Genomic DNA, 141,800 nt, shown 5'->3' on the forward strand with positions numbered 1-141,800 from the left:
AGAAACAGGACGCAAACAGTTACAAACAGTCAGGTTCTTGGCTTCATAAGATGTCGCGGGCGATCGGAAAGTGATGACCACAGGGCGGCGTCGCGCAAAACAACGAGAGACGGCGGAAACTGCGGCCGGTGCATCAGGCCGGATTCGAACCTGCGATGCAATTCTTAAAGTGCTATATAGCACAGCGCTGCCTTTCCTATGTGTGCCAAGGAGGAGACGCTGATTAATGCAGTGCTCAGTATATACATGATTAGAGTCTAGTGAAGCAGGCTACTGCGTGTGTAGGTCAAAGTCCGCCGATCGCGGCATTCCCCTATTTTGTAAAATGTATTTTTATTCCTCTGGGTGTTGTAATTGATATCAATGATTAATATGATTGCCCTTAGTAAAAAAGCACAAGAAACAGGAAGCAAACAGTTACAAACAGTCAGGTTCTTGGCTTCATAAGATGTCACGGGAGAGACTCCCGTGACACCGGCTACTGCGTGTGTAGGTCAAATTCCGCAGATCGCGGCATTCCCCTATTTTGTAAAATGTATTTTTATTCCTCTGGGTGTTGCAATTGATATCAATGATTAATATGATTGCCCTTAGTAAAAAAGCACAAGAAACAGGAAGCAAACAGTTACAAACAGTCAGGTTCTTGGCTTCATAAGATGTCACGGGAGAGACTCCGGTGACACCGGCTACTGCGTGTGTAGGTCAAAGTCCGCAGATCGCGGCATTCCCCTATTTTGTAAAATGTATTTTTATTCCTCTGGGTGTTGCAATTGATATCAATGATTAATATGATTGCCCTTAGTAAAAAAGCACAAGAAACAGGAAGCAAACAGTTACAAACAGTCAGGTTCTTGGCTTCATAAGATGTCACGGGAGAGACTCCCGTGACACCGGCTACTGCGTGTGTAGGTCAAAGTCCGCAGATCGCGGCATTCCCCTATTTTGTAAAATGTATTTTTATTCCTCTGGGTGTTGCAATTGATATCAATGATTAATATGATTGCCCTTAGTAAAAAAGCACAAGAAACAGGAAGCAAACAGTTACAAACAGTCAGGTTCTTGGCTTCATAAGATGTCACGGGAGTCTCATAGAGTCTCGTGACACAGGCTACTGCGTGTGTAGGTCAAAGTCCGCAGATCGCGGCATTCCCCAATTCTGTAAAATGTATTTTTATTCCTCTGGGTCTTGCAATTGATAGCAATGATTAATATGATTGCCCTCATTAAAAAAGCACAAGAAACAGGACGCAAACAGTTACAAACAGTCAGGTTCTTGGCTTCATAAGATGTCGCGGGCGATCGGAAAGTGATGACCACAGGGCGGCGTCGCGCAAAACAACGAGAGACGGCGGAAACTGCGGCCGGTGCATCAGGCCGGATTCGAACCTGCGATGCAATTCTTAAAGTGCTATATAGCACAGCGCTGCCTTTCCTATGTGTGCCAAGGAGGAGACGCTGATTAATGCAGTGCTCAGTATATACATGATTAGAGTCTAGTGAAGCAGGCTACTGCGTGTGTAGGTCAAAGTCCGCCGATCGCGGCATTCCCCTATTTTGTCAAATGTATTTTTATTCCTCTGGGTGTTGTAATTGATATCAATGATTAATATGATTGCCCTTAGTAAAAAAGCACAAGAAACAGGAAGCAAACAGTTACAAACAGTCAGGTTCTTGGCTTCATAAGATGTCACGGGAGTCTCATAGAGTCTCCTGACACAGGCTACTGCGTGTGTAGGTCAAAGTCCGCAGATCGCGGCATTCCCCTATTTTGTAAAATGTATTTTTATTCCTCTGGGTGTTGCAATTGATAGCAATGATTAATATGATTGCCCTCATTAAAAAAGCACAAGAAACAGCATGCAAACAGTTACAAACAGTCAGGTTCTTGGCTTCATAAGATGTCGCGGGAGTCTTATAGAGTCTCGTGACGCCGGCTACTTCGTGTGAAGGTCAAAGTCCGCCGATCAAAGTCCGCTGATCGCGGCATTCCCCAATTTTGTAAAATTGATTTTTATTCCTCTGGGTGTTGCAATTGATATCAATGATTAATATGATTGCCCTCAGTAAAAAAGCACAAGAAACAGGACGCAAACAGTCAGGTTCTTGGCTTCATAAGATGTCGCGGGCGATCGGAACGTGATGACCACAGGGCGGCGTCCCGTAAAACACCAAGAGACGGCGGAAACGGCGGCCGGTGCATCAGGCCAGATTCGAACCGGTGATGCAATTCTTAAAGTGCTATATGGCACAGCGCTGCCTTTCCTATGTGTGCCACGGAGGAGACGCTGATTAATGCAGTGCTCAGTATATACATGATTAGAGTCTCCTGACACAGGCTACTGCGTGTGTAGGTCAAAGTCCGCAGATCGCGGCATTCCCCTATTTTGTAAAATGTATTTTTATTCCTCTGGGTGTTGCAATTGATAGCAATGATTAATATGATTGCCCTCATTAAAAAAGCACAAGAAACAGCATGCAAACAGTTACAAACAGTCAGGTTCTTGGCTTCATAAGATGTCGCGGGAGTCTTATAGAGTCTCGTGACGCCGGCTACTTCGTGTGAAGGTCAAAGTCCGCCGATCAAAGTCCGCTGATCGCGGCATTCCCCAATTTTGTAAAATTGATTTTTATTCCTCTGGGTGTTGCAATTGATATCAATGATTAATATGATTGCCCTCAGTAAAAAAGCACAAGAAACAGGACGCAAACAGTTACAAACAGTCAAGTTCTTGGCTTCATAAGATGTCGCGGGTGATCGGAACGCGATGACCACAGGGCGGCGTCGCGTAAAACAACGAGAGACGGCGGAAACGGCGGCCGGTGCATCAGGCCGGATTCGAACCGGCGATGCAATTCTTAAAGTGCTATATAGCACAGCGCTGCCTTTCCTATGTGTGCCACGGAGGAGACGCTGATTAATGCAGTGCTCAGTATATACATGATTAGAGTCTAGTGAAGCAGGCTACTGCGTGTGTAAGTCAAAGTCCGCCGATCACGGCATTCCCCTATTTTGTAAAATGTATTTTTATTCCTCTGGGTGTTACAATTGATATCAATGATTAATATGATTGCCCTTAGTAAAAAAGCACAAGAAACAGGAAGCAAACAGTTACAAACAGTCAGGTTCTTGACTTCATAAGATGTCACGGGAGAGACTCCCGTGACACCGGCTACTGCGTGTGTAGGTCAAAGTCCGCAGATCGCGGCATTCTCCTATTTTGTAAAATGTATTTTTATTCCTCTGGGTGTTGCAATTGATATCAATGATTAATATGATTGCCCTTAGTAAAAAAGCACAAGAAACAGGAAGCAAACAGTTACAAACAGTCAGGTTCTTGGCTTCATAAGATGTCACGGGAGTCTCATAGAGTCTCGTGACACAGGCTACTGCGTGTGTAGGTCAAAGTCCGCAGATCGCGGCATTCCCCTATTTTGTAAAATGTATTTTTATTCCTCTGGGTGTTGCAATTGATAGCAATGATTAATATGATTGCCCTCATTAAAAAAGCACAAGAAACAGGACGCAAACAGTTACAAACAGTCAGGTTCTTGGCTTCATAAGATGTCGCGGGAGTCTTATAGAGTCTAGTGACGCCGGCTACTGCGTGTGAAGGTCAAAGTCCGCCGATCAAAGTCCGCTGATCGCGGCATTCCCCAATTTTGTAAAATTGATTTTTATTCCTCTGGGTGTTGCAATTGATATCAATGATTAATATGATTGCCCTTAGTAAAAAAGCACAAGAAACAGGAAGCAAACAGTTACAAACAGTCAGGTTCTTGGCTTCATAAGATGTCACGGGAGAGACTCCCGTGACACCGGCTACTGCGTGTGTAGGTCAAAGTCCGCAGATCGCGGCATTCCCCTATTTTGTAAAATGTATTTTTATTCCTCTGGGTGTTGCAATTGATAGCAATGATTAATATGATTGCCCTCATTAAAAAAGCACAAGAAACAGCATGCAAACAGTTACAAACAGTCAGGTTCTTGGCTTCATAAGATGTCGCGGGAGTCTTATAGAGTCTCGTGACGCCGGCTACTTCGTGTGAAGGTCAAAGTCCGCCGATCAAAGTCCGCTGATCGCGGCATTCCCCAATTTTGTAAAATTGATTTTTATTCCTCTGGGTGTTGCAATTGATATCAATGATTAATATGATTGCCCTCAGTAAAAAAGCACAAGAAACAGGACGCAAACAGTTACAAACAGTCAGGTTCTTGGCTTCATAAGATGTCGCGGGCGATCGGAACGCGATGACCACAGGGCAGCGTCGCGTAAAACACCGAGAGACGGCAGAAACGGCGGCCGGTGCATCAGGCCAGATTCGAACCGGTGATGCAATTCTTAAAGTGCTATATGGCACAGCGCTGCCTTTCCTATGTGTGCCACGGAGGAGAAGCTGATTAATGCAGTGCTCAGTATATACATGATTAGAGTCTCCTGACACAGGCTACTGCGTGTGTAGGTCAAAGTCCGCAGATCGCGGCATTCCCCTATTTTGTAAAATGTATTTTTATTCCTCTGGGTGTTGCAATTGATAGCAATGATTAATATGATTGCCCTCATTAAAAAAGCACAAGAAACAGCATGCAAACAGTTACAAACAGTCAGGTTCTTGGCTTCATAAGATGTCGCGGGAGTCTTATAGAGTCTCGTGACGCCGGCTACTTCGTGTGAAGGTCAAAGTCCGCCGATCAAAGTCCGCTGATCGCGGCATTCCCCAATTTTGTAAAATTGATTTTTATTCCTCTGGGTGTTGCAATTGATATCAATGATTAATATGATTGCCCTCAGTAAAAAAGCACAAGAAACAGGACGCAAACAGTCAGGTTCTTGGCTTCATAAGATGTCGCGGGCGATCGGAACGCGATGACCACAGGGCGGCGTCGCGTAAAACACCAAGAGACGGCGGAAACGGCGGCCGGTGCATCAGGCCAGATTCGAACCGGTGATGCAATTCTTAAAGTGCTATATGGCACAGCGCTGCCTTTCCTATGTGTGCCACGGAGGAGACGCTGATTAATGCAGTGCTCAGTATATACATGATTAGAGTCTCCTGACACAGGCTACTGCGTGTGTAGGTCAAAGTCCGCAGATCGCGGCATTCCCCTATTTTGTAAAATGTATTTTTATTCCTCTGGGTGTTGCAATTGATATCAATGATTAATATGATTGCCCTTAGTAAAAAAGCACAAGAAACAGGAAGCAAACAGTTACAAACAGTCAGGTTCTTGACTTCATAAGATGTCACGGGAGAGACTCCCGTGACACCGGCTACTGCGTGTGTAGGTCAAAGTCCGCAGATCGCGGCATTCTCCTATTTTGTAAAATGTATTTTTATTCCTCTGGGTGTTGCAATTGATATCAATGATTAATATGATTGCCCTTAGTAAAAAAGCACAAGAAACAGGAAGCAAACAGTTACAAACAGTCAGGTTCTTGGCTTCATAAGATGTCACGGGAGAGACTCCCGTGACACCGGCTACTGCGTGTGTAGGTCAAAGTCCGCAGATCGCGGCATTCCCCTATTTTGTAAAATGTATTTTTATTCCTCTGGGTGTTGCAATTGATATCAATGATTAATATGATTGCCCTTAGTAAAAAAGCACAAGAAACAGGAAGCAAACAGTTACAAACAGTCAGGTTCTTGGCTTCATAAGATGTCACGGGAGTCTCATAGAGTCTCGTGACACAGGCTACTGCGTGTGTAGGTCAAAGTCCGCAGATCGCGGCATTCCCCAATTCTGTAAAATGTATTTTTATTCCTCTGGGTCTTGCAATTGATAGCAATGATTAATATGATTGCCCTCATTAAAAAAGCACAAGAAACAGGACGCAAACAGTTACAAACAGTCAGGTTCTTGGCTTCATAAGATGTCGCGGGCGATCGGAAAGTGATGACCACAGGGCGGCATCGCGCAAAACAACGAGAGACGGCGGAAACTGCGGCCGGTGCATCAGGCCGGATTCGAACCTGCGATGCAATTCTTAAAGTGCTATATAGCACAGCGCTGCCTTTCCTATGTGTGCCAAGGAGGAGACGCTGATTAATGCAGTGCTCAGTATATACATGATTAGAGTCTAGTGACGCCAGCTACTGCGTGTGAAGGTCAAATTCCGCCGATCAAAGTCCGCTGATCGCGCATTCCCCAATTTTGTAAAATTGATTTTTATTCCTCTGGGTGTTGCAATTGATATCAATGATTAATATGATTGCCCTCAGTAAAAAAGCACAAGAAACAGGACGCAAACAGTCAGGTTCTTGGCTTCATAAGATGTCGCGGGCGATCGGAACGCGATGACCACAGGGCGGCGTCGCGTAAAACACCAAGAGACGGCGGAAACGGCGGCCGGTGCATCAGGCCAGATTCGAACCGGTGATGCAATTCTTAAAGTGCTATATGGCACAGCGCTGCCTTTCCTATGTGTGCCACGGAGGAGACGCTGATTAATGCAGTGCTCAGTATATACATGATTAGAGTCTCCTGACACAGGCTACTGCGTGTGTAGGTCAAAGTCCGCAGATCGCGGCATTCCCCTATTTTGTAAAATGTATTTTTATTCCTCTGGGTGTTGCAATTGATATCAATGATTAATATGATTGCCCTTAGTAAAAAAGCACAAGAAACAGGAAGCAAACAGTTACAAACAGTCAGGTTCTTGACTTCATAAGATGTCACGGGAGAGACTCCCGTGACACCGGCTACTGCGTGTGTAGGTCAAAGTCCGCAGATCGCGGCATTCTCCTATTTTGTAAAATGTATTTTTATTCCTCTGGGTGTTGCAATTGATATCAATGATTAATATGATTGCCCTTAGTAAAAAAGCACAAGAAACAGGAAGCAAACAGTTACAAACAGTCAGGTTCTTGGCTTCATAAGATGTCACGGGAGAGACTCCCGTGACACCGGCTACTGCGTGTGTAGGTCAAAGTCCGCAGATCGCGGCATTCCCCTATTTTGTAAAATGTATTTTTATTCCTCTGGGTGTTGCAATTGATATCAATGATTAATATGATTGCCCTTAGTAAAAAAGCACAAGAAACAGGAAGCAAACAGTTACAAACAGTCAGGTTCTTGGCTTCATAAGATGTCACGGGAGTCTCATAGAGTCTCGTGACACAGGCTACTGCGTATGTAGGTCAAAGTCCGCAGATCGCGGCATTCCCCAATTCTGTAAAATGTATTTTTATTCCTCTGGGTCTTGCAATTGATAGCAATGATTAATATGATTGCCCTCATTAAAAAAGCACAAGAAACAGGACGCAAACAGTTACAAACAGTCAGGTTCTTGGCTTCATAAGATGTCGCGGGCGATCGGAAAGTGATGACCACAGGGCGGCGTCGCGCAAAACAACGAGAGACGGCGGAAACTGCGGCCGGTGCATCAGGCCGGATTCGAACCTGCGATGCAATTCTTAAAGTGCTATATAGCACAGCGCTGCCTTTCCTATGTGTGCCAAGGAGGAGACGCTGATTAATGCAGTGCTCAGTATATACATGATTAGAGTCTAGTGACGCCAGCTACTGCGTGTGAAGGTCAAATTCCGCCGATCAAAGTCCGCTGATCGCGCATTCCCCAATTTTGTAAAATTGATTTTTATTCCTCTGGGTGTTGCAATTGATATCAATGATTAATATGATTGCCCTTAGTAAAAAAGCACAAGAAACATGAAGCAAACAGTTACAAACAGTCAGGTTCTTGGCTTCATAAGATGTCACGGGAGAGACTCCCTTGACACCGGCTACTGCGTGTGTAGGTCAAAGTCCGCAGATCGCGGCATTCCCCTATTTTGTAAAATGTATTTTTATTCCTCTGGGTGTTGCAATTGATAGCAATGATTAATATGATTGCCCTCATTAAAAAAGCACAAGAAACAGCACGCAAACAGTTACAAACAGTCAGGTTCTTGGCTTCATAAGATGTCGCGGGAGTCTTATAGAGTCTCGTGACGCCGGCTACTTCGTGTAAAGGTCAAAGTCCGCCGATCAAAGTCCGCTGATCGTGGCATTCCCCAATTTTGTAAAATTGATTTTTATTCCTCTGGGTGTTGCAATTGATATCAATGATTAATATGATTGCCCTCAGTAAAAAAGCACAAGAAACAGGACGCAAACAGTCAGGTTCTTGGCTTCATAAGATGTCGCGGGCGATCGGAACGTGATGACCACAGGGCGGCGTCCCGTAAAACACCAAGAGACGGCGGAAACGGCGGCCGGTGCATCAGGCCAGATTCGAACCGGTGATGCAATTCTTAAAGTGCTATATGGCACAGCGCTGCCTTTCCTATGTGTGCCACGGAGGAGACGCTGATTAATGCAGTGCTCAGTATATACATGATTAGAGTCTCCTGACACAGGCTACTGCGTGTGTAGGTCAAAGTCCGCAGATCGCGGCATTCCCCTATTTTGTAAAATGTATTTTTATTCCTCTGGGTGTTGCAATTGATATCAATGATTAATATGATTGCCCTTAGTAAAAAAGCACAAGAAACAGGAAGCAAACAGTTACAAACAGTCAGGTTCTTGACTTCATAAGATGTCACGGGAGAGACTCCCGTGACACCGGCTACTGCGTGTGTAGGTCAAAGTCCGCAGATCGCGGCATTCTCCTATTTTGTAAAATGTATTTTTATTCCTCTGGGTGTTGCAATTGATATCAATGATTAATATGATTGCCCTTAGTAAAAAAGCACAAGAAACAGGAAGCAAACAGTTACAAACAGTCAGGTTCTTGGCTTCATAAGATGTCACGGGAGAGACTCCCGTGACACCGGCTACTGCGTGTGTAGGTCAAAGTCCGCAGATCGCGGCATTCCCCTATTTTGTAAAATGTATTTTTATTCCTCTGGGTGTTGCAATTGATATCAATGATTAATATGATTGCCCTTAGTAAAAAAGCACAAGAAACAGGAAGCAAACAGTTACAAACAGTCAGGTTCTTGGCTTCATAAGATGTCACGGGAGTCTCATAGAGTCTCGTGACACAGGCTACTGCGTATGTAGGTCAAAGTCCGCAGATCGCGGCATTCCCCAATTCTGTAAAATGTATTTTTATTCCTCTGGGTCTTGCAATTGATAGCAATGATTAATATGATTGCCCTCATTAAAAAAGCACAAGAAACAGGACGCAAACAGTTACAAACAGTCAGGTTCTTGGCTTCATAAGATGTCGCGGGCGATCGGAAAGTGATGACCACAGGGCGGCGTCGCGCAAAACAACGAGAGACGGCGGAAACTGCGGCCGGTGCATCAGGCCGGATTCGAACCTGCGATGCAATTCTTAAAGTGCTATATAGCACAGCGCTGCCTTTCCTATGTGTGCCAAGGAGGAGACGCTGATTAATGCAGTGCTCAGTATATACATGATTAGAGTCTAGTGACGCCAGCTACTGCGTGTGAAGGTCAAATTCCGCCGATCAAAGTCCGCTGATCGCGCATTCCCCAATTTTGTAAAATTGATTTTTATTCCTCTGGGTGTTGCAATTGATATCAATGATTAATATGATTGCCCTTAGTAAAAAAGCACAAGAAACATGAAGCAAACAGTTACAAACAGTCAGGTTCTTGGCTTCATAAGATGTCACGGGAGAGACTCCCTTGACACCGGCTACTGCGTGTGTAGGTCAAAGTCCGCAGATCGCGGCATTCCCCTATTTTGTAAAATGTATTTTTATTCCTCTGGGTGTTGCAATTGATAGCAATGATTAATATGATTGCCCTCATTAAAAAAGCACAAGAAACAGCACGCAAACAGTTACAAACAGTCAGGTTCTTGGCTTCATAAGATGTCGCGGGAGTCTTATAGAGTCTCGTGACGCCGGCTACTTCGTGTAAAGGTCAAAGTCCGCCGATCAAAGTCCGCTGATCGTGGCATTCCCCAATTTTGTAAAATTGATTTTTATTCCTCTGGGTGTTGCAATTGATATCAATGATTAATATGATTGCCCTCAGTAAAAAAGCACAAGAAACAGGACGCAAACAGTCAGGTTCTTGGCTTCATAAGATGTCGCGGGCGATCGGAACGTGATGACCACAGGGCGGCGTCCCGTAAAACACCAAGAGACGGCGGAAACGGCGGCCGGTGCATCAGGCCAGATTCGAACCGGTGATGCAATTCTTAAAGTGCTATATGGCACAGCGCTGCCTTTCCTATGTGTGCCACGGAGGAGACGCTGATTAATGCAGTGCTCAGTATATACATGATTAGAGTCTCCTGACACAGGCTACTGCGTGTGTAGGTCAAAGTCCGCAGATCGCGGCATTCCCCTATTTTGTAAAATGTATTTTTATTCCTCTGGGTGTTGCAATTGATAGCAATGATTAATATGATTGCCCTCATTAAAAAAGCACAAGAAACAGCATGCAAACAGTTACAAACAGTCAGGTTCTTGGCTTCATAAGATGTCGCGGGAGTCTTATAGAGTCTCGTGACGCCGGCTACTTCGTGTGAAGGTCAAAGTCCGCCGATCAAAGTCCGCTGATCGCGGCATTCCCCAATTTTGTAAAATTGATTTTTATTCCTCTGGGTGTTGCAATTGATATCAATGATTAATATGATTGCCCTCAGTAAAAAAGCACAAGAAACAGGACGCAAACAGTTACAAACAGTCAAGTTCTTGGCTTCATAAGATGTCGCGGGTGATCGGAACGCGATGACCACAGGGCGGCGTCGCGTAAAACAACGAGAGACGGCGGAAACGGCGGCCGGTGCATCAGGCCGGATTCGAACCGGCGATGCAATTCTTAAAGTGCTATATAGCACAGCGCTGCCTTTCCTATGTGTGCCACGGAGGAGACGCTGATTAATGCAGTGCTCAGTATATACATGATTAGAGTCTAGTGAAGCAGGCTACTGCGTGTGTAAGTCAAAGTCCGCCGATCACGGCATTCCCCTATTTTGTAAAATGTATTTTTATTCCTCTGGGTGTTACAATTGATATCAATGATTAATATGATTGCCCTTAGTAAAAAAGCACAAGAAACAGGAAGCAAACAGTTACAAACAGTCAGGTTCTTGACTTCATAAGATGTCACGGGAGAGACTCCCGTGACACCGGCTACTGCGTGTGTAGGTCAAAGTCCGCAGATCGCGGCATTCTCCTATTTTGTAAAATGTATTTTTATTCCTCTGGGTGTTGCAATTGATATCAATGATTAATATGATTGCCCTTAGTAAAAAAGCACAAGAAACAGGAAGCAAACAGTTACAAACAGTCAGGTTCTTGGCTTCATAAGATGTCACGGGAGTCTCATAGAGTCTCGTGACACAGGCTACTGCGTGTGTAGGTCAAAGTCCGCAGATCGCGGCATTCCCCTATTTTGTAAAATGTATTTTTATTCCTCTGGGTGTTGCAATTGATAGCAATGATTAATATGATTGCCCTCATTAAAAAAGCACAAGAAACAGGACGCAAACAGTTACAAACAGTCAGGTTCTTGGCTTCATAAGATGTCGCGGGAGTCTTATAGAGTCTAGTGACGCCGGCTACTGCGTGTGAAGGTCAAAGTCCGCCGATCAAAGTCCGCTGATCGCGGCATTCCCCAATTTTGTAAAATTGATTTTTATTCCTCTGGGTGTTGCAATTGATATCAATGATTAATATGATTGCCCTTAGTAAAAAAGCACAAGAAACAGGAAGCAAACAGTTACAAACAGTCAGGTTCTTGGCTTCATAAGATGTCACGGGAGAGACTCCCGTGACACCGGCTACTGCGTGTGTAGGTCAAAGTCCGCAGATCGCGGCATTCCCCTATTTTGTAAAATGTATTTTTATTCCTCTGGGTGTTGCAATTGATAGCAATGATTAATATGATTGCCCTCATTAAAAAAGCACAAGAAACAGCATGCAAACAGTTACAAACAGTCAGGTTCTTGGCTTCATAAGATGTCGCGGGAGTCTTATAGAGTCTCGTGACGCCGGCTACTTCGTGTGAAGGTCAAAGTCCGCCGATCAAAGTCCGCTGATCGCGGCATTCCCCAATTTTGTAAAATTGATTTTTATTCCTCTGGGTGTTGCAATTGATATCAATGATTAATATGATTGCCCTCAGTAAAAAAGCACAAGAAACAGGACGCAAACAGTTACAAACAGTCAGGTTCTTGGCTTCATAAGATGTCGCGGGCGATCGGAACGCGATGACCACAGGGCAGCGTCGCGTAAAACACCGAGAGACGGCAGAAACGGCGGCCGGTGCATCAGGCCAGATTCGAACCGGTGATGCAATTCTTAAAGTGCTATATGGCACAGCGCTGCCTTTCCTATGTGTGCCACGGAGGAGAAGCTGATTAATGCAGTGCTCAGTATATACATGATTAGAGTCTCCTGACACAGGCTACTGCGTGTGTAGGTCAAAGTCCGCAGATCGCGGCATTCCCCTATTTTGTAAAATGTATTTTTATTCCTCTGGGTGTTGCAATTGATAGCAATGATTAATATGATTGCCCTCATTAAAAAAGCACAAGAAACAGCATGCAAACAGTTACAAACAGTCAGGTTCTTGGCTTCATAAGATGTCGCGGGAGTCTTATAGAGTCTCGTGACGCCGGCTACTTCGTGTGAAGGTCAAAGTCCGCCGATCAAAGTCCGCTGATCGCGGCATTCCCCAATTTTGTAAAATTGATTTTTATTCCTCTGGGTGTTGCAATTGATATCAATGATTAATATGATTGCCCTCAGTAAAAAAGCACAAGAAACAGGACGCAAACAGTCAGGTTCTTGGCTTCATAAGATGTCGCGGGCGATCGGAACGCGATGACCACAGGGCGGCGTCGCGTAAAACACCAAGAGACGGCGGAAACGGCGGCCGGTGCATCAGGCCAGATTCGAACCGGTGATGCAATTCTTAAAGTGCTATATGGCACAGCGCTGCCTTTCCTATGTGTGCCACGGAGGAGACGCTGATTAATGCAGTGCTCAGTATATACATGATTAGAGTCTCCTGACACAGGCTACTGCGTGTGTAGGTCAAAGTCCGCAGATCGCGGCATTCCCCTATTTTGTAAAATGTATTTTTATTCCTCTGGGTGTTGCAATTGATATCAATGATTAATATGATTGCCCTTAGTAAAAAAGCACAAGAAACAGGAAGCAAACAGTTACAAACAGTCAGGTTCTTGACTTCATAAGATGTCACGGGAGAGACTCCCGTGACACCGGCTACTGCGTGTGTAGGTCAAAGTCCGCAGATCGCGGCATTCTCCTATTTTGTAAAATGTATTTTTATTCCTCTGGGTGTTGCAATTGATATCAATGATTAATATGATTGCCCTTAGTAAAAAAGCACAAGAAACAGGAAGCAAACAGTTACAAACAGTCAGGTTCTTGGCTTCATAAGATGTCACGGGAGAGACTCCCGTGACACCGGCTACTGCGTGTGTAGGTCAAAGTCCGCAGATCGCGGCATTCCCCTATTTTGTAAAATGTATTTTTATTCCTCTGGGTGTTGCAATTGATATCAATGATTAATATGATTGCCCTTAGTAAAAAAGCACAAGAAACAGGAAGCAAACAGTTACAAACAGTCAGGTTCTTGGCTTCATAAGATGTCACGGGAGTCTCATAGAGTCTCGTGACACAGGCTACTGCGTGTGTAGGTCAAAGTCCGCAGATCGCGGCATTCCCCAATTCTGTAAAATGTATTTTTATTCCTCTGGGTCTTGCAATTGATAGCAATGATTAATATGATTGCCCTCATTAAAAAAGCACAAGAAACAGGACGCAAACAGTTACAAACAGTCAGGTTCTTGGCTTCATAAGATGTCGCGGGCGATCGGAAAGTGATGACCACAGGGCGGCATCGCGCAAAACAACGAGAGACGGCGGAAACTGCGGCCGGTGCATCAGGCCGGATTCGAACCTGCGATGCAATTCTTAAAGTGCTATATAGCACAGCGCTGCCTTTCCTATGTGTGCCAAGGAGGAGACGCTGATTAATGCAGTGCTCAGTATATACATGATTAGAGTCTAGTGACGCCAGCTACTGCGTGTGAAGGTCAAATTCCGCCGATCAAAGTCCGCTGATCGCGCATTCCCCAATTTTGTAAAATTGATTTTTATTCCTCTGGGTGTTGCAATTGATATCAATGATTAATATGATTGCCCTCAGTAAAAAAGCACAAGAAACAGGACGCAAACAGTCAGGTTCTTGGCTTCATAAGATGTCGCGGGCGATCGGAACGCGATGACCACAGGGCGGCGTCGCGTAAAACACCAAGAGACGGCGGAAACGGCGGCCGGTGCATCAGGCCAGATTCGAACCGGTGATGCAATTCTTAAAGTGCTATATGGCACAGCGCTGCCTTTCCTATGTGTGCCACGGAGGAGACGCTGATTAATGCAGTGCTCAGTATATACATGATTAGAGTCTCCTGACACAGGCTACTGCGTGTGTAGGTCAAAGTCCGCAGATCGCGGCATTCCCCTATTTTGTAAAATGTATTTTTATTCCTCTGGGTGTTGCAATTGATATCAATGATTAATATGATTGCCCTTAGTAAAAAAGCACAAGAAACAGGAAGCAAACAGTTACAAACAGTCAGGTTCTTGACTTCATAAGATGTCACGGGAGAGACTCCCGTGACACCGGCTACTGCGTGTGTAGGTCAAAGTCCGCAGATCGCGGCATTCTCCTATTTTGTAAAATGTATTTTTATTCCTCTGGGTGTTGCAATTGATATCAATGATTAATATGATTGCCCTTAGTAAAAAAGCACAAGAAACAGGAAGCAAACAGTTACAAACAGTCAGGTTCTTGGCTTCATAAGATGTCACGGGAGAGACTCCCGTGACACCGGCTACTGCGTGTGTAGGTCAAAGTCCGCAGATCGCGGCATTCCCCTATTTTGTAAAATGTATTTTTATTCCTCTGGGTGTTGCAATTGATATCAATGATTAATATGATTGCCCTTAGTAAAAAAGCACAAGAAACAGGAAGCAAACAGTTACAAACAGTCAGGTTCTTGGCTTCATAAGATGTCACGGGAGTCTCATAGAGTCTCGTGACACAGGCTACTGCGTATGTAGGTCAAAGTCCGCAGATCGCGGCATTCCCCAATTCTGTAAAATGTATTTTTATTCCTCTGGGTCTTGCAATTGATAGCAATGATTAATATGATTGCCCTCATTAAAAAAGCACAAGAAACAGGACGCAAACAGTTACAAACAGTCAGGTTCTTGGCTTCATAAGATGTCGCGGGCGATCGGAAAGTGATGACCACAGGGCGGCGTCGCGCAAAACAACGAGAGACGGCGGAAACTGCGGCCGGTGCATCAGGCCGGATTCGAACCTGCGATGCAATTCTTAAAGTGCTATATAGCACAGCGCTGCCTTTCCTATGTGTGCCAAGGAGGAGACGCTGATTAATGCAGTGCTCAGTATATACATGATTAGAGTCTAGTGACGCCAGCTACTGCGTGTGAAGGTCAAATTCCGCCGATCAAAGTCCGCTGATCGCGCATTCCCCAATTTTGTAAAATTGATTTTTATTCCTCTGGGTGTTGCAATTGATATCAATGATTAATATGATTGCCCTTAGTAAAAAAGCACAAGAAACATGAAGCAAACAGTTACAAACAGTCAGGTTCTTGGCTTCATAAGATGTCACGGGAGAGACTCCCTTGACACCGGCTACTGCGTGTGTAGGTCAAAGTCCGCAGATCGCGGCATTCCCCTATTTTGTAAAATGTATTTTTATTCCTCTGGGTGTTGCAATTGATAGCAATGATTAATATGATTGCCCTCATTAAAAAAGCACAAGAAACAGCACGCAAACAGTTACAAACAGTCAGGTTCTTGGCTTCATAAGATGTCGCGGGAGTCTTATAGAGTCTCGTGACGCCGGCTACTTCGTGTAAAGGTCAAAGTCCGCCGATCAAAGTCCGCTGATCGTGGCATTCCCCAATTTTGTAAAATTGATTTTTATTCCTCTGGGTGTTGCAATTGATAGCAATGATTAATATGATTGCCCTCATTAAAAAAGCACAAGAAACAGGACGCAAACAGTTACAAACAGTCAGGTTCTTGGCTTCATAATATGTCGCAGGCGATCGGAACGTGATGACCACAGGGCGGCGTCGCGTAAAACAACGAGAGACGGCGGAAACGGCGGCCGGTGCATCAGGCCGGATTCGAACCTGCGATGCAATTCTTAAAGTGCTATATAGCACAGCGCTGCCTTTCCTATGTGTGCCACGGAGGAGACGCTGATTAATGCAGTGCTCAGTATATACATGATTAGAGTCTAGTGAAGCAGGCTACTGCGTGTGTAGGTCAAAGTCCGCCGATCGCGGCATTCCCCTATTTTGTAAAATGTATTTTTATTCCTCTGGGTGTTGTAATTGATATCAATGATTAATATGATTGCCCTTAGTAAAAAAGCACAAGAAACAGGAAGCAAACAGTTACAAACAGTCAGGTTCTTGGCTTCATAAGATGTCACGGGAGAGACTCCCGTGACACCGGCTACTGCGTGTGTAGGTCAAATTCCGCAGATCGCGGCATTCCCCTATTTTGTAAAATGTATTTTTATTCCTCTGGGTGTTGCAATTGATATCAATGATTAATATGATTGCCCTTAGTAAAAAAGCACAAGAAACAGGAAGCAAACAGTTACAAACAGTCAGGTTCTTGGCTTCATAAGATGTCACGGGAGTCTCATAGAGTCTCGTGACACAGGCTACTGCGTGTGTAGGTCAAAGTCCGCAGATCGCGGCATTCCCCAATTCTGTAAAATGTATTTTTATTCCTCTGGGTCTTGCAATTGATAGCAATGATTAATATGATTGCCCTCATTAAAAAAGCACAAGAAACAGGACGCAAACAGTTACAAACAGTCAGGTTCTTGGCTTCATAAGATGTCGCGGGCGATCGGAAAGTGATGACCACAGGGCGGCGTCGCGCAAAACAACGAGAGACGGCGGAAACTGCGGCCGGTGCATCAGGCCGGATTCGAACCTGCGATGCAATTCTTAAAGTGCTATATAGCACAGCGCTGCCTTTCCTATGTGTGCCAAGGAGGAGACGCTGATTAATGCAGTGCTCAGTATATACATGATTAGAGTCTAGTGAAGCAGGCTACTGCGTGTGTAGGTCAAAGTCCGCCGATCGCGGCATTCCCCTATTTTGTAAAATGTATTTTTATTCCTCTGGGTGTTGTAATTGATATCAATGATTAATATGATTGCCCTTAGTAAAAAAGCACAAGAAACAGGAAGCAAACAGTTACAAACAGTCAGGTTCTTGGCTTCATAAGATGTCACGGGAGAGACTCCCGTGACACCGGCTACTGCGTGTGTAGGTCAAATTCCGCAGATCGCGGCATTCCCCTATTTTGTAAAATGTATTTTTATTCCTCTGGGTGTTGCAATTGATATCAATGATTAATATGATTGCCCTTAGTAAAAAAGCACAAGAAACAGGAAGCAAACAGTTACAAACAGTCAGGTTCTTGGCTTCATAAGATGTCACGGGAGAGACTCCGGTGACACCGGCTACTGCGTGTGTAGGTCAAAGTCCGCAGATCGCGGCATTCCCCTATTTTGTAAAATGTATTTTTATTCCTCTGGGTGTTGCAATTGATATCAATGATTAATATGATTGCCCTTAGTAAAAAAGCACAAGAAACAGGAAGCAAACAGTTACAAACAGTCAGGTTCTTGGCTTCATAAGATGTCACGGGAGAGACTCCCGTGACACCGGCTACTGCGTGTGTAGGTCAAAGTCCGCAGATCGCGGCATTCCCCTATTTTGTAAAATGTATTTTTATTCCTCTGGGTGTTGCAATTGATATCAATGATTAATATGATTGCCCTTAGTAAAAAAGCACAAGAAACAGGAAGCAAACAGTTACAAACAGTCAGGTTCTTGGCTTCATAAGATGTCACGGGAGTCTCATAGAGTCTCGTGACACAGGCTACTGCGTGTGTAGGTCAAAGTCCGCAGATCGCGGCATTCCCCAATTCTGTAAAATGTATTTTTATTCCTCTGGGTCTTGCAATTGATAGCAATGATTAATATGATTGCCCTCATTAAAAAAGCACAAGAAACAGGACGCAAACAGTTACAAACAGTCAGGTTCTTGGCTTCATAAGATGTCGCGGGCGATCGGAAAGTGATGACCACAGGGCGGCGTCGCGCAAAACAACGAGAGACGGCGGAAACTGCGGCCGGTGCATCAGGCCGGATTCGAACCTGCGATGCAATTCTTAAAGTGCTATATAGCACAGCGCTGCCTTTCCTATGTGTGCCAAGGAGGAGACGCTGATTAATGCAGTGCTCAGTATATACATGATTAGAGTCTAGTGAAGCAGGCTACTGCGTGTGTAGGTCAAAGTCCGCCGATCGCGGCATTCCCCTATTTTGTAAAATGTATTTTTATTCCTCTGGGTGTTGTAATTGATATCAATGATTAATATGATTGCCCTTAGTAAAAAAGCACAAGAAACAGGAAGCAAACAGTTACAAACAGTCAGGTTCTTGGCTTCATAAGATGTCACGGGAGAGACTCCCGTGACACCGGCTACTGCGTGTGTAGGTCAAATTCCGCAGATCGCGGCATTCCCCTATTTTGTAAAATGTATTTTTATTCCTCTGGGTGTTGCAATTGATATCAATGATTAATATGATTGCCCTTAGTAAAAAAGCACAAGAAACAGGAAGCAAACAGTTACAAACAGTCAGGTTCTTGGCTTCATAAGATGTCACGGGAGAGACTCCGGTGACACCGGCTACTGCGTGTGTAGGTCAAAGTCCGCAGATCGCGGCATTCCCCTATTTTGTAAAATGTATTTTTATTCCTCTGGGTGTTGCAATTGATATCAATGATTAATATGATTGCCCTTAGTAAAAAAGCACAAGAAACAGGAAGCAAACAGTTACAAACAGTCAGGTTCTTGGCTTCATAAGATGTCACGGGAGAGACTCCCGTGACACCGGCTACTGCGTGTGTAGGTCAAAGTCCGCAGATCGCGGCATTCCCCTATTTTGTAAAATGTATTTTTATTCCTCTGGGTGTTGCAATTGATATCAATGATTAATATGATTGCCCTTAGTAAAAAAGCACAAGAAACAGGAAGCAAACAGTTACAAACAGTCAGGTTCTTGGCTTCATAAGATGTCACGGGAGTCTCATAGAGTCTCGTGACACAGGCTACTGCGTGTGTAGGTCAAAGTCCGCAGATCGCGGCATTCCCCAATTCTGTAAAATGTATTTTTATTCCTCTGGGTCTTGCAATTGATAGCAATGATTAATATGATTGCCCTCATTAAAAAAGCACAAGAAACAGGACGCAAACAGTTACAAACAGTCAGGTTCTTGGCTTCATAAGATGTCGCGGGCGATCGGAAAGTGATGACCACAGGGCGGCGTCGCGCAAAACAACGAGAGACGGCGGAAACTGCGGCCGGTGCATCAGGCCGGATTCGAACCTGCGATGCAATTCTTAAAGTGCTATATAGCACAGCACTGCCTTTCCTATGTGTGCCAAGGAGGAGACGCTGATTAATGCAGTGCTCAGTATATACATGATTAGAGTCTAGTGAAGCAGGCTACTGCGTGTGTAGGTCAAAGTCCGCCGATCGCGGCATTCCCCTATTTTGTCAAATGTATTTTTATTCCTCTGGGTGTTGTAATTGATATCAATGATTAATATGATTGCCCTTAGTAAAAAAGCACAAGAAACAGGAAGCAAACAGTTACAAACAGTCAGGTTCTTGGCTTCATAAGATGTCGCGGGAGTCTTATAGAGTCTCGTGACGCCGGCTACTTCGTGTGAAGGTCAAAGTCCGCCGATCAAAGTCCGCTGATCGCGGCATTCCCCAATTTTGTAAAATTGATTTTTATTCCTCTGGGTGTTGCAATTGATATCAATGATTAATATGATTGCCCTCAGTAAAAAAGCACAAGAAACAGGTCGCAAACAGTTACAAACAGTCAGGTTCTTGGCTTCATAAGATGTCGCGGGCGATCGGAACGCGATGACCACAGGGCGGCGTCGCGTAAAACAACGTGAGACGGCAGAAACGGCGGCTGGTGCATTTGGCTGGATTCAGACCGGCGATGCAATTCTTAAAGTGCTATGTAGCACAGCGCTGCCTTTCCTATGTGTGCCACTGAGGAGACGCTGATTCATGCAGTGCTCAGTATATACATGATTAGAGTCTCGTGAAGCAGGCTACTGCGTGTGTAGGTCAAAGTCCGCCGATCGCGGCATTCCCCTATTTTGTAAAATGTATTTTTATTCCTCTGGGTGTTGCAATTGATAGCAATGATTAATATGATTGCCCTCATTAAAAAAGCACAAGAAACAGCACGCAAACAGTTACAAACAGTCAGGTTCTTGGCTTCATAAGATGTCGCGGGAGTCTTATAGAGTCTAGTGGCCAGCTACTGCGTGTGAAGGTCAAATTCCGCCGATCAAAGTCCGCTGATCGCGGCATTCCCCAATTTTGTAAAATTGATTTTTATTCCTCTGGGTGTTGCAATTGATATCAATGATTAATATGATTGCCCTTAGTAAAAAAGCACAAGAAACATGAAGCAAACAGTTACAAACAGTCAGGTTCTTGGCTTCATAAGATGTCACGGGAGAGACTCCCGTGACACCGGCTACTGCGTGTGTAGGTCAAAGTCCGCAGATCGCGGCATTCCCCTATTTTGTAAAATGTATTTTTATTCCTCTGGGTGTTGCAATTGATAGCAATGATTAATATGATTGCCCTCATTAAAAAAGCACAAGAAACAGCACGCAAACAGTTACAAACAGTCAGGTTCTTGGCTTCATAAGATGTCGCGGGAGTCTCATAGAGTCTCGTGACACAGGCTACTGCATGTGTAGGTCAAAGTCCGCAGATCGCGGCATTCCCCTATTTTGTAAAATGTATTTTTATTCCTCTGGGTGTTGTAATTGATATCAATGATTAATATGATTGCCCTTAGTAAAAAAGCACAAGAAACAGGAAGCAAACAGTTACAAACAGTCAGGTTCTTGGCTTCATAAGATGTCACGGGAGAGACTCCCGTGACACCGGCTACTGCGTGTGTAGGTCAAAGTCCGCAGATCGCGGCATTCCCCTATTTTGTAAAATGTATTTTTATTCCTCTGGGTGTTGTAATTGATATCAATGATTAATATGATTGCCCTTAGTAAAAAAGCACAAGAAACAGGAAGCATACAGTTACAAACAGTCAGGTTCTTGGCTTCATAAGATGTCACGGGAGAGACTCCCGTGACACCGGCTACTGCGTGTGTAGGTCAAAGTCCGCAGATCGCGGCATTCCCCTATTTTGTAAAATGTATTTTTATTCCTCTGGGTGTTGCAATTGATATCAATGATTAATATGATTGCCCTCAGTAAAAAAGCACAAGAAACAGGAAGCAAACAGTTACAAACAGTCAGGTTCTTGGCTTCATAAGATGTCACGGGAGTCTCATAGAGTCTCGTGACACAGGCTACTGCGTGTGTAGGTCAAAGTCCGCAGATCGCGGCATTCCCCTATTTTGTAAAATGTATTTTTATTCCTCTGGGTGTTGTAATTGATATCAATGATTAATATGATTGCCCTTAGTAAAAAAGCACAAGAAACAGGAAGCATACAGTTACAAACAGTCAGGTTCTTGGCTTCATAAGATGTCACGGGAGAGACTCCCGTGACACCGGCTACTGCGTGTGTAGGTCAAAGTCCGCAGATCGCGGCATTCCCCTATTTTGTAAAATGTATTTTTATTCCTCTGGGTGTTGCAATTGATATCAATGATTAATATGATTGCCCTCAGTAAAAAAGCACAAGAAACAGGAAGCAAACAGTTACAAACAGTCAGGTTCTTGGCTTCATAAGATGTCACGGGAGTCTCATAGAGTCTCGTGACACAGGCTACTGCGTGTGTAGGTCAAAGTCCGCAGATCGCGGCATTCCCCTATTTTGTAAAATGTATTTTTATTCCTCTGGGTGTTGTAATTGATATCAATGATTAATATGATTGCCCTTAGTAAAAAAGCACAAGAAACAGGAAGCATACAGTTACAAACAGTCAGGTTCTTGGCTTCATAAGATGTCACGGGAGAGACTCCCGTGACACCGGCTACTGCGTGTGTAGGTCAAAGTCCGCAGATCGCGGCATTCCCCTATTTTGTAAAATGTATTTTTATTCCTCTGGGTGTTGCAATTGATATCAATGATTAATATGATTGCCCTCAGTAAAAAAGCACAAGAAACAGGAAGCAAACAGTTACAAACAGTCAGGTTCTTGGCTTCATAAGATGTCACGGGAGTCTCATAGAGTCTCGTGACACAGGCTACTGCGTGTGTAGGTCAAAGTCCGCAGATCGCGGCATTCCCCTATTTTGTAAAATGTATTTTTATTCCTCTGGGTGTTGTAATTGATATCAATGATTAATATGATTGCCCTTAGTAAAAAAGCACAAGAAACAGGAAGCATACAGTTACAAACAGTCAGGTTCTTGGCTTCATAAGATGTCACGGGAGAGACTCCCGTGACACCGGCTACTGCGTGTGTAGGTCAAAGTCCGCAGATCGCGGCATTCCCCTATTTTGTAAAATGTATTTTTATTCCTCTGGGTGTTGCAATTGATATCAATGATTAATATGATTGCCCTCAGTAAAAAAGCACAAGAAACAGGAAGCAAACAGTTACAAACAGTCAGGTTCTTGGCTTCATAAGATGTCACGGGAGTCTCATAGAGTCTTGTGACGCAGGCTACTTCGTGTGAAGGTCAAAGTCCGCCGATCAAAGTCCGCTGATCGCGGCATTCCCCAATTTTGTAAAATTGATTTTTATTCCTCTGGGTGTTGCAATTGATATCAATGATTAATATGATTGCCCTCAGTAAAAAAGCACAAGAAACAGGACGCAAACAGTTACAAACAGTCAGGTTCTTGGCTTCATAAGATGTCGCGGGCGATCGGAACGCGATGACCACAGGGCTGCGTCGCGTAAAACAACGAGAGACGGCGGAAACGGCGGCCGGTGCATCAGGCCGGATTCGAACCTGCGATGCAATTCTTAAAGTGCTATATAGCACAGCGCTGCCTTTCCTATGTGTGCCACGGAGGAGACGCTGATTAATGCAGTGCTCAGTATATACATGATTAGAGTCTAGTGAAGCAGGCTACTGCGTGTGTAGGTCAAAGTCCGCCGATCGCGGCATTCCCCTATTTTGTAAAATGTATTTTTATTCCTCTGGGTGTTGCAATTGATATCAATGATTAATATGATTGCCCTTAGTAAAAAAGCACAAGAAACAGGAAGCAAACAGTTACAAACAGTCAGGTTCTTGGCTTCATAAGATGTCACGGGAGTCTCATAGATTCTCCTGACACAGGCTACTGCGTGTGTAGGTCAAAGTCCGCAGATCGCGGCATTCCCCTATTTTGTAAAATGTATTTTTATTCCTCTGGGTGTTGCAATTGATAGCAATGATTAATATGATTGCCCTTAGTAAAAAAGCACAAGAAACAGGAAGTAAACAGTTACAAACAGTCAGGTTCTTGGCTTCATAAGATGTCGCGGGAGTCTTATAGAGTCTCGTGACGCCGGCTACTTCGTGTGAAGGTCAAAGTCCGCCGATCAAAGTCCGCTGATCGCGGCATTCCCCAATTTTGTAAAATTGATTTTTATTCCTCTGGGTGTTGCAATTGATATCAATGATTAATATGATTGCCCTCAGTAAAAAAGCACAAGAAACAGGACGCAAACAGTTACAAACAGTCAGGTTCTTGGCTTCATAAGATGTCGCGGGCGATCGGAACGCGATGACCACAGGGCGGCGTCGCGTAAAACAACGTGAGACGGCAGAAACGGCGGCTGGTGCATTTGGCTGGATTCAAACCGGCGATGCAATTCTTAAAGTGCTATGTAGCACAGCGCTGCCTTTCCTATGTGTGCCACTGAGGAGACGCTGATTCATGCAGTGCTCAGTATATACATGATTAGAGTCTCGTGAAGCAGGCTACTGCGTGTGTAGGTCAAAGTCCGCCGATCGCGGCATTCCCCTATTTTGTAAAATGTATTTTTATTCCTCTGGGTGTTGCAATTGATAGCAATGATTAATATGATTGCCCTCATTAAAAAAGCACAAGAAACAGCACGCAAACAGTTACAAACAGTCAGGTTCTTGGCTTCATAAGATGTCGCGGGAGTCTTATAGAGTCTAGTGACGCCAGCTACTGCGTGTGAAGGTCAAAGTCCGCCGATCAAAGTCCGCTGATCGCGGCATTCCCCAATTTTGTAAAATTGATTTTTATTCCTCTGGGTGTTGCAATTGATATCAATGATTAATATGATTGCCCTTAGTAAAAAAGCACAAGAAACAGGAAGCAAACAGTTACAAACAGTCAGGTTCTTGGCTTCATAAGATGTCACGGGAGAGACTCCCGTGACACCGGCTACTGCGTGTGTAGGTCAAAGTCCGCAGATCGCGGCATTCCCCTATTTTGTAAAATGTATTTTTATTCCTCTGGGTGTTGCAATTGATAGCAATGATTAATATGATTGCCCTCATTAAAAAAGCACAAGAAACAGCACGCAAACAGTTACAAACAGTCAGGTTCTTGGCTTCATAAGATGTCGCAGGAGTCTTATAGAGTCTCGTGACGCCAGCTACTTCGTGTGAAGGTCAAAGTCCGCCGATCAAAGTCCGCTGATCGCGGCATTCCCCAATTTTGTAAAATTGATTTTTATTCCTCTGGGTGTTGCAATTGATAGCAATGATTAATATGATTGCCCTCAGTAAAAAAGCACAAGAAACAGGACGCAAACAGTTACAAACAGTCAGGTTCTTGGCTTCATAAGATGTCGCGGGCGATCGCAACGCGATGACCACAGGGCGGCGTCGGGTAAAACAACGAGAGACGGCGGAAACGGCGGCCGGTGCATCAGGCCGGATTCTAACCGGCGATGCAATTCTTAAAGTGCTATATAGCACAGCGCTGCCTTTCCTATGTGTGCCACGGAGGAGACGCTGATTAATGCAGTGCTCAGTATATACATGATTAGAGTCTAGTGAAGCAGGCTACTGCGTGTGTAGGTCAAAGTCCGCCGATCGCGGCATTCCCCTATTTTGTAAAATGTATTTTTATTCCTCTGGGTGTTGTAATTGATATCAATGATTAATATGATTGCCCTTAGTAAAAAAGCACAAGAAACAGGAAGCAAACAGTTACAAACAGTCAGGTTCTTGGCTTCATAAGATGTCACGGGAGTCTTATAGAGTCTAGTGACGCCGGCTACTGCGTGTGTAGGTCAAAGTCCGTGAAAGTCCGGCTACTGCGGTGTAGGTGAAAATCCGCCAATCGCGGCATCCCACTATTTTGTAAAATTGATTTTTATTCCTCTGGGTGTTGCAATTGATATCAACGATTAATATGATTGCCCTCAGTAAAAAAGCACAAAAAACAGGACTCAAACAGTTACAAACAGTCAGGTTCTTGGCTTCATAAGATGTCGCGTGCCATCGGGAAAGCGATGACCAGAGGGCGGCGTTGTAGGCCTCTGCATGATGAGGAAAAGTGAGTTACCTGGTAATGTACAGGGCTGCTGGATTGCAATTATCAATAATACTAACACATGTTACTTTGATCAAGTTGGTAGGCCTATTTTATGGTAAATGAAATGGTAGAATTAGTTACACAAGCTGATGACTGAGACTATTGTTTGTGCTGTATTTATCTATTGCATGGTTTTATGCAGGGGCGCAGGAGATATTTTGAAAGTGAGGGGGACCAAATTGTGAACACAAACCCATAGTGAGCCAGATATCGGATTGCCACCTATGGTCCACTTTCGACCATCATATTTTAAACTTGCCAGAATATTAAGATAATAACATTGATTGTTTTCACTACTTGGGCCAATGGTAGAATACTGGTCACTACTTGGGCTATTAGACAAAAGCAACATGGGATGTTGATATTTTATGAAGCCATGAATGAATCATCATGCCTATGATCCAAACATAGACTACATGATCAAATAGCCTAGTTAGGCCTACTTAAATTGTCTGGTATAAACCAAATCAACTCTCCACTGTGTGTTTGCAGTTCATATTTATCCAATTTGTGTCTTGAAATTATGTTTGAAATAAATATCTTAGAACAAAAACGTTGATAGACTTGTATTTTATAGTTAGGCTAGTGAAAACGAGTTGATATGTAGGCTAGTTGAGTTTGTTATCATAAACATAACAGCTAACGTTATGTTGAGCAGGAGGAGTTGAGCACTAGGCTACCATAAATCCTCAAATTATACCCGGGATTGATTCTATTTATAGCAGGACAAATAAAGGCAGGTTCCCCTATACAAGACGGGGTAACAATTGCCTACCATACCAACAATTGCCATTAGTCCACTAGAAGACATTGTTCGATTTAAGTCAATGAAATAACCTCTTCTTAATATTTTATTATATGTTGTATTGTATTGTCTTATGTTGGTTGGATTAATAGCCTACGGTTGGCAAAGAAAAGTCGTTTTCCTACCATGGGTCTCCAACACACGTTCTCAAGCTCATTCTCTTGCCGCCCCTTTCGAGCTAATTGCCAGAGGCTGAGGCCTACTACATTTAAACACAATTGTTGCGACTCAAGGCATTCCAGCCTACGAATTTTATTTAAAACAAAAAAAAATACTAAATCATGCATAATTAAACAATAACTCAATGTAGGCGACTTGGCTACGCAAAAAGGTTTCCATTACAGCACAACCCCTATTCAATGAAGGGCTGCCTTGTCTCGCAATAAACAGCAGTGGAAATCCCAACACTTTTTCAACTGCATGAAACTTAACAGTGAACCATCAAATATCTTCCAGATTTCAGTGCCCATCAGTCCCAACATTTAGCAATATAATCAAACAGTCAAAAAGTACATTAAATCCCAAACCAAACCGAAAATGCTTTTGATAGCCTACGGGTATGCATGCCGCTCCAAACGAAATGCATGTCTAAAGCCTACCTCGAATACCAGCCTGCCTCAAATAAAGATGATGATGATAAATGATTTATGCTAAGCAAGTAGCCTGGATTATTTTATGATTGTTAGTAGACAAACTGGCTTCAGATATCCAACAGAGTGAATATGAGATTGTGCAGTCTTACAGTACTGTAGATGGCTGTGGTTAGTGATATGATGCTGTTAATGGGGAGTTTTACAGTTAGCGCAAATCCTATATGTTATTATTTATTTAGCGTACCTATAAGGCTTTTTTTCCTTATCAAAAGTGAGGGGGACAACGGCTGTCTCTTCAGCACTGTGTGGGACATATCCCCCACGTCCCCCGTGCCTCCTGCACCTCTGGTTTTATGACATGCCTAAATAATATGTTTATATATCTGTAATCTCATTTCCTTTTTGTCTTTTTCTCACACAGTTCCATACAGGTTTCAGAGGCAGTGCCTGACCAATACTATGTGGTGAACTCCTTGTCTGTGGAAGAACAGCTTGAAGCGGCAAAGAGAGAGATTGCCTGTCTGGAGGAGGAAAACCAAAGTTTGAGACGGGAGCAGTTTAATCTCCAACGTTTCCAGTGTGAGCCAGAGTTGATAATGTTTTACACTGGATTTAAAGATTATGACACACTGAAAGCAGTCTTCCTAGCTTTAAAACCCACAGCAGAGTCAATTATTAGATGGAGTCAAATGCAAAGGTTAAATCACAATGAAGACCACATTGTGAAACCGGGGTTCCATGCCCAGCACCTATGTCTCTTTGAATCAGTTTTTTTCCTTTGTCGGAGGTTTTTTTGCTGTTGATTTAGCTGTGCGGTTTAGCGCATCACCAACGACAGTCAGTAGGACCTGCATAACATGGGGGAACTACTTGTTCTTCATGCTAAGCACACTGCCAATATGGCCAAGTAGAGAGGCTATTAATGAAATGATGCCACCATCCTTTAAAAGGACATTCCCCAACACACGGGTAGTGCTAGACTGTACCGAGATCCATATTCAAACGGCAAGCTCAAAGGTTCTGAATTCGATCACATATTCCCATTACAAGGGTACCACAACACTAAAGTCATTGATTGGCATTACTCCTTTTGGTTCTATTAGCCTAGTCAGCAATCTGTATGCAGGTTCCATCTCAGATAAAGAAATCACCAAAGAGTCTGGCATTCTCAGCCTCTTACAGCCAGGAGACGAAGTCATGGCAGATAAGGGATTTCTTATCAAAGACCTCCTTAGAGAGATATAACATCCACCTTCTGTCAAGATGATGGATGGGGGGCCCTCCCACTAAGGTCAGAGGTCAAATTAAAAATGCGCTGATTCAGGGGGGCGTTACCTTCCAGATCATTCTTGATCACGTGAGGTAGGCGTATCTTATGACGTCATGATGGGGAGGTCTTACTTTCTGCAGGCGTGTCTTATGACATCATACGAAGGGGTGGGGACCGGTCTTGTTTTTCTGGAACTTTCAGCAACATCAGTGTAACTTTGCTTTGTACCTTGAAACCGTAAAAGGTTTAGACTTTTTTTAAAATGTATAAAAGAAGTAATGCTTTTTTTTTTTTTTTTTTTAAATGTATTATTGAAAAATAAAAAGAAATTAAAATAAAAGTCTGTAAAGCACAACCTGAGTGTGAGAGGACACAGTGTTGAACAGAATTTTTGTGTTGGGGGCCTGTGCGGCGTGCGTGGCTTGCGAGGACTCTGAACTCAGGGAGCTTGGGATTCCTTAGGATTCCCTGTGATTCCCTGGGCCTAGTAGCGGGCAGAGGCAGGCAGGCAGAGTCCCGGGGATGGGACTCCGCGTGCGCGCGCGAGAGAGAGAAGTCTGGAGCTCTTAGTCGCACGTCTTCTCCCTCCGACGGTTTGACTGCAAATGACTGAAAAAACGGGAAGGTTTGGGGGCGTGATCAAACAAATGGGGAGGAATCAAAAATGCCTGTGGGCCGGGTTAGAGGCTGAGTGTACAGGCACAGCAGGGGGTAGGGGTTGAACTTGCACATGCACATGTATGTTGCAAACGTAGGGGCATTCCTTAACCATCAAGTCACGGTACGTCATCAAGGACGAGGGTCGTAAAAACAGAGAGGATAAAAGGAGCAGATGCAATCGGGCCCGGGCAACCTTTTTAAAATTCTCTTTTAAGCCTTATGGCATGCCATTGAAAAGTTCAAGCACAATAGGGGTAGTGTAGGATTACATACATGTAGCCTATGTTGCAAACGTAGGTATTCTTTAAGCATTAAGACACGCTAGGCCATCAAGCGCAGAGGCTCGTAAACACAGAGAGGATAAAAGAGCTAGAGAGAAAGAGCAAACATGACTGAGAGAATGAGTCCTGGCGGCAGTGCTAGCGGCAGTGAGGAAGAGGCGCTCACTATTGATATGGATGCTGTTGCGGGGCCGTCTAGCGAAGCAGTCACTCCTCAAAACAGGATTTCTAAACCTGACGAAGGCTTGGCGAACGCTCCGGCAAGGAAAAAACCGAAGCCCATTTTTACCTCCAGATAGATCCTCCTCCCAACGAGTTAGGAGGAAAAGAGAGATGGTGTAATATCATTTTAGGCTACGACTTTCATTTTCAATTGGGGCAACTGAGTCTGTAGACCTATAGTCTACTATGACGGGACAGATCGAGGGGTCTCCTCCAAAGGACCCCATCATTTTGAGATCTTACGACTTTAAAACGTGTCAAGGAATCATCAGTAACTGTTTGAAAGGTAAAACGGAGGGAGAAGAGAGTATCTCTGCGGTGTGGTGCTCTGTACCTACAAATGATGAGAACGTGTATATCAGGTGTTTTTGTTGCCTGAAGAATGAAGCTCCGCCGTCTTTCATTACACTCTCTCGTCAAGTGGGTGAGGATAAGGAAAAGGCTACAGTGTAAATTGTGATTAGTTCACTTTACTTAAAAAACTGTGAAAACCTGTTGTCTTAGAAAAAGTAAGTAAATTAACTTGGTTAAGTTTGTTGTACTGTATATTGTATAATATTCTGAGTTGTAAGTTCATACGAAAGTTGTTGTTACTCACACACTCACAAACACACACACACATCCATATGTACATGTATACAGACACACACACATTCAACAAAATGTAGTCATTCAAACTAACTTGAGCTTCAAACTAACTTGCTTGCTTACTTAAAGATTATTAAGTAATTATTCCAGTTGTTAATACAACTTATATAGCACATTAACTTCCACAATTTTGCATTGACATAGAATGTAATGCTAAACTGTTTTCATTCAAATAATGACAAGATTTACCATAAACATTACAGAGTGTGCACCCTGCATGTATGAAACTCAGGCTTTTAATACACATTTTTAGTTTGTGCAGAAGGTGATGTTGGAGTTAGCCTTAAGGGGTTGCATGAGAAATGTATGTTAGATTGTGTAAAATACCCTATAGGGTTTATAGGCATATTAAGGCCTGCATCTGCATAATCTATCTTTAATAATCAATTTTTCTGATTTTTCATAAAGCCAGATTGTATTTGAGTATATACTGTAGACATATCAGCCTCACTACTTTAACTAAAGCAAACATTTTATATTCAACAGTTAATATTGAGATTGGATGTCAGTTGTCAATAAAAGACTGCGTCGTTACATTCCTTGTGTCACTGATTCCTTGTGTCATTGTCTTCTGCCTCACACATTCTTTATACATACCACCGAACTCTCATTATAGCCGCAAAATGAACACGGAATTCCACTAAACGTAGCATTCTACCTTGTTTTGAAGGGACTGGTTGTTTTTGAATGGTCTGGCACTTGCCTAAAGCTAGCCTCTAGTGTGAATTTGGTGAGGTTTCACGTGTACTCTTCAGTTTAGAGATTGAGGCGTCTGATGCTCTGTGTTTCCCATAGACAGTAAAAGAAATGGACGAATAGACTCCGTCGTTTTCAATGGGAGGGCACTGAGTCAAATAGAACGATGTTTCAGTTGGTCCCCCCAGTACTGCGCAGACTCACACTTAACTTCGTGACGTTAGCCATCGAACTGAATCTTGTAACTCATATGATAGATACACAGAAATTCTTCTCACACTTCCTTCGCCTTCAAAGTCATCAAAGTTAAACATTTATTTATGTATTATTATTAATATCATCCTCACCAAGTCGTGTTAATGTTGAAGCTACCATACATGATCATCTTCAAAAACAGTCAACAAAACAAAAAAGTTATAGCCTTGAAGCTAATCTTCTTTCCACTTTTCCGACCTACGGTCAATCCGTCAAAAACCTCTGTAATGATTAGTGCCGTTTTTAAAAAAATTAGGTTTACTTTTTTATTATTATTAGGTTGCCTCTGTGTAATGCTTTACCAGAGAGGGTTAAAGCGGAGCTAGTAATCAAGGATCTTTGGCTTTACCTTAACATACGGTCGTGTGTGCTAGGTTTTGCTTATGAGTTACCGTCATAGACAGTAAGGTGGACTGAGCTTCTTATCCAAACAATACGGTTATCTCCCTACGGTGCGAAAGAGAGATTACGTCAAAGCTAGCTTCCCTCCAACCGAACAAGCTAACCATTCTTCTTACGGGTAACCAACGTTACGGACGAGGTAGTGGAGTCTTTTTTGCCTTTGTAGTGTTTATGTGGATTACACAGAAGCTACAATATCGGCACAGGATATATGTTATATGAAGTTATGGTATTTCAAAAAAATCCTAGAATGAATGGGCTTCTATGGGAGTTAGCAGAGAGGTGGTCCCTCCAGCCTACGTCGATTCTTCTACTTCCGGGAATTCGCCTGCCCCCTTGGTGTTTCCGTGTGATAGTGAGGCCTTGCTGTTCCGGACAGTATTATTTGGCGACCTTCAACATTTTATCCATTCCTACTTGTGATAATAAACTGTATAAAATAATAAACTCTCTCCTTTAATCCTTAATAATAAGCCTAATAAGGCTCATTTCCATTGGAGTGACCGACGCCGGAGAGTGACCGATACAACGCAAGCGTGTTTGATTAAGGAACGTCTGAACTGTCTATCCCGCCGCATGTTGATAGCTCCTGGAGTGGCAGATTGTGCCCTGATTTTCGTATGTTGACAGTAGGTGCAACGCTGACTTGGACTCAGTTCGTCTTGAGAAGGGAAGTTATGGTTCCAATCTGTTAAACCCCTGCCGTGCCACCGTCTAAATGATTTGCTATAGCTATGCACTCACTGCCACTGAATTGTTCTGTTATGATTCCCCTGTAGCTGGAGGCAGAGCTTCGAGCCACTACACTGCTGCAATTGCAAAGGCACGTTCGCGGTGCTCGGGACTGCGCGACTCTACCTACGCAAGAATGTGACGTCACTGATCTGCATCCCACGGACTTCGGACACTTAATAGGCCATTTGAGAGTGGGTTGGTGCCATCTTTTTGTGCTTTGTGTCTGGACTTTTAATTTACTGGTCGGCAGAGGTCGCCGACCATACGTACTCATTTTATCTTGTGCAGGACTGTTATATGAGTTGGGCTGGGGACATCAGGAGTGGTCTGTTGCCACCTGCTGACCTTTGGTTAATTGCCTTCCCTGCCCCCCTCTGGTGTGGAATGAAATCACTGTGATGTTGTTGGCTTGATGAATTGATGGATTTTGTGGATTTTATGTGCTTTAACCTGTGATGTGCCAATGAATGCTGTGTCTAGTCACCTAACCTTGCTGTGGGTCTGCATGAAATTATATTTATACCTGGGGTGGGTTTTGGTTCTCTAGCCTATGTTTGTTAGTCGGGGGAGTGACTGCCCCGGTGGTGCCCTGTTATATCTGTCTACTTTCCAACAGTCCTGTATCTATTTTGTTTGTTTAAATAAACTTTTGTGGTAAATTAGTAAATCTAGTGTGTTGCCTGTGTATTGGTGGATTTGGTTGTATTGAGCAGGGGAATAGCCTCTCGGCACGACACACAATGCTGATGCATTCAGAGTGGCCTAAAGAGAGAGAAGGAAAGGAGCAAAAACTGACTTATCTAGTTAAAAAGTGTCATAGCTTAATCAACAGTGCAGTTATTTTGGTTGAATATTGTTTACATGATCACATGGAGCCATGGTAATATAGCCACACAAAGGCCTACTCAGAAAGCAAACCAGACATGTAAATGTTGCACATCCCCAAGTTTTTGAATATTTACTAAGCTTTGGCCACAATATTTGGACTTTTTTTCTATACCAATGCACACATTTGTGTTTATGATATGATAGTTATTAGTTGTGATTTATTCAACCCTCTATTGCAATACATAATGACATGCAAAAATATGGAAAATAGTACTATTAGACATTATTCTTAAAAAAAGAAAACATATTACCCTATGTGTTCATGAATTTGTACATATAATAAAAAGGAAGGAACGGATTTAAAATTACGGTATTTTATTTTAAAATATAGCTGAAAGCAGCAATGTGGGGGCCAAGCAGTTGAGCAGGAGTTGTCATGGCAACCCAATGTTGTTACATTATACACACACCCAATTAACCCCCCATCCCACACACACACATATACACAGATAAACCTCCTCTCCCACACCCCCCCCAATAGCTCCCCACACATACGCATGCCTCAAACATCACCAAATGTATTGTGCGTCCTCAGGTTGTAGTCACAAGTCCACATACCATGTTTGGTGTTGATACGAGAAAGTGTTGATAATTATAGTGCCTCTAGTGGTCAAATGTCACTAAATATATTGAGCGTCTTCAGGATGTGGTCCCGAGTTCTTGTACCAAATTTGGTGTCGATACGAGAAAGTGTCGCAAATTATAGCACCCCTAGTGGTCAAAGGTCGCAAAATTGATTGTGCATCCTCAGGATGTGGTCACAAGTCCATGAACCAAGTTTTGTTTTGATATGTCAAAGCATTGCTGAGATATGACCTAATCTTGTGTTACTCTAGCGCCGCCCTAGTGGTTGAAGGTCACCAAATTTATTGTGTCCTCAGGATAAGGTCCCAAGTCCATATACTAAGTTTGGTTTCAATACGTGAAAGCATTGCTGAAATATGAGCCCACTTCCTGTGATAATAGCGCCACATAGTGGTCAAAGGTCATCAAATTTATTGAGCTTCTTTCTAATTGGGTTCTGAGACCATGTACTGAGTTTGGTGTTGATACGCGAAAGCTTTGCTGAGATATCACTTCACTTCCTGTTTTGTGGCTTCGCCGCCAAACTTGATTGGTTACCACGGGCGACGGGTTATCAATATGGCTCCAAAAAGCAATGCATTTGTGAGTCATGGTCTGAAGATCATCTGTGCCAAGTTTCATGAAAATCGGATGAACTTTGTGACCTGTGAAAACTTTTAAGTTATATTGATTAAATCCAATATGGCGGCCGGATCAATTATGTTCACGTCACAAAATCACATCTGTCATCCTTAGGGCCTCCGACAGACACCACTGGTACATTAACATTAAACAGACACCAATAGCAAGTTTTAATTTCAAACACATTACCCGTTACAGGCCAAAATGTAAATTTGCTAATTATAACGCCACCTATAGGTCAAAAGTCATCAAATTTATTGAGCCTCCTCCGTATTGAGTCCTGAGCCCATGTACTGACTTTGGTTTTGATACGTTAAAACTTTACTGAAATATTACTTCACTTCCTGTTTGATTGATTGGTCGTGACAGGCGACAGGTTTTGAATATGGCTCCAAAAAGCAATGCATTTGTGAGTCATGGTCTGACGGTCATCTGCGACAAGTTTCGTCAAAATCGGACAAACTTTATGACCTTTGATTCCTTTTAAGTGTTTTTGATTAAATCCAATATGGCGGAAGATCCAACATAGCGGAAATTGACGTCATGGGGTGCGTTGAGTTCGGCCTCATCCAAGGATTCCAAGTATACCTCAATTTGTATGGTTGAAACTTTAAGCGCATAGATGTAATGCAAAATCTGACACATTGGGGGCGCTAGAGCACTTGACATGAAACTTAGTTAAATTAATCATATGACTATACCGAATCAATGTGCCAAATTTCCCAACTTTTTACTGTATGGTTCAATGGCAAATGAGCGTTTCGTTATAATAATAAGAAGAAGAACACATAGAATCACTATGGGTTGCCTCGCAGCTTCGCTGCTTGGCCCCCAAATACATTTTGATGTATTTCTGCCTATCCCTGAGTCCAGTTAAAACCGCTTTACTAAATGCCAGTCTAGATGAGAAAATATGGGCCAATATCGGGTCATTTTATCATAATATCTAAACGCCAGCTCTTTACTTTTTAATGCTGTAATAAATCCATTATCTAATATCTCTATTCCACAATGTAGAACACAATTACCGATTTATCACACAAATCCAGAAACATATCAGAAATATGACTAACTATTGTAGGAAATGGGATACTGCATTATATAGGCTACTGAAACCTTAATAGTGAACACCATTAGAAATAAAACTCTGTGTAGACAGTACATGGCCCATAGCCTAGAAATCTAGACGGGTCCCTAGCGGCAGCAAATGACATTTTAATGTGGGTCTGGCTCGCCAGGCTACATGGCCCACCCATGTATGTACAGAATTGTTGATTAAAGGCATACTCCTCCGTGCACATTTACGTAGTCACATATGTTGGGAGGCACATGACACCCCCGCATGCCGCGTTGATGACTCCTATGCACCCGGCGCGTGCATAGGACACTGACGCAAGACTATATTTGGGCCCTAACACAGTCATCATCCCAGCCTGGTTAGCTCAGTTATCTCAGTTGACATTGAGATCTGGACTGGGTCTGGATAAGGTTCATTCACCTGCCATTTCCAAGGGGCATCACCAATAGACGCTGATCAAAATGCCAGGTTTCAGGAACACTAGAAATGGGAGTGAATGGCCTCTTGGCTAGACAGACCTGCAGAGCGAATTCAAATTTGCCAAGGGTTTGTCTAGGTTCTCCAAGGCTATCATCATCCCCCACATAGACATAAATCTGAGTTTTCTTAGTGGGATACCATTTACATGACTCTTCCACCCATCCCCCCCCCCCCCCTTCACTTTAATGGACATTAGGTTCACGGTCACGGCAACAAGGAAGCCAGAGAGATGCAGAGAGCAAAGACCAAATTCAAGGTTGAGATTATTGGATTCTCACCTCACACAAATAGGCCATACCCGAGCCGAGGTATGAGAAATCAATATCTAATATGTGGCTTGGACCTTCATAATAAGGAATCACTATAGTTTTGATGAGAAAAAAAAAGCACCATTTTGTTTTTTGCTTTTGAAATGATACTGGGCTGAGGCAAAAAAGCCTATTGCTTTATTAAGGATAGTTCAGCCGCTATGTCTCTCTGAATTAGATTTCTTAGCCCTGGAAATGAAATTGATCTGCTTATTGATTTGAATTGGCCTGTTGTCAAGACATACTGTGTTTTGGGAAGAAACCGTAGTCTGTGTAGAAGGCCAGAGATCTTTCCTATTCAAAGATTTCCCCTTTCATTCAGATGATGAAATTATTTGGGGATGTCCTTACACGTGTTTAGATTTCTCCAGCAAATATGTATTAGCATAATCCCTGTAGCATGTCACCAACAGAAGGGATCAAACTGGTCTGGGCTTTAATGTGGAATTAATGCATATCCTGCATCCAATCATGGCCAAGAGGTCCTTGACAGCTGACTGAATATAAACACCATCTCTGTGATACCTACTGGGATCGGTCTGATGTGATAGGATCACGGAATTAAGAGGTGCTCTGGTGTGCCTCTGCATCACTCTGCAGGAGTAAAAAGCAAACCAACATCTGTGCTTGAATACATATGGCACATTTGTAACAACATGAGGACACCAATTAAGTTTAAAATGACATAGTCCAACTATTTTTAAGCATATAATATGATTGCAGCTTTTAGACATTTCAAACCTACACACAACAAAAAACTTCATTAGAGATAATGAAGGGGAAATAGCTGGACATAGCCTAGACTGGAGCCTACGTAGGGCAACATGTAATACGTAATTGGCAACAATTAATCGACTATGTGATTATTGTACCCCAAATCAGGGTTCTCCTCCACATATTTTTTGATGTACCAACAAGAAATGTGAGCCTTCAACTTTTCTTCCACAACAAAGTCCATGGCGGCCTGCAAAATGACAGAAAAAAACGGTTTGTTTCTGAAAACCCAACACGCTTGTGAGCCTATTGAAGCCTCGTGAAACTGAATATCACTGTCACCAGGCCAGCTTTACCTTAGCAAGGTGTGCTGCAATACCTTGGGCCCGGAATGACTCAGGAACATTGGTTGACATTAGATTTACTTCTCCGTCGCCGGTTAGATTGTACCGCAGGGTGGCGTTGTCATGAGTGCCTGATTGGAATACACGACATTTATTTATTTTTTATTTTTTTTTACTCACAGTGGGTTTATTACTTTGAAAACGCGTAGGCTATAGCCTCGCGTGTACGCTAGATTCCAGGGAGGCCTATGCATTTAGGCCACGGACTATATTTGGTGCTATCGCCCAGATTGTGCCTCAGCCAACGAGGCAATGGCTTTTACTCTTACCAGCTGTGTTCAAGCTTACAGTAAAACACTGTGCAGCTCTGTCGTGTTTCACTGTTGGGATTTTCTCGGCGACGCTAACACTGTTCCACATTCTGCCCGTCCTTATTAAACCCGTGAAAACTGGATTGTATTTACAAACACGATTCCACAGAAAAGACATTTCGATGTGTCAAGTCTCCCAGACCGACGGCAACCGGACGACGATCCACATGAAAGAAAAGTGCCACTGCCAGGTCATCATTAGGTGGCGCCATAGACCATATAGCCTACAGTCTATGGGTGGCGCAGTACTGCAACATATGATTTGTCAGTATAGGCTAAATACTGGAATGATGAGGTTGTAGGCCTACTGAAAAGCTCAAAACAGAAGTCTTACATTTTAGACAAAGACATTTATTTTTTGCGCCATTGTTATTATTACAGTAATATCAGTATCAATATCAGTAATAGGCCTACCATTTTTTTAATCATGTCAACACCACAATACCTATGCAATGTCTATGATCCAAACCTCTCAATAACATGTCATCAACTCACAATACTAGAACCTCTCTTGACTTTTCATCATACATCTTAAGAAAGTCAGTTAACATGCTGCCCTTGGAGCTGATGTAAGTCCAAGCACTGTGTAATCTGTCATTTACAGGAGTGTAGTGGTAAAATAAGAGGTGGGAACACTATAAATTCTGTGATCACGGTAAGGTGGACAGTACCATATGCTGTATCAGATCAGATCAAGGCATTCAGAACATGTTTGATGATGGTGTTGGTTGTCCAACTCCAATGTTCATAACAATATCAGTGGTATTAAATGGTTCCTAGAGTGTTGATGAGAGTAGGCCTACATATTGTGAATGTGGATAATACAGTGTGATTTTTGAAGGTTATAGGTTGCAATTGGTGAATAAACTCTTTTGATAGGTGGAAAATTCAGAGTTGGATAAACTGCATTTACTTGCGTTTAGCCTCCATTACAGCCCTGGTCATTTATCATATGGCTCATGTGACTTCTGTTGTGCCCATGTTATAAATCCTGGTCCAAAGCGGTAGCACTGTTCTGCACTCCTGCGGCCATCACTGAGAAGACGAAGTTTGGAAAGAATGCACGGGCGTAGATCACTGCTTTCGAAATGGAGCGGGCCAGGACAACTTCTTTCTTCTTGGTGCTCAACGTTTTCACAATCTCGGCGGCCATATGCTCAGGGGCAATGCCAAGGGAAAAGGCTACAACGAAACAGAAAAAGAAAGACGCAAAGCAACTTAACAGTGACATTTTAACTTCATGCATTTCCAAGTACTGTTCATCCTCTTCCTCCCAATTTCTTACTGCCACCTGCGTGCGTGGGTTAATATTAGGCAAAAAATTCTTCCAAACAGTAGAGTATTAGGCTGTTTGGACATTTTTCCAACCAGCCTAATATACAGTTAAACAAACGCATCATCTTTCTAGCATCCTCTAGGAATATGACTATCAATCAAAGCTGCAGGGCTACAAAAATGACTCACAAATCGGACTCTAGACTTGTCGGTATACCTTTCCTGGAAGATACTGGGACGGGGGTCTCCTCTGCTGGGACGGGGGTCTCCTCTGCTGGGACGGGGGTCTCTTCTGTTGGGACGGGGGTCTCTTCTGTTGGGACGGGGGTCTCTTCTGTTGGGACGGGGGTCTCCTCTGCTGGGACGGGGGTCTCTTCTGTTGGGGGCGGAGAGCTGATGAAGGTGTGGCTGATGGTGCTCACAGAGATGCCATACTCCTGAACCTCGGCACGCAGACAGTCAAAGAAAGCCTGCACAGCATGCTTGGAAGCAGCGTCTGCAGATCAGGAAAGACTCAATTACGTCACCATTAATTCACCATCCACTCAAGTTTTCCTCCGCATGCCATGCATCAGTTATTAAGTATTAATCTAGTTACCGAAATGCAAATATCAGATTTTAGAGACAGTCCCTTGATTGTGATAGTGTCTGGTCTGTGCCTTTCCATTTCAAGTCATGCATAACATTACCTGCACATAGGTATCATACTTAGACATACAAATCTCAAGTGGGTACTGTTTCTAAATGACAGGACATGGATGACCTGAAATGGATGTGATATGTCTCATCTGCTCCTAACGTATTCTTACATGTGGTGCGGAATGGCAGTGCCAGCTTCCCCTGGATGCTGTTGATTAGCAAAATGTGTCCGCTCCTCCTGGAGATCATGGATGGTAAAATACCTACACAATGAAACAGAAAATGCATCCATGCTGTTTTGTCATGAACTTTTAATCATCTTTGTCTCAGTTTCATATCAAATTTTACATTGGTTAATGCAATATTTACAGCAATTTACAGGACAGCTAACTGTAATACAGTTAATTCAGGTAATACAGGTCATTTTTGTGCCTTTTTGTGTGAAAAAATGGGTACCATAATTGCTTTTTGTGGCTCCAAAGACTTTAACCAATAAAGAAATGATTGCATGGTGAACACTACCCATGTCCACTCACTGTACAGCAGGGTTGTGCACAATTCGAATTGCAATTCTGCTTCCTGTTTGCTACCTCAATTGAAATGCAAGTGAAATTCAAGAATTGAATCGGAATTTAAGAGCCAGTTTCAATTCAATTCTGGAATTTTGCACAAGCCTGCTGTAGAGAGTCACTGCCTACCATCAAACTGGGCCTAAGGCTACAAAAGCGAGCTGTGTAAACTGATCAGATGCTATATTACCTTTGGCCAGAGTAATGGGTCCAAAGTAGTTAATGTCCATGATGGCCTTATCCATCTCCAAAGACAGATCCTGCACAGGAGCTTTCACCTTCATGCTGCCGTTGATGATGAGAACGTCCAGGCAACCGTAGCATTCCAAGACCTCGGAGATCACATCAGGTAGTTCCTCCATGTCACTGAAATCTAGCAGTACCAGTTTGGAAGGGAAAGTCTACAGATTGGTGGAACAGGTAATGACAAAAGTAGTTAGGAGATTCTAGACTGTTCTAGCCATCCAGTAATTCATCGGCCATTTTGTCATTTATTCATTTATGCATTAAATAAGAGCAGGTCAGACATTTCAACAGTATGATTCATTTAATTATAAACATGAAGGTTATCATTTAGTCAGTTCATCTCTCTCAGACCCAATAAAACCCAATGTAAATTCATATATTTGAACAAAGGTGAGAAAAACAGTTTAATTCTGCTATGTGTTTTAAATATATAGGGTGGCTCCAGACTCACCACAGTGGGGTCACAGTTATTAGCCAGCTGCTCAGCGAGAGTATCTAGCTTCTCCCAGCTTTTCCCACAGAGGACCAACCTGGCACCTCCCTTGTGAAAGACCTTGGCACACTCTGCAAAACAGTGAGTCTGAATGTGAAGGGTGACTGACTGACCCCAGTCCAGTATCTCAATGTATCCACAGTAGGAAAATTACAATATATGGTCTTTTGGGCCCCCACCGTCGACTTCAAGGCAACACTGCCTGGAAGGTGCTAGGGTTAGGGTTAGGCAAGGCAGCGCTGCCTTGAAGTCGCTGGTGGCTGTGCTCAAAACATGGTCAAGCGAAAATGACAGTCACACTTTCTGAGAGCCATTACCATTTCCTAGTCCAGACAAGGCGTCTGTAATGACCACGACTTTGTTCCGCACCGTGGTTTTGGACATTAACCTGAGCACCGTGCTGTACAGGTAAAAGATCCCGGCTGTTACCACGACCACCGCCGGCACAAGCAGCACAGTGGTCCAATCCATCCCCTCCGACCAAAAAAAAACATTCCCTCTTTATTACAGTGAAATGAGCAACATGTAGTACAATACATTATTTTAACATAAAAAGCTACATTAGAGGGAAGAGTAGATACCCAAAATTGACCATAACCTAATACATCTATTAACAACAAACATCAGAGGGTAACCATTAACCTAAAATGTTGATCCAAATGTAAACTCTGTTAATCATAATAATAATGTATAGGCCTAACATAGTAAGATATCTGATAATTAATACTTACCAAAAGAACATCCTCCATTATGATAGCTGTTCTGGACCCTTGAAACTTAAATGTATTTGTACTGCTTCAGGAGATTTAATCTATAAAGAGAGAATATGATTAATTCTCATATACCAGATGAAGCATATCTCAAGAAAGTCATACCACATGATTATATATATTATGCTATACTGCCCATGTAGTTGTTTACACAACAATGCTAGGAGGATAATAGTAATCACAACAAAATAGACATGTTTAAGCTTTCACTACAGTATCACTGTAGATTTCAAACATCAGAACAATACATGCAGCTTAAGAACAAGTTTTGGTTTTCATCCATGCAGTCGTAGTTCACCATCTATCCTTGAAGCAATTCTAAATATACAGTAACCTACAACTAGCTGCCTATTTACAGCAACTAGCAGGGCTTAGGGAACTTATTTCCATTTTCAATTTAAAGCTGAACACATTTGCTTCAGAAATCAAAACTGACAGAAGCCAAAGAAGCCACTATCCCAAGACCTCCAGCATAACAAGCAATGACCAAATATATTTTACTCTAATGCACAAAACTCTGAGCTGCAACTCTTCACCACAAAAGCCCATCCTAGGTTGTTTGCGGTCACTGAAGTTGTCTACTAACATTCATGTTAACTGTAACATCTTTCACCGAGCATGAAAGCAGGACATACTGTGTGCGCTACTGGTACAAATACCTTCTTGATGTCCAGGAGTCAGGGCTGCCTTCACCCGTAATCTCCCCCCTAGCTGCCCATTTTCCAGACAGCAATAGACCCACAGGGCAGTGCTGTGGGACTGGGGGTCTTTTAATAGCACACAGCTGACTCAGTCATGTTCCATGTATGTTGTGCACATGGCAAGGCTGAAGCAGAGAAGGGGGTTGGTGGACACCGGGTGTCACATTTCTTAAGGCATGGTTTTTGAGAGGCCAGTGTTTTTTGAATGCAGCATAGTTCTCTATGTTCTTGTGTACGCAGTGTGACGGGGTGCTGTGATGGATAATCGCAAACATGGCATTTGGCATACTTTGAAACAGGAAAAAGTAGAACAAATATCTATAAACAAAGTGTAGGCCTAATTATTGTGTATGCTACCCTATCCAAGAAACTGAATAGTAAAAGTAGGCCTACACACACAAACACACACACACACACATAATTCTTTGTTTTTAGACATTTGGTTAAAGACATAGGTATATTTCCTATGTCTTGTCATTCTTCCTTCAGTATAATCTGCAGATGATGATCTATATTATAGACAGGGCTAGCCTAACCTAAACTGACGAGTGTCCAGTGGCACAAGTCAAATTAGGCCTAATGAATGAGAACTGATAAACAACTAAGAAATGTGGCCAGTTAAATTAATTGTGTTTTTGGAAATAGCCTAAGTAATATCTTGGCTTAATCGAAATAATTCAAGGCTACTTTATTTTCATGAATGGAAACATGATATGATATCATATCTCTACCCATCAAATTACAATTTGAGGAGACGAAGCTACAAATCAGCTGTTTTGTAGAGCTCTCCTTGAGCATGCGCGCTTTTTTCATACATTGGAAAGCCCGTAGCAACATCATGGAATTCGTTCACTCAATTTACAGGAAAATGTTGCCTTAACATTACCTTGCTCTCTTGATCCCACCTTTATTTGCACCAGTGAATCCCAGCCTTGGCGAAATCTATTTAGCTTAGCTTGCAAACAAGGGTTTTCTGTTACCTGGGAAATTGAGCTGGACCTCTCGAGGCTGACTCGCACTCCAAACCTAGTTCTGCACTCGTGTGGGAAAATGTCGGATTTTGAGGAGTTTGAGAAACAACTAAGCGAAAATCGGCAAGGTGATTTTGTTATTTAAATTATCCCATCATGTACATTTATATTCGTCGGTGTTTATGGGCGAATTTATTATTTGACCCCAGTAGCCATTGACTACAAAGCTAGCTATAGCGTTTGTTAGTTGGTTCGTAAAATGACGTAAGGTATCGTTATCAGCTAACTGAACCTAATATGATTTCCAATGGATTGACGACCAGCTATGGGTAAATTTTGTTTGGTTAAAAGTAACTCTTTTCTGCTGTTCTGTCTGCAGCGGTGGCTAACTAACCTCATCGATAGCATAACGTGATCTTCATAAACCCAAAAACTTGCCGCTAATTTAGCCAGCTAATTTGTAAACTTGCTGTAGCCTACTGCTGCGGATAAGCAAGCTAATCTGTGCTAACTATAGTTCATACCAGCATCCTACACGAGACTGACCTGCCAGTCGGATACATGGTGGATGTAGGCTACATGTCATATGACAGCTATTGTGTCCTATATTGACTAGTAAATGAGCGACACCTATAGTGTACCTTGGTATAGCCCAATGCCATTTTATGAATGAAGTTGATGTTAACATTACAACTTATGAGTTATCGGTTGGATAAGTTAGCCAACTTTAGAAATGTCAAATATAGGCTACCATACGTTGTCGAAGCCCATCCTAGTTATGGCATCTTTTAATGTTGGAAGTTCGTAGTCCTCTCGCTAAGCCCCCAGTGTACTATCACATAATTACAGCTAGTCTGTCCACAAGATGCGAATGCAAAGACATTAATTGAAACAAGTTATCAATTTATCAGCATGGAATGTTGAGAATTATATTCTAACCGTAACCAGAGTTCTTCTCGTTCATAATTTCATGGGCTTTTAAAATAAAGACGACTTCCTCTCTTGTGTGACCTTTTAGAGAGAGAAAGGGAACGGCACAAGAGAAGGAGCCGAAGCAGTTCACCCAGCCGCAGCGACAAGCACCGAAGCTGGAGCAAAGACCGGGGCAGTCGCAATCGGGATAAGCGCAGTCGCAGCAGGGACCGCAAGAGCCGCAGCAGGGACCGCAAGAGCCGCGACAGGAGGAGTAATTCCAGGGATCATAAAAAGCGCAGGTAGGTGTTGCTGCCCACTCCATAAGTACTTGTGTAATAGATTAACCTTTCCTCCTTAGCTTTCTCTGTATTTGTCAGGTCAGCATGCAGTGTTATTTCAAGGTGTTGCTGTTTTTATAGTTATTCTCCACGGAGAACAAGGAAGAAAAAGACCTACAAGTACTGGGATATGCCTCCTCCTGGCTTTGAACACATCACTCCCATGCAGTATAAGGCCATGCAAGGTGACTCTGTTTCTGCTAACTTTTTAATGGAAGCATGTTGTCCCATGGTATCCTCAGACACATTTTAAAAGTAATTTGTTAACTTAAGCAGTTGTAATTGGATAATAATCACAATCACATAAATATAGTGATGTCTTCACTCTATGGAGGCTGCCTTGGAATAAAAGTGAGAGCACACATCACTGTAAAGTGCATTGGAAGGTGCCCCTTAAGCAAAATTGAGAAATGGGGAAGGGGGGGCACAGAATGTCAGGGTGCCATGCATTTTTGTATTCTTTCAGCTAAGTGACCTTAAACATACTTTTTTCACCTTCAGCTGCCGGCCAGATCCCCACAATAGCGTTGCTGGCAACCTCCAGCACAAGCGGAGTGTCTGTCACACCCACACAAGTGCCCGTTGTGGGCAGTCAGATGACCAGACAAGCCCGACGCCTCTATGTTGGCAATATTCCTTTTGGTGTGACTGAGGTAAGCCCGGAGGATTAGTCATCCTCTCTAGAGAAAAAAGGCCCAACTCACAGTAAACTTAAAAAAAAAATGTATGGATTGTTTTGTGCTATAAGCACTGTGAGGGGACTCCAGAGTGTTGGCTGTTTCCAGGCTAAAGGGTCGTTCACACCAAGAATGATAACTATAACAACAAAAATATCGTTTTAGCTAATATTAATGACAACGTCCACAACTAAACTATAACTATAACGACATGAAGAACGATATAGTTGGGGATCACTTTCAGACCAATTTTGAGAACAATAAAAAGCTGACAGCCAATCAGAATCCATAAAAAAAATTCCAACACATTCATCAACACAAAGAGAGTATTTTCTTATCGTTGGTCAGTGTGGATGCTTTTATCGTATGAATATAGTTATTGTTATAGTTATAGTTCCTGGTGTGAATGGCCCTTAACTGTCGAGACAATGCCCCTGGTCTTCATTTGTGTTTTCAGGAGTCCATGGCAGAGTTTTTTAATGCCCAGATGCGTCTGGCCGGCCTCTCCCAAGCCCCTAGTAGCCCCGTGCTTGCCGTGCAAATCAATCAAGACAAGAATTTTGCATTTTTAGAAGTAAGCCTAGCCTTAGTCTCTATATACCTGATTTGATGGCTTATGTAACATAAATGCTAAGGAAATTCTATTATTATTCAACGTATGGACTTAATTTAATGTTTTTGTCCCTAAAACAGTTCCGCTCTGTAGACGAAACAACCCAGGCCATGGCATTCGATGGAATCCCCTTCCAGGGCCAGTGTCTAAAGATCAGACGACCACATGATTACCGCCCCCTTCCAGGGATTGCAGAGCAGCCAGCTTTTCATGTTCCAGGTTAGCTCTGCAGTTCTGAAGCCAGCTTTTAGGCTTTAGCTGTCAGATCAGCAGGATCCCTTTCAATCAGGGCTTTGCACATCGAAAATGATATTAGCGTGACTGAATTTTGTGCCATCTTCAGAGCTATGAGCTATGTCATGCTTAATGCAGTGATTGGTGATGAGCTACATCAGTGTTTCTCAAACGTGCTCAGACTCAAACGTGTTATTGGACCACTTAACCAATAAAAAAAACCTCGCAGACCACCTAGCTAAACAAAAAAGTAGTAGACCTACTTTCACAGTATATTACACAATAGGCCTACTCACCTTGCTTATTGTGTCAGAGAATTCATATGATTTAAACTGGCGTAGTTTACATAGGCATGTTGCTGAACTGTTTGGATTTACATACACGTTGGTTCAACATTGCAAACAAATCTATATTATATTTTACCATGTCTGCTCGCGGACCACTTGGGATAGCTTGCGGACCACACTTTGAGAAACATTGAGCTACATCACAGCTCCATAATCAAAGTAGCTTCCAGTTATTCTCAGTCGCTTTGGTACAGTCTAATCTAATTTCCCAAAATGTTTTTTTCAACCTCCACACAATATAGTCACTTGCACGTTAATGTTCTTTGAAGCTGATAATTCCATTGCATCATATCCTCTTTAGAATGACCTTTTTTTGATTTAAATATTACTTTACCTCCCCCCCCCCCAAGGCGTTGTATCCACAGTGGTTCCAGATTCACCACATAAACTCTTCATTGGAGGCCTACCCAACTATCTTAATGATGATCAGGTACATACAAGCCTTCTCTGTCACCAAGCTACTGATTTTGACATGCCCATGCACTTATTTTAGCTCAAATAGCATTAAGATATACATATTTTTCCCATTTTGTTAATATGAACTAATACATTGTGAACACTTGTTTATATTAATAATGTCAATGTGTTTTTGCGAAGAACATTTCTGAAAGCAGGCTTACTTTTGGTTTACTTGCACTTCTGACGCCTATGGATTTAGCCAATCAGTATCTCCACCCCCCCACCCCCCCATATCATATAGATCTTTATTGACATAAACAACTCAACAACATATCTCAATAACCTACTAATAATGCCAGCTAACAGAGCTTGATTTAGGGAAGCTTTTGGAAGCTATTTTAGCGCTAATGTTTAAGTAGCATCAAGCAGCTTGTCACAATGGTTGTTGTGAAAGAATTGACAAAGTCATTGAAAGACTGAGCTTCAAAGCCAAAAATGGAAAGATCAGTAGCATTCACCATCACATGATATTTCATTGGCATGGTTCTGTTAATCACTTACAAAGTATTTTCACAGCATGGATGGTTGTATTACTCTTGTAGTTTAACTTCTTAACACGTTAATTTACACAGTCTTAATAAACATAAACAAGTTATATATATATATATATATATATATATATATATATATATATATATATATATATAAATTAACATTCCCATCTTATGCTAGCTTTATGTAGCATGTAGAGAAACTTGGACAATATAAGCACATTGAGCATGACATTTTTAAGGTTGCTTTTGGGTAATGTTTTTTTGGATATAGAAGGATACCACCATATTGATTATATGTGTTCATTTTTAACAAATGTTCCATTTCCAATCCAGAATTGTAGTTGACTGAATTAATTTGGGTAGGTTAAGTAAATAGCTTTGTCATATACCTTTGAGAAACACCTTTATTAAATTAATGTGTAATTGGTCAGACCTAAACAACGACATGAAACACACTGTACTTCATATTAACCTAACTCTCAAGAAATGGATGGGGGATTGTCATGTTGTCTGCAGTTCACATGTAATCCTGTGATTGGAGACGTCATGTTTAAAACAGTCAGAGTTAGTGACAAGAAAAGAAAATGGACGTCAATGTTACCCTGGTGTGTGATCATTTTCCTTCTCCTTTGTTTGTCTCTTGCAGTCACTGCTACTGCTTTGATACTCACAGCTCTTTCATTTTTGTTCCCCCACTCTGTCCCCAGCTAGGGGCCTGTAAGATCGTTCTAAGTCTCCGCTCTTAATTTGTTCAGTAGTACTGACCTACTGCTGCCATGCCAACATGTAACACAAGGCAAGTAAGACATTCCGTTTTTCACACGGATACACCTCTAAAGCCAGCAGGTCCCCTTCCCTGGCTGCTTTCCTTTCCCATTTCTTTCTTGGAGCGCGATAGCGACCCAAAATGAGCTTAGTTTGGGGTTGGGGGGGGGGGGGGGGGGGGTGGGGGGGGGGGCTGGGTGAAGGGTGACGGGTTATTGGGTTAGGTAGCAGAAGAGTTGGGTGACCAGGCGATTTGGATGGTTAGGAGAGACCATCAGGGTTTAAGGGCCGTCTTGAATTGGTAACCGTAACGTTGAGGTTTAAACTCTAGGTTCTCTTCCTTTACTGATTGAGACAGGTAAGATATTGCTTCCATAAACGCTCATGCATTATGACCCTGATATGATACCTAGAGGCTTCTGCTCTGTCTGAATTGGGGTCTTAGAGTTGGTCTTGTTCAGCAACTGCTGACAATGAAAATAATGCTTCCCATGTACAGTATATCAGCCAGGATTTTAACCTTGGTTGGTGGGAAAACAGTAATTCTGCCAAGGTTTCATATGCAAAGTGATGTGTATGTTCTTCAATTTGTACTGTGAATTAATTTACTGTTACTATTACTGCTAACTTGCTATCAACATGGACAATATGTTTTTTGTTTTTTTCCATGTAAGCAAAGTTTGGACCCCAAAGCAATTTCATCTTTCAGTTTTATTTGGTCACATGAAGATGATGGTACATTTGTAATTAAAACCAAATCTTCATGCACTTTTTCCTTAAGGGGCTCGCAAGTTAACACCTAGGTGAACTCCTCCTTGAAGCAGTACAGCACAGAGCACAGTATTTGTTTTTTTGCCATACCACCTTCTGCACAGCTCCAAAGCCATCTCACTTCTTGATTTACCTTCTCATAGATTTGAAACAGACAGCATAGCATGCAGACATTCGGCCTGCGCTGGCATCCCCCGTTCTAACAAGCTCTCCCCTGCTCTTACCTGTGCAGGTTAAGGAGCTCTTGACATCATTCGGTCCTCTCAAAGCTTTCAACCTTGTCAAAGACAGTGCCACATCACTGTCCAAAGGTTACGCTTTCTGTGAATATGTCGATATCAGCGCCACCGATCAGGTAAGTATGGCAAGCACCACAGGCAAACAAGTTCACACTTCCATTTTTTTTACGGGCCTGTTCCTGAAGTTGACCTTTGAGGTTAATGTCATGGTGAGGTCCAGTGATTCTGTGGGTTGCGCTCACAGGCGGTGGCTGGTCTCAACGGTATGCAGCTGGGCGACAAAAAGCTGATTGTCCAGAGGGCAAGCGTGGGGGCCAAGAACTCTAATCCGGTATGTCCCCTACTCCACTGCACTTACCATGATCAATTATTTTTTCATGATCTTGTCTTTTTCACTATACACTCTTAAAATACACTCTTAAAACAAATGTGTTAAAATAAAAACCGTTTGTCAGTTTTTTTTTTCTGATTTCCTTTACCCTGTATTATTCCTTGTCTCCCTTCTTCTCTGGCTTGTCTCCAGACGGCCATTATCGAGACACCGGTGATGCTGCAGGTGCCGGGCTTACAGAAGCTGCATAACTCAGGCCTACCCACGGAGGTGTTGTGTCTGCTCAATATGGTCATGCCCGAGGAGCTGGTGGACGACGAGGACTACGACGAGATCCTGGAGGACATCCGGGAGGAGTGCTGCAAATATGGCATCGTGCGCTCCATCGAGATCCCGCGCCCCGTTGATGGAGTGGAGGTCCCGGGCTGTGGAAAGGTCAGTCGCCGACGTGGCATATTCTGGAACCTTCTTCTTCATCTTCTGCCCACCCAGGGAGAATGTTTGAGAATTTTGTTCCAGAGAATGTTATTTTTGTTTGTTGTTGTTTTGTTGTTTGCTTTTAAGTAGATTCCCTCTCTTATATACACACACACACACACACACACACACTCAAAAAATATCTTGAAAAAGTTAATGTGATCATGTGTTTCTTCTCTTCATTCCAGATATTTGTGGAATACGCTTCTGCAGTGGAATGTCAGAAGGCCATGCAAGCATTGACTGGGCGCAAGTTTGCTAACAGGATGGTCGTCACCAAATACTACGATCCCGACATGTATCACAGACATGAGTTCTAAAGAAAGCTGCTGTGAGCAGTGCACACCTGCCCTCCTCTGTGTGGCATATGACATTTATTACACCTTTCACATGCATCCAGTCCCTTGCACTCTATCCGCAAGCTAACTCTGACACTGAAGACTGAAGGAATAGATCTTCCAAAGATTTTTATAGAAATAGATAAATGTATACCGGTAATACTTTGAGGATCCTAACCATTTCATTAAGCTATTGCTTTAGACATGTAGTCAATTAATGCTTTATTATGATAAGAAAACTGTGCTTTGTGAAGTTTACAAGACAGGTTACACTTTTGGGAACTGAGTAGATATGAATGTTTGTATTTATGTAAAACTCCAATCACCTGGGTATACATATCATAGTTAGCAATTAATGATATTTGCTTTTAGTAGCCTATCATTTAGGTCAAACCTTACTGAAAATGTTAGTTTTTATGTGAGATGAATTTCCCTAATAATGCAGAATTGTACTTACACTGCTCCAGATGAAGAAGCACATCCATGACTATGCTTTTCTGAAGCAATAGTCAAAGTTTTGGTGTATTTTTTCACGTCCCCTAGAAATGCAAAGGTACAGAAATAAAACAGTACAATGTGCTTTTAATATTTAGCAAAACATTTATCTTCAAAAGGTACCATAACTATGTTTTTGTTTGTGTTGGTTTGTATGGAATGATTGTCTATGACTTGGTTTATGATTGTGTATACTCAAGCTCGATGATGGTGTGTGTGTGTGTGCGTGCCAAAGTGTGCTCTTGAGTGTCTATATGGAATTATTTATTTATTAACCTTAGTATTAAAGATATCTTATTGATTTCAGACATTTACAAAAAGTAAAGTAAAAGTTTGCATTACACCTGAAATGATGCTGCCAAAGTCTGCCTATTCAAATCACTTGGAAGTAGCACCTGTTTGTGACTGATGTTACCAGCATAAAGATATCAATGAAATGCTTAGTAGAAAATGTACAATGCTTTTATGCTTTATTCATGATACCTTATGAATGTGCAAATGAATGCTTTAGTTTTTTCTAAATCATTCTATATTTGCCACTTATGGAAGCTCGTTTCAGCCACTAGAGGAGAAAAAGGGCCACAAACTATCAAAATGTTGAGATATTAAGTGAAAACTTTAGGTTACTTGTAATCAAAATATTGAGTTGATAAGTAAAACTTTTGAGATACTAAGTCAAAAGTTGACATTTTAAGATGGGAAATCAGATTTATTTATTTTTTGATTATTTTTTTTGATGGTTTGAGAGGAGTCAAAACATTTTCTCTCATTTTTTTGACTTGGTATCTCAAAATTCAGACTTAGGCCTATTTGAAAATCTGATTTCCCCCCCGAAGTGGCGGAAACAGACTTCCACACTGCCTTGTCTTCAATAAAAAATAAAATATGAACTCAATTTACGTTGGGAATTATTTGAGTTGAACATGAGGTCCATTGCGAGATAAAGTTAATCAAAAGATTTAAAAGGATGAAGAGGGAATTGATGCTGACGTGCCCATGCTTTGCTTATGCTGTCAGCTTTGTTTTGAGACAATGCTGCATATGATCGGTGGGGGGCGACAGTTATTGGAAATTTTTGAGTTGGACAAGATCGGACAGTTCAAGTGCACTGATGCCTCCTTTGAGTAGAGGTCCTTCCGAAGTAGGCTCGTCACACAGAGAAAGTCTCTGAAGAACTTGTCATCGGAAGGTTTTACAGCGAGAAGTTTTACAGCGAGAACATGTCAGCGATGAAAATGGACACATTTTGTAACAAATTCCAAGCGAATATCTTTAGTAAAAGCAAATGTCAAAATTGCTTCAAATCCCGTGAACTACACCTGAGAACCAATGAAGATTTGATTCAGGTAGGTAGCCTAAACTCTTCTGACATTTTAGTCAATTTTTCATTTATCATTGACTATTTATTGACGTTTTTGCAGTTTGGAAACCAAATGAAAGAATATGTGGCGTTTCAAGTGTTAGTCTATTTATATTATGATTCTGTAAATAAACACCGAAGAACAGGATGTAGTTCCTTTAACGTCTCACTTACTCGAGTTTGGCTTGTGTGTATAATTCAATGAACTATCCTCGACTTTAATTTAAACATTCACTGAAACCAAAAGCGTGTTGCTTACAGGCTTTACCTGATAGATCGTCCAGCACCTGTATTGAGTTAGGCTACATGTGTTGCTCAAAGACGTGATGCGTTAAGTCAGTGATGGCAAAGAAGCTTGCTGCCTCGTGAAGTATATCGTACGCCAGAAAACTTGTAAAGAATCTCAACTATGCCCAGGTGTAAGGGTTTCTTGTGAGAGTGTGTGGTTAGAGGGAACCTGTCCTGAATTTCTCAGCAAACACATTCGCTACAAACAAAAGCAGCAACAGCAGCACAATCCCTGCGTTTTGGCTTTCACAGTAATTTTGGACACCCAAGCTTCATTCCTCACATAGCAGGTCATCAGACAGCACGGGCTCAAATTCAAATGTGACCACAGCTTATCTCTTGTCCACTGCTGCCTATAATTTGGAACAATGGAAACGTTTACAGTAATCTTGAGGTGTATCTCCAAGGGATGACTTGCTGTTTTAAAGTAGCCACCAACAATAGAAAGTGGCAGGGTAAATGTCTTCAGTTTGACTTTGTTTTGGATCACTATCACTTCCTGTGTCCCTTTACAGGCCAAGCCTATTTATGGAGGTTGGTTATGTCTTGCTCCAGAAGGTACAGACTTTGGCAACCCAGCACAACGATCAAGGGTATGGGAAACTCACCTCAACAGCAGGAGACTAAACCTTTTATATCGTAGTTATGATCTGAGGTCCTCTTATCAGTAATGGCCTGTTTTTATAAATAAAGTAAAGCATCTGTTTTGTGTCCCTCCCCCCCCCGAAGAAATGGCAACGCAGATTCTTCATTCTCTATGAACAAGGCAGTCTGCATTTTGCTCTGGATGAGTCGGTAAGTGGTATGCTTAGTTCTGTCTCTCAAAGCCCTTCAGGGATGTATTCCAAGTAGGTGGTTAAGTGACAGATCTGGGTAAGTTAACCCAGAGGAAGTGATAAACCTAATAGAAGGCTTTTGGCTTTGTTTAGTTTGGATATTGCCTCCGGGCTATTCTATTATGAGGTGTACAACTTCCTCTGGGTTATCTTACGTAGATTTGCCACTAAACCACCTTCTTGGAATCGCGGCCAGGTGGTATTGACCATGTATACTAGCAGACGCTCATTTCTGGACCATCTAGTGGCACATTGATGCTGATTTATGAGAGAACTCACCATGCATCTTTGGACCATGTGTGTTCATTGCGAGGGGGGCTGATCATTCATGACCGTTTGTGAGCTAATCCTTCTCAGTGTATGTCTGTACTCTTCCAGAATGCTCTGGTTATGGTTGTTTCCAAAGGCTATTTCCCACTGACCTTTCTTTTGATCTAGTGTCTTGGAGGTGTCCTGAGCAGAAGATAAGACATAAACCTCTCAGTAGTGGCACTGTGTGCTTCAGCAATCTGTTACTGGTGACCAGTTCTCAGATGAAAGATGAATGTTGCATTCCGCTCATAGTAGGGCCTCTTTAATGCCAATAGGGGCGTGTCAGCTGTGATCTCGTGTCCTCTCCTCTCCACTCCACAGCCAAGCACTCTTCCCCAAGGGACGATAAACATGAACCTGTGCACAGACGTGGTTGATGCGGAGACGAAGACAGGGCAGAGGAATGCATTGTGCATCATCACCCCTGACCAGGAGTTCTACATCCGCGGGGAAAACAAGGACATCATCAACGGGTGAGGCCTAAGGCAATATCCATATCCTTATGGCCAACGCCCCCCTGGCGAAGACATTTGATTTTATAGATTTGATGGTCAAGAGATAGAACAATTTTCTAAACTTTGGTGTCGACATACATCAGGCGCTGCCAGCGGGCTTTGCTCCGTTAAAAGTAATGGTGTTCTAAACTTTGGCATCACTTGCCGCACGTCAGATGCCACCAGTGGGCGTTGACCTTTACACTAACTAAAGCAAAAGGAATTGCCAACCTTCATGAAACTTGTTTCATAGAACAACTTATGATTCATATGTAATCACTTCCCAAAGAAATATAACCTCATCAGACCAGTTAAATATATAGTCACTATAGTGCTAGAGCAACACAATCAGTGGATCCAATACAGGGTGGACAGGGTGTGCACAATTTAGCTCAAATGTTTTAGCCTTATGCAACAATGAGGTTGAGCACCATCCAATCTAGCCTGTCTCTCAAGGATGACAATACAGTGATGGGTTTGCCCAACTGCCATTACTGGAAGTCCAGCCTCAGAGAAATGATTTCTTGGTGTGATCATGTCTCATGTCTGTGATCCACCCTGTCCCACCCAACAGATGGAGTGAGCAGCTAGTGGTCTACCCACTCACTAACAAGCAGAACCGCAAGAAGACCACAAGCAAAGAGAGGCCTCCTGTAGCCACACAGGTTAGTCCCTCACCCCCAGTGTTCACAGTGCTGTTGTTGATTATGATTATGCTGTTGCTGATGATGATGATGAGACTAAATGACTACATTTTTGTGAATAAATATTGACTGGTGTCATGCAGTACAGAATGAGTAGATCAGAAAAATAGCAGCAAACAAAATAAACCGGCCACAATTCACTGCCACAGTAAAGAGAAAGCTAAAGTCTGCAAAAGAGACATTTCACCCAATTCCTTTTCAATTCCATATACAAAGACACATAATATGACGGTTCTTTTTCAGGAGAATAAGTAAGTAGATATAGTAGGAATTTTAATTTTAGGCCAACTATGCCATTGAGTTATGTTTAAATGCATGCTTTAGTCAAACCTGCCTCTTGTGATATGATAAATGAATAAGTGTTTCATTTTGGGGGTGGGAGGGAATTCTCACTTAGCTGTGTTTAAATAAAATTTTTGGGTTCAAGTTGTCTAATTCTCCTGTGAGATGTTAATGCTAACACTGGTGTGGTCCCCTGTTCCACAGGGTCCTGAGAGTGTGAAGCTGCCTGGGGTCACCTGTGGGATCGCAGCACACTCGGCACAGAGCGGCTCCAACCAGGAGGAGGACAGGAGCTCCAAGGGAGACTCTACTTCAGGTGTGTGTGTTGTGATATGTTCTGTTGTCCATTTGTTTGGTTTCTCAGAAGGTCATTGGGTAGTTGAATAGTGGTAGCAAGCCACCTTTTTTCCTGCACAACCATATTCATGTCTATGTGAACTTGTCGGCCCTGTGTGTAGATTGACAGGGTAGAATAGAATGGCTGGCTCATTCCTCAGGGTCTACAATGAGAGAGAGAGAGAGAGAGAGAGAGAATTCGGCTGATGCTTGGTGGTGTTGGGAGGGGGTGGGTAGTGTGACAGACACCCTGGCAGCAGTGGAGTGATGTTCCTGCTCATTACTGGGACTGGGCTCTCCCAGGATCTGTCACCTCCCCGTCTTGATTCCACAGAGAGCGAAAAACAGGAGAAAAATGTCTCAGCTGCTGCCTTCGCCACCTTGTAATTATGAGCAGGGGGCCAGCCATGGGAGGATCGCAGCACTGCAGCGCCTGTTTCAGAGAGACTGCTCGGAGCTCCGCACTGCACAGAACATCAGAGACGGGGAACCATGTGATCTCGGGAAGGGAGGGAGGGAGTTTTCTTGTCAAATGCATGTGAAGCTCTAGAACGTTGCCCAGCTGTTTGATTATGGTTGGCAATGGCAACACCCCTAACAAGGGTATGATTACAAGGAAGCGCATGTGCTGGAACACAAATATTTGTAGTGTACTTATTTTATCATTACCCTGACGGTGTAGACCATCTTTGAGATGGTTAGAGACCCCATTTTGGAGTCACTAACAAAAGGGAATTTCTGCCAATGGCAGGGTTGTAGATCAAGAAAGTAATTGTTTTTCTTCCTGTAATTTGCATGCAGGATACACATTATTCAAATCTGAATCATGTTTTTACACTTCAACAGGAGACAAAGTGACCACAGTCGACCCAACTAGCCAGAGGAGTGTTCACCCAGCAACGGATAGTGCTCCTCATGCTAAGGTGGGAGATGCCCTCAGCCTGCAGGACTCAGAGGTGGACGCAAACACCGACGCAGACCCTCAAATGATGACTTCATCGCAGTCCGTGCCCGACAGCCCGGTTTGTGCAAGCAGCCCGGAGGCCAGGAGTGGACAGAGGAGGCTGGAGGAGCCGGACGCAGAGCCAGAGAGGAGGTGAGGGGCAGGAGGCAGAGCCAGAGAGGAGGTGAGGGGCAGGAGGCAGAGGAGGTGAGGGGCAGGAGTCCTGCAGAGCTGAAGAGGGGGTCCTTTCAGACGCAGCCAAATATACTCCCCCTATTCCAAAGAGTGCCAAGTCAAATAGTTTGTTGCAGCTTTCCTTTCTACAGGCATTTTTTATTTTTTGTACTTCATCTCCTTAATTGTGTGTGTGCGCGCGCATGCATGTGCATGTTTGTCTGTCTCTAAGTGGGGAGGGTAGAGTATGTGTGTATAAATGTGTATTTTTCTGTCTGTCATTGTGTGTGTGTGTGAGAGAGAGAGTTTGTATTCACGTTTGTGTGTCAGTGTGTGTGAGCTTGTATGAGTACGATTGTGTGTGTTTGTGTAGTGGTGTGTTTCTGTCAGTTTGTATGTGTTGTGGGTTTGTCCTTACGTGTGTGCATACGTGTGTGTGTGTGTGTGTGCAATCCTCTCAGCAAACTCCGAGCTATTTGGCAAGGGACAAGCTCAATGTGCAAACAATTTAGTGCCTAGGGACAGCAGATGCCTTCTCAGCCTCCCCTCAGTAAAAAGGCTTTTTACACACGCCACAGCACACACACCCGGGCAGACATCAAAGGCCCTTACCCCTCCATTAGCATTGCAGCTTTTTTTAAATTTAGCTTATACAAGAGCTCTCAGAGCAAACCCTTATACTCAATCATGCACGCAGGTTCTGTGACACAAATATGTCACTTCCTGCCTTTTTTCAAAAGCCAAACGTCACAATCCAGATGGTTAATGTTCTTCTGTGAGAAGTCCCAACAGGAGCAGATTTTGATTTGTTATTAAATTAAGGTGATTGCTTGTATTGACTTGTTTTCTTTTCCTCATAAAAGCTTGCAGGCAGGATATTAGTCTTTCCTCATACACTGTCATTTAGAGACCCAAGCTGACAGGAAAAAGGACTTCATTGTGTGTGCTGGCGTGTGTGTGTGTGTGTTTCAAAGAGAACAGGGGAAAATGGACAAACGTGTCATCTTGTTCTAGAAGAGCTGTTGACTGAAGCAGTGTTGTCTTTCCAGAGTGGAGGAAGCAGCAGTTAAACAAGCACAGTCTTCTGATGATTGACATCTCGCTCTGTCTCTCTGCCTCTCTTCCCTCCTCTCCTTTTCTCATTTTTCTCTCTCTCTCTCTCTCTCTCTCTCTCTCTCTCTCTCTCTCTCTCTCTCTCTCTCTCTCTCTCTCTCTCTCTCTCTCTCTCTCTCTCTGTCTGCACACACACACACACACACTAAACAACAACAACCTCTTCATCATCTTTCTCTCCTTCCTCATTCTTCTCTCCCTATCTCCTCTGTCACTCTCAGTGAGGTATGGCGAGCTGGAGCAGACGTGCAGGTAGAGGGTCCGATCGGCAGCAGCAGCAGTAAGCAGGCCAGGACCGGGCGTCAGCCTCAGCCCACACAGAAACCGGTGGGTCCTCTCCATCCACATAAGCTCATCATGCCCCCTTGTGCATTACGGAGGTCCCCATACACAGACACTCACAACAACAACAAAAACAACAACAACATATTGCATTTCTATAGCGCTTTTTTAAGACATCCAAAACACTTTACAGTGAAGGGGGAACCTCACTAACCACCACCATGAGTAGCACCTACCTATGTGATGCGCCAGAACGCTCACCACACACCAGCACAACAGAGGACCACCATCAGAAGGTTCAATAAACTTACCAGCTGCAGAGAGTCTCCAAGGACTTGTATCTTTATGGAAGCGGTCGAGGGGTTTTTGGTCCAGGTGAAAATGGACAAAAGTGTGTCATAGTGCAGCTGGCACAACTCGACACACAACAACACAACAACAGGGTCTGGTGTTGTCCTTGATGCCATGTCTGATGCCATGATCTCCTGTGTCTCATACAGAGTGACTCAGTCCTGATGGTGTGAGAAAAGCGCACAGGCGTATGCCCTAGGCACAGCTGGTTTCGTTAAGGCCGCCACACGCTGTGCGTTTCAACTGAGTCACAGGTCCAGGTGTTAGCGTCACCTCTGGCCTGATTGAACTGCTGTTAGGATGGGCTTGCAGGTCTGAGCGTTACACAGGTGAAGAGCATTCTGGCACCGATAGCATGAGTCAGTAAGCACTAGAGTGGAGCTGTTGGGGCTTGCACTGTGTGTGTGTGTGAGCGTGTGACTTACTAAGTGTTTGTGTTTACCTGTGCGCTGCCACTGCTTGAGTGTATTGAAGAGACAGGATATTTGGTTTGTATTGTCGCGCTCCCGAACAAAACTGGTTCTTGGTCCGCCTAAGGGCAGTCTGTGTGCGTCCTGTTCCTGAACACTGTAATTACTGTAAACACTGGTATTGTTTGACAGACCATTGACAAGTCACAGGGTTTTGTAGCTACAGTACGTATGGCAAATTCTCTTTGTAAGTGCTGTTATATGAGACCTTGGGTGTCTTGAAAGATGCTTTATAAATAAAATGTGTTGTTGTTGTCGTTGTTATAATTCCAAATTCAGTTCATATCCTCTAGTCATGCTTAATCAACAGCTGTCTGGAGGTCACTGCCTCTTGCCGCCATCTCTTGTGTGACACACTCCAAACATGAGCGAAGACATGATGTTGAACACTTTTCAGTATCGGCAGTGTAGGTTCTCTGACCTCTTAACAAGTCAGTTGATTTTTATTTGTTTCTATCAATTTTATTTATGTTTTTTTGTTTGTTTGTTTACAAGGGGTTTTTTTGTTTTTGTTTGTTTGTTTTGTGTTTTGAGGAGGGATGGATCAAGGGTGATTCCCTGGATTCCTGCTCTTGTGTTCTGCTGGGCAGATTCCTCTGAGATTCCTATTTCCCCTTTCCCACCCGCCCAGCCCCTCAGGAGGTGAGAGGGCTCTTCCCAGGAGGGGAAAACCAGCCTCGGAAATAGACCCCTCTTGTTATAGGAGGCAATGGTTAGCCCACTCCTCTGTCAGAATGTTTCTCCATGACGTCGGGAGCGTTGAGTTGGGGCACGCAGCATTATTAATACATGAAGCCTGGATGGGTTCTGGGACTTTCTCAGGCAGCCAGAGTGGCGTTACATCTTCCAGTGGTGGACTTTAAAAAAAGACTTCTGCTTAAAATAATGTCCAGACACTAGATACTTATTGCACAGTACACTGATTAGTTTCACAAAGTGCTATTTGCATCACACATACTCATAGTCAAACTCATACTCACACGCACACACACAGGCACCCAGGTACACAAACATACACAAACACACACACACACACACACACATGCAGGCACATAAACTAACACACACACACACACACACGCATATATATATATATATATATATATATGGGTAATTCCACGGAAAATTTACTTTTTGTCACATCCATAACGCCAGTGAAATACCTTGGCATTTGTATGATATAAATGATAACTTTCATTTTTTGTGATTTTTTTTTCTCATTTACATTCTTCAGCCAAAAATAGCAAATGCTCAAATTTCATGATAATTCACATCATGCCATACCATCACATTTTATTGGCGTTATGGATGTTACAAAAAATGCAATTTTCCATGGAATTGCCCTAATATATACACATACATACATGAATACATGAAAATCATTTGTACTTCTAGTCTGAATATCCTGCTGTGGTGTGTCCTGTTATGAGGCCCAGAGACTGTCTGCAGTCTGGACCCAACGCATCCGCTGCCTCTGGGCTCCATTTCCTCAGCGGCCCGTTGTCTGCCGGGTGTGGCGAGAGAGGCCCGCTCCGTCTCAGCTCTCCAGAGGCAGCAGTCCAGTCTCACAGTTCAGAACAGGACAGAAATGAGCCCGCAAGCTACAGTATGGCAAGATGCCAGCTTTGAGGAATGTGTGAGAGATGCCATGACCTTTGACCTTCGATTGTTCGGCGGCTGTTGAACCATCCTGGTTGTGTGTGAATAGTAATTTGACATGTTTGCTCCTAACAGAAAGGTCCTGGTGTGTCCTCTACTCTCTGCTCGCCCGAGAGAAGAGAACAGTCACCTGACAACAGGACTTCAGAGTCAGTGATGACGGTGAGTTGACATTTTAAATATTCAACTTTCGGATAACCTGCCATAAATTCAAAAACAGTGTGATTTACTTTATAATGGTGTGCTTGCATCGCTATGGTAAGAGTTAGCGTCTTAACTGGAAACAGTTATGAATAGAGAGTAGTCAGACATTGAAGAATGTTTCCTTTAGGGGAGGAATCACGTCAAGATTTCTTTTTTAAAGTAAATGAGAACTTAAATGTAAATGCCACAGAATTCTTTATTTTTAAAATCCTACTCCTTCCTTCCCCCCTGTATGTGTGCAGCCTGATCTGCTGAACTTTAAGAAAGGCTGGCTCATTATTTTGGAGGAGCAGAATCAGGTGAGCCCATTGAGCACCCAGTTCTCTCTTGTTCTCTCTCTTCACAAAAAGGGTAGTGGGAGCACTAGTGGTGTGGAGAGTGGACACACACACACACACACACACACACAAGGTGTGCTCTTTTCCACCGTGACTTCGGGCCATTCAGAGTGTGAAGAATGGTGTTTTAGAGAGAATGGCATGTCTTTTCATCCATGACAGATTATGCTACTTATATGGTCCTCTTACACGGCAAGTTCAAACTTGAGGCGTAAATATTTCTCATTTCAAAGGTATGTTTCCTTCCCCATGTGTCATGTTTAAGGGCATCCGTGAAAAACACACATAAATATACACGACAAACAGGCATTGCACAGTAATCACATAGTTTAGTCAGTGGAGGGCAAACAAACGCAATCATATTAGTAATTCAAAGTGCTTTACAAATAAGCACATGAAAACATGAAAGAATTGAATAAAAACTGTAGGAGACAACAAATCTATCTGTCCACGTTAACTCTAACACTGTAGTAAGTTATGTATGATTAAAGCAAGTGGTGTGAAGCCAGTGTTGTGGATTGCGCTTCCCAGTGTTCATTTGTACAGTAACTGAATTGCAATGCTTTGAGGTTTGATCGGCAATCAACCAAAGTCTTTTATAACGGTAGGAGAGCAATTTGCTTGTGGGAAGCTGTAATTATGTGTTTTATTTACGATGTCTTACATGCGGATTTCCACAGAAAGGTCTGGGGTAATCTGTAGCAGGACACTTATGGTCTTAGTCACAGAAAGACCTGTGTGTGTGTGTGTGTGTGTGTGTGTGTGTGTGTGTGTGTGTTGGGCAATGTCATGCCAGATTTCTTTTGTATGCGACTAATTAGCTAGATACTGAGCTGTGCATGTCTGTGACTGTTTAGTTTCCTCTTCATGGAAATCTTGCCTGAGCTTCAGCTCACCACCCTCTGTGTGCCCATGTGTGTTTGTCCGTTTGGTTCCCTCTAGTGGAAAAAGAACTGGTTTGTGCTGTCCACTCACAAACTGCGTTATTACAAGGACTCTGTAGCAGAGGAGGTAAGCTCACGGCTCGTATGAAAACGCTCTATGGCCGTTCATATTCATCTGTTCTAAAACAGAGCGTAACTATTGCTCTGTGTGCGTTTCGCTCGTTGCACTCTCTTTTCCCCCCTTTTTACAAATGGTTGTTTTCATTTCATCCTGCCAAGGCATCGGAGCTGGTGGGAGAGATAGACCTCACAACCTGTCATCAAGTCACTGAGCATCAAATCCAGAGGAACTATGGCTTTCAGATTCACGTAGGGAACTAGTCACTATTCTATTTCTATTAAAGGTTGTATCAGCGATTGCAGGCCCAAAAAAGGCCCAAACATAAATTATCACATTCATCTAATCTTTCCTAATGATCTGCTAGCTGCCCGCCCCATAAGCAGGCCGTCAAAAAAACGCATCTCTGTAGGCAGCCCAGGTGAGATCTGCACACAAAAACAATTGCTACCAACAAGTGTTGGCAACCACTCAAAGGCAAAATAAAGTGTTCCAACCAATAACCGACGAGATGCGCGTTCAGGAGAGTTTCAATTGCACGGGAGGGAGGGGGAGGGAGTAGCGAGCTAGCTCTCTGTTTTGGACGCCAACAGAAGTGACGTTACCCCGCCATCGCTGATACAACCTTTAAATGAGCAGCATTCTATAACATCAACCAATGTCCTCCAGAATTCTCAGTCATCACCATATGTTCAAACTTCTTTATTTACTCACTTGTTCAGACACAGACCCAAGTGCACACGTTGGCAGCCATGACTGCAGGCATACGCCGGAACTGGATCCAAGCCCTCGCCAAAAACGTGCGACCTTCCAACGCACCAGACATCACAAAGTAAGTCATGACTAGATTGAGGCCAACAATGCTAAGTATCGCTGTCTGATATACAGTCAGTGATATACAGTCTTTTACACACATCAACTTCCTGTCTCCGGCACTGATCAACTTCCTCTCTCTGTTTGCTGGGCAGTCTCTCCGATGACCTTTGCCCTTTTGGCTTGTCAGCGCAAGCTCTGCCCGAGCCGGACCTGACCCGCGACTCGCTTTCCCCAGAGGTGTCATCGAAGATGAGACACGGTGCCAAGAGCCGGTGCGGTCAGAAACGTCGCGAGGGAGTCCACGGCAAGCCCAGCAGTAGAGGCGCGCTCCGGCTCACCCGGCACGGTCCGCCCAAAGGCACCGACGGCGAGCAGGAGCAGAAGGTGGAGGTGTGGTCCGTGGAGAGACGGCGGCGGAGGCGAGAGGAACGCAGGAAGCGATACGAAAGCGTCATGGGCTCCGTGTTCGAGTCCGCTTGCCAGGAGAAGGTAGTCCAGGACGGTGTGGGCACAGGCGCACCGTGTGACCACCAGAGAACCCTGGAGCAGCAGCAGCAGAGGGCACAGGAGATCGAGGAGCGCTGGCAGCGGGTGGAGAAGGCGGACATTCAGGAGGAGAGGAAGGTGCCGCTTTACCCAGACACCCAGGCCAGGGACATTGGCGAACTGGACAAACTGTTGCGCAACTACCAGAGAAGGGTGAGTTTTCCCTGAAGTATTCTTCTGTGACCTTGGGTCAGAACTATGTTGCTTGCTCTGGGAACAAAGCAGGTATTGTGTCTGTGGATTGATATTGTTGTAATTTGTGGAACAGATTGCACAGTGAATTGGTTCTTCAGTGACCTAAGGCTGGACCAAAGACCACACAGATCCAGTGTAACCGTTAGCATTGTGTCACAGGTGAAGGAGCTGACTGCCCAGCTGGCCGGGTCGTTTTGTCATAGAGAGGAGCCAACACTGGATCAACAGATGAGCTCCACTTGGGACTTCCAGGTAAATTTGCATTCCATCAATGTTTTAATATTATCACAATATTTTATCATAACAGATGTCACAAAGTTAGTCATGACTATAGATGGAGCCTAGTGTCTTCATTTTATACACAGCGTCATATATGAGTAATTTACACTCAATATCCTGTCAGTGTTAGGATATATGATTAAATTAGAATGACTTTTTGATTCAATGTTGAAATATGTTATCACTTCCCTGAATTAATTGCAGCATATTGAAATGCATTTGGGATTCTGTGTCTGACTGAAGTGTACTGGTATATGGGTCATTGACAAATAAGGCTTTTCAAAATGTGTTAGTTTTAATGGCTGTGCAACATTTAATACATTTTTAGACTGTATTTGCAATTTCACCACCCAAAACATTTTAGTTAAGTATACCTGAGAGTGTCTACAGTGCTTAACACATTATTATTTTGTAATTGACCTTGGTATTAAAACGTACTTATGAATACTTTGTGTACTTTATTTATTCACATTTTAATACTTTATTAAAATGTGAATAAATACAAATTTAAAAAGTACAACCCCAAAACAGAAAATGTTGGGACGTTGTGTAAAATGTGAATAAAAACAGAATGTAATAATCTGCAAATCTCTTAAACTCATATTTAGTTGCAAAAAGGACACAGACAACATATCAAATGTTGAAAATGACAAATTTGACTCTTTCATGGAAAATATATGTTAATTTTGAATTTGATACCAGCAACATGTTTCAAAAAATATTTGGGACGGGGTAACAAAAAGTTGTGTAATGATAAAGAAAACAAAAGGAAGAATGTTTCACAACTAATTAGGGTAACAGGCAACACGATTGGGTATGAAAAATAGCATCCCAGAGAGGCAGGGTCTCTTAGAAGTAAAGATGTACTCATCACTCTGTGTAAACTTGTCTGCACAAATGATGAAACGATGTCATTTTAATGCTTCTTAACAAGAAATTGTGACATATTTAGGGAGTTCATCATCTACAGGACATAATATTATTAAAATATTCAGAGAATCCAGAGAAATCTTTGCAAACAAGGGACATAGCTGAAAAACAAATTGGATGACCGTGGTCTTTTGGACCTCAGATGGCACTGCCACTGCATCAACACCAGACCTGTTTCCAGACCTGTCATTGTATGGGCTCAAGAAAACCTCTGATAACCATTGTCTATGTGCCCAGTTTGATACTCAATTCAAAACTGCAGCCAAAATTGTAACATGAAAAATTGCATTGAGACATGATACAGAAAATACCACCCTCTTATCTGGGCCTGAGCTTGTTTAAAATGGACTGAGGTAACTTGGAAAAGGGTCCTGTGGTTAGACTAATCAAAGTTTGCCATTCTTTTTGGAAATCATGGACTCATCTGGACTAATACTTGAATAGGGCCTATCCAAGTATTCAACCTATCCAACTTGTTTTAGCGCTCAGTTCGAAACCCAACATATTTCACGGTGTGGAGGAGCATTAGTGCCTACACCATGGGCATCTTGCACATTTGGCAAAGCACAATCAATTCTGAATAATGTATACAGGTTTTGAGCAACATATACTGCCATCCAGGTAATGTCTTTTCCAGGGACGACCTTGAATATTTCAGGAAAACAATAGCAAAAGGAATTCTGCACATATTTGAATAATATTTCTCCATAGAGGAAGAGTCCAAGTGCTAAGATGGCCTGTCTGCAGTCCAGATTTATCAAATTAGGTGCATAATGGAATGAAAAGCATGACTAAGAATACCCCATAATGTTGAGCAACTGAAATCCTATATCGGGGAGTAATGGGACAACATTTCATTCTCAAAACTGTAGCCAATGGACTCCTCAGTTCCTAAACATTTACAGAATTGTGTTAAATGAAGAGGTGAAGCAGTACAGTGGTAAACATGCTCCCGTCCCAACTTTTTTTGAAACATGTTGCTGGCATCAAATTCAAAATTAACATATATTTTCCAGGAAATAGTCCAAATCTTCATTTTCAACATTATGTTGTCTATGGCCTTTTTGTTGCTAAATATGTTTACGAGACTTGTATATTATCATATTCTGTTTTTTTTTTAATTTTTTTTTTTTTTATTATATATATATATATATATTACACACACATACATACTTTAATTATCCCACACAATTCAGTTGTTTCAGCAGCCTTAAGAACATACAGCAAGCACACATATAGTCCATACATAAACAAAAAATTACTTTCACCCACAAGACATAGCATGTGGTAGCTGTCAAGGTACCATACACATCCAAGTACCAAAGTGTAACTACTGCCTAAAACACTTAAAAACTCCACACAGAGCAAGAGCTGCTGCAACAGGCTGCCATCAGCACGGCGCCATGTGTTTTTCAACCGTTTGTTCACCTTAATCTACTATGTCATGGTTTAAATTAGTATTTTACCTGGTTGCAACACCTGACAATGCACAATGTCATGTCATTGTTAAAAAGTATCCTCTTTACACACAGCTCGAGAGCACTGATGTCCAGGAGAGTGAAGATATCCCAGTTAAGATGGACTCCAGCTCCTACAGTAGCCATTTGTCAAGTCTAACAGATAAGTATGAAGAGACTAAAGAGCTACTGCGGTTGGAGGAACTACGAAGACAATGTATGCAGAAGCAGCTAGACTTTGGTTCCTCCATTCTAGATCAGAGCTCACTGGCATTGTGTGACGCTCTAACAGATAAGGAACAAGGAAGAATCACCAGTGAAGCTGGCTGTCCAGAACTGTTGGAACATCTCAGCTTCACAAGCTTTGAGGAGCTTCACTCTTCGGCTGAGGGACAGGTGAGACAGAGGCCAAGTCAAAGTGCCGTTGGAGACCAGGTTGGCTCGGAGGTGGAGAAGAGGCTCGTCCAGGAAGTGGCATCCCTCACTCGTGAAAACGAAGCCCTCAACCAACGGAACCAGGAAATGGTCCACCAACTGACCGAGGCCGACCGAGAGATAGAGAGGCTCCGAGCGGAACTCGACGAAAGACAAGATGGCCGACTGCATCTGTCCACATTGGAGGAGCTGACCGATGCCAGAGTGGGGTGTCTGGAGAACGAGCTCCGAGGGAAAAGCCTCGAGCTGCAGGAGGCCCAAGCCCAACTGGCCGCACAGAGCGAGAAACTCCGAGACACTTTGAGAAGGCTGCACTTAAGAGAAGCCACCCTGGAGGGCCTCTGCTTTCTGGAGCCAAAAGATCATCATTCACATGCGCCTGTACAGGAGGCCTTACAGGGCCTGCTGGAAGACCAGTTAGATTGCGCTGAACTACGTGCCCAAGAGGCCCAGCAGGCCCAGGAAACCCTTACCCCAACAACGCCTCGCAGCCAGAGAGATGAGGTCATACAGTCACAGGTGCTGCTGGGTGTACAAAGAGCTCAAAACGGCGAAACCGAGTCAGAGGAGCAGGCTAGTCATGGACACGGTCCAGAGGAGGATGGTACTCAGCATTTGATGGACAAACTCCAAACGAGGTCTAAAGCACTTGGCAAACTGCTGAGGGTGACGGGAGAGACTGATTTGCCGACGCTGCTGCCCTTTCTATCAGAAAGACAGGATGTTGACGCAAATCGGAGCATTAGCGGCAGGCTCCGCCTGGAGGAGGAGATCTGGGCGACTCTGAACCTCCTCAAAGCCAGCCCGCCACATTGTGCTGAGGCCGGCGTTTCCGACGGGCTGATGGCTGAAGCTGCTGGGGCCAAGCTGGAGGAGATTAAACTCTACCTCTCTGCACTCAAGCATTTCTCTCCCCCGCCGATCAATTCACCGATCATTAGCGCAGGTCCTGATGCCTGCCAGCCTCAGACAAGTGATGGCTCAGTTCTCTCGGAGTCGCACGTCAGCGGGACTGAAACAGCTGAGGTAACAGATGAGACGTCAGAGCAGCAAGCGGAGAGGATATTGAGTTCGTACAGACGCCTTTGTAATGACAGCCTTTGGAGGGAATTGAGGGAGAGCGTGAATCTGAAAGCTTCCCTGTTAAACTGCACTACCTCCTGCATTGATTCCTCTGCAAACACAGAGCTGCGATCCACAGTTCAAGATCTGTGCGATCTGTGGCGTAGGCAGGGTGACCCCGAGCACCTTCACGTTCAGGCCGCTGCCTCTGAGCTTCTCTCCGCTTACATCATCAGTCGGCTTGAGGCCGCGCAGGAGAAGTGCGTCCAAACTGAGCTGGGCTCGTGGGGGAGTGAAGAGAGTTGTCAGAACTGTCAGGTGCTGAGACAGAAAAACGAAGAGCTCTGCATCAGACTGTCAGACATAGAGAATCAGAGGTCTGGAGGTCATATCCTCGATGAGAAATGCCCTGTGGACTCAAGATGCTCAGATGGTGCTTATGTCTTAAGAGACTTAAGAGCAGATGCTGTTTCAATTAAGGGAGAGGAAGAGAAAGGTGACCTGACTGATGTTCCAGACTCCGAATCTCAGAGGAAGGATGTGGCTGTGGCTCCCAAGGCTCCTGTGAAGGAAGCACCAGAGCCTGAATCAGTGTGGCCCATGAGTGGAGACCTGGCTGAACCCAGCAAGGATGAGTGTGATGGAGGCATGCCTGCTCTTCAGGAGCAACACAGGAGAGACTTGGAAACTCTACAGGTGAGAGTACACATTTCTTTCATTTATTATTACTTGACAAAATGTCTCTCATACTTCTGTTTTTTTTCTTTATGTCTACTTATTCCTCTACTGCACAGCAACTACAACTTAATGACCCTTTGCGTTGGGTGAAATTGAGGTTGCACATTTTGGTTCAGATCATTTTCTCTTACCTTACTCTTACACTCATGTTGTCTGTGTTGTAATCTACGTATTTGTAGAGACAGGTGCGCACATCCAAAATGTGTTGTAACAGGTGCCAGACAAAACGTGTCAGAGAAGGAGATGGTCTGCACACTGTATGGGCTCCAAGAGAACCTTTATTTATTCAACAACAACCCTTATCTGTAACCCTTCATTGGGGAATACTTTGAAAATGATGGGCTGACAGAGGCACAGTTGTCTAATGAGTGTGTGCTGGTTGATGTTCCCCCAGGCCATGTGTGAGCGTGGCTTTGAGGCTATGGAGGAGGCCCACCACAGGGCCCTGGCTGAGCTGCAGCTCCAGCACCAAAGAGACCTGGACCAGCTCCAGCAGGACAAGCAACAGCTACTGGAGGAGGAAGCAGCCGCCACTCTGGCAGGTGTGGGAAGAGGGAACCATGGGGGTTGATTTTGAACCCTGTGTGTGTGTGTGTGAGTGTGTTTGTGTGGGTGGGTTGGTTTGTGGTGTGTGTTTGGCTTGTATTTAGAATTTTTTGCAGATAAACAAAGTTCTTTTTCTGTTTTCTCTCAGCGATTGAGGCCATGAAGAGGGTCCATCAGGAGGAACTGGAAAAGGTTCTTCAGGGTAGACATCTAGAAAACGGCGCCCCAGTAAATGCAGAGGTGGAAGAGATACTAAAGAGACATAGGTATTTTTTGGCGACATGTTTAGTTCATGTTTTTAGTTGAGATAGTTGAATTTTTAATTGTTTTATATTCTTGCCAGTTGGTGTTATTTGTTCATTTTGTATCCCCTCCTTATTCTGCTCTGCTTGTTTGTACCTGTGTTTGTGTATGTGTGCGTATTGTGTAAATATGTAAAACGTGTGTGTGTGTGTGTGTGCGCGTGTGTGTGTGTGCGTGCGCAAGTGAGGAGCTGTGCTCTACCCAGCGGGAACTGGACGTGTTGTCCCAGCAGTACTCTCTGAAGTGTCTGGAGAGCGCCCACCTGGCACAGGCTCTGGAGGCCGAGCACCACGCCCTCCAGCAGTGCCAACGCCAGTACCAGGAGATTAGCACCCGCCACCAGGTAAAGAAACAGCAAAAACAGCAATGCTCTGCATGTGTGTGTGTGTCTGTCTGTCTGTCTGTGTTTGTTGTTTGTCTTGCAGCATCACTATTAATAGTCAAAAACTAGCTAAATACTCATACATTTGAGTTTAAAAAGTACTTTCCTCTTCCACTCTCTTAACTTCTCTCTCTTCTCGATCTGGCACTTAGGTGGATTTTCATGGCACTCTGCATAATTATTTATCTTTGACTGATGGCGACATACAGTATCTTACATTTAAGTTCCATTGGATGACTGTCTGCCAGTTGATATAAGGTTGTAATGTGAGCATTGGTATTTTTGAGTAACAGCATGACTGAACAGTTTTGTGTGAGAATATAAGATCCCATCGTACAGTATTGCAAAGATATGCTTTCCATGGTTTTTACCCTTTAAGCATATTAAATACACTTTTGTCTGACTTTGACTTAATATTGATCACATTTGTGTTTGTTTAGGAGTTGAGTGGTGGTCTTGCCAGAGAGAATATTTTACCATCTTCACTCTCCAAAGAAGATCCCATCCTACAAGAGAAGATTCTTTATGAATTACATGTATGTGTTGTCATTTTCATATTAGAATAGTATGCTCTGCTTTCTCTGCTGTCGGCTCACTTTGCAATCATAATTGGTTTTCATGTGTGGTGAAACAAGCCACTAGATGTCACTCTAGTCATAATAACAGTTCATCTGATGCGACGCCTCCTGTTTATTTATCTTTTGCGCCAGATGGTTGTGAGCACATTAGCAGTCTTGTCATGCTCTAGCTGGGATTTAAGCCAAGCCTAGGGGACGGGTAGGAAAGTAATATGTCTGGCTGTGTCTCACTTGGATCCACCTGCCTTACAGATCGGCCTGCGCGTGAAGAGAGCTGAGGTGGACTGCCTGAAGCAGGAGATCTGCTCCCTGAAGGAGGAGCTCCAGACGGCCCAGAGAGTGAGCGCGCACACACACACACACACACACACCCCATTCTCACACACTCCACTCACACTCAAGTGCCACTGGTTACCACACAACCACAAGACCCGGCCTGCTATGGCCAGTCTGCTGAGTCATGGAGAGTCTTCTGAATTCTAATCGCGCACACAGAGAGAGAGAGAGAGAGAGACACTGTGAATAACACGCACATTCTCATCTCTCCCTTTCTCTGTCAGCTGAATTTTCCAATTCAGTTCATGTAGGCTTTATTGTCACGACTGTTTTCATCACACTATTACTAGCTGAATCTAATATTCCTGAATGTGCTGTATATTATAAGGAGATGGACAAAACTATTATACGGAACAAGGACAAAACAATTCTCTGTGTCCCTCTTACATTCTTTCTCTCCCTCTCTTCTCTCTTGCTTGACTGTCTTTCTCTTTCTCTCACCTCAAGGATAAGAGGTATGCCACTGAGAAGTGCACAGACATGCACAAAAAGCTCAGCACAACCAGGGTCAGGGCCCAGCGCGACGTTGAGGAGCTGAGGGAGCATCTGAGGCTGGTGTACAAGGCCCTGGAGGCCTCTTCAATGGAGGAGCAGCTGGATGCAGGGGGAAATGACTGAACACTTTGTGCCCTCAAGTACAGAGAGAGACCAGGAGGGATGGAGAGAGATTTCACTGACTCAGAAAATCACCAAATGTGTAGCACTTAACATGGTGTACTTTCATGAGTCTGTGGGCTCTTCTCAGAGTTGCACATGCATTTTTGATGACCTTGTGGCAGCAGGAAGCATGATAAAGAGGTCATTTTGAAATGAACGGAACCTGGGAACCCACCAGTCACATATCACTCACATATTTGTTTAATTAGGTGTCTTATTCGTCTTATATTGCCATAATTTGAAAATGGTGCTGAATTTATAACATACCAAGTGCAACAACTGTTGACTGACTTTTTATATGCTGTGCTAGTGTTTTGTCACAGGTTTCCCTCAGATAAATTTAGGTCATGCTACATTGTACTGTTAGAACCATCTTGATTCTGTAATAGTTTGAGGACTGTATATAATGTATGTTAATGTAATATAAATGATACAGTATGTCAACAAGTTCACATCAGTATTTATCTGAGAGCAAACGTTTAGCCTACATGTCTACATGTAGCCTAGGCTACTCCATGTCTGTTAATGGTGTTTTCATGCCCTTTCATGCCTAGTGTGGAAGTAGTGAAGTGAACACATAGCCTACACATCACTGTCAAAAAACTGTTAAAGGACAGTTTTGTCACCACTTATGTATCGGCCTTACTATTTTCTTTTTTAGATACATTTTTGTAATCAAATTAAATGTTTTGTTATTAAATGTTAAATATGAGTCGTGGTGTCTCCAAGGGATACATATACAAATGTAAGTCCAAGTATGAAAATGGGATGTTTTTAGAGGAAAAGTTTTGTTGCTGGACCTATTCAAACTGCCCTGCAGCTGCCTTCATCATGTCTGACTATCCCATGATGCTTCGCAGTGTGGCAGCCGCGGCCAACAGCTGACTGGAGGAACCCGGTTGGAAGTGTAGCTCGTGGACCTGTTCTTGGATATGGGCTTCATTTAGTACCGTAAATGTTTTACGTGTGAATTGTGCCTTCGGCGCCATGATATTCTCTCGGAATATCTTCTCCTGTGAGATATGAGGTAGCATTTGTTGGTAAGTACCTTAGATAATTTAAATGTGATATAAACTGGGATAGCTTGCTAACGTTAGCTAGCTGGATAACTGCTAGCTCAGAAGCTAACAGTGTTGCTTCTTTTGTTACCAGTTTAGCTAGCGTGGCTAGGTAGCCATAGCCTTTAACTTTCATTTACAATATCAGTTGATGTGACTAGACACCTGCACTTGTCGTCCTGATCCCATTGTATTCAGTGATGCCTGAATAGACTCTTTACATTTTCAATTGACTTTATTTTTAATCAGACATTATAGAAACAACACGTAACTCTAAACTTATTGGGCAAGAATCAACTCCGTTTTCTTCCTGTTTTGCTCTTTAAATGGGGTTTTCTGCTAAGACACCGGTCCCCACTTCAAATTTGTTATATCGATTGCCTTGTGTTCTTCTCATGTGTCTGACTGCTGCCGACCCTATTTTACACTGAATGGGTCACACCACCACAGATGTATGCAGTCAATGTTAGAGTTCACACTATGGATGCGCTGTCTCACTAGCGACACACAGTGTTATGTCAGTTCCTTCCCTTAACTTTACCTCAGTCACCCAGTTTCGCCAGTCTCGGGGTTAACGTTATAGCAACGATTAATGATTTTATTTATTTATTTTTTTAAATACATTTTGACGTTCTCAGAATGATTTTGACACTTCCAGTTTTAACATGGTTGGAGGGAGTTAAGTGAAATATCAACAGTAAACTAAAATGCAAAGTCTCATAATGTCTCTCATAATGTGTTTTTTATTGATTGATATTGACACGTTCACATGTTATGTTACAGTTATGGAACCTCTGAACCAGTCAAACCTGATCCATTGTCAAGATTCCCTTCTGCCAGCTTTGGATCTTTCAATGAATTTCAAAAAAAGCCACATTAGTTCAAGATCCACAGAGGCATTGGTGAAAAAGCCGACTTGGTGTGATCTTGGCACAGCTGGCCAAAGTCCAATGGGTTTTTCTGGTGTCAGAGCAGAACATAGTATTTCCCAGCCTTGTCCGCAGACTCCAACACAGGATGACCCAAAGGTTGCTCACAGGAAACCATTTGATACAAGTCCTCGTTTAGGCTCCCAAAGCAGGTCTAATGGACACCTGCCTGCTAGTCATTTTCCCTCTGTAGTCTACAACTGCAAGGCAGAACTACCGAAGAAAGACATGGTCAGGAACGCTGATCAGGAGGTGCCACGTCACTCAAGTAGACATCCCAGGGTGAACCACCAAAATGGACTTGCCAGCCATTTGCCAATGCCAAAGGCTGCTGGGAAAAATGCAATGGGCTCCCTTGGGTGTAACAGTAATCAGACCAATTCTTCAACACCATGGGTGTCTAAATCTGTATGTCCCTCAAAGGGCTATAAGACTGTTGTTGAAAGTAGTGTTGGTACTCCTCCTAAGCTGCCATCGCATAATGTCTCATATCAAGCCATCACTTCACAGGGGCACAAGGTCAGCCCGATTCATAAAAAAGTAATGGTTAAGCACATTGCTGAGGTCAGACATTCTTCCTCCCCTGTATACATCGAGAGTGATGACAGTGATGTCGTAGAGGTGCCTGTGTCCAACTATAGCAAAAACACCCCAAGTCCCCAAGTATCCACGAGCCCACAGCTATCAGCTTGTGCACAGACTCATCATAATAACCACACTAACACAAATAGCACTGGTTCTTCAGGAGAATGTGGAGACGATGCCATGTACATTTGGGCAAGTGAATACTCTACCTCAGGGGTTTTTGCTGCACAGCCCCCAGAACCCACATCCAGCAATGCATCCTCTGACGAGGACATTGGAGCCCCCTGTGAAGTGACAACAGTGAATGCACAACCGACACCAAAGCAGCAGAAGACCAGGAGCCCTGGACAGGCTAAGGCCTCGGCTGGCAAAGTCCCTCCTGCCAAGCGCAAGCGGAAGAAGCATCGCCAGGCCCCGTCATCTTCCTCCTCCATGTTCGCGCCCCAAGAACCAGAAATCAAGCTGAAATATGCCAACCTGAGCCAGAAGGAAGAGAAGAAGGACAGCCGGGCGGACGCCAACTTCTGCCCCTACGTGCGTGTTGAGGTCAGGGGGGTTTCCGCCTGCACCGTGGTCAACTGGCAGGAGGAAGAAGAGGCCTTGCGGAAGAAGGGGCGCCAACGCTCCGCTGCGCCGCTAAGGCCTGCTGCTCAGGCCACGGGGACGGTCCCTAGCACCTCCTGCCTGCGCCTGGGCCGCCTGAACGCCGACAGCAGAGGGATGCCCACACAGACCTGCAGCCTGTGCGGCTGGCCCGCGAACAGCATGGGCCTGGGAGACCTGCACGGGCCGTACTACCCCTCCAAATGCAACCCGCCCTCGAAGCTGCTGGACCAGTGGGACCCGAGGGAGGTGCAAAACACAGAATGCGCCGGAGCCAGTCAGGGTTCCGTAGAGAACTCCCCAGGGAATCCCAGCAAGAGGCCCCGCAGAGACTGGGCCAAAGACGACGGCTCCGAAGCTGCTGCTGTGTTGGTGGCGGACCGGAACTCTGGCGAGCGCTGGCTGCATGAGGATTGCAGCATCTGGTCTGCAGGTGTCTTCCTGATCAAAGGGAGGCTGTATGGGCTGGAGGAGGCCATCAGGCTCGCGGAGGAGACTGTGAGTTAAAACTCCGCACTTAAACAGAACACCTGTGGAATAGCGCCCAGTAAAGCACTTTTGTGAAATAGTGTGATGATTTCCTTACATTCAGACACATCCATATTTGGATTTTGTCTATTGTTTTATAGCTTTAGAAGGTACAAAAGTAAAAAAAAAATACTTGTACAAGTATGTATTTTAAGGTCAGGGTCCAAGTTCTTATGTCATTGCATCATGTATTGTGGTGGAAGTTGAGTGCCCTTACGACGTGTCTTTTCTGCAGGTTTGTTCATGCTGCCACAAAGTGGGAGCCACACTCGGCTGTTTCTTTAAGGGATGCTGCAATAAGTACCATTACATCTGTGCCCTGCAGTCAGGTGAGTGTGGCACGCCAACGAGCCCACAGTTTATATGGTCACAGTCTCACTGGAGCAAGCGTGCATTTGAAAAGAGACAAGGGCACAGTTTGGAAACAGATAGATATGTATTTTTGCAGCGTCAAATTGTGTGATTAAAAAGTTGTGTGTTCACCTAAAATTTAAAAAGTTACCCATACGTAACCAATTTACAAAAACATTACGCACCCACTCTTTCATCCACCTAAAACTGGTAAATCAGGTCAGCATTTACATAAGTCACAAAAGACAGGTCACGGAAACTGTCTGTTGTTTTTTTGTTTTGTTTCGATGTTAGAACCACTGCGGTGGCAGATCCAATGAGAGATGTCATGTCAGGGGTCTCGCTGAACAAATGTGGCAAAGTGTCAGGAGTTAGTCAGCCTGCTTTCAATCCAGCACTTCCTGTGTGTGGGAGGCACTTCTGGACTGTCTGGCCTCTTCTTTGAACTGGTTTGTCTGTCTGTCTAAATGTGACCGTGTGAGTGTGAGGGAGAAAGAGAGTTAAACGGGATGTCTCATTCCTGTTATCTAATCCATACATTTCTTTTTTTTTTTAGGCTGTCTACTGAGTGAGGACAACTTTTCCATGAGATGCCCCAAGCACAAGGTAGGCGTTTTTGACATATATTACTGTATACACCTGATGCCCCCTCAACTTACCTAGACCCACACATTGTCACTGTAATTGTTAAAAGTCAAGTCATTTACCTTCATTGTGTAAAATAGAAATGTAAAGAAACAAATACATTAAGAAGATCTGAAAGCAAGAAACAAGGGCAAAATGTTTCAGGGAATTATATTGGGAAACATTGTTTTTTTTATTATACATTTAGTTTCTTCTAAATCCAGAAGCATTATACCACAATAAAATACTTGATGGTCCTTTAATCACAATGTTAGGGCATGCCACAACAATAGAACATTTGAACATTGTTCAAATGGTATTTCTTGGGTCATTTAATGATGAATGTGGTGTGAAGTTGTCAGGGAAACAAGGACCTGGTTGGTTGAGGGATGTAGATGATTCAAACCTCATTCATGCCAAAATGTCAGCAGTAACTTTGATTCATTTAAACCGACTTTTAGATTAAAAAATTATCTTTGACAGCCAGAGATAATGAAATGTGAGCCAGTGTTAATCTCCGTCTCCTCCCCAGAACAAGTCGCACCGACCTGTCACTAGATGACGAGCAAGAGGAGACAGGGTGCCAGTGAAGGTGTGTGGGTGAGCTTATTTCTGCACTGGTGGCTGGAAAGCCGATGTTCTTTCCTCTTTTAACTAATCCATATGTATAAACTATTTTGACATTTAAAACAACAGCACTGTCACGAACAGCATTGCTTATGAACAAAGAGTTTATGTGAATGTTGTCTCGGCATCTTAGGTAATTTGTCAGCAAAGAATGCTATTTGGAATATGAGCGCATTTTTTATTTATTTACATAAAAGGCAGGCAGGAAAAGATTTTCTAACATCAAGGCCTGTAGTTAAGCGTCACCGCTGCCATAGCTTAATTTTGAGGAAGACACAGTTTGACACGATTGAGTACATTAACACTGCAAGGTTTCCTGAAGAAATCCATTCCTACTCCTACATGACAATATTCATTTGTGTACCGGTACATTGAAAAGAGAAGACAAGAAGGAGAGGCTGCTGCACTTCTTTGCGACTACAGTCGAGGTGCTGTGTAGGTGCAGTAAGTACTGCTTCCATCATCAGCAACCACAATGTTAGGAAATGTCAGTAGTATGTCATTAAATAATATAATTATATTATTATAAATTAGTATAATTAAAATCTAGGGGTGTCATGCATCTTGTCAGTAGAGAAATTTTTTGCAGAAACCTTAGCCTGGTGCATTACTGCACATACAACTCAGGAATGTTGTTAAAGGTTGATGAACTAAGCATATATCTTGTTCATCTAATCTACAAGAGACCTAAACTTTGAAAAAGCTGGGCCAAATGAGATCCAAATAGAATCACCAAGCAACAGTATATGCTACTGTACATGCATAACTGTGTTGTCAGTAGAAAGCTCAGAATCTCTACAATCGATAAGAAAATCTCAAATTACTGCATTAATATTACTTCTTAAATTAAACATGTAAACTAAAATATGGCTCCAAAAATGTATTGGGTCCTTCCGTGTCAAGTCAGACAAAATCCAGGAATAGTTTTTGCTCAAAGCTCAAAGTCTACCTAATACTTAGGACCCAAAACTAAGACCTGTAAAATATTTCTGTGAAATTCCAATGTTTTCATACATTTTTTCACACTTGATTTTGTATCATTTTTACACTCAGAAATGCCTTATCTTGGAGGCCATGATTGGGCATTAATTTCTTGAAAAGTATTATTCTTAGTCTGACCAAACTTTCACATATCACATATATTTTCAAGTGCCAACTAGCTACCTGACATACCAAGTGCTTACTAGCTACCCCACATCCCAAGTGTGCCTACTAGCTACCCCACATACCAAGTGCCTACTAGCTACCCCACATACCAAGTGCCTACTAGCTACCCCACATACAATTTTAATCCTATGAAAATGACCAAAAAACACAACTTCCCCATTATATGTGGAGATCTCGAATATTGGTACAACATTAAAGGTAGTATCAGCGATAGCGGGGTAACGTCACTTCTGTTGATGTTCAAACAAAACAGAGAGCTAGCTCGCTACTCCCTCCCCCTCCCTCCCGTGCAATTGAAACTCTTCTAAACGCACATCTCGTCGGTTATTGGTTGAAACACTTTATTTTGCCTTTGAGTGGTTGCCAACACTTGTTGGTAGCAATTGTTTTTGTGTACAGATCTCGGAGCCTAGGCTGCCTACAGAGACACGTTTTTTTGATGGCCTGCTTATGGGGCAGGCAGCTAGCAGATCATTAGGGAAGATTAGAGGATCATTTATGTTTGGGCCTTTTTTGGGCCTGAAATCGCTGATACAACCTTTAATAAAATATATTATGTAAAGAAAAAAAATAATGATTCCAAATGCGTACGAAAACAAGTTTATACTACCCATAATGTCACTCTTTTTGCACTTTTTCCCAAATCTACAACAACAACCTTATCTGATTTGACACGGAATGACCCTATTAGGATTATTGGCATATATTATTTATTGGCATAGTATTTGTCCTGTCAAATTGTAGAGATGTCATGCGTCTTGTCTTGACTTGCAGTCAGATGGGTTGGGCAAACAGTTGCCGAGGAGCTACTTACCCCATTGCCCACTGTAAAATGTGACCATAAGGCCATCCTTAAAAATATTTTTGTTTGCAGTAACAGCCAAAAAAAATAAAAAATGGGTCGGTAGGTAGGTCAATATTTTTTTTTTTTTCAAGATTCAAAGTAAAAAAAAAAAGTACAATTTTGGTCATGGTGATTACGTAGGAATGAATTTACACAAATGTGCATATCGTGACGTAACTGACTGGGTCTTCAACCCGTGCCTTCAGGCGCACCATTGCAAACATCATTCTAATGCAGGTTATATAGACCAGCCTTTCTCAAACTTCTTTGACCTGAGGCCCGGTCATGGCAGACTTTGGGGTCATAGGGCTCATCTACATGTACCCAGAAAGAAGGCTACAATAGCTCTTGGCCACGTTATATTGAAATTTGACTATACACTGTATAGCATTGAGTATTGTATTATACAGTCTCTGCTCTGTTTCTGAGAAAGTTCCAAAAAACAACGTCGTTCTATTAAGTGTCATTAAATAAATAAATAGCCTAGGCCATAGTGTGACATGCGTAAAACCAATGGTGTAGAGATGACGCCACAGGGTTTTATTTAAGTGAGCCACGTTTGCATGTAGGCAATTTATATTCACAGTACTTGGGCCTACTAAAAATATTATTTTATTGCATTTGTATTGGTTGTTTAGAGTAAAAAAAAAAAACAATCGGTCGGTATTAACGCAAGTTTACAACCGGCAAGTCGGTCAGACTAAAAGGGGAAAAAAATAAATATTTGAGTCGGTTCTAAATTGACAGGGTCGGTCGGGTTACGGCAAACAAAATATTTTTAAGGATGGCTTAATTACCTTTTTTGTGATTATTCCTTTTATTAAATAATCCATGTTAAATAATCCAAAATACCATTTCACCTTGTTTTGTTTTGGTTCTGGGGACTACTATTTTTTCAGTCGACGGTTTCAGTATATCTAAGGTCTCTAGCAGGTATGGCATTAGCATTTCTGCAAAGTATTTAGGGCCCAAGCCATTTAGTGTCTTGCATAAAGTAAGTAGGAGCTTGAATTCAATTCTGAATCTTAGCTGGCAGACTGTGCAGACTTGAGGGTTGGAGTAGTTTGCTCTCTTGGCAGCCTTCTGAGTTAACTGTACCTGTCTGATGGATGTCTTGGGGAGGCCAGTGAGAAGAACGTTTCATTAGTCAACCCTGCAGAATATGAAAGTGTGGATGAGCTTTTCTAAATCCTGCCTAGAAACAAAATCTCTGATTTTAGCTATGTTTCTGAGGTGCCAAAATGGTGATTTATATATATAAATCAGAAACATTTTCTAAATGCTTTTCTAAATCCTGCCTAGAAACAAAATCTCTGATTTTAGCTATGTTTCTGAGGTGCCAAAATGGTGATTTGGTGATGGCTCATGATTATTGAAATTAAGATTCCATTTACATTTATTCATTTAGCAGACACTGTTGTCCAAAGTGACTTAACATTATGTCAACTAGGGATTACATTGTCCCTGGAGCAACTTGGGCTTGGTCAAAGCAGGGAAATTGAACCCACAACTCTCAGGCTACTGCACGCTAGCCCAGCTCCTTAACCACTACTCTAACACCGCCCTGACATGTGTACTCATCCAAAGTGCCCTAGATTATTAAAAGGCACCAATTTTCGATCTTTCTTCTTTGTTTCTCAGTCTTTGTCAAATGTTGTGGAGGTTATCACAGAAGCTATTCGTTTTTAAGTTATTATTGATCTGGTTAAAAATGTCTTAAATAATTTGAAATGGGCCTTGAGGGAAAGTGGAATAGAACATTATGTCCAATATTTCAATATGTGGTTTAATGTTCTGCATTATGTCCAATATTCCAATATGTGGTTTAATGTTCTGCATTTCTCATTAGTGGGTCACTTTGATACTAAAAGTATGATTCTATAATGACTGTATGATATCTGTACTGTCCCTGAGTATATCTGTGTGTGACTATGTATTTAGATAAGCGGGAATATTATGACTTTACAGTATTTCACTGTCCTGCATGGCTGTGTCAGTAGCTATCTGCTCCGGATTGCCAGGTTGCCACTAATCAGAGTCTGATTCAGTGTAGTCCACGTGAGATGGGATGACCAACGCCATCTCCCGTCAGCCTGGAAGGATGCTTAAACCCTATTTCCTTGTCTAGTTAGAGCAGCTGATAGATATTTAGGTGAAGTCATGCTGTCTCTCCCTTGATGCGCATCATTGAAAAATAAACTCTGTTCCTGATTTTTCTTACTATTGGTCTGACTGGGTCTCTATTCATCTGTGGTATCAAAATTACCATCAGCCTGTAGTTGTTAACTGACTGAGAAGTCAAGGTTTCTTTTCTTCAGGAGAGGTTTGATACCTGCAGTCTTACGTGAGGCTTGGAAAATGCCTGAGGTTAACATCTCACTTCTCATAATAACCCAGTCAGACAGTAAAATATAGCCATGTGGACCTCCAAGTGGATCGGTAAGCTGGCCTTTTAGTATGACATGACGAAGGTGTGTACCAGTAATTTTATGCAGTTGATATGGTAATTTTTGGCAGAGAGTGGACAGAAAGACCAACTCATCTAATTGCCTCTGTGGTCTACCTTGCAAGAGCATTTGCGATAACTGAATAGAGCTGAATAGAGTCAAGAAAGGAGTAGCTCAGTCAGGTCACGTAGGAGTAAGCTCGTTATTCTCTTGACCAGCATATCAACCAGTCTTTTTAGAAGGAAATTTAGTGCATTTTGGTAACATAACCCAGCTTTAGTGCTATAACAGTTTTAGAGAGACTGTGAAATCTATACCTCCCAAAACAGCAGTTTGATACTTCAAGTCACTTCTGACTTGCTATATAATAATAGTGATAATAACAATATCTAAAATAATTTACATCAGCGTTGAATGTGATCTGAAGTTAACATTGGAACAGCACAGTTGGGACGATGCATTCACACTGTATCTCTTCTACAGGTCAACCCTGTTTGCCATGAAGCTGGTGACGCGGTCCCTTACCCCGTGCCTTCAGCGCAGCACACAACCTGCAGGGATGGCTGAAATGGGTCCTCCGCAAATGTTTACATTAATTAATGTGATGATTTTTAAAATCTTTTTTTTTTTTTTTTTTTTTTTAAAGGAAAAATAGGTTTACAATTTTCATAAGGACCAATGGAGTTTACTTTTTTTAATTTTTTCCCTTCTTTCCTGGTTTGTGGCTAGTTTAACTGGTGTCCATTAAGGCCATATATGAGTCAGTACTCGGACCTTATGGTCATCAAATAGAAAGGCAGAAGGTTAATTCTTTTTTAGTTTTAAACCGATTTTGCCCTTGAGGTCCAACTTTTTATTTGTAATTTATTTTGTGTTTTACAAAAAAAAAATGAGAATGAGTAGAATGAATGAATGCGTGGGACCCAGACCCTTGTCATTGATGTGAAAATATTTATTTCTTACTTGCTTTTTTTTTTTAACATGTGTATTTATTACTTGAGAATCAGTGTGAGGGAGGGACCTTTGGAATATTGTCCCACGGAACCTTTGAGTTGCTGTTCACATTCCATCTGCTGCTCACCTTCTAATGAAATGCTGCATTGGCATCTGGGCTGGGCAGATACATCTGTTCTATTTGCCGCTACTCAATTTCACCATACTCCTCGTGCTTTGCAAATAAGTTGGATTTCAATAAATTCCTTTATTACTTAACTAGTCGTGGTGTGCTCTTTGGCTGCTGGCCTCATCCCCCATGTTCGGTGTGAAGTGTCTGAAAGGCCTTGGTGCGATGCTTTATGTTCCCTCTTCAATAAGCCATCAGGATGGAGGGCTGTTGGGGGAGGAAGGGAGCAGAAGGCCCTGCCAGGATGTTCTTCTCGAACGGGGGCGCTAGAATAGCCCTCCCATCTGGGTTGTAGTGGCAATGGAGGGAGAAGCCCAGAGAAAGAGACGGATCCCCATATGCAGCCCTGTTACCTGCTCAGCATGGCATTGCGGTTGGAAAGTGGAACTGCACCCTTAAATGGGTTTTTATGAGCTGTAAACTAAATTATATGACTGAGCTGTGGTGACACATCAGAGCTAGTTTTAACATTGTTAGTATTTAACAAAGTTAGTATTTCTATGGAAATTTGCTGGTGAATGTCATATCCAGATCAAGACATCATTCAAGAGTTCACACCCCTTCCTCAGCCCAGCTGGGGAGGAAGTTATGCTTTGACTATTTCCCTTTTTTCCCCATACAGGCTTGCTTAATCAAATATATTCAATCAATATATCAAATAATTTCAATATTTGCAATTCTCATTGCAGCTCAAATATAGAGCCAATATGTGGTGTCTCTGCTGCCAGAAAGTTATATTTTTGGACCCTTCATTTGGTGCTGGAATGTTTTTTCATACCATACCTTACCTTTCCGCGCAGAGATACTAGTACTTTCATTTCCACCTCCCAGAAATCTTCATTGTGTTGAAATCTCCCTGAAGCCATTGCTTTTTTTGGTTTATGACTCATAATACCCTGTCCGACCTCCTAGTTTTCATGCAGTGCTAAGCTGCCTGTAGGGCTTTTCGTGCTATATTCAGCATCAAAAGCAAGAGAGAGAGAGAGAAGGAGAGAAATATTTCTGAGCTGAATGCAACTGCAGGAGGATAGCGATTGTCACTCTGACCTGTGGATATTGTATGTTCCTTGTATCCCTCATCATCTCCTTTGGCATACTCAGAGTAGCACGTCTTCTTTTGTCTGACTGAAAAAATAGCATGGCATCTGGTCCACATCCATATGTAGGATCTGCCTCTTACTGTGCCTTTATGCAGACATATTTTGATCTGTTGCCCTGCCTTGAGAACCAAAAGACAACAATTTTATCATCAAAATTCTATAGCTGATGTTTTTAGTAAGGTCCCACCTTTGAAGGTTTTAGAATATCTTATTAGCATAGATTTTAAAAAACATATTTAAGTTTCTGTTTCTAACACACAGTGCTCTGGCCATTAAATAGCCTTAGTTGCTGAAATGGCCTTAAATTAAACAAACAAACAAACAAACAAACAAACTGTGCCTTTATGCAAGCAAGTTGCTCTTTTTTATGGATTTGCCAATCAATATGAACCTGTGCATTTAATCATTCGCATTGCCTTATTTTGTTTCTTAGAATAGCCTCTAAAAGACCATATGGAAAGTTGCTACACAAAAGAGGGGTTCCATATGTTCACTTGGAGAGAAAAGTACATCCTCGTGACTCATTCACTGTTTTGGTCCATTTTCTGTCTGCATTATTCCACATTTTAATGTATTAATGTTTACCATATTAACTCCATTTCGCTTAGCCTGATTAATGTATTGTCTAAAACAGTCATCCCCACCCAAATGAAACCTATGCATAATCTATCTTCGAGATTAATTTTGCAATGTAATTTAATTAATTCTGCAATGTACTGTAATCATCTAGTGAATACTATGGAAAATCACTCTATTGCACCGCACCTGCCAGGGCCCTTTGTATGGTTTGCTTGACTGTGATTGCTTGACCCTGTTGGCCCTGTGCTGCAAAATCAATTGAAAATTCAGTTTATATGTTTTGATATTTCTAAATGCAGGGCATCATCCATGCATACATACAATCCAATGCTCCAGTGTGTAGTTGTTCTGCAGGGCCATTTCCAATGGCATGTTGTGTGGGTGAGCATCTCAGCATCCCTGTGTGTGTGTGTGCCCGTTAAGCTTCAATTAGGGCTGTAGCAGGGCCATGGGGCGTTTTTGTGTGGCGGTGCGGAAGCTCGAGGCGTGTGGAGACGGCAGCAAGTCGCTCGGGGACTCGGAGGCGCTGCGATCAGCGCTGAGCATTCTCAGGCGAGCGAGTCCCCTTTTGAAGTCCTCTCGGTGCCTTTCTGCATGGTGCGATGAGTCATGGCCGCTGTTTATCTTCTTGGATGTTAACTGGAAAAGGAGGGTGTGTGTCTGTGTGTGTGTGTGGGGTTTGGTGGTTGGCTTGTTGCACAAGGTTTCTCACTTATATAGTTGATGCCTCTCCATTTCTCTCCTCTGCTCTCCAGCTTGCTTTGCTCCCTGGTTCACATGCAGAAATGTTCCTTTGATCACCATCACAGCACATAGCTCAGCTTTAAGTCCCTGTATGGAGTCTTTTTTCTAGTCCTCCTGTTCAGAGGCATCTGGAAGCATGATCAGCAAGCCTTGGTGGCCACAGTATATAAGCCTAAGGCAATGTCAGTGATGTGGTATTATTGCAGTTTTGTCTCCAGATGTTGTCTACTCTGTCACTATATGAACACCATGATCTTTTCAATCTGTCTTTAGTTGGGTTGGAAATGGGTTGGGGATGCATGTAGAAGTCAAGGGGAATGGAAATACGTTGTTGCTCTTGCACAGTGGCCCGTATCTTGTGTGCAGCTCAACTCCAGAAGATTCCTTTTTAAGATTGAGTCTGCCCACACTTCTGTCCTATAGCTCTCTGCTCTCGCTTTACTGATGCTGATTCCTGAAACCTCTTTGGAGAAGTTCTCTCTGCAAGGCCGCAAATGTTTACTCACAGCCCCATTGGTTGGCTCCCTACCTCCTCCTCCTGACTATATTTCAGTGTCAGGGTTTTTCGTAGACTCAGGACTAATGTAGTAAGTCAGCAAGCCACATGCAAGGACTTGATGGGATTATAAAGAATGTAGTGACAAGACTGACATATAAGCAAGCAACCCTTTACTGTAGCCGTTAAATGAGGTTAAATGAACCGAAATCATCACTGGCAATGTATTCCAATCCAGAACTGCTTGTCCTTCCTCTGTCTGTTCCATCTGCTCTGTTGTTGCCAGGATACCTGTTCCCTCAGTAAATGCATTGCCACTCATCTGAATTGTAAATAACATTTTAGCTGCTTCTACAGGAGCAGAGCCAACTTTGTAATTTGTGTAACATTTTAGCTGATCTGTAGCCGACGGGCCACCAGGCTAACCAGAGGTCAAGGAGGCATTTAGCAGAACCCAATGTTACACTTATATCCATGTCATAGGCAAGGCTGTCATGTTTTTTGTTTGTGTGTATTTGTTAAAGCTTTGAATAATTGATTTGATTGGCCAAATAGGCCTACATTTGTGCCTTGCCCCTTTCAGAGATAGGCCTACAACACTATATGCTTTCATGAACAGGGGGAAACTGAAAGTGTGTGTTACCTCAGTCAGTTCACAACCAGGAGGTGTCTGCATTCACTATGAGAGTTGAGACGAGATGGTAATCACTGCCTAATTAGTGTATTTTAACATGAGTTGCTAATGCTAACACATCGACAACCCCATACCACCTGTTTCCCCCTCCCCTCAGTGTGTGTGTGTGACTGGTGATGGTAACAGCTTTGCAGGGCAGGCGCACTGCTTGCATTTCCTTTCCTGCATTTCTGCTGCTCCAGTGAGCGTATTTTTCTCCTGCCTGTCCACCCTGAAAGAGATTGTAGCGATGAGCTAGCCCTCTGGATGAGCGTGTATCAGCACTGGTGTCTCGCTCACACCGACCCCCTTCCCTTCTCGCCTCCATGGACATCATTCGGCCTTGATATGTTTGGTTTTGTCTTTGTGATTAGCTGTTGCACAGATATGTTTGTATTCTTTTTGCAGCAGGTCTAGACAACAGGCCTTTTCCTCATGGCCTCTAAGAGCACATTTCTCATTTTTTATTTTCTGGATAGACCTGGGCTTCTTGTTGCCGTATTTCAGTCATCACAAGGAAGTATTGCTTTGGCTTTGAAAATAAATTGGTCTGTTTTACACTCACTAGTGAAGGCTTCAAGTGTGAGGGCTTAAGAATAGAATCTCCTTTGAACAATTTCATAAGAGATCACTGTGTGTGTGTGTGTATATGTGTGTGTGTGTGTGTGTGTGCGCTGAGGAGATTAGGCAGGATGCTGGTTATGAGTAGGAAGGAACAGAGCACTCTACCGCCCACCTCAAGCTCTAATAGCTGTTGGGGTCAGCTGTTTTGGCTTGGGCCTTGGCTAGGCATCAAATATAATGGAGGTAAGCGACGAGGCGGGAAACAAGGTACAAAGGTACAGAACATTGCATCTGCACTACTAGGCCTACCATTTCCACCGACCACTTCTGGAAAATGACAGTCATCACAACTTGTGTGAAGGAGGTCCCTGTGCAAATGCCTGAACAGAGTTGGAGTCCTGTTTGATTATAATCATCACACCACTATTTGAGAGGCAGCTTTGCCCACTTAGCATGCTGCTTCTGTGATGTAACTGGCAGTAATCTCCAGTGCTCTGGTACACTTTTCTGTCTTACTGCCAACAGGCTGCTCACTTGTTTCCCCTAGCTACACACACACAAACACACACACACACACCTCTCTCCCATGCACCTAGGGATTCTTCACACTTCAAAGGGACAGAGCAAATGCAGACAGAAGCTTCCATTTTCTTTATTTCATCTTTAATGAGAGGAAAGAAAAAAAAGAGAAGTCTCGGAGAGGACAGGTTGCCATTAGATGGCTCTGCGGTATAAGACAAGAGTTCTGTAGCGAGTCTAGCGACACACTTTTTTTTTTTTCTTTTAAACTACACACTACTCTTCCACACACCACACAACGGCACATGAAGAGGATGCATCAGAGACACAGAGGTTCCATAACATTTCTAACAGCACTGTACACCAAGACGGCTGTCTCTAATGCCATTTTCTTTTCTTTTTTTGTTTTGTTATGTTGTTGCTGTTTTTTTTTTTTTTTTGTCCCACACGGACTGCTTTGGGTCATGGTTTGAAAAAAAAAAAAGACGTGAGGTTCTCGTCCTTTTATTTGACATGAGTAGAGCCACTGAATTCCATAGACGATGACTATTGCACAAAGAGGTACCACAGTCTGTGGCAAAACTGTTAATCAAAGTAGTGAAGAGAATCTGGAGAGGTCGGCTCCATTGATGCTACAATAAAAGACCTGTACCACTGTTGACAAGAAGGCTATGTATTTATTTCCAGTGTCTTTTTCAGAACAGTATTTTATTCATGCAGGTATTTCTTCAAAAAAGGACAAACAAATACAGGACTTTGTCTCAAAAATGTTCCTTTACCCACCGTCATTGCCGTTGAGAAATGCAGAACTCCAGCCATTTTTGAAGAGGGGAATGTCAGTCTCTTTCGAATGAATTTTATGTCATTTTCAAGTCCATCCTTATCGCATGTGCTCAGATTTCCTTCTGGTAAAACAACAGAGGGCACGGCAGGATGGCCAACAAATGTTAATCCATGACTGGGGGGACAGAGAGCTGTCTGCCCAGCATTCAGAGAGAAATCGGATATTCTCTTCTTCATTTTCAGTAGCTGCTTTCATCATGCACTCTCTCTCTCGCTCTCTCTCTCAGTGTACAGTAAAATGCAGGTAGTAAATGACCAGTAACCCTCACATCCAGAACATTATAGTGATGCAAGTTTGTGGCACGGCAAAATGTCATCACATAATAGACGTCATAGGTGTGGATACGGCTTTCATATTATTTTTGACCATGCAGTTTCAAACAAATGCTCTTGGCTTTAACACATCTACACAAATGATGACCCCATAAAAATGTGTATAAAATAGACAGTGGGGTCAAATCATTCAATGCCTTACTAAGAGGAAAAACAAAAGTGTCAATCAGTTCCTTGGCTTTACAGAAAATCAAGATATTCTAATAAAAAATAGCCTCACCCACTGAGAAACTTAAGTGAGAAAAAAAGAAAACTATTAGCAGAACATGAGGGATTATCTTGAAACACTTCAGACTGCATCTTGAGGGTGATACGGTAGTGTTAACCTGTCAGTATCTACTGTCCATGTGAACTGAGATACTCCTGGAGGTCAATGAAAGCTCTGTAGATGTCCGGCCATAAAAGCTGTTACTTTTCATCGGCTCATTTTGCTTGTCACCACTAAATGAAATCTGCTCAGAGTTTATGGAGAAACAACTGACTTTCAACAACTTCAGAAACAATATAAACACAACACGTTTTTACAGAATGCTGTTACATGACTTTAACTTCAAAATGCAGACAGTCTTGTACCCAATATTAAGCTGTCATCTGTAGTAAATAATTTAATTTTAATATAATAATGCCACACCTGTCTACCCATAATATCTATAAAGTAACCTCTTCTTGGTTTACTAGAGGCCAGCTTTCTACAGTGATTAAATCAATTCCACATCAGTAATCTTGGACAGTCTCTCTTAAATGCCTTGTATATTCAATTCTTCACTTTTTTAAGAATTTGTGGCTTGGAGTGTTATGCAAGGCACTGAAACAAACTACTGGTGCTTTTTGTATAATTTGGGGCTAATTTTCATATCTTCAAATGTGATGTTTCACTTATAACAGACTTTCATTAATTTCGATTAATATTTAAGTACCAGAAATTAAACCAAATAATTGCAAGCAAATTATAGAAACACTTCAGGAGTACGTCCACATGCACAGATACTGGTGGCATATGAATAGTGTATTGTTCTGTAGATTGCAGTCGAGTGATATAGTTAGAGTGTGCTGTCCAGTGCTTCATTTCAATTTCTTTACAAGGACTCATTAATGTAATTAATATCTCCCGCCTCATTTCATTTAAAATATTCTGACCTTAACAGCAGCATTGCTCTTGAGAGATGTTTCAGTCCATGTGGGCCATATGTTCTGAAGTCATTTTTTTGCAGTTTGACACAGGGAAGTTAATTTGCAGGCTTGAGAAAGCAGGTCTTAGCATGACACTGCAAACGCAAGTGTCCAAATAGCGCTGTACGTGGCAAGAGGGAGAATAATAATCTTTCCCTGCAGATGGATCTCAGCACTCTCCACAGGTGGTCTGCCAATCTGTGACAGAAAGCATTTCCTCTGTGTCTCTGCAAATGACTACTTGGCAGCACTGTGTCTACAGTACACTTTTCTTACATAATCCAAACCTGGTTTTATTGGGTTAAGTGCTTTGTTTGGGGGGGGGGGGGCTAAATTGCTAAATGATTTGAGATTCTGGTGATGTAATCATTTAACTGTCTTGCTGTTACAAAGCAAATATGAATAATGCTATTTTGAAGCGTTACTGAAAGGCTTGTTGACATACCTGAGTACAAAGAAAAGGGGGGGGATAAACAAAATCCTCCATGTGTTTTTTACACCTGTGTGTATGTGCATGTGCATCTGTGTACATGAGCATGTGGTGTAGCAGCTATACAGTCTTCTCAAGTCCTCAACTCCCTTGCTAGGGCCTAACCCAGTGACATCATACAAAACAGAGAACCCCGTAGCTTATTGTTCCAGTAATAAACCCAAAGCATGTAAACATGACCCCATTCTCTGGATCTCGGACAAACATTACTCTTTTGTTTTCCTGGTTCAGAGTAAGACTGGCAACTATTTGTTGTTGTTTCCACAGCTCGAACAGTGGTTGAGGGGCGGGGAGGTGATGGTGCAGGACTGCTCTCACAAAATGACTTGTTATTTTATTTAACTATACTTTGTACATTTGGTAAACCAAACGATGAGGCCTTGTTTGATGTTCCCTAACTGCAGCTGTGGTCATAAAGGTTAGTTGTTTTTAAAAACCCAATGTTACCACTTAAAAATGAATGGCCACAAATAAAGGTTAAGATTCAAATAAATAACTTATATCAGCCAAACAAGAAAAAAAAAAAAAACTCTTCCATGGGTTCATACCCACAAACACGCAAGTATATAAACACAGTAGACCCACTGTTAACATTGCATTTACAAATTGATAATCAAGCATAACTTAACAGTTGGTTCAGAACTGTCCATTTTACACGTCTTCATCTGCGGAGGCATCCATCCCTGTGTTTTTTGTGCTTCCTTGTGTTGTTCATTTCTTTTTAAAGGTTTGCTTGTTTGGTCTTTACTGCACAATGTTGTTTTTGATATATTGCTTTAGGGAAATGAGGTTCATGCCAGATCCACTGCAAAAATAAAATGGAGGGCAGGCGTCTTGTCCTTCGAGTTAGTTTTCAGGGGATGCAGTTTGGTCTCCATTGTTGTTTGTTTACTGTTGTGGGTGTTAATGTGACCTTGTCACCTCCTTCACACACAGGGTGGATGAGCTGTGATTGTCTTCCTCTCTCCCTCACACTTTGTCACGGTGACACTGGGAATTTGGAAAGTGAAATGTCACCTCTGTCTAAACTAGCTCATGTCCTTTCCCATTGTCCGTCATCCAGTCCCATATACACAGTCTTATCGGTCTTGTCTCTCTTCACATCCTCCCCTGACCACAAGGTGGCCAGTGTTTCAGTAGTAATCTAAACTGCATCTGCCTCACAGCTTACTAACAAAAATAAAACGGCTATCAACGGTTACACACAAATCTCGATGGGTGTGGTGACCAGGATGCGGCCGCCGTTGCCGTTGCTGTCGCGAGAGCCACGCTCGTAGCCGCCGTTGGAGGCGGGCGAGCTGTTGACCGAGGAGGAGTAGTGCGAGGCTGCCACGGGCTCCATGACGATGCCGCCCTTGGTCACCACAGCTGTCAGGCTCTGCTGCTTCAGACGTTCAATGAGCTCCTCTTCCTCGGACGACGAAGAGCAGCTGAGCTCGGCGGGAGGGCCGCTGCCGCCCGCGGAGGATGAGGAAGAGTGAGCCCCCGCCCCAGCCGACGACACCGCCGAAGGTGACACCGATCCCGTGATGACGCCGGGTACATTTCCATTCTCCGTGTCCAGCATCCAGTAGTCGTCGAAGTGGGCGAAGACGTCCTTGACGGAGCAGCGGCGGTCCTGCTGGATGGCGAGCAGCCGGCGGAACATGCGCAGCGCCTCGGGCGTGAAGCGGCGCCACTGCGAGGGCACCTGGGCCGAGCGGCCGCGCTGCCAGCGGGAGAACTCCTCGTAGAAGGCGTCCGACGGCAGCGCCTTCTCCCACGGGAAATTGCCCGTGAGCATGCAGAAGAGGAGCACGCCGAACGCCCACACGTCCGTGCTGGGCTCCACCAGGAAGCCGTCGCGCCGCGAGGCATCGCACAGCTCGGGGGCCGTGTACGGGATGGTGCCGCTGACGCGCTTGACCGGTGAGCCGGCGCGCCGCGTCATGCCGAAGTCCGACAGCTTGACCTTGTGGCACTCGCGATCGAAGATGAGCACGTTCTCGGGCTTGATGTCGCGGTGCACCAGCTTCCTGCCATGCAGGAAGTCCAGACCAATAGCCACCTGGCGGACACAGCGCTTGGCAACAGCCTCAGGGAGACCCACCTGGATACGGAAAAAATAATGAGAGAATGTCGGTCAGATATGCAGAAAGCAGACTTAGCTATCCAAGGAAAAGAACTAAAAGAGGCTCATCAGAACCTGTTATAACATTTCCTGGAAAGTAAAATAGACAGCATGAGATTTTTTTTTTTTTTTAAACTGTGAGGGACCGGAATGAGAGAAAGTGAAGAAGTATAAACCCAAAAGTGCCCTGAACATGAGCACAATACACAAGGTCATAGCATTATGCCTACTTTTGAAAGCTTCCCACGTCTGAAAATATAGTATATGCTAGTCATTTCATGTGAAAATGCTACACGTTGTCCCTTTTTAACTTCACTGTTGGTAGGAGAGCTTATTGTAATTTTAAAGTAACACCAAAGAACTTTTCCTCTGTTGCACGCACGCTATTTGTTTATCCAGCAAAACATCGTTTACAAATAACTGAACAAAATGATTTTATGAAAGTATTATGTATTGCGACATCATGCAAGTCAAATTTGTAGTTTCATATGTCTCATTCCATCGAACTACAAGCCCGCTACCCGATCTGGCAAACTTACATAGTGCGGTTATAGCCGATAGAGGGCCGCGAAGCGAATGCAGAAGTGCCGTTCACCCTGTTACGAGTTGATGAACCACGGAAACAATTTTGGAAACATTATTTTAAGGTACAAAAAACTCTTTGGTGTTGCTTTAAAACATTGCCTAATCTCAGAGTATATCCCCTGAAACATTTGTCATGAAAAAGCATCTAAAAATATAGCTGCAAGCAGCAATGAGGGGGCCAAGCAGAGAGGCCGGAGTAACCATGGCAACGAAATGCTGTTAGCTCAATGCTGCAATCAGACGTATGGCCATAAGCTGTCAAAGCAAGTTTCACGTCTAGCACGTCAAAAGTTACAAGGCAAAATGCATTTTTGCTAATTGCAGTGACCCTAGAGGTCAAAGGTCACAAAATCGGCATTCACCTGATGGGGTCATGAGTCCATGTACCAAGTTTGGTTTTGATACATGCAACGATTGCTGAGATATGAGCTCACTTCCTGTTTGGCGGCTTCGCCGCAAATTTGGATGGGCTTTTACGGGCGAACGGTAATACTTCCGAAGACAAAAAGTGATAACTTTTGTGAGGCTTGGTCTGAAGATGTGTCAAATTTGGTGGGAATCAGAGAAAGTATGTGACCCCTGATACATTTGAAGTGTTTTTGATGAAATCCAAAATGGCGGAAAATCCATCATGGCGGAAAATTACGTCATAGGGTGCGTTGAACTCGGCTTGGTCCAAGGATTCCAACAATACCTGACTTTTGAAAATCGGACCTACGGGTCAAAAGTTACGTGAGTGAACACACTTGGTGGTGGTGGCGCTAGAGGGTTCGAGTTGCCGACATGAAACTTGGTGACATGAATCATGGGACCGTCCCCAATTAGTGTGCCAAATTTCCCAACTTTTTACCAGACGGTTCTATGGGCTGCCATTGACTTCCATTGCATATAATAATAATAATAATAGGAAAACGTAGAAACACAAATAAGCCTCTAGGTTGGACTCGCGGCTAGACAGGCCCGGGGTGGGTAATCGGGAGAATCGGGAGAATTCCCGGTGGTCCGCTTCAATTTTGGAGGAAAAAAATATTGACATTTGTCACGTTAGTCTAACTTCTCTTAAAGTAGGCTACACGTTCCGCATTCTGGTACGTGCCTCTGCATGGGTTGTAGCGCACAATGGAGAAGTTTGCCTCGAACGTCGACTACTAGGCTGCAGCCTTCCATGCCGCGGTCCATCCCTCCAATGAGCGTCGTCAAACAGTAAACGTCATTGACAGCGCCACAGTTTGTCTGAAAGAGCGACAAGATACTTGAGGTTGGACTTTCTTTTACTGTCTATGGGTTGGACGCTGTAAAAGCCGGCGTCTTTGGAGCTAACAGTGCTAAAATCAAGGATTTGACAATAAAAGAGTTACACATGTACACCGATGTTTGCTATTAATGTATCTTACAACCTATTAGCCTACTAGATCAATGGAAATGGGCCTGTGTTGCGCTGTATCAATGTTACGTTATATCCTCAGAAACAGACGATAAAAAAAAACGTAATTTCATGGATGTTTATGTGTCTGATTGGTGGGCAGTTGTTTATTCGATGCTAATTGGATGTGATAATGATGTCGTATCTTTCTTGTCACTCAATCTGTGAAATTGTCACTCTGAGGTAAATTGCAGGAACGGAACACCCAGATCAATGCAGTGATTAATTTGACCATCATTCAAAAGGTAATTGACTTGTCAATGTAGCCTGAACAAGTGCAGACGTTACCTGTATGTTACTTACCTATGTGTTGATATTGTGTGGCCCATGGGTTCATCTTTGATCAATATTAAGGCTAAATAAATAACTGTGGAACTGGGATTGGCGAAGAAACTTGATTGTTTGTCTATTCCTAATGGAAATTCTTGTTTGAAATGCAGCACAAGCTAGTGGACAATGGCTAGACTAGGTTATGAAGTAATGGTCTACATTATGTAATGCTGTGTAAGTGTTTATGTGCACAGCAAGACACTTATTAGCTATTCTTCAAATTTCTTAAAGATATTACACTAAGCACTTTCACTCACAGAAAAAAGATCAGATGGTCCAAAATGAACAAACTTTATTGGAGATACAGTAAGCAGTGTTGGGCAAGTTACTTCAATTAGCCAATCCAATTAGCATCGAATAAACAACTGCCCACCAATCAGACACATAAACATCCATGAAATTACGTTTTTTTTATCGTCTGTTTCTGAGGATATAACGTAACATTGATACAGCGCAACAACATTTCCATTGATCTAGTAGGCTAATAGGTTGTAAGATACACTAATAGCAAACATCGGTGTACATGTGTAACTCTTTTATTGTCAAATCCTTGATTTTAGCACTGTTAGCTCCAAAGACGCCGGCTTTTACAGCGTCCAACCTCAAGTATCTTGTCGCTCTTTCAGACAAACTGTGGCGCTGTCAATGACGTTTCCTGTTTGACGACGCTCATTGGAGGGATGGACCGCGGCATGGAAGGCTGCAGCCTAGTAGTCGACGTTCGAGGCAAACTTCTCCATTGTGCGGGTTGCAGCCTACCATGTGAGGGAGTTCTCCCCTCCCAAAAAGAGTTGGTTTGGTCCATATTTGGTCTTTTCCAAAAAGTTTTTCAGATACGGATAGCCGGGCCGGCCCTTCAGTAGCCATAAGCGTCAGGAAGGACGGATGGTAGAAAGAGGCCAGGAGGGACTGAAACGGCCAGGTAGATGTTGCTAAATGTGCCAAGCTTCTAGATTAGGCCTACAGACAAAAGTGGCAACTGGTAAAGAGAGATAGCCTATAGGCAATGATTATTAGCAGTTATTGGGCTAATATTGGACGTTTGTAGCGTTGTCAAGCTATTTGCAAGCAACATATTCAATTACTTAAAATGTTAGCCTTTTGTATCCGATTCATAGACTTTGCAGTATGCAAATATTAATAACAAAACTGAAGTTTGATCTGTGTAGGCCTATGCGGTAAAAAATTGTAGCCTCTGAGCAGCAGATCAACCAGTCGACCACTGAAAATGATGAGCCCGAAATTAGTGATGAGGAGGCCATGACTACAGGGACAAGTAGAGAGGATAAATTAAAGTTATTTCATGTAAGAAAGAGCAAAATATTTATGCTACATGATGAACCTATATGCCTTGTTTGCTTAGAAGAGGGTGTAGTAAAGGAACTAAATCACCAAACAACAATATAGCCTACCCATGCAAAAAACATGTAGCCTAAACATTAGTTCAATATGCCTCTTTGTGGAAGCGTGGGATAGGCTACATTTCAAAAGTCTTTCTTTCTTTCTGTTTTTGTTAACTTGTGGAATATTTTTTGTTAACTTCTCAGTTGAAGTGAATTATTATATAACCTTTACACATTTGTTGAACCATGGTACTAATAAAAACTACAGGATAGTAAGAGCTGAAATGTTGCTTCATTTATCCAATTTCCACCACTATGGAAAACGTGGGCCGGTCTTGGGCCTGAATCTCCCGGGCTGAAAAGTGGCCCCACTCTGGCCCTGCGGCTAGATGATGCACCACCGAACAAAAACACTGATACAAGCATTTCAACTCAAACTCTTAACTGAACTGATACTCATGAAAAGTTTTTACCCATTATCAGTGTCAATTTGTTTCATTTTTTCAATTTGTTATATTTCACAATGTTTAATTTCTAATAGCCGTTATTACACACAATAAACAAGATAACCAACTAACAATACATATTGTGTTATATTTTAGTTATTATACTTTCCATACTCAGAAACACGGGTAGATACTGGTGGCCTTTCATCATATCCTGTGAGAAACGACTGAAGTAATAAGAGCTCAGAAGCATACACTTGATTGTGCTGACACATACACACACACACACACACACACCAAATCACGCCTCTTCCCTTACCTGGGGTGGAATGATGTCGAAGAGGTCACCGGCGGAGGCGTACTCCTGGGCGAAGATGTAGTAGTCGTCTGTCTCGAAAGCGATGCCGTGCATGTTGATGATGTATGGGCAGGGCGACAGGTAGAGGGAGATGCTGTACTCTCGCAGGAAGCTCTTCAGCTTGGTGGTCTTCTTCCGCAGATACTTCAGGGCCATTTTAGTGCCTGTGGGACACAGAAGGGCATACCAACGACTCAATATATTGTAGAATAAAATAATAATATAGGTGTACAAAAATCAACTCACAGCTGACATTCTAAAGAAGGTGTCGCAATAGGAGATTCGACCAAGACGTGGTGTAATTTCTAACATTGCACACTAAAGAACATTCGTTTATGTTACCATAAAAGACAATTGGTATTTTCATCAGGTCTTGGACGAATCCTATTTGATTATGACAGAGTGGATTCATCTAAGCATCATATTAGGTGTCATTGTGCACTGGTCGACTTCTCAGTCCTTAAATATGTACAGTTCTGCTTCATACTGATCGCTCCATATCAAACTGTTTTTCAGGGGGCGAAAGCTATTAAAATTCAAATGCTTGTCTTGCTCCAAGAAAACCTTAGTCTAAGGTCAACTCTGCTTTCCTCAGGGGCCTGAGGCTTGTAAGCAAGTGTTCTGTTTTAAGAACGACTGCATCTGAAATTAGATAGATAATAACTCTCTTCTGTGCTCTCAGACTGCCGGTGAATCCTTTCTCTTCATTTATAATGTAAGGACGCTAGAAGCAATAGAATGGATTTGAAGTCTGGGGGGAGTCGTATATGAAGGAAATGGGAAGGAAATGGTCCAAAGCATCTCCGATACTGACATGCTGTTTTTTTTTTTTCCCACCAATGACGAGAATGCACAGGAACTAGACGAGACTTGAGTGGAGCACTGAGTTTGAAAACTGACACTGATGGACAGCGATGCTGTTGTGGCTGTCTGTCTTTCCCGTAATCGTGATTGCATAGAACAAAGCCATGGAATTAAAAAGCCTCCTGCGGTTCCCCCACTGCAGCACGGGGAGATTGTTGGAGACCAGCTAGCCAGATGGGAATCTTTCCACTCCTGTTGCTCTTCCACTGAGAGACACGGATGGTAAAATACAGTGCATCGCTCAAGACTCTACAAAGCAGTCAGCTTGCTTTGAGCAGCTTAGTAAAGCACAGAAACAGCCAGACAGCTGCATGAAATCCTGTCAATCATCTTCTCTGCGGGATGTGAACGTTGAAAAAGGGCAGTCATACAAATACATAATTATCCAGTTAGACTCATTGCACAAATATGTATTCTCATAGAGTCATTTGTTCTCTATGTGAAAAAAGGTATTTCCATATTATGAAAGATTAATTAGGAGTGCATGATTTCCACTGTTATATTGGATAGTTAAACACACACAGTTCTTGAGCACACCCTGGATATAGCATTTATTTAGAGGGATGTACCCTCAAGAGCCGAATGCATCAGAGCAGCAGTGAAACTAAAATGCTTCTGCATGTCTTGCTTAAATCTTATTCTTGCAATGCTTAAAAAGATGCATAAAATGCATAAAAAGATTTGCAAACACCAGAAACTACAACCCACCCGCCCCCCCCAAACAACACACACACACACACACACTGCCACTGGGTAATGACCCACCATTCCATGACTGCAATCGCTGCTCTTTTGCTGTATCACAGTGGTGTGCATAAAGATAGGACGTGCAGAGTATATCACTGCATCATAAAACTATTACCATCAAGAGGGAGTGGGCTGCTAAATTGATCGTGCTAAGTAAGCACCCAAAGTTATTTTTCATTGCCAACTACTCCCTAAGCTGTAATTCATAACCTTTATGTTACACTCTGGCCCTTCTCCCTAATATCATACTCCATTACACAGTTATGGGTGGGGCGTCTTAGAACGTGAGCTGTACAAATGCCATAAATACTCATATACTCAAGAGCATAGGCAAAAAGCACTTCATGAGTGAGCTGTATGTTAGCCAGTGCCAATGTGCAGGCAAAGCGGAGGCATACTCAACAAACAGAAGGTCGCTCAAAAAGCCTGTCTTTTTGTGTGCTCTCAGAAAAAAAAGGCCTGCTCATTTTGCATCGGCAACAGATGGTGAGCTCTTTTTTCACTGCCCACCAAAAAAAAAGGTAAAGAATAGACCAGTGAAACTACGTACGCTCAATAGCATCATTAGCCCTCACTGCACACAGAGTTAAAGTGTGTATTCATGGGAGATACAGAGCCTTTGAAACAGACCTCGCTGCCGAGGCATTAGGACAAATGGTGAAGAATTTGCTTGCATTCTCACAGCACCCTGGTCAGATTTCTGAGAGGTGAATGTTTTGATAAGTAATCTGCACAGGTATTTCACTTTATGTACATCCATCTTTACAAAGAATGTGCATTGCCGTCTGCTCACACCCTGACAAGTAGGTTTCTCCAGAGCAGCTGGGAGTCGGAAAATAAAGGATCAAGGCATATTAGTTTGCCTCAAGTTACAGAGGCCAGATTCAACACATTTGGAACAGCACGATGTAAGCACTTTGAGTATTCAGAATGTGACAGTCTGCACCAAATTGGCTCTGGCAGATGCCTTTGATGAAAGCCCCTTTAACTCTCTACATTTTCATTTCAGTATTCTTGTCTACACAGAGAAAAAGATACATGTTTGATATTATTTAGATTAGATAGATTAGAATTAGAAAAATACATGTTTGATATTATTTAGATTAGATAGATTAGAATTAGAAAAATTCATGTTCAATATTATTTTAGATTAGATAGATTATAATGAGATATTCTGTTGCTTCTGTTTGAGCACCTGACTCACCTCTGATTTTGTGGACTACAAGGTCCACCTTGCCGTAGGTCCCTTTGCCCAGCTCGCGGATGACCTCATAGTACCGGTTGATCTCCAGCTTCTCCATGTTCTGAGCGGCGATGAGCTGCAGCTCCTCCAGAATGTCGATGGAGGCGCGGGAGACGTGGGGCGAGGAGGACGAGGTCATGCTTCTGGACGGAGAGGCCGAGAACTTAGGCGGGAGATCTGGACGATGTGGAGACTGAGAGGAGAGAAATGGAAGAAAGGTGAGGAATGTATTTCTCCTTTTTTCATTTGATCTTTCTTATCTTTTTTAACATTGGAACTAATGGGTGGGGGGGGTTGAAAATGTCATATCTTTGTCTTGCTGTCTCAAAGACAGCAACACATGCACACACTCTCTCTTATCACAAACATCAGTGTGACAATGACTGGAATTATCAGAGCCCAAAGAAGGGAGGAAAAAGCATTATGTAACATTTTGCATCCTGCTCTACTTCCTACTCAGCGGAACTCATTTCAAGTGCAAAAGATCACACGCGCGCGCATCGGTCCCTGACAGGAACAGCGCACCAAAGGAGAACAAAAACCAGAACATTGTTTGAAAACAAAAAGGTGAAATTTCAAAAGGGCCTGGCAAGTTCCTGTTAGCATGACAAAAGCGGATCCCTCTCTCTCTTCTCCCCATTCAAGCCTTTGCCTCACACACACACACACACACAGTCTCAGTACACCGTGCCAACTTTTTTGCCCCTTATGTAACTCCAATTAACATTTCACCCCGTAAGTCAGTCAATAAAGCGCTATGAATGTGCTCAGCTGAGCGAGGAGCACTGAGGTATTGAGGGGGCTCAGTGTGATGGCTGCAAAGCCACGTGCCCTGTGGAAGTGGCACTCCCGGGGAGCTGAACGTGTGAGCCGCGCCGCAACCTCACATACTCATGGGGAAATCTGGTAGCAAAGGAAGGAGGAAACCATGTGAACCCAAATGGAAAAAGTCTTTAAACTTCAAATGGACATTTTCATGTAGTATAGTATATATGTTAATGTGCATAATTATTGTCCCTTTCTTTCACATACAACAAGAAGATAGATAGATAGATAGATAGATAGATAGATAGATAGATAGATACTTTATTGATCCCCAGGGGAAATTCAAGAATAAGTATTCAATGTGAAAAGCATGCAAACTCTTTACCAAACTTTTATCGTGCAAACACATGAGGAGTGTGATTCCTATGTATCTTTGATTGATCTTTTCCAATATGGAAAACGTCATTAATTATTTTGGACATTTTAATTATTTGATTAAATACCGCAATGTCATTAACGTTTTGCAATTTGTTTAAACCATGCAAGGTAAATGCATTAATCTTAATCCCTACTAAGTATAAGTATAAGTAAGTGTAAGTATACATACTCTTTTGATGGTCTCTGCATTTATCCCAATCCGTGAATTAGTGAAACACACTCAGCACACAGTGAACACACAGAAAGGTGAAGCACACACTAATCCCGACGCAGTGAGCTGCCTGCTACAGTGGCGCTCGGGGAGCAGTGAGGGGTTAGGTGCCTTGCTCAAGGGCACTTCAGCCGTTCTTACTGGTCGGGGTTCGAACTGGCATCCCTCCGGTTACAAGTCCGAAGCGCTAACCAGTAGGCCACAGCTGCCCTACTATTCCATTTTATCTCTCTACAATTTTTATCAACTATTGCAGGATGGTTATATTTGCATTTTCCATGTTAAATGTGTTAGGCCTATTTTTTTTTATGCAAAAAAGATAACCCTAGTAAAAGAAGCACACATTTTTGAGGCCTCATATTTATATGACAGAGCTTGAAGCCACCTATAGTTTGTTGGTTCCAGAACTTATCTGGCCCTAATGTGGCCTGGCTCTCCAGTCGATCTGTTCCAGATCAGAGCCAACAAATATGTTTCAGAGTTAGCTGCCATTTGGGAGTAAGAACACGCTGATTTCCACTCTCTGTCCTTTCAGCAGATAGAATAGACAGACTTCACACCTCTGATGGCGCTGATGCATTGCCAGTTCCCGTTCAAACTAGATGCATGGCACATCCGGCCCATATGCACCATCTGTGGAGGTCTGTGAAATGAAATGACCATGTCTAAGAATGTGATTTCCATGGGCACCTTGGAAGACAACGTTGTAGGCTAAGCCAGACTTCAGAAAAGAAGCTAGGCAGAGATGTGAGAGAGGAAAGGGAGGGGGAAAGAATACTCAGCATGTGTATAGTGCATGTGCGTGTGCATCATGATTTTTGTCTCATCTCCGTCAGTGTCACCCGTAAAAAAGAACATTTTTCACCTTAGGCCTCCAGCAGGCTAGGTAAAAAAAAGCAAAGGGTCGAGCGAAAACCCAACATCTTCACACACGCACGCACACACAGTAACACAAAGTCTGCATTACCAGCCGCCACATCATACCGGCCAAAACATGAGAGGACGCGCAAAGCCCCAGAGCCTCCCGCTCCACTGCTGCAATGCTGACGCAGCCCGCACCAGAAGATGCTACCTGCTGCTACCGTGGGATTATTATTGCTGCCGTATCCGAGAGGGTTTGCAGAAGTACAGCTAGCGGCTTATCACACGTTTATTCTAATCGCCTCACTGGTTTTATTGTCCTGGGAGAGTTGTTTGTTACACAAGGCTTCTTCTCAGCCACGGAGCACCGCAGTGCCGAGGCCTATAGCCTTCTACAGCTTTTTGGATCTTCTGTATGTATCTGCACAATATAATAATGACCATTGTATTCCTATTACTGAGACAAAGTTGTATGCCTATTGACCCTAGAAGTGTCCTGTCACAGCTCATCTTCTGGTATAGTGTTAAGACTGAGATGAGATCTGGTGAAGGATATTGTTTGTAATTGTGAGAAAGTCATACCCAGTAAAACTGCTGTGCAATAGTTTATCATCTCCTTCTCCAATTTGGTCACCTTCACACCTTCACCTCCCACACATGACACACACACACACATAAATCCCTCTCCAGTGCAGTGAATAAGCCTAATCAGCAAATGAGATCATGCAACACACCTTGAACATAACCTTAAAAATATGCAGAGTTGGATGACACAGCTGAAGAAAAGACATGAAGGTGGCTGAATATTCAACTAGTTATTCATCTGATAACAGAGGGCTACCTGTTAAAATAATAAAAAAAACGAACAACACAGCATTCCCATGGCAACCAGTTCTCTCGGCCAATTCTTTTTGATGAGGCGCACCAACATAAATCTGTACTTTGACATTCGGCAACAAATCACAGTAATGACTACACTTTGCCACGTGGGCAAGACCAACAAATAGCCAACATTGCAATAGCAGTGTGGCCAAACAGCACACTAAGCCACGCACCAGCTCTCTCCGACTTCGGTGGAAAACATTAATCTTCATGGAAGCCCCATCTCTGCCCTTGAACCGCATGAGAGAGTAGCGGCAGGCTCCTCTTAGCCCTAATGAAAAGCACAAATAGAGTGTATGTGGGTGTACTGTGTGATGAGATTCACTGTGTGGTTTTGCTCTCTTTTGCATTCTTCGCTTTCTCTGTGTCTGAAAAAGGAGTGAACTATTGATATAAGCTGATCTCCTCTTCTTCCCCTTTCCCTCTCTACACGTTCTTTTTTATACTTGTTAAGGAACCAGAGTAGCTAATCCAATTTAGGATCTTTAAACGATGAGTGAAAAACAGTGTAGGCATGCCAACAACCTGAATAAAACGTTTTTTCTTTCTTTCACACAGACATGGGTGCGAAACGGAACGGGCATGCTACAGCATCACACAGAGGGCTGATTGCGAGTCTGTTGTGTTTCTGAGATCCATTGCAGGAATCCTAACAGTAAAAGGTGCGTACTAGACTAACCCTTTTTTCTCTCGTGTGTATGCACAGTGTAGCCCTACCCACCATTGTCAGATTACTCACAAAGGCTAACTCCTCACCGCTGCTGGAGGTGTGGGTCTTGGTAACTAATCTAATCTCCTACAAAAATACTGCGCAGCCCTGTACTTTATGATGCAACGGATCTCAACCACTGCTAGAAGACCGATTCACTTATCCAGAGGGCAGATGAGTCTAGAGGTCATTTTGCCTGGTGTCGGCAAGACCTGGGCCTCAAGAGGGCCAGATGTGGCTTGGTCAGCTGTTCGCTTGGCTTGACTGGCACTGCCAGTCGAATGGGTCATGCTGTGTCTGTCTTGGCTGAGTCTTCCCTGTTAGTGCTGTTTTGCACTACATGGTCTGTGCTTGGTTTTGAGCCTTGAGACCCTTGACAGCCTGCCTTCCATTGTCTCTCTCTCTCTCTCTCTCTCTCTCTCGAGCACCTGTTATGACATCATCATTTCTCACCATATGAGTCTCTAGGTCTTGTCTGCCTCTGTCTCAAACACTTTTCCTGTCTCTCTCCACCTCCATCTTCTTTTTCTTTTTTCTCTCTCTCTCTCTATTTCTCTCACTTATTATTCTTCCTGAATCCTCATGTAAGGTTGAAGCTCATCAAAGGGAGTTGGCCAATGGCTGTCTTCTCAGTTGCCAGCAGCACTCCCATTGTGTACAGGCTTTTGGAGACAGATCAGTTGAGAGGTCCCTGGCCAGCTGACTGTGCCCCCCCCCCCCTCTCTCTCTCACACACACAGTCTCTCTCTCTCTTTCTCACACAAACACTCTCTCTCTCTCTGAAAAGAACACAGAGACGTCCGTTCATCTTGACTGATAGTGGAAGGGTATGGGCAGAGTCTGGAAGAATGGCCAACATGGCCAGAGAGAGAGAGAGAGAGAGAGAGAGAGAGAGAGAGAGAGAGAGAGAGAGAGAGAGAGAGAGAGAGAGAGAGAGAGAGAGAGAGAGAGAGAGAGAGAGAGAGAGAGAGAGAGAGAAGGGGGGAAAAGAAAGTGCTCAAAGTTGAGGGAAGACATGAGAACCAAGCAAGGCATTACACGGTAGACAGGCTTCACTCACTCGACACACTCAAAATGACGTTTCATATCTCTATCAGAAGTGACATTAACCATTGTCTGTCTATGGCATTCACTGATCTGACAACAGCCATCCATAGTTTAGTAACATTCAGATGAATTTAAGCTTACAGATGCATACCCTTCATGGAACAGCACAATCGTTTTAAAAGTGCTTCTGCTCTGTTTGTGATTGTGTGCCTGTGTTTGTACCTGTACATGGATACGCGCGCGCGTGTGTGTGTGTGTGTGTGTGTGTGTGTGTGTGTGTGTGTGTGTGTGTAGAGAGAGAGAGAGAAATGCTGTTGTTGTAGTTGTAGATGTGATGCATGTAAGCAAATTCTCAGTCTGACAGTGTGTCTGGACAGAGCAGCCATATATTGTAACTAAACAGAAAACAAACAACCTGGCCCCGCATTAACGCTCAGTTCAGTTCGGTGACAACAGTTCAAGTCGCATATCTTTCTATCCTGGGGACAATCTATCCGTATTGTTTTGCGCAGTAATACTAATGTAATCTGAAACAAAAACGATAAGGATACCGATACACAAACGACCTGAACCAACCAACCATGGGAAAAATACAAAATAAAAAAAGATAACCACACTGACGACACACATACACCTTTTTCTCAACGACTTCTAAGAAAACAAACAGTTAAAACTGTTAAACCGAAAATCCATCAATTTGTTGATATAAAATCATTCATATTTCTTGCTGAAAACAAGTAGGCTAGCTTTGAAAAATCCATCTGCTACGACAAATAATCAACACAAAGAATAAACACAAATGGCTTAGCTGATATTTATAGCCTCCTGTGCTGAATCGTTCCGCTGCAAACACTCACCTTTCAAGTCGATTACAATATGCGGGACATATTGCAGTCACTCCATTCACAGGAAAGTCGCTCAGTCACGATGCAACGGGTATCCACTCGCTGTCTTCGAGTGCATTGATTTACTAGTTAATTATTTGCGTTGAAATGCTGATAAATTCCTGCAAACAGTAGCTGTGTGTCACCTTGCTGGGTGCTGTCGCTCTGCTGCTTCAACCAGGCGTATTGCTGTTGCCCTATTGTCTCCTCAGTTTCTGGATGCCACTAATGACAGCAAGAGGGGAGGCAGAGTTCCTGCCCACCGCGCCTACTAGCCAATTGGAGATTCGACCAAGAGAGAACCAAAGCAACCGGTCTGTCGGGGAGGGGTCCTCTGTCTCCATACAGATTTTTCTGTACTGCCTCTGCGCAAAAGGAACCTGCAAGATGCGGGACGCAGTGCTTGACCACAGTAGGCCAATTAAAATCATTAAACGCTTCCCAGAAGCGAATTTGTTTCAGTGTTTATACCGTTATAAAATCATTATTGTATTCATCTAATGTGCTTGTCAGTCAACTAAATCACATTAATGACTGGAAAATAAAAGCCTTCACAGAGTTCAATCATCTAAAAAACGCATGATTTTTTTTTTTTTTTTTAAAGATTGGGAATAATCTCCATATGCATAGTGCAATCATTTGCTTTTTTGGTAAAGGGTATGCTCTTACGGTTTTGAGACAACAGCAGCTGTCATGAGGATGAGCTCACACAAGGTAAACCCAACTGAGACACAGACGAATCACCACAACAGGACTCGCGAAGGCCAAACGAACGAGAGTATGATGTGCTACCCACGAGCAATTCCTACAGATTTATCCAAATGTAGGCCTACTGCAAACAGATAAGCTGAACATAGGCATACAGTAAGATTTATCATTGGCCTGCCTCACTATCTCTTTAGGAGGATCAGAAGTTTTATGCAAGTCCCATGTTGGGAAAACCGTGATGACAGCTGGCAATGTTCTCCATGCTATGCCTGGTTGCTTCAAACAGATTGATTTCCTGGAGAGAGATGCTTTTTTGTGGACAGTTGTATAATTACACTGTTCCTGACTAAAATATGCTCATTAATAGCATCTTGTTTGCTTTAACAGGGCGGGTAATGAACTGCCCTACATTTGGCCAAATGTGCGTGGTCACTGGCTAAAATTGACAGAGACAGAGGCAGTGCCAAACGTGAATGGGATAAGGCACATAAACACACTTAATTAATATTTGTCGTTTAAAGTCGACACACTTTCTACGGGACACTAAGCAGGGTAGTCTAAAGATAAATTGGTAAGCTATGATTCATGTTCGGCCCGCTCGCTCTCCTCCCTCCGACGCAGGAACTACGTCATTGTGGAGAATTTGTATTCAGACCGTAACAGGATTTGCCTCGTGCGCTTGAACGGGACAGCTCCTCCAGAGCTACTGGACGCTGCAGTATCCTACTTCTAAAATTACATGCACAACATGCAATCCATAAGCTGTTGGGAAAAATAAGGACATATTTAATATGCTAAAGAATAGTGGTGTAGATTGTGCTTAGCAGAGGTTGTGCCATTTAAAAGAAAACATAACGGAATGCGGATGCAATCAAATGACGTAAAAGAATGACAAATGAGCACCAGTTAGCCTACTTACTCTTCCTAACGGATGTCATTGAGGATTAATGTGTAATAAGAGATATTTATTGGTGCATATTCAGTCTGGAGAAGCCACAATTAAGAAAAACATATAGTTTTTCTGTCGTTTAAAGGTGGCTTATCTTTTAATGGATATATTCAAAGTTGGCTTTATTAATTAAAACATAATTTGGTGTGTGCATGTATATTTTTTCAGTTTCATGACAACACAGGCATTCAGAACATGTGTGAGTCAAGTGTGTCTTTAGTCTTCATTCATGCATATTCAGCCTTTCATGTGGCAGGCTGAATATATAGGTTACAGACGTATCTGGATCAAATCTTCATGGAAGTCCCATGAAAAAAACCTTGTAGAAAATATTTGCAAAATGCATGAGTGTTCTGAGAATCTGTAATTACATTGCTGCTGGCTTATTCTCGCTCAGTTTGAGCCCTCTTTGTTTGATCAATTCCCCAGAAGTTTGCATAATGAGTTCCCCAGGTTCTTTCCAGGGAGCACACAATGTTGATCACCCACGGGGATGGCAAATATACAGGCACAGTGCTGCAGGAAACACACTGGCAGATTCACATCCACTGCCTCTCTGTGTTGTGCACAGACAACACACTCACCAGTTAGAGCAATCACATTAATCAGATGATAGGAGACATTCGGCAAACAGTCAACTATCAGAACATCAAATAAATGGCCAATGAATGGTGGGGAATTGTCAAGCCCCGTCTCACCCCGTCAACTGGGCCATTAAGCCGATAACCCTCACCAGTGGCAGAGTCGATTTCAACAACACCGTTGCATTTCCTGCTGGACCAGATGCTATTTGAATTCATATGTCGGTCTGTTTATGACTCCTATCTTTGTGTGTGGCTATTTTGTTTTGAATCTGATCTTCATTATTAAAAAATAAGCACAAAAAAGACACATTTCCTCCTGTTCGTCACGCCCCACCTGACATGTCTCTATTCCCCACTAGTGGGGCCCGCCCCACACTTTGAGAAGCTCTGGTGTAGAGCACTGTGGGAGGTATCATATCACTCCACTCATATATCCTCTGATCTCTTGAGAGATGGAGAGCGTTTGTGTTGCTGTAAAACACAATGACATCGGGCTTGCCATTTCATTTTAACACTGTACACTTTAATTATACAATTACATTGAATCACTGTAACTCTAAATTTAAGCTATAAATTGTGGAACAGTTTGGAAAATATTCCAGATCCACCTGTAGACTCTTTCAGTGTCACAGTTGATACCATCAACTGTCTTTTTCTCTGTAGTATTCTATTTGTATTCCCGCCAGGCACATGTGTGTGGTGTATAAAAAAAATCTGTCTGACGGCTGACAGCTGAAGAACACTGAATAAACCATCTAAATGCGTCAGACATGCACTGATGTCAGACTTACCATGTGATCCCACTACAGGGTGGGTCTCATTGTCCACTCAGGCTGTGCGTGTGTGTGTGTCCGTGTTTGTGTGTGTGTGTGAGAGAGAGCTGAGGTGATCCATCATCATGACTACAGACTGCTGAGAGGGCAGAAGTAGGCCTCCATTTAAGGTCCTAATAAATTAAAACCGCCTCTTTTCCATCAAGCTCTTCCATCTGACTTTGACCAAGGACTCGCATCTGTGTTAGTAACCTGTCAAAGCAGGAGTGACCAGAAAGGTCACTGATAAAACGTTTAGCCAGTGTTCTCTCCTCTCCGCTCCCTCCACCATCCACCCACTTGCAAACCAGGGCTCGGGACTGAGATCCACTCTCCCATCCCCAAATGATGTGTACATCGCATGCCCTGCTGGCCCATTGCTTGTCCCCCTAAGTCTTTAACTCCTCAACTCAGCCAGAGATCTGCTCCGGGTGATATCAGCCAGGTTCTACTGCCGTCCCACAGCTCTGTGTGTCTGTTTCCGCTGCCTGGCCGGCACCACTCGGGGAGCGATGTGATGAAGACTGATGGTGTTACATAATTGTCCTCGCGCTAATGAGCATTCGCACAGCGAGAGGGGTCCGCCGCAGGGGGGAGGCTGGAGTCAACAGCGCCCGAGCCGCGCCAGTGTGTGTGTGTGTGTGTATGTGCGAAGTGGCTGACAAGGTGTGGAGAGTTGATGAGAGGTTCTGTGGCTGGTGTCCAACGCCCGCGGAGACATGAGCACATTGTCCGGGGCTCACCCTAGTAAGTCCTCAGCCCAGACCACGCTGGAGCCATGGAAGAGAACAATGGGCGACCCTTGGGACTCCCTGTTTCCGACCCCCAACCTGCTCTCCATGGTGGGGTTCTGAAGAAAGAAAATAACTAAGTAATAAACACCCCACCCTGTTCACAATGTGTTATTAGAGTAGAGGAAACTCACGGAGTTACATAACTCAGGCATGCAGGGGTATGTAGTGTTAATGTAGTGTTAGTGTTATAAACAGAGCACCCATCTCTCTCTCCTGACACACTATCTCATTTATCGGTAGGTACGGAGAGTTTTCATTCTCTGTAGCAGGGAGGAAAGACGAGGGGGAAAAAAGAGCTTTCGTTATGACCAATCCCATGCCGCACACAGATGAGCATCTGCCATGCAGCATATGTGCCGCACTCGCTGGAGTTCACAGCTGCACGGAGGTCAGAGTGACTGAATTGAATAGGCGCTTCACGTGTCGCGTGCACCAGCACATAGCCACGTGTGGCAGCGGCGCGCAGGGCGCTAATAACCCAGCTGGCCCCTCTCCTCTCGCTGTCTGACCTTGGCGGGGTTTAGTTTTGTATTATCGGCTATCATTCAGACCATCAAATTGAGCATCAGGGGCCACGCCGGGTGACTGGTGATTCAGTGGTGCTGTGGAGGGAGACAATGACACAGACACATATACCCACCTTAACATGCACACACACACAAATGGATGGGCATGTGTGTGTATGGCTGTCTGAGAGGCTGGTGGTAGTCCCTGAGTCTCCAGGTTTTGACTGGCTTCCCTGCTTAGCTCGACTCGTCAGTCAGAATATTAATGGTGTATTTTCATCTCCAGGTTCACAAGCCTCTATTCTCTCTCGTCCTCTGTCTTTTAGTGCAACTGGGAATGAGAATGCACAGCGCTCCTTGTGAAGAAATGACAGGAGAGAGAGAAAGATAGACACAGTGAGAGAAAAATAGACATGAGTCTGAGAAAGAGATAGAGAGAGAGATAAAAATAAGACCTTGACAGACAGCTGGAAATGCTACGGTCTAGCTACTCCTATTCCCAATACAGATTCTTATATTTCGAAACTTTACAGTGTGCATACCCTCTTCCTTTAATATTCTCCCTGTCAATACCCATAGATCTCTGTCTGGTACTTCTCAGCCTTGTGCTGATGAGCTAAGGGGATGAGAGAAGCCTGGGGACAATAGCTCCTTTCTGCTGGAGCTGCCGAGCCCGAGCGGTCTTGAGCACCCGTGGTGTCTGACAGTGGGGACGCTGAGGAGGTACACGTGAGAGTGATGCCATCGCACCCATTGTTGCACTCCTCCTCCCTCTATGTGTGTGTGTGTGTGTGCCATTGTGCTTCGTGTCATATGCCCTCGTTGCGCACAATAGGCCCAAGAGATGCGGCCAGGGGACACAGCCTTCCAGGGGGGCTGGGAGCAGTCGTTCTGCAGCACGTGTGGTCATGGTCCCAGCATCGTGCTGCTGCATGGCAAAGAGCAAGAGATGGTGTGTCTGTCTGCGCCGTCACTTTTTTAGGGAGTTGTACATCTACTTGTTATGCAGCAGTTTAACAGCAGCTGGTGTGATTGACTGTTTTTACCAGTGATGTGCTACTGACAGCTATGACTCTAATGGTCATAAACTTCTACAGAAACCACCACATCACAAACTGACTTGTTTAAGCAGGAGGCCCTCTCTTGTGTGTGAGCATATGACTTTGGCCAGGGCGATATTAACCCAACTGTGTGCTTGGTGGCTACAGAAGCATCTTCTGGCTGGCTACGTCATCGTCAGACCTGCAGCTCAAGCCCACTTATTCAAAAAATAGCAACCTTACCAGGACAGGGCATAATGCATTATAATGCACTGACATGTTGAAGTGACCCCAGTTTGGGAGGAAATAGAATAGCTTTTTCAAAAAGAAATTATTAGGATCCTTTTTCAGAGCCTTCTTGTTATATCCTTTCCTGTTGATACAGGAGCACAATCACCAATCACGTGTAGTCCCGGTCGAGCCCTATTTTGTTACGATTTCATGACATGGCAAGGAGCAAGAGATTATGTCTGTCTGTGTTGGTTCTTACACGTGTAGTTTGTTCACCACCCAGGATCACAATGCTGGACTTTTGCATCACCTGTGGTCATGTTTCAAACCCCACCATTTGGCAGTTCATCCACAGCTGGTTTGAGGTATAGTTCTACAGGCCATGGCCAACAGCTATTGTGATGATGATCAAGAACAAAAGCCACTACATCCCAAACTAACTCATTTAGGAAGGAAGTCCTCTCTTGTGTGCGACCATATGGCTTTGGCCTGGGCAATATTAACCCAACTGTGTGCTTTCTGGCTGGACACATGACTGAGTTATCCTGGCCAAGCACCTTCCCTTCCTGACTACGTCATCACCAGGCCTACGGAGGTTACAGTATCCCCCCCTGCCAAATGAGCAGCTCACATATCCCAAAAAAATAGCAGCCATGTGCCCTTTCCAGGACAAGGCGAAAGGTGAAAATGTATTCTAATGTAATGCCATGTTGTAGTGAGGGAAATGGGGAAGCTTTTTTTTAACTAAATGATTAGGATCCTTTTTTAGAGCCTTCCTGTTACATACCTCTCTGTTGCTACAGGAGCCTGAAATCATGTGTAGTCTTGGTCAACCCCAATTTTGTTATGATTTGGTGAAATTGCTCATAATAGCTGGTCTGTATGCATGTGATCCCTCACTGTTAAATGCAGCAGGCTAAATGTTTGCCTAATCAGCTGTGGAGAACAGAACAAACAGATTTACGCCGAGCTCCCCAAACAGAGACAGATTAAAGCTTTCGCTCTGCATACACGTCATTTTCCCTTATTGGTGTTTAATTGCATTTTGTCTCTCCTCAGCTCTTCGCTGTAGGGGTTGTTGTATCCATGCGCTGCCGAACAAAAGGAGCAAGGATGTACGTGGACCGCTTTTCAAGCGAGGCCACTATCTAAGACACACACACACACACACACACACACACATTTAGCAGCATGCACGACCAATGCACTGCAAAAACAGGATTATCCAAGGCGCCAGCAGGTGGCAGGAGCATGCCAGGGAGCCCAAAGCACGGGGTGCTCCTCTTATCTCTCTCTCAGCCTTTGTTCCTCTGCCCAGGGCTTAGCTCCGGTGCCACGGTTCCATGCCTTTCCTACGCCATGCAGAGAGGCTGTGCTCCAACAGCCAGCGTGCCACTGAGCACAGCAGAAATGAAATCAGGGGAGCTGCGTGGAGGCAAGGTGTGGATATCAAGTTTTATGACTGTGGTCTGTGTGAACCAATGGCTTCTGTTTCACACCAAACCTCCGTGGGAACTGTTTCCTAGCAGGGACAACGGGGATCGCAGAATGCATAATGAACCACGATGATCAAATTTATATGAATTATGTACACAAAAGACCAGAACAGAAAATCAATGCTATGGAAATGTTATAGTTCCTTTTTTACCTTTACCTGATAAGTACAGGGTTTATAGGGGTCAGCCAGGATGTCTAATTTGGGAAAGACAACAGAAAGAGGTTTGAGGACAGAAAGAGGACTCTTTGATGTTGGAGAGAACGACAACATCCTGAAATTTCATGAGAGAGAACACTAACCACAAGATCTATAAAGGTGCAAATGTTTGGAACAGGATGAGAGTGGCCAGATCTGACCCTGACATACAGTAACCAGAACTAATCTAGATTCTAATTGGTAGATTCTAGGACATTGCTTCTTTGATATAGATAGATAGATAGATAGATAGATACTTTATTGATCCCCAAGGGCCACCCAGAGACTACATGAAATAAATCTGTACCTCAGGCTCATCTATATGATCTTGTAACAGATTCTGCTAACAAAGGTCAAGAGACACACTTGTCAAATGCTAGTGTTCTACCAATTATCCACCAGTTCTATGTTTTACAGTAAATGTTTTTGGCTATGTCTGTCATTCTGAGGGAGAAGAACAATTAAAGTCATTGGAGGATATCATGTCAATACATGTAATTATAAAAGATCAACTGTCAACACCTTTTCAACATCTGGCAACAAAGTACACAGGGCCATACCAAACATTCTGGTATGATAACACAACCACCATGAAACTGTGCCACCTGCTGGCAATTTGCAAATAATGCATCTCACTTATACATGCCAAGGCATGAGCCTAGTTCATCATTTTACAACCCTTACAGATATGACACATAATCTTGTCACAAATACATTTCTATATGGGGCATTAATGGTTTCTGTTTAATTTAACAAAATATAGCTATGTGTTTACTACACAACACAATCACAGTATTATTGCCACTGAACATTTCTCCTGGCCATCACAGGAACTCAAAAGCCTTGTACTGCACAAGCTCAAAGGTCAGCTTTGTCATGTTTTAATTGCCTATCCTTGTGGCATATCAATCAAGACAAACATACAACATAAAAGGACAGAATGACTTGCCTAGAAATCAACAGGTCAGGGCCCACTTCCCCGATAACGACGGAGACACGCTCTTAAGAGGGTTTTCTACGATTCATCTTACGATCGTTCGTTTGGTTTTTCCGACTGTTTCCCGAACATGCTCGTAGCGTGAACGCATGCACTGCTCTTAAGATGTTCTTAAGGGGAGCTGTCCACGTTAATAGTTCTGAAATATCCTCTGATTTGACGGTGATGTCAGGTGACTGCACGTCACAGCTATAGGCCTACCATTTAAACTTCGGATCTACACATTAATTCACATCAATACGAAAATAGAAACACTTTGACATCTGCATGTAAGCATCCCAAGTAGGTTATATACCACACAGAGACATAAATAATTGTAATTATTTTAAGATTAGATTGTTGCACCATGCAATAATTTTTCGCGGTGCCACTTAAGAACATGTTTGAAGATAAGAAAGAAGTCGAGTAAGAAAGAGAGGAAATGTGTAGGCTTAGATTTTGATGCAGTAGGCTACAGACTAAACCACATGTTGCTTTCTCTGCTTTTTACCTCATAGGCCTAATAAAATATTCACTTAGCAAAGATAATGTCAAACTATTCTGGCAACGTCTCGTTTCATAACTTGATTGCATTTTTGTCCGCTTTTCATCACATTATTATGACCATTAAATGTAGGCTATTTTGCACGCTAAAATCTGATTCATCACAGGTAAACACAATAAAGAATGGGAACGTAAATTGGATTATGTATTCTAAGTTGTAATTCCTCTGTATGTCCTGTTGGTGACCTCAGTGAGAAGTACTGTTAAGACGCTCTTAGCCAGTAACGAGTAGCCTACTCTGGAGCACTCGTAGATCTACGAGTGTTTTCACGATGCTCTTAAGCTACGATGGTTTCGGGAAACAGTCGGCAAATCTTAAGACGTTCGTAAGAGGGACTTTACGACGCTCTTAGGCTTAAGATGCTTTCGGGGAAGTGGGCCCAGAACAGTTGAACAAGAACAGTTTTGGTAGTAGTGGCCTAGGCTAGTTATCACCATATTCAACACCATGAATGAAGGCCCAATTTAACCCCTGAATATCATCATGTATGAAGTATGTATCATAGTCTACATATTTTCACTAAGAGCCATATTAAACGTTTGTCTGGCTCTACCTTCCAAGGATGCGGGGTCATTCCGAACCGCCGTCATCACAACTATCACACCACATTCTCTGACACCACACACATGCTTCAGATGCATGCTGGGTAAACGGTGTCGAGGCAGCTGCCATTTTGTTGGTGTTGTCGGAAGCGCAAAGTAGTGTTTAAGTTAAATGCTGAAAAAGAAGAATTTTATGTGAATAGCGAACTATTCTCTGTCAAAATGCTTTCTGCTGCCCAGTTACTCGACGAGTTAATGGGCCGGGATAGAAATTTGGCCCCTGACGAGAAACGAAGTAATGTCCGCTGGGACCACGAGACTGTGAGTGAGCCACTTAACGTTAACTTGATTTAGCATAGCTAACGTTAACATTTAGTTGACAAGATAGTAATATGCACGCGACAACAGAGAGTGTATTTCATGTGGTATGTTAAGTCTGAACAGAAGTGAAAATAAGTCAATCGGCAAAATATCTTTAACATCAGTCAGGATTAATGTAAGTTTATATATTACTTAGCCATGGTTCTAGCCACCTTGCTATCGATACCTAGTTAGCACAATGTGTCTATCCCTAAGACCTTGCGATTGGGGTAAGACTAACCCACGGAATTAAGATTGATGCTGTGTTATTGCTAAAATAACTGACATTGTTGTGTGTTTAATCACGTTTTTGAGTTGGTAACTTTAATCTTGGAGCACTGCTAGTTGTTAAAGAAAATCCTGCACCTCTGTTAACATTTGCTATCGCCATTAGCATGCTGTCTATCAGTTAGCCATAGTTGCTACAAGTACAAGTAGTTGCTACATAAGCTAGTAGTGATGCCGTTATTGGATAGCTCTCTCTCTCTAGCAAGTGGATTTGTTAGCAAGTTATGCTACAGTTAGGCAGGCGATTGAGTGGAGACCTAGCAACCCAGCCTTGACGACGAGATGCAGCGAAACCATCAGCCTGCCATGTTAAGCAACCATTCCCGCCCATTGTGCGACCTTTGTTAACGACCAGGCCCGTGTTCCCACAATACTGACACGTTAAACTTCCCAAGCAATAATTACATTTTACGTATGATTCAGTATCTACCATTGGTTAGCTTGCTAACTAACTACAACAGTTGGCGGTGCTGCGAATGTCGGTCGGACATGATCCCCATTTAACGTTACCTGACGCTAACGTCAGTACGCTTGGCTTATGATTGAACTGAAAGTAGATAATATGCCGATATAGTATAATTATGCCAAGTTAGTCAAACTGTAACATAGCATTAGTGACACTACGCCCAGCACAGATGTCAAATGAGCCGATGCAACAGTGCATCTGTCGCTAAGTTCCTTTCAGTTTGGTTGCTCAGCGTTATGTTCATGGAAACATGTCGACTCACCTGTTATACAACAGGCTTGCTCGGTCACTCGCACGAGAGAACGCACAGATTTAAAAGTTTGGAAATGTATTGTTGGGATTGTCAGTTCTTATTTACACTGATGTATTTAAAGTGGACCCAGTGTCGTATTTTATTGAGAAAACCACAGCTTTATGTGGTATCAGGTAAATTCTTACTCAAAAGTGATTTAGGGAAATGAACACAGAATCGGTGTTCAGCAGTGTTGTATTTCTATTTGTTCGGTTGGCTAGATTTCAGGCACATTTTCCTGGTTTTCTGTAAGCACTTATGCCTAATTTGATGCTTAGTTATTCAATTGTTTTCTCTCTTGTAGGTATGTAAATATTACCTGTGTGGATTCTGTCCTGCCGAGCTATTCACAAACACCCGATCAGATCTGGGTAAGTAAAGGATTGACCTTACCGTACACAGTACAGAAACACTCACAAAATATATATACTGAATTGAATATATATTGAATATACTTATCATGTTACTTACTGTGCTTCACAGGTCCTTGTGAAAAGATCCATGATGAAAACCTTAGGAAATTGTAAGTGGTGTGTTGTGTCCATAGGTGTTCACATTTTAAAGAACCTCTCTATGTGGGTAAATGGGAAAGAATGACGTGTATTTTGTGTGCATCAGGTATGAAAAGAGCTCGCGTTTCATGAAGGAAGGCTATGAGCGGGACTTCCTGCGGTACCTGCAGAGTCTGCTGGCTGAGGTGGAGCGAAGGATTCGCAGGGGCCATGCCAGGCTGGCTTTGTCACAGGCACAGCAGGCCGCTGGGGTAAGTTCCCCACTTTCTCAATGTAATCTGGTGGCAAAACAAGTGTTACACAACGCAATCTTATGTCATGCTATCAAAAATAGATGGTATATAGTAGTTTGACTTTAACAACAAAAATGACGAGTAATGGTTTTAAGATGTGTTAACTCTGCTTCTTTTTTTTTTAACGAAGAGGTTATGTGTTCTTAACAACATGCTTATGCGTACTCCTTAATAGCAGGGACCTGGTCCATCAACAAAGAATGAGGAGAAGGCCCTGGTTCTGACAGAGAAGATTGAGGAGCTGGTCCTGCAGGTAAGCCTGTGTGCTGTGTGAATGGGATGGTGCTGTTGCTAGTCATTATATAGAGCAGCTGCAGTAACAGAAACCACCATGGTGTTCCCATACTCCTCTCATACTCAGTCTTACCCCTGGACCTCCCTGTCCCGAAATATCTTCTCTCTTTCCTGACCCAATCAAATACCTTTCACTGAGATAGGTGCAACTAAAATACTTTTGGATTAATTACTGTAGATATGCTCAGCTAATGGTGATTCTAGGAGATTGAGAGTGCAAGCAGGTTTTCCAGAACAGGGAAAGATGGGAAACATGTGATGCAAGAGAATCTCAGCAGCCGGATGGAGAACCACTGGGGTGTATGATCTGCTGCAGCTGACCTCAGTTTCACTGGGGTGGGCCGTGTGATGTGCTGTAGCTGGGCTGTATGATGTGCTGCATAATGGTGGGGGTGGGATGTGATGTGCTGTAGCTGACATCTGTTTGTTCCCCGTGGCTTTGTGCCTGTGCTGTGCAGATTGAGGAGCTGGGCTCGGAGGGTCGGGTGGAGGAGGCGCAGGGCATGATGAAGCTGGTGGAGCAGCTGAAGGACGAGAGGGAGCAGCTCAGCTCCACCCCCTCGGTGAGTCCCACGGACGTAAGGACTCGCGCCATTCTCCTGTCTCAACACCTCTCATTCGCTGCCACACACATACTCAGGCTTAAATATAGTCCATAGGGCACTCCACAGCTGTGCTGATGGTGCGTACTGTTAATACCGGTACACAGTCTTACACAGGCCAACATATGCTCACCCATTCAGTATGTACAGTTTGGAGATGACTCTATAGTTTAGTGTTCAATACTGATAACAGCAGATGCTAGCAAGGCTGACTTTACTTTCTAAAACCTGCCCATAACAATACATTTATTTCAATGTTTTTATACTTCAGTACTATTTTATCTAGCTCACCTTGACTGCCTTAAAGTATTGTTTTTGCCGACCTCTCTCCTTATTCCCCCCACCAGACGATTGAGAGCTTTGCGGCTCAGGAGAAGCAGATGGAGGTGTGTGAGGTGTGTGGAGCCTTCCTCATCGTGGGCGATGCCCAGTCCCGGGTGGATGACCACCTGATGGGCAAGCAGCACATGGGCTATGCCAAGATCAAATCTACTGTAGAGGAGCTAAAGGTGTGTGTGTGTGTGTGTGTGTGTGTGTGGATCACTTTGATGAGGCCTGCGACTTATACTGTTGGTGCAGACTAGTTGTCATCTTTCAGGTGGGATCGTATAATAATGTGGGTCACACTGCATAGGCTTCAGTCCCACAATATCATCGTGAGAAAGTGAAAATAGTATAGTGAAAACTTTGCAGGCTCTCTGGAAGTAGTTTTTATGATAACCTAGGTCTAGAGTGGCTGGGCCTCTGTTCTGGTCTGGCTAACCTACTGTGTTTTGGACTACACGTATGTGGTGATGTATACCCTGTTATACTGACGGCCTTCTCCCCCTCGCAGGAGAAACTGCGGAGGCGTTCCGAGGAACCCGAGCAGGACACCAACCTGCGCAAGGAGCGCGAAGACCGGGAGCGCGAGCGAGAGGAGCGCGAGAAGAAGCGCAAGGAAGAGGAGGAGAAGGAGAAGGAGCGTGAGAAGGAGAAGGAAAGGGAGCGGGAGCGGGAGAGAGAGCGCGAGCGTGAAAGGGAGAGAGAGCGCGAGCGGGAGAGGGACCGCGAGCGACGGGGCAGACGCAGCAGCTCACACAGCAGACACTCCAGCCGGGCGTCAGACCGCCGGAGGAGTCGCTCGAGAGACCGCAAACGTTCCAGGAGCAAGGACCGTGAGCGCGAGCGCAAACGCAGCAGGTATTACTGCCACTTGACACACAGCAAGCACTACTGTTGGCCATACAGGAACTGTTGATTTTTATATAGATTCAGAGTAAATGTGTGAGTGTGTTGTGCTATATAGTCAGTAGTCCAAACACTGTATGAAGAGTATGACATCAGTGTTCATATTGCAGCAATTTAAGGTGGGACAACTTGTCCTTTTAGTTCTCGGAAATTTGAATAGCCGCCCTTTGCCATTTATGAGTGAGGTTGGTTAATGATCTAGAGAGAAGCCAAGAGAAGTGTCACGTTGGAATAGATTAAATGAAGAGTGGTGTGTGTGTGGCCACAGGAGTCGCGACAGAGAGAGGAGGCGCAGCCGGGACCGATCCGACAGGAGGAAGCGCTCACGCAGCAGGGAAAGGAGGAGGTCCCGCAGCTCGGAGCGCAAGTCCCACAAGCACCGCAGCCGGAGCAGGGACAGGGAGCGTGAGCGGGACCGCGACAAGGACAGGGAGAAGGACAAGGACCGATCCTCCAAAGACAAAGGTCAGAACCAGCTCCAGCTTTCTCACCTTCATTTTAACAAGTAGCTGTTCCACTTCAGACAACTAGACCACACTGGTCCAGATTTTCTTAGGTAGCAATCTGATAAGCCAGATCTTTTATAGCCTTGTCATTGTTTAAAGGTAAGCTTACCTAGAGACTTGAGTGTCTATTGACATGTCATTACATACATAATGTGTTGTTCAGCCACATGTGTATGAATGAATGGCCAACATAACTTAACTGTAGCCTACATCTAACTCATCTTCAGGGAAGCAACTTTACTCTCCTTCAATAACATGACGCACAACTTCATGTTTATACATTAATTTGATTAAAAGGCCATCCCCATTGTACTATTTATTTAGCATTGCAGGCATACAGTGATATATCAGTATGTTACACTTACTGTATCTGAGTTCATCAGCTGTGCTGTGGTGTGCTGTGCTGGTGTCTCCTCCAGACCACAAGGACGGTGAGGAGAGGCGCACCAGCAAAAAGGCGCCGTCTAGTGACGACAAGGCCAGCGAGCTCCCCAAGGCCGAGTCCATGGAGGTAGATGCTCCCAAAGCCGAGCTCAATGGCACGCGCGAAGACATCCAATCTGAAGGTGACACTCAGTCCAATTAAAACTGATCTGATAGGACCTCAGATCAGGCCCAGGTAAGTGCAGAGTCCCCCTCCAGCTTGGCTCTCTCCTCCCCCCTGCCCCCCCACCCCACCCCACTCCTTCCCTCCCCCCCTCTCCCCACCATACCCCCACTGCCATCCCTAACAACCCCCTCCCCCCACACACACAACCTCCTCCCTCCCCTCCCTTACCTTCCCTCCTTTACTTTCAGTTATGTCTTTTGATTTGTCTTCCTGTTTTTTTTGGCTAGTGCATCGTAAGTATGCACTGAAGATGGAAGAAGGTAGACAGAAACTCAAAGCCAGAGGGAAAAGCCAGTGTAGCCCTGAGAAACGTGCTCGGAGGTACTTCGTTTTGTATCGGTCATAACATACATGTGTCTCTCTAGACCAGTTTCTCTTCCAAATTTTTAACTCTTATGATATGACTTTTTGTGGCCATTGCTTTGTGCTGTCTCAAGCTGAACTGCTAATGAAAAACCCATCTATGCTGACAGTAAACAGTAGTTCATAAAGTCATATAAGCCCCATTATATCAAGCATTACAAAATGGTTTGTGTGTCTATATATGCTCAGACATATATAGGCACACAGCATTTTTTTAAGTCCCTTCTCCCATGTCAATCAGTATTTTCAAACTCTCAGTACTGTTTTTTAAAGGTGTATCTGAAAACGAGTCTTTAAGACAAACTAATGACTCATTAATTCATTAAACTGCAGTCCCGCCTCTCTTTCCTCCCAGTGACGACAGGATGTGTGCCGTCTTTTTTTTGTGCTTCATTGCCTTGCATTTTAACGCAGTGTTCTTAAACTGGACAAGCCAGATAGCATTGTGGGAGTGGAAGTATAGGGCTAATGAATAATTGCAGCTGACTTCCATACCTCATACCACAGCGTTGGTGTTGTGAGCGACTCTTCCCCCCCTCTCATGAAAAAGCCAAATTAAAAATCAAGGATACTGTCAAACTGTGCAGGTACTCACCCAAGGTACTCCTTTCTTTACCCACATCCATATTTATTCTGAATGCTGTTGCCTGTGAACGTTTTTTCAGAAGCTTGATGTACTTTTTATTTTTGTTTTGTTGTTTTATTATGTTCTGTTGACACAGTTAAGATTTTACGTTGTGGTTTTGTGTTATGAGAAGGCTGCCCACCAGAAGATACACAATTTTTAAACAAAGAAAAAGTTTAAAGATCCCAATTTATATCCCCAAATCTGACACTTGGGCCTTTTCCTCCTGAAAGAATAAACAGGGTGTTAAAGCTAGGGGCTGTAGCTCCAGCACAGATAGAATTGTTGCCGAGGCCCAGTCCTATTTGATCAATCTATAGCTTTCAGTTTCATTATCACAGCCTCTTCCCCATCTGTGGCGTAACAAACTGCTAAATAAGTAAGTGTTAACAATTGTCCTCTGCCACAGTAATTCACTTAGCACTCTGCAACTGTGGGGCTGTATCGTGAGATGGATGTCTGCATGCTGATTGCACAGATGAGGGGATATTAAATGGGCTAGTCTTAACCTCCAGGTTGACATCTTCCACCTTAGTACCTCAGGCCTTCCTCTCAGCCTTGTGCTTTCCTCCAAATGATTTTAAAATGGCAGACTACTTCTCTCTCTCTTTCTTACTTTCTTTCTTTCTTTCGCTTGTTTCTTAATCTCTCGCTCTCTTTTCTGTTCTCTCTATATTCCATTCTGTCTATTTGTTTTACATTTTGAGCATCTAGTGCAAGCATTAAAAAAAAGGGTTGTTACGGTCTAGCTCATGATGAGCTGTGCTCATCATGTTCTGATGCAGTCAGTCATGTCCTCCGCTCCTGGTTCATGGGTCATGTGGATTGCCCTGGCGTCCTTATGGTGACGCCTCTGTGAAATGCCAGTGTTCCTTTTTGAGCAGATTTCCTTTTTTATTTTATTTTTTATTTTGAAGTGGTTTGTGGTGCATATTGAGCAGCCTGCTTGCCTGACGCGGACATGTGGCGTCTCCCGTTCTAATCTGGTTTTCTCTCTGAACGTTTGTGCACGTCAGGAACCCCTGGATCGCCCTGACAGGAGAACAGAAGAACCGAAGACCTCCCCTGACCAGAACACGCAACTCTGCTGCTTAAAACAAGGTGACCCACAGATGTGTAGTGGCCTGTTGACAGTTTAAAATAATAATAAAACCATAAAACAAAACAAAAACAGATTTAGCAAAATAAAAACATGTTTTAAGAGAGGTTGCCCTTTTTTGCAGCTACATTGACAGGACCTGTAGTGTTCATTTCTGTTAATAATGTCTTTCCCGTCTTAACTACTGCTATGAATTAAAAATGAAAGTACACAAAAACCAGGTAGAGGAGAAGTGTGTTTTAAGGTCTACACTTACTTTGTTCACCAGCATTCAGGATAAAAATGAAAGCTGTACCCGTGGCATGTTTTATTTTATTTTATTTTTATTCTTTTCAGTTTGTAAAGTAATGGTATTCATGTCACTATTTTTGCCCTTCAGTCTCGGTTTGAAGCATTTGTACAGTGTTAGGAATGGACAGCAAGAAGGTTCCATTTTTCTCTTCCCCTCTGTAAGGCATACCCCAATCAGTCACGTTTAGTTTTGAGAAGTGAGTTATTTTATTTTTTCAATTTTGTTCAAATCTTAAGAACATGTATTTGTCTTGAATAAAATGTTTGAAAATGAACAGTCTCTTAATTGTCTACTTGAGTATTAAACTGGTTTGGGTTTGACTTTGTAATGTACCACACGTTAGATGCTACTAACGTTAATTAAGCAATAGCTTACACACACACACACACACACACACACACTCTTGTGTGGTTGCTTTTAAGCACACTGAATTTGAAACTCAATTTTCACAACTTACGAGTATCTCAAAGCTACGTTTGCCATGAACTAGAACATGTAACCCTCTTTTAAAGACGCTCATGCCTGCTTTACCTGTGAAATAGGCCTATGGAAGAATGTACTACACAGCATAGTAAGCAGAGCCAGGTGGGGGGTATAGACCACCCCCAAAATCCATTTTTTCTTGGCCCTAGCCGTGGCGCAACTGGCTGGGGCACCGTACGCCGGCGACCCGGGTTCGATTCCCGCCCCGTGGTCCTTTCCGGATCCCACCCCGACTCTCTCCCTCTCACTTCCTGTCACACTCCACTATCCTGTCGCATTAAAGGCATAAAAAAGCAACCAAAAAATAGTTTTCTTAACCAAAACAAACATCTTCTGTTGATTTTATGTTGGCCAAATTATTTAGGCTATATTTATGGATATGTATTGCGATGCTACGCATGTCCTGTGTCAGTTGGGCTGATTTCTACTATTGCAATGAAGTTCTGTCCATGCACATCGAACCTATTTATGTATGGTGGACAACTTCATGGTAGTTGGCTACTGCTTTACTTGAAAAAAAAAAAAAAATATCTTTGCATTGCATATACCAAGGTATGAGCTTTAGAAAAACATTTACATAAAATAAACAATTTGGTTTCATAATGTACAAGTTACTATTGAATATAAGGCTATAATATCTATTTTACTTTTTGTATGTTTGTGTCACCACTCTCAGTCTATGCCCCAACCAGGCCACCCCATCAATCTTTTAAATTATTTTCTCCAATTTTAGTGTGCATTGGGCGCCTTGATTATGGCACCTATGTGAGGCGGGACATAACATTACCATGTGGTTGATCTAATAATTACTTTGCCTCAGGTCGTGGTGTATATCCACTGGGTTTCCAATTCCAGCAACGATTTAAAACCATGTGTAGGGTTTTTCCTGAGAAGTTGAGGGACGTTGTAGTTGTGTGACCTATGTCCCATGCCTACTGTTCACTATGAGCGCTCTAATTTAGCCGGCAGGGGGAGTATTTCTTCTATTGGAGAGGGGAGCAAGTGCAAGTTCAGTGGTCACTCTGATTTACACACTTCTGTGTATTAGTAGGGTCTGCATATAATAGCAATGTTCTGGATCACTAGGAATAGTCGAGAATGAACTAGACTGCGCAGAATTTAGTCCCCGTCATGGAACTGCACTCTCACACCGGGCAAAGGAAATCCTTCCCCACCCTTCCCTTTCCTCAAGTCCTGCTCCCTCTACCCACGATGAGGGAACTGCTTATGGCATCGAATGTTGTTCTCTGTGAAATCATTTCCACAATATTATTTTTAGCACAGAAGTAGCCTAACTTATAGACAACAATATTGACCTGTAGCCCAATATTTGACCCGCTCAACTACTAATAATTCGCAAAAGATTTCCTACGGACACCGGTGTTTAAAGTTATCGATTCACACTTGTGCTCATAGTTTCTATCTTCCTGTGTTCAGTGGAACTGATACAATATTGATTAACAATAACTAACGTTTTTGCTTTGATGTTACTGAATTACAACATAACCAACGCATCACACACTTCCCCGCGACTGCCCGTCAAGTTGTCTCCTCCCGTTCTAGAATGACGTCAGGGTCTCAGCCCGCTACTCGCAACTTTTCAAAAGCGTCCCAGTCAGATTCAGAGCAGGCTGAGATTGACTGTTGACGCTGGATGAGCCGGCTCCGAATGGGTGGAAATTTTGTGACGGCTATAAATTACAAAATATTTTAAACCATCCCTGTACATTCTATACAAAGGAGATGTATTGATTTTGTTCATCAATATTACGTGATGGAAAGATCTGAGGCATCTACGAAAACGTGCCTTCGTTGAAGACGTGCAACTGTGACTTGGCTAACTTTACAAGTAGCCCACTCTCAAGAGGAACAAGTTTTCAAATTTCTTAACTTCACACTTACAGTTTCTGAATGTTATTGTAGTTTGCTGTTGTTACTGGCTATGGGCTGTTTCTTTTCCGCAAGAAACGGACTTATTTCATCCTCATCGATCCCTGGATGTATCAGGGACTAACAAAATCAATTAGGATAACACAGCCTTGGGCATAACGTTAACTATGGGAGAGTCCGCGTGCAAATGGGAATATAACGTTAGCCGTCTCAACAGATATGGTTCTTCGGCAAAACTGTTGTACGCTCTCAAGCTGGCATTTTGTCAATAGGTTTTATTTGTCTTTACAAGAGACAGCACTTGCGTCCTAAAATAGTTAAAGCAAATAAGTGAACGCAGTTATCACCTCAACAAGTTAACATGATTTCAGAGGAACGGAGTAACCACATCGCCAAACAGGCACTCGGTTTTCCTGTGGGTTTGTTGATCCGCTCACCGAAGAGACGCCTGGCCAAGCTCGGAAGAAAGTCAAGCAATGGCTCCTTACAGTAAGTTCAAGATTAGTTAATTAAGTTTGTACATATCAGGGCACCACAGCATAATAGAACTGTGGATCCCTAATTGCGTCAAACATTACAGAATAAACCATTCTGCGGCAGTGTCAGTTTGTCGTTTTGCAGTGGAACTCGAAATGCACTTGATCATTGATCTTGTGTTAGATTTTAATATTAGATGGGCAATTAGATGTACACCTGCTCTAGTTTCAACATGAATAATACTCATTATCATGCTTGACATGTCAAGTCTATGTACCACATGTGTCTATGTACCACACGTCATGGAACTCTAGGAGTTGTCAGCTTCATATTTGAAATACTGTAGAGGCAACCTGATAGTTTTTGGATTTGTCTTCTCCCATTGGTCTCTCCTATAGAGGTCTTAAATGGTAATTTATGCATAATATGTGGTGCTGTTGACTTGAGTTTGTGTGTGGGTCCATCTACTGTCCCATGATGGAATGCTTTTAAGGGGAGATGGACAGAGATGATGCAGAAAGTCAGACAGAATACTGTGCAGACACACGCCACCAAGCTTTTAGGCCTCAACTGCTATCTCTCTCTTCCCCTGCTCTCTCCCTCCATCCCTCTCCCCCCGTCTCTCTCTCAGGTCCAACACGTCTGACAGCACCACGCGCTCGGTGGAGAGCTCCACAGGCGTGCGGCAGCCGGCCAAGAGCAAGATCCGTCGCCACAACAACCGGCTGTCCACCGTGTTCAACCGCAGTCCCCTGCTCCGGGACGGCGGGAGCAGGAGCCTGGGCGGAGTAGGGGACAGGAGCGACCCCCACCCGGTCGCCGATGACCCCGCGGAGCTCTCCAGCCAGATGTCCGCTCCGGGCATCCTGAAGATCTTCGGCAGCGACATCTGCCAGGGCGCCAACTACAAGAGCGTGCTGGCCACGAGCCGCTCCAGTGCCAAGGAGCTCATTAAGGAGGCCCTGGAGAGGTGAGAGAGCGGCCACTGCACTGGGCTACAGTCTGGACATGTCACGGGGGGTCAACCTGGCTCAGGTCTTAACTGGTCAGCTGCTACTTGTTGTGTGTCCTCCGGGTGTGCTCCCTGAAGGGCTCATGTGAAAGTGGCCTTTTTAACGAATCACTGAATACCTAATTGCTCTGGTGCTTACACACTCCCCACAGTAGCAGGCTTGCATCCTTTGAATGCCTGACTTTGCTGTTGGCAAGGGAGAGTGAGGCCAAAGGCTTTGAACTCACTTTCAAATTCAATATTGTATCCATTGCTTTGACTGGTATTTCTAAGGCTTGGTCCTCCATAACACTGAATTTGTCTTTGTCCTTTGTCTAAAACATGATTGAGCACAAAAAACGGAATGTGTTTGCTCAGTGCAATCAGGCTTATTCATCTTATCAAAACTTAAGAGCAACTTTAGCTTTGTTATGGTCTGAGTCTGCACTCCCTGGAGCTGCATTTGGGAAACCTCAAATCACAGTGTGCTCAGCGAGGGCCTTGGCTCAGCACACTGGTCCTGATGTAAGCAGGCCTTGTCGCTGACCAGCACGTTCTGGCTGCTCTAATCCCCCTAACAGGTACAGTCTGGAGAAAGAAGACTCGTCCGACTACGTGCTCTGCGACGTGATTGGCCAGACGGGCGCTGACCACCAGTGGAAGACGGAGTGCTATCGGGTGGTGGGGGAGCACGAGCGGCCGCTCATGCTGCAGGCGCTGTGGAAGCCCAAGCAGGGACTGTCCAGACGCTTTGAGATCCAGAAGAGGTCCGCTGTGGAAGAGCGCAGCGCCCGGGACACGGACGACGTCACTGCAGGTAGGCCACCTCGACTGTCTGGGCCCTCCACCTGAGTTCAACTGAAATGCCAAATGGAGCCCCAGCAGAGAAGCCACTGGTTAGGGGATTAGCAGAGCTCCTCTTGCGTCAAACCACACCAGCCTTTTTTAACGCACTCCCTTTAAACTCTGATAATGGGAGCACTCTCAATAGATTGTGACACCTTCTTATCCTCTTGTGTCATTGTCCCCTACAATTGGGCTGTTCAGGAAGTAAGAGGCCCCCTCATAATTGCACTTTATTGGTCGGGGCTGTCAGGTATTTTCCAACAGACGTGTAGTGTGTGTAGTGTGTGTGTGTGTGTGTGTGTGTGTGTGTGTCTGCGCGCTTTAATGTGTCCCACGACAGTGTGTTTATCTTTCCGCTGGTGCTGGCTTCCTGAAGCCTGGGGAATGTGTGGTGGTCCTGTTGACTTTGGCTTGGGGCTTGTTGCATGTATGTGTGTGTGAGTGTGTGTTTGACAGTGTGAGTGTAACTCAACTTTTGAGGAAAAAGCGAGTGCCCTCATTGCAGTTTAAACAATGCAAAACGAGTCAAACGCCCACTTCCATCAGCGATAACATGCCCCTCACGCTCACTCAACACCCACTCGGTCCACCCCAGCCTCCGAGCAGAGCAGATCTGGCCACTTAATGGCCCTGGCTGAGGTGGGCCAAGTGAGTGGCGTCAGGCTAGTCCCAAACGCCTGCTCATGCGAGATAAAGAGAGAGAGAGAGAGAACACCTCTTGTTCTTTCACTCAGGATTTCCTCCTCAGCTTTTATTTTTTCAACCCGCTTTGGCAGGCCTGGCACTGATGAAGTCCCACTGCCGTTTGCTTAGGAGGTGTTATCAGGTCACCCCCCCCCCCCCCCCCCTTCTCTTTCCCTCTCACTGTCTCTCTCTCTCTGTATCTTTCACCTTTTTATCCCTCAATGTTTTGCTTTGTACATAGCCCCTTGAATGACGTTTCTTTCTATCACTTGGCCTTGATGAGTGTGGGAACTGAGTTTCAAACTGCTGGGAAGCCTTTCTCTGTCCAGAAAGGGGGCTATCAAGTCAGATACACAGGTGGGCCTGATAGCTGTGGCTTTAATCACCTGTGGTTTGCGCGCAGTCAGCTGGCCATTGTTGTGAAGGCCATGCCTGTGGTAACAGAGCTGGGCTAGTTGTCCCTGATTGCAGGCGTCCTGTTTGTGCTCTGCCATGACCTACCATTGACATGAATGCACTCAATTCCCCCTCTTTTGGTATAGAGTTCGGAATGTGACCATGTGAGTAATAGAATGTAGTCGAAAGAATCTGCACTAATATAACAGTATAACATCTCTTCATTGACAATACAGCAAGTTCCTGATGATTAGCGATGTAGCTATTATCAGGTTAAAACATATAATGTGGTTAAAGTTTGCACCATTTGCAACGTCTTTGAGTGTCAGACAGGTAGGTAGATGGAATGCTTTACTGATCCCCTATGGGAAATTGCCCAGTTGGAGTACAGGGACACTAAACAAGGAAAAGTGGGATTTGAAACAATGTACTTACATCAGTCTGATAAAATGAATGAAAGAGTTCGAGTCTCCAACACTGTTGGAGAGTCAAAGTTTGCCAAATTGTAGTTTTGTGTCTCCTGGTGGTACTCCTGGTCTTCTCCCTGTTGATGTGGTCTGTCTGCGGCCTCTTTCTCTCCAGGCCTCAATGCCCAGGCACGGAAGCTGCAGCACGGCCGCTCCCGCGTCACCTCCCTCTTTGTGGACGGCAGCGAGGGCGAGGCCGATGGACAGGCCATCTGGAGGAGCCTGAGCGACATGGACGTGTCGGCCATGGGCCAAGAGGCCGGCCGAGCCGCCAGGCGGGCCCTCGGGGGCCAAAAGGACCCCACCGTGGCGGCAGCGGTCAGCCCACCGGAGAGCCCGTCCGAGGCGGACGCGCGGAGCCTGCGCACAGAAAAGGAGGAGACGGAGAGCAGTGACGACAACAGCACGCAGTACTCTGTCCACCCGCCATTCGACTTCCCCTACTTCCTGCTGCTGCAGGGCTACAACTACAGACAGGTGAGCGACCCTTGGGAAGTCCTCATGGAAATCCTGGAAAACGTTTTAGAATCCCACTTTCCACGCCTGGGAAAAGTCATGAAATTCAGTCAATTCATTGAAAATATGTAGGTATAATAATGAAATGTTGTGTACTAAGTCTTCTTGTTCCTCCCAACTTGTGAATGGTGTTTGTTAGATAACTTCGTTTTAGTGGATGAGGTAGTGTCCTCCGTAATCGGGATCTATCCCATTAACGAATTAAAGTGCCCTCAAGGTTATCTGAAGCCTCCCAGGTCAGGCGGTGTGATCAGGAGTGAGTGGGTGGCATGCTGGCTGGCATGCTGGTTGTTTTGGCATATGGTGCATGTGTAGGATTGGACATCTATGTTTAAACTGGAAGAGAACATCCCCTGGTGCTGTTGAACCAAGGCTACTTAAGTGTGTGTGTAGTATGTTTGCCAGCGTGTTGGAGGCTATTGTTAAGGTTAGGGCATGGGGCCTTTTTGCAGAATGTGTGTGTGTGGCTGAGAGAGAGAATGTGTGTGTGTTTAAGCAGACACAAAGCCATGTGGGAACCAGGTGACCAGTATGTCCCCAGTTCCCTCTGGACACTCTCCTGCCCGCTGGAGTGGAAGAAGGGGGGAGGGGGGTGGGCGTCTCATGCGATGGCGGAACCGTCCATTAGTGGAACACGTATACAAGAACATTCTGTCCTGCCTGCTCTAGCGCCAGAGCTGCAACTCTCTAATGAACATGCAGATATCCCAGATTACAGGCCAGCGGGAGAGCACGGAACACAACAACCCACACTGACACCCACAGAGCTCCCTCTCTCTGACACACACACACTCCATCTCTCTCTCTCTCTCTCTCTCTCTCTCTCTCTCTCTCTCTCTGTAATGAAGGAAACTTAAAATATCGAAGTTTCTGTGGCTCGACTCCCTCTGTATCTTTTACTGACTTTATCTCTCTCCCTCTCTCTCTGTCACACACACACACACACACACACACACACACAGACTCAAAACCCTTCCCAAACATCAGTGTTTCCAAAATATTATTCTTTCTCTCTCTGCCTTGCTCTGGCTCCTCCTCTGCGTAGCCGTGTGTGATCAAAAACAGGGCTCTTATTTGCTGCCTGTTGACGCCTCAGCCCTGCTGTGATAAAGGGGTTTGCTCAGCTTGTTCCTGCTATGCCAGCAGACCAGTCAGGCCCCAACACCTCTGCTGGGGGGCTGGGGTGAACCTGCTGGCCCTTTAGGGATTGATGAGGGACAGGATAGGACAGGATGGGGGGGCATCCACCAAACATGTTGTTTGTCCCTCGCAACGAGCCAGCAGTCGGGATCAGGGCAGCACGTGTAGCCCAGTGTGGACACAGTAGCTCATATTAATGAACTGTAAGTGTGCAGCGCTCTTGCTTGTCCAGTTCCATAGGAACGTGCCCCCCCTGCCCCTCCCATAAGACCCAAGTGAATGCCCTCCTGTTACTGAATAACCTGTTGTTCCTCTTAATTATCTGGTCATGTTTGTTGTCCTTGGGAGCCTTTGTCAGAGGCCGTAGTGTACATACAGTGAACATTCCAGAGGAGTGAGGCAAGTGGAGAGTGACCGGCTGTAATTTGGGCTGAGCTCATGGAGGGGAGGTATCGTACCTGCTGGATGAGGGCAGTGCAGCGTGAGCCAGTGACTGCTGGGTAATGCTAGAGTCAGTACTGCAATAATGACACTACTTTATGATGGTCACCTGGGGAGTCGTGTGTGTGTGTGTGTGTGTGTGTGTGTGTGTGTGTGTGTGTGTGTGTGTGTGTGCGTGCGCGCGCGCGCCTGTGTTCTCAGTGCTCCTGGGAAAAAGAAGAGAATATAAAAACATTTAGTCCGTGTCAAAACATCCTGTTTCTGTCATGGTGCCATAAAATGTGCAATGTTTGCTTCCCCAGTTTGTAGAACAGATTATTCATTGACACAACAGGTAATTGTTAGAGGTTTCTGGCGTTCCTAGAGTTGGGAAATATTTTGCTTATTGTGAGTGAGAGAAATTTCCACTGCTGACCATAAAAAGTACAATGAATGAGTCATATGGAAAGGCAACTGTGACCAACAACAGAAAGGAGCCCCAAGACTATGGACCCAATGGAGCCAGATATCCGATTTTGGGCAGAGTGATCCCTGTGTCTGTGCTCTGTAGATTGATATCAGTGCCTCTGTTCTGACTGTGCTCCCCCACCCCACCCCCACCCCACCTCACCTCATCCCACCCCTACTTCCACTACACCCCACCCCCACCCCACCTCACCCCACCCCACCTCACCTCACCCCACCCCTTCTTCCTTCTCCACCTCACCCCACCCCACCCCAGGACTTTGTGATCTACCTGATGAGTGGAAGCAGCTGTGTGTTGGGTTGCTGCGGCGAGCACCTGCAGGGCGAGGACGAGGAGCGTCTGAAGGTGGACGTGCTGCTCTTCGCCCCGGACGTGCTGCCGCAGCACTGCCGCGTGCGTCGCCAGGACCCCGACGTCAGCGAGAGTCACGGCGGCGGGGGCGGTCACGCCGGGCTCACCCTGCTGGAGCCCTTCCAGGGGGCGGCGGTCACCCACAACGGCGTGCCCCTGAAGCACGAGACGCCCCTCAGCCCTGGCGACCTGGTAGGCCTGGGTCAGCATTACCTCTTCATGTTCAAGGACCCCACGGCCGGCGACGCTCCGCGCACCCCGGCCTGGATCACCTGGCTGTGCCCGGGCAGCGAGGCCTCGGACTGGCCCGGGAAAGCGGGCAGGGCCTTCGGTGGTATCGGCGGGGGCAGGAGGCGGTTCGGCCGGCCCATCCTGCGCTGGAGGGACCTGGAGGGCCGTGAGCTCTGCTTGGCCTACGCGCTGCCGCAGGAGGACCGGCTCCTGGACGAGATCCTGGCGGCGGTGGAGCCGGTGGGTGACACGCCCAAGCTCACGCCGGCCTTCCTGCTGTGCCTGTGTGTCCAGCACTCTGCCGCCCACTTCAAAATGGCTGACCTCCGCCGGCTCCTGTTGCGCATCGCCAGCCAGATCCAGCTGACTATGTGGGTGAGTTGGGTCCAGCCGTCTCGCACTCTTTCCCCCACAGTTCCTGACCAGTCCACTCCACCACCAGTCCCCACGTGGCTCTCACTGGCCTTCTGGCCTCTGTGATGATAATAGCATGTAAAGTTATGCAGTTAAACAATAAAATTGAATCTTATCTAATTTTTTCCCCTTACAGGAGAGAACCAAAGAATTAGCCGTGATCCAACCAGACAGGTATGCATGCTCTAATGTCCGACTTTTCATCTTCACAGACATGTAAAGTATTCCATTTTGTTTTCAACGTGAGCTTGTATTGCAGAATTACTCAAGCATAGTTTAGTCAATAGTTAAGTGCAAGCTGGAGCCCCTCTGAAACACAGATACTTATTTGAAGGGTTAATTGAGGTTAATGTTCCACCATGATATCTACTCAGCTTATCTTAAGTCCTCTAAGCAGCCCTGACTATGGCTCATGATGTCATCTTCTCATTTCCTCTTCCTGAACGTGACAAAGGTTGTCAGTATAGGAACTCCTCTATCTATTTTTGTCCCTAATATGACCATCAGGGCTCAGGCAGTCATAAACAAACCGTGATTGTGTGCCAAACCCCCCTCCACAATTCCGTGATTGTGTGTGTGTGTGTGTGTGTGTGTGTGTGCGCGCGTTTGTGCGTGTGTGTGTGTGTGTGAGGTGGCTATTATGGTCCCCATTATTCAGACTGGGCTTGCTGCGTGTCCAGCAGTGTTGATTAAAACATGACCTCCGAGGCGAACAGTCTGCGGTGGGGAGGGAAGGCATTTCCACTCGCGCAGCAGGGGCCCAGCTGCTCTTCCTGCGCAGTCGAGTAACTGTGCAACCCTGGAACGGGTCTCTGGGAAAGCCATGTGACCATTGCATTACCAAACTCCACCATTGCATTACCAAACTCCAAAATCAGTCACAAGACGTGTTTTATGAGGCAATTGCAGCAGTGTGAGGTGGCTAATGCAGTGGCTACTGTGAGGACCAGTGTGTGCAGCAACATTGCATAAAGCTGTTTTTTTGCTTATTGCCTTATACTGACCTGCTCTTGTTGTTGGGTCCCTGTGAGATGGGCTCTGTATAGAATAGAATAGAATAGTGTTTGAGATTCTACTATGCGAAAGCTCTGTGGTCTAAATCCAGCATATCGCAGTGTTGCAGTATATTGTAATGGTCTTATGCTACACTCCGCTAAAAACATGTGTGCTCTATGTCTAGCATCTGTTGTGCAGTTGGTGAGGGTAAATGGGGCAGTTGGTGAGGGTACATGGGGCAGTTGGTGGGGTGGGTATATAGGGCAGTTGGTGAGGGTAAATTGGGCAGTTGCTGAGAGTACATGGGGCAGTTGGTGAGGGTACATGGGGCAGTTGGTGTGGTGGGTATATAGGGCAGTTGGTGAGGGTAAATTGGGCAGTTGCTGAGAGTACATGGGGCAGTTGGTGAGGGTACATGAGGCAGTTGGTAAATGGGGCAGTTGGTGAGGGTACATGGGGCAGTTGGTGAGGGTACATGGGGCAGTTAGTGTGGTTAAATGGGGCAGTTGGTGTGGTTAAATGGGACTCTGTGTTGTGTGTATCCTCCTGTAGGCGCTCTAGCGTGGGGCTGGAGGAGCCGGATGAGGTGCGTCCTCTGGGCATGACCCAGCTAGTCCCAGGCCTGCAGCCGCTGGTGCTGTGGATGGCCAACTCCATCGAGCTGCTGCACTTCATCCAGCATGAGGTGCCCCTGCTGCTGCCCTGGGGTCAGACCACCGTCCAGCAGCGGGACGGGGAGGAGCACACGGAGGACGAGCTGGACAGCCAGCATGGCACAGGTAGCCGTCAGAAAGCAGCCTCTTAAACGCCCTTTTCTGTTTGTCTCTTTGTTTTTGTGAGCTTGTTTATTGATCCTAATGTATTGTCTTTATCATGTGCTTTTACTTGAGTATCATTTTGTACTGTGGAACCCAGGAAGATTAGCAACTACTTTGTGGAAACTATTGGGGATCCAAATAAAGAATAACAACAAAAGAATACCACTGGGAGTTTGTACTACTTCAAAACCTTTTTTAGGCCGTTACGAACAGCACCTACTTTTCCATTTAATCAGCATAGACCCACATTATTCCCTTTATAATTCTCAATCCTCAATAGAGCTTAATGGAAGGAATAGTTTGTTGTTCAGGACATTGTATTCAACTGCTTTGTAGCTTTGAAAAAAGTGCATGTTCATAGAATGTTTCTCTGAACTGGGCTATTTTCGGGCCACTGTGTGTGGGGAACTCCCAGCTGGATTGCGTTTTCATGGGCCATCAAAATGTATAGCGGCGTCAACAGCACCAGGTTGACCTCTTGACCCTTTTCTGCTGCCCCAGGCCTCTCCGACTCCCAGATCCTGTCCACCCGCACGGCCAGCGAGGAGGCCATGACCGTGCTGGAGGAGGTCATCATGTTCACCTTCCAACAGTGTGTCTATTACCTCACCAAAGTAAGCATGGCTTCTTATTAATGATGCCCACTTGCACACCCACAAACACAAACACACACACACCCACACACACACACACTCAGACACACACACACAAATCAAATGTATCCTCCCGTTTCAATCTCTCCTTCGGATGTAGCCTTTTTTATTTCCCTACAAGGCGAAGGAGCCCATTCTGTAGATGCTGGAATAGTGCGACAGGACGTAAGACTTCTGTAAACACCATTCTTCCCTCTGCCTGCACAGGCTGCCAAGAGCAGAGAAGCAGTCCCAACAAGCCAGTGGAAACACAGTTTTTCCATGCTGCTTTTAGCTAAAGACCTGTGTGTGTGTGTGTGTGTGTGTGTGTGTGTGTGTGTGTGTGTGTGTTCATACTTTTGTGTGTGTGTGTGTTCATATGTTCATACTTTTGTGTGTGTGTGCGTGTGCGTGCATGTTTGCATGTTCGCACTAGCGTGTGTGTGTGTGTGCGTGTGTGTGTGTCTTTGTTTTTGACATGCTATCTCTCTCTCCCAAAAACAATAACCAGCTATTTTCTTTGGGCTCAGACCATTTCAAGACCAAAAGTTCTCCTGTTCGTTGCATGGCATCTATTGTGAGAGTGAGTAGGGCTCTCTCTAGACACGTATATTTCAGCTGTTTTTGTTTTTGTGTGAGATTCTACTCTGGAGCATGTCTTTATGTGAATAGTGTTTGGCTTCTTAAAATGGCTTGTTTATTGGTACTGTAAACAACAATACGAGGCATTCCGCTGCACAATGAGGCCCAGGGAAAAGAGGCGCCAAGCGCTGGCCAATCACAGCCTCCGTAGACCACAGAGTGCCCACTTCTCTTCTTCTTCATCTTGTCTTCCACTCCATCCTTCTCTCTCATCCACAGGCGTCTATTCTTTCTATAATTCTTCTCTGGCTCTGGTTCTCTCTCTCTCTCTCTCTCTCTCTCTCTAACCGCGCTCTTCTTCTCCCCTGGTCTATTTTCTTTTTCTTTCCATTCCCCCCTTTCCTAGACACTGGTCTGTGATGCGGCCTGGGTGGAGCATGTGTGGTGGCTCGTCCCCATGGCAACCACGGCCCCGACGACTGGCTTCCCTGAGTGTGGCGTCAAAGAGTATAGAAGTTTGTTGCAATGGAACGTTCTATTGAGTTTCGCCTCTTGTTACTTCTATACTCTTTGGTGGCGTGCCGAGATCTGTTTGTTTTGGGGTTTGCTCTGTGTCACTTTCCTGTTTCCTCCATCAAGGCCAACCGGTCGCACTGCCTGTCACAATTTCTCATTGTGACCAGCTTAGCAAACCCCTCCCCCCACACCCACCACCCCCCACAGTGGGTATGTTGTATGGTGATGACAAGTCGTGTACCTATGCAACGCCTGACTGGAACAGATAAGTTGGCTATCATTTGATGTGTGTCAGTGCCATAATACACAATGCTAAGGCCACTACGGTGTGGCTGTGTTGGCCAGTGCTGAGAGAGAGCTTAGTCCCAGTTGCACAGGGGACACTTTTAAAGCACACACGCACTCACGCACATGGTAAGGGGACTTGTGGGTCCGGCTCTAGCGCCGTAGGGAAACAGCTGTAGCCTGCTCTGCGTCGGACCAGAACACTGCCCTCACAGGCCCGGCTTCCTGCTCAGGAAAAGACACGTCCACTGGCAGAGGGACAGATGGGCATCCGTGGAGGAATTTGTGATGGCCAACGCTGAAATGGAAAGACACAGAAAGGAAGAACAGAGTGTAACTGGAAAGCATGGAATTCACTACGCACAAATTCACTGAGCACGCTCGGAGGAAACTGTTACAACACCCTTTTGATAGATGAGGTCACAGGCAGCACTAACAATAAGAGACATCAAATGTGTCGGGCTTCGCGTTCACCGGAGACGTGGCTCAATAGATGGCCACCAACCCGCGGGGCTCTGTTTTTGTCTCTTTTTCAGCAACCTGGCACTCTGGCGGCCAGACCACCTCAGAGTAGCCGCCGGCGAGGCGTTGGGGTGAGCTGGCATGACCGGTGCCCGCTGCGCTGGCCGGCCCAGACTGAATGGGTTCAGAGGTTTTCCAGAATGGCGTGAGCGTTTCAGTCCATTCTTTCTGTTCCTCCAGCAGGTCACCAGCAGTGCTCTTGTGTAGAAACACACACATACACACACACACTCACACACACACACAGGAGAATTGATGACACATCCCTGAAAGACTGAAAGGGGAACGCCTGTTGTAGGGAGGGTAAAAACTGTGTGTGTGTGAAAGGGATAGAGAAAGTGTGTGTGTGTGTTGGGGGACACAGTGGGAAGAAGGAGCTGTATTGCCCAAGTGAGGTGCCTGTCTGCCCTCCCCAGGTCAGTGGTGTGGTGCGTTGCGGTGCGGAGTGCTGGTTTTCATCAGCCTAGTCGTATCCACACACTGGCCTCATTAAAGATCAAGGGCTGCCCTGGCCAGGAAGTAGCTTACTTACTGCCCCTCAGTGTAGGGATCAGACATTCTGGCAACTGAAATGAGATTTGGAAATGTAGCCATTATATGGTTGTTGTTATTGTTGTGTGTGTGTGTATGCCCATGTGGATTTATTCATGTGAAGTTTTAAAGTCCAAGTTGTTAGCCAAAGTCAGGACTTGACTTAAGACCTATTTTATGTCCTCATTCGTCTTTGTCCCAATGCTCAGTTTGTCACTTTTGGGAGAAAAAGTGAATTTCCTGCTTCCAGGAATCCGCTGTAGTCTGTGAAAACACACACACACACACCAGGATCAGATCTCATTGAAATGATCCCAGAGGCAGTCTTGCTTCTAACTAAGTCAGGGCTTACAATTCATTCCCTCTCACAGAGCGACCCAAACAGACGGATTAAGTTTGTGGCTAGCGAGCTTAGCCTATCATGCCTTTAATCTTCATTGTTGTGAGAATTACCTGAAGTGTACTGGAAGGCTGTCTGGAATCATGGGATAGGAGGGGACACGTCCTGCTGTCCTGTTTCTGCACCGCTTAACCGAGTTGAGAGTGCTTTTTAGGAAGGGCCTTATCTCCTTCTAGTCCCTTAAAGGCTCAGTTTGCCAGCGTTGTGGGATTCAACCGTCATGGCTTTCCCTAAGAGCTCCAGTCATAGGAGTGGAGTCTGCCTGTGCGTGCGGGGGGGGCGTTGTCAGGGGTGCCCTTTGTTTCCCAGCCTCCTCCTGTTCCTCCCGAGAGTCAGACAGGACTGCCAGCTTTGGAGTTAGGTCACATTGGCCCTTCCTGTCCCGAGAGAGAGAGAGAGAGCAAAAGACAGAGAGCGAGAGAAAGAGATATGCTGGTCAATTCAGGGATCCAGTAGGGAGCCCAGAGAAGGTTCCGGCATTCCTGAGCTGTGAGCGCTGTTCCTGTCCCAGTCTGTGCTCCTGGTCATGTAGGAGCTGAGGTATCATCCTGTCTCGTCCCGTCCGGTGTTGCGCTGAGGGAGGTGGTGTCTGACCATTGAAACGGTGTGAAGGAGGAGTTGTCTCCCAGTCACTCGTTTGGTATTTTCCAAAGGATTCCACTGTCACGTTCACCATCCTATGAAACTGGAGACTCCTGTCTTATGTATTCGCACATAATCAGTTTTCATTTGTTCCTGTCAGAATGTTAAAACGTATTATTATTATATGTCTCCCCTTCCCTCTCTTTGTTCCCTCTGTCTTCACTATCTATTTCTTTCTTTCTTTCTTTCTTTCTTCCTTTCTTTCTTTCTCTCTGTCTCTCCTATGACCCTCTCCACCACCCCCCCCCCCCCCCCTCTCGTCCGTCCCTAGAGCATGTACGCGGCGCTGCCGGGGCTGCTGGACAGCAACCCGTTCTCGGAGAGCGGCGCGCTGCGGGTGCCGGCGGGCGTGAGCGCCGTGCTGGAGGTCCTGCAGGGGGCGCTGCAGCTGCTGCAGGCCTTCCAGGTGCACGGGCAGATCTCCTCGCAGCTGCTGGCCTACCTGTTCTTCTTCACCAACGCCTCACTCTTCAACACGCTCATGGAGAGAGGTGAACAGCCCTCCGCCAGTCACAAGGAGAAAAGAGAAAAACAAAACACACATTTAATACAGAGAAAGGGAGCTTTGTTTTTGTTATGATGGGAATCCTCCCATAGGTGTGATCTTATCTGTTATTCCTCTTGGCTATGTCTGGGGGGATGCTTGGGGAAGTGGGTTTTCTTTTCTGTATGGTGGGAACGATCCAACAGGCGTAATGTAAACAATGTGGTTACCTTTTGAAGCGTTCCACGCTCCTCTTGGCTACGTCTGAGGAAATGTTTGGCTAATGCTTGGCTATACTCTCCATCTCTCTTAAGGAAGCATACAGGTTGGGTTACATCATGACCTAGTACTTGAGAGGAGTCCATGTGTGTTTTTTTTTTTTTTTTTTTTTTTTTTTTGTGCATTCTTTTGAGAGGAATTTTGGTGGCTGATTGTTTGTCTTCGGTTCTCCAGGTTCTGGGGGTGGGTTCTACCAGTGGTCCCGCGGGGTTCAGATCCGTGCCAACCTGGACCTCCTCATGGACTGGATTCAGGGGATCGGATTGGGGGACCTTGCTGCCGAATTCTTCCAGAAGCTCTCCTCCGCCGTCAACCTGCTGGCCACCCCCAAGGAGAACCTCCTTCAGGTCTGCTATCCCTTGGCCCTCAACACACACACACACACACACACACACACACACACACTTCAAAGCCCCAAAGCTCTGGCCCCTGTACACTCACACACACTTTTAAATGCCCCTTCTTAGACCGACCAGCCGTGAAGCATTAGTCAAATCCCAAATCCCGCCACGGCACTGAGAAGAGAACATTCAGCAGAACCCAGAGAACTAAATCCACCTTAATGACCCCTTACATCATCCACCAAACCCCCCACCAACTGGGTTTCTGTCTCTCCTCTGGGAAACGGCAGCGGCCGTGTGATTGTGATGTGCAAGCATAAGCATCATCAGGATGCCATCGGAAAAAGGGAAAAAAAGCCAAGTACAGAAGCCAGGAATGTATGAGTCATGGCTTACATTATGTCAGATGGAGGAGTGATAAGAAGGCAGGAAAAGTGTGTGTGCGCGTGTGTGTATGTGTGTGTGTGTGTTTGTTTTTGTGATGTCTCGTTCACGCCTCCAGTCTGTCAGACGTTAAAATCGCCTCATATCTTAGCCTCAGGTCACCCCATCCCACCCCAACCCACCCCTGCACACGCCCCACATTATACAAACATGCCAGGCGTTGTCGGGTATCTGTTTCAGTCATCTGTCTTAATGACTCAATAGTCATAAGAATACAATAATACAAGCCTGCTTCATGTCTCCCTAGTCTTAACTATTTTTACACCTACATAGCTCACCCACAACTTGGTCCAATTAGGGTACGCCTATAATGAAAAAAACTACAGATTGCTGTGGACAGTCCTCACTGGGTAAACAGTCCCAGCCGACAGCTGGTTTATGGAGCAACGCTACTTCACAGGGTCCCATAAAACTGCAGTGAGCGTGAGATGAAGGCGGATGACCTCACCACTCTCCTGGTTGGTTATTAAACACCTTCACACTTTAGTGCACACCAGGAACTCTGTGAGGTGCCAGTGGCCAGTAGTCCGAGGCCAGTCGGTAGCGGCCGTGTCGTGTGGAGTGGCCTGGTGTTGATGGAAGCACCTTGGAAGACTTGCGGCAGTCAGAAGTTAATCCCTCCTTAAGAGCAGTACTGCTGTAATCCAGAGAAGAAAGTCTCTCTATTTACTCTCTCTCCTTCTCTTCCCCGCTCACTCACTTACTCATATATCTCTCTCTCTCTGTCTCCCTCCTCTCTTACTCTCTCACTCACTCTCTCTTTCCCTCTCTCTTACTCTCTCACTCACTCTCTCCCTCTCTTTCCCTCTCTCTCTCTCTCTCTCTCTCTCTCTCTCTCTCTCTCTCTCCCTCCCTCTATTTGACTTGTGTGAAGTAGAGGCCTGTCTGGTTTCATGAGGGCACTTAAGGCCATAAAAAGCCCTGACACTTGGAGAGGTACTCTCGCTCCCATCCAAACAGCGCCAAACAAAGGAGCCAGCCTGCACACCAAACCCAAGGCTCTTTCCCATGAGATATGAGCGAGTAGGGAGAGAGAGGGCAGCTGTTTTCCCCCCTGAGAGAGGGAAGCTGTTGATAAGACGAGCTGAGCAGGTGGGGGGAGTCTCTTAGATAAGGTCTGTCTGGGAGAGGTGGGGATGGATTGTGTATGGTAGGCCACACTGTGTTTCAACAAAGTAGAGGTCCAGTCAGCTCTTTGGGCCAATCTTGTGTGGTTACAACCATCAGGGGTTATGTTTAGAGAATAACAAGCAGCACATGGATGTAGGAATGTGTTATTGTTGAATGCTTTGTGTGCTGCTGATCTCACTGCTGCTACACTGGGACATGGTAGGCCCATATGGCCTAATGCTGTTTTCTGTTCAGAGAGGCTGCATGTTGGTGTCATTGAGAAGATCAAGGGTTAGTTTCACTACATTACGCTACGTTACGCTTTGGTGTTGTCGTCTTTCAAATGAGCTTTGACTCTAACTCCTGCTAAACCCATTACTGAGTCACACCAAAGACAGAAGGACAGCCAGTGGGGATCCGCTTTTTTTTTTAATTCCTCCCCACCTGCTGTGAGCTGTCCTTATTAGGGGTGTCACGATTCTCCAAATCCTCGATTCGATGCAATTTTCTAGAGAGTGCAACAGATGGGAAAGAAACAGAGAGAAAGAGAGGGGAGGTGGGGGGGGTGAGCAAGAGAGAAGTAGTTCCCAGAAGACACAGAGACTCCTTGTTCTCATCAGCGACTCATCTGGTGACCATCCCGTCCCTATCGTTCCCTCCCTCCATCTCCATTGTTTCTGTTCCTCTCAACTTTGTGGTTCTTGCTTTCAGAAGAAAGAAAAGACGCAGACGACGTGCAAGGACGACACACAAAGAATGAGCATTTCCTCTGTCAGCATCTTCCTCTTTTGAAAGACTCCTCGAGGCACGATCTGAGTCATGGCAGCTGCAGGGCCTCCTCTGAGGCTGGCTCCAGTGGGCTACGCCTGCCCTCCCTGCAGCATTAGCTCATACTTAGTGGTCTTTTCTTTTTTTTTTTGTGATTAACTTTTTATTAGGTTTTTAGTAAACACAAAGACAAAACAAAAATCAAACAAACAAAACTGTCATCCTCATAACATGAAGTCAGGGAATAGTGGCCAAAGGGGGGGGGGGGGTTACCGTTTACCGACAAGGGGCCACACCCTGATGCGATTGTGATTCTGCCGATGAGTGCCATCATCGCTGATGGGCTAAGTTTGCACAATCATCTTTAATCCGATTGAGCAGAAGTCAGTCAAGGCTCTAGTCACGGCAAACTAACGGATTCCCTTTAGACGTCAGACATAATGACTGTTTATAATGACTGTGTATTTTTACATTAGTAGATGCTCGATTAGTGGTAGATGCTTGTACCCTCAGCTGTTTTGAATAAAGTGAATCTAGCTTGTCTGACACTATTGTTTTTTTGTTTTTTTTTAGTTTGAGGCTCATCACTCATTATATTAGCTCTGCTGCACCAGAAAAGGTGGAGCACACTCAGTTCAACCAAGGCCAGTTAAAATCAGGCAGACTTGATAGTGTGACAGCTGATGACTTATGAGGCCT

The 141,800-nt window shown here is 44.1% G+C and overlaps 7 protein-coding genes and 1 long non-coding RNA gene across 20 annotated transcripts in view; 5 read left to right on the forward strand and 3 right to left on the reverse strand.

The window, feature by feature from the left end:
• Nucleotides 1-36,547: 36,547 nt before the first annotated feature.
• On the reverse strand, nt 36,548-37,691 carry LOC121705978. 3 transcript variants are annotated; one of them, XR_006030940.1, is made up of 4 exons: nt 37,477-37,691; nt 37,183-37,278; nt 37,001-37,053; nt 36,548-36,683 (listed from the first exon to the last, which is right to left on the reverse strand). It is a non-coding gene; the product is annotated as an uncharacterized LOC121705978 (long non-coding RNA). The 3 variants fall into 3 exon arrangements; XR_006030938.1 differs by having other exon boundaries at nt 37,160-37,278; XR_006030939.1 differs by lacking the exon at nt 36,548-36,683 and having other exon boundaries at nt 36,995-37,053.
• Nucleotides 37,692-37,866: 175 nt separating this feature from the next.
• Nucleotides 37,867-42,316, reverse strand: dhrs7ca (dehydrogenase/reductase (SDR family) member 7Ca). Of its 2 annotated transcripts, none has more exons than XM_042087365.1 (8): nt 42,097-42,151; nt 41,472-41,551; nt 41,058-41,214; nt 40,699-40,811; nt 40,192-40,402; nt 39,603-39,695; nt 39,011-39,289; nt 37,867-38,700 (listed from the first exon to the last, which is right to left on the reverse strand). In XM_042087365.1, exons 2-8 carry the CDS (start codon nt 41,487-41,489, stop codon nt 38,501-38,503), a joined length of 1,071 nt encoding a protein of 356 aa, XP_041943299.1. In that variant the 5' UTR covers nt 41,490-41,551; nt 42,097-42,151; the 3' UTR covers nt 37,867-38,500. The 2 variants fall into 2 exon arrangements, with proteins under 2 accessions (XP_041943299.1, XP_041943298.1); XM_042087364.1 differs by lacking the exon at nt 42,097-42,151 and adding an exon at nt 42,170-42,316 and having other exon boundaries at nt 37,883-38,700.
• An 880-nt stretch (nt 42,317-43,196) lies between these two features.
• On the forward strand, nt 43,197-51,565 carry LOC121705946 (splicing factor U2AF 65 kDa subunit-like). 2 transcript variants are annotated; one of them, XM_042087344.1, is made up of 11 exons: nt 43,197-43,310; nt 44,201-44,396; nt 44,517-44,620; nt 44,937-45,088; nt 45,570-45,686; nt 45,806-45,944; nt 46,657-46,736; nt 49,028-49,150; nt 49,279-49,365; nt 49,558-49,800; nt 50,031-51,565. In XM_042087344.1, exons 1-11 carry the CDS (start codon nt 43,262-43,264, stop codon nt 50,160-50,162), a joined length of 1,422 nt encoding a protein of 473 aa, XP_041943278.1. In that variant the 5' UTR covers nt 43,197-43,261; the 3' UTR covers nt 50,163-51,565. The 2 variants fall into 2 exon arrangements, with proteins under 2 accessions (XP_041943278.1, XP_041943279.1); XM_042087345.1 differs by lacking the exon at nt 45,570-45,686.
• A 219-nt stretch (nt 51,566-51,784) lies between these two features.
• Nucleotides 51,785-71,790, forward strand: LOC121705928 (myosin phosphatase Rho-interacting protein-like). 4 transcript variants are annotated; one of them, XM_042087266.1, is made up of 22 exons: nt 51,788-52,021; nt 52,839-52,916; nt 53,053-53,118; nt 53,793-53,944; nt 54,540-54,630; nt 55,156-55,267; nt 56,134-56,383; nt 57,739-57,844; nt 60,355-60,441; nt 60,726-60,782; nt 61,764-61,832; nt 61,985-62,074; nt 62,546-62,655; nt 62,792-63,338; nt 63,540-63,632; nt 66,122-68,239; nt 68,676-68,823; nt 68,976-69,093; nt 69,314-69,473; nt 69,953-70,048; nt 70,343-70,429; nt 70,874-71,790. In XM_042087266.1, exons 1-22 carry the CDS (start codon nt 51,896-51,898, stop codon nt 71,042-71,044), a joined length of 4,932 nt encoding a protein of 1,643 aa, XP_041943200.1. In that variant the 5' UTR covers nt 51,788-51,895; the 3' UTR covers nt 71,045-71,790. The 4 variants fall into 4 exon arrangements, with proteins under 4 accessions (XP_041943203.1, XP_041943200.1, XP_041943201.1 ...); XM_042087269.1 differs by lacking the exons at nt 70,343-70,429; nt 70,874-71,790 and adding an exon at nt 69,665-69,778 and having other exon boundaries at nt 51,785-52,021; nt 69,953-70,044; XM_042087267.1 differs by lacking the exon at nt 61,764-61,832.
• A 119-nt stretch (nt 71,791-71,909) lies between these two features.
• Nucleotides 71,910-98,993, forward strand: si:ch211-165g14.1 (retinoic acid-induced protein 1). 3 transcript variants are annotated; one of them, XM_042087308.1, is made up of 6 exons: nt 71,910-72,123; nt 72,925-74,756; nt 75,022-75,115; nt 75,694-75,743; nt 76,294-76,353; nt 98,913-98,993. In XM_042087308.1, the coding sequence occupies exons 2-5, from the start codon at nt 72,927-72,929 to the stop codon at nt 76,321-76,323; spliced, it is 2,004 nt and encodes a 667-aa protein (XP_041943242.1). In that variant the 5' UTR covers nt 71,910-72,123; nt 72,925-72,926; the 3' UTR covers nt 76,324-76,353; nt 98,913-98,993. The 3 variants fall into 3 exon arrangements, with proteins under 3 accessions (XP_041943242.1, XP_041943241.1, XP_041943240.1); XM_042087307.1 differs by lacking the exon at nt 98,913-98,993 and adding an exon at nt 81,330-82,058 and having other exon boundaries at nt 76,294-76,361; XM_042087306.1 differs by lacking the exon at nt 98,913-98,993 and adding an exon at nt 81,330-82,058.
• Nucleotides 86,762-99,068, reverse strand: unm_sa1261 (un-named sa1261). Its single transcript, XM_042087349.1, has 3 exons — nt 98,891-99,068; nt 96,037-96,239; nt 86,762-91,569 (listed from the first exon to the last, which is right to left on the reverse strand). The coding sequence occupies exons 1-3, from the start codon at nt 99,066-99,068 to the stop codon at nt 90,679-90,681; spliced, it is 1,272 nt and encodes a 423-aa protein (XP_041943283.1). The 3' UTR covers nt 86,762-90,678.
• Nucleotides 99,069-114,212: 15,144 nt separating this feature from the next.
• Nucleotides 114,213-122,232, forward strand: luc7l3 (LUC7-like 3 pre-mRNA splicing factor). 4 transcript variants are annotated; one of them, XM_042087341.1, is made up of 11 exons: nt 114,213-114,447; nt 115,837-115,903; nt 116,016-116,055; nt 116,151-116,295; nt 116,516-116,590; nt 117,090-117,209; nt 117,581-117,742; nt 118,069-118,415; nt 118,732-118,928; nt 119,389-119,588; nt 121,584-122,232. In XM_042087341.1, the coding sequence occupies exons 1-10, from the start codon at nt 114,349-114,351 to the stop codon at nt 119,553-119,555; spliced, it is 1,419 nt and encodes a 472-aa protein (XP_041943275.1). In that variant the 5' UTR covers nt 114,213-114,348; the 3' UTR covers nt 119,556-119,588; nt 121,584-122,232. The 4 variants fall into 4 exon arrangements, with proteins under 4 accessions (XP_041943275.1, XP_041943274.1, XP_041943277.1 ...); XM_042087340.1 differs by having other exon boundaries at nt 114,214-114,447; nt 116,513-116,590; XM_042087343.1 differs by having other exon boundaries at nt 114,214-114,447; nt 117,090-117,194.
• Nucleotides 122,233-123,231: 999 nt separating this feature from the next.
• Nucleotides 123,232-141,800, forward strand: part of si:ch73-281f12.4 (RA_Radil_like and Myo5p-like_CBD_Rasip1 domain-containing protein) — a 29,576-nt gene continuing 11,007 nt past the window's right edge. Inside the window, exons 1-10 of the mRNA XM_042087281.1 lie at nt 123,232-124,820; nt 125,440-125,778; nt 126,381-126,616; nt 128,308-128,669; nt 131,011-131,712; nt 131,888-131,925; nt 133,300-133,526; nt 134,067-134,179; nt 137,947-138,166; nt 138,613-138,785. Coding sequence (XP_041943215.1) covers nt 124,693-124,820; nt 125,440-125,778; nt 126,381-126,616; nt 128,308-128,669; nt 131,011-131,712; nt 131,888-131,925; nt 133,300-133,526; nt 134,067-134,179; nt 137,947-138,166; nt 138,613-138,785 — 2,538 coding nt within the window. The 5' untranslated portion in view covers nt 123,232-124,692. The remainder of the gene's footprint in view (nt 124,821-125,439; nt 125,779-126,380; nt 126,617-128,307; nt 128,670-131,010; nt 131,713-131,887; nt 131,926-133,299; nt 133,527-134,066; nt 134,180-137,946; nt 138,167-138,612; nt 138,786-141,800) is intronic.

The sequence above is a fragment of the Alosa sapidissima genome, chromosome 3 (genome assembly GCF_018492685.1).
Source record: "Alosa sapidissima isolate fAloSap1 chromosome 3, fAloSap1.pri, whole genome shotgun sequence".
Lineage (NCBI taxonomy): Eukaryota > Metazoa > Chordata > Actinopteri > Clupeiformes > Clupeidae > Alosa > Alosa sapidissima.

Coding starts and splice junctions, on each gene's coding strand:
- si:ch211-165g14.1 (XM_042087308.1), top strand. CDS start 72,927: ATGGAACCTCTGAACCAGTCAAACCTGATCCATTGTCAAGATTCCCTT. Junction 74,757..75,021: donor TCAGGCTCGCGGAGGAGACT/GTGAGTTAAAAC, acceptor TCTTTTCTGCAG/GTTTGTTCATGCTGCCACAA. Junction 75,744..76,293: donor TGAGATGCCCCAAGCACAAG/GTAGGCGTTTTT, acceptor TCTCCTCCCCAG/AACAAGTCGCACCGACCTGT.
- LOC121705928 (XM_042087266.1), top strand. CDS start 51,896: ATGTCAGCGATGAAAATGGACACATTTTGTAACAAATTCCAAGCGAAT. Junction 68,240..68,675: donor GAGACTTGGAAACTCTACAG/GTGAGAGTACAC, acceptor ATGTTCCCCCAG/GCCATGTGTGAGCGTGGCTT. Junction 68,824..68,975: donor AGCAGCCGCCACTCTGGCAG/GTGTGGGAAGAG, acceptor GTTTTCTCTCAG/CGATTGAGGCCATGAAGAGG.
- LOC121705946 (XM_042087344.1), top strand. CDS start 43,262: ATGTCGGATTTTGAGGAGTTTGAGAAACAACTAAGCGAAAATCGGCAA. Junction 45,089..45,569: donor TTCCTTTTGGTGTGACTGAG/GTAAGCCCGGAG, acceptor TTGTGTTTTCAG/GAGTCCATGGCAGAGTTTTT. Junction 45,945..46,656: donor GCCAGCTTTTCATGTTCCAG/GTTAGCTCTGCA, acceptor CCCCCCCCCAAG/GCGTTGTATCCACAGTGGTT.
- luc7l3 (XM_042087340.1), top strand. CDS start 114,349: ATGCTTTCTGCTGCCCAGTTACTCGACGAGTTAATGGGCCGGGATAGA. Junction 114,448..115,836: donor TCCGCTGGGACCACGAGACT/GTGAGTGAGCCA, acceptor TCTCTCTTGTAG/GTATGTAAATATTACCTGTG. Junction 116,296..116,512: donor AGGCACAGCAGGCCGCTGGG/GTAAGTTCCCCA, acceptor ACTCCTTAATAG/CAGGGACCTGGTCCATCAAC.
- dhrs7ca (XM_042087365.1), bottom strand. Junction 40,403..40,698: donor ATAACTGTGACCCCACTGTG/GTGAGTCTGGAG, acceptor ACCAATCTGTAG/ACTTTCCCTTCCAAACTGGT. Junction 38,701..39,010: donor CCCAGTATCTTCCAGGAAAG/GTATACCGACAA, acceptor GTTTCGTTGTAG/CCTTTTCCCTTGGCATTGCC.
- unm_sa1261 (XM_042087349.1), bottom strand. CDS start 99,068: ATGACCTCGTCCTCCTCGCCCCACGTCTCCCGCGCCTCCATCGACATT. Junction 96,240..98,890: donor TGTAGTCCACAAAATCAGAG/GTGAGTCAGGTG, acceptor TGTGTCCCACAG/GCACTAAAATGGCCCTGAAG. Junction 91,570..96,036: donor TCGACATCATTCCACCCCAG/GTAAGGGAAGAG, acceptor TTCCGTATCCAG/GTGGGTCTCCCTGAGGCTGT.